General features: G+C 51.7%; 1 protein-coding gene across 5 annotated transcripts; it reads left to right on the top strand.

Annotated features, from left to right (window-relative positions):
* The first annotated feature begins 6,590 nt into the window (after positions 1-6,590).
* PTPRU (protein tyrosine phosphatase receptor type U) lies at positions 6,591-85,351 on the top strand. 5 transcript variants are annotated; one of them, XM_055138612.1, is made up of 32 exons: positions 6,591-6,748; positions 20,181-20,312; positions 23,482-23,753; positions 24,259-24,340; positions 24,427-24,542; positions 24,930-25,104; positions 25,627-25,920; positions 39,357-39,665; positions 47,019-47,128; positions 47,382-47,583; positions 47,909-48,011; positions 49,031-49,304; positions 50,119-50,155; positions 50,795-50,933; positions 54,228-54,257; positions 56,596-56,753; positions 65,443-65,633; positions 66,376-66,451; positions 66,745-66,821; positions 68,418-68,435; positions 73,119-73,155; positions 73,639-73,727; positions 73,815-73,931; positions 74,467-74,621; positions 75,404-75,539; positions 76,463-76,612; positions 78,071-78,244; positions 80,143-80,283; positions 82,547-82,672; positions 82,745-82,902; positions 84,002-84,137; positions 84,263-85,351. In XM_055138612.1, the coding sequence occupies exons 1-32, from the start codon at positions 6,676-6,678 to the stop codon at positions 84,323-84,325; spliced, it is 4,350 nt and encodes a 1,449-aa protein (XP_054994587.1). In that variant the 5' UTR covers positions 6,591-6,675; the 3' UTR covers positions 84,326-85,351. The 5 variants fall into 5 exon arrangements, with proteins under 5 accessions (XP_054994587.1, XP_054994586.1, XP_054994585.1 ...); XM_055138611.1 differs by having other exon boundaries at positions 73,639-73,736; positions 82,751-82,902; XM_055138610.1 differs by having other exon boundaries at positions 73,639-73,736.
* Positions 85,352-119,669: the final 34,318 nt, after the last annotated feature.

The raw sequence follows: 119,669 nt of genomic DNA, 5'->3' as shown, positions 1-119,669 counted from the left end.
ACGTGAGATATTGTTAACGAAACAATTTAGCACATGATTCACACAGCATATAATGAATGTTACTAGGATATTGTTCAGATTAAATGAGAAATGAAGATTAAATGAAAATTTTATTCATTTAACTACAGCTAATGTATTAATCTGCATTGTTGCAAGTTAGTAAAATAGGACTATGGTTACAATTCAATAATCAGCTTGGCTTGAACATCGGGGTTCTCATGTAAGGCCAACACTTCACTCTCTACTATCTCTTTGTGCCAATAACCTTTCTAACCTCTTTCCTATCTCACATTCCACAATTACTTCTTTTTCAGACGTCAGAATGATTTTCTTAGAAAGATAAGATTTTGTTTTTCCCTTGTTGCAAGGGATCATCAAAATGATCTTCTGACATTTAAGAAGAACTGGAAGCTATGAACTGTTTGCTATAGCAAATAAATCCATGGAAATGGGGAGATTGCTTAAAGCATTGCCAGGCATGTAGAGGCCCTAAAGTTCTATCCCTGGCACTGGCACTGCATGACACCCTGAGCACTGCAGGATGCAACCCTGATGGGCCCCAAGTACTGCTTGCCTGAGTGCTGCTGCATAGTTGGACCCCAGCATTGAACAGTCCGGCCACTATCACTGGGGGTGGCTCCAAAGTCCCCTGAGCACTACCTGCATCCACTCTCCCCCCACCCTGAAAAAATTCACTAAAAGCAAAAAAACCCACAACCCTCTAAAATGGTAATTAAAACAAATCTAGAATTAATTTCTTTCTTTCTTTCTTTCTTTCTTTCTTTCTTTCTTTCTTTCTTTCTTTCTTTCTTTCTTTCTTTCTTTCTTTCTTTCTTTCTTTCTTTCTTTCTTTCTTTTGCTTTTTGGGTCACACCTGGTGATGTACAGGGGTTACTCCTGGCTCATTCACTCAGGAATATATCCTGGCGGTGCTCAGGGGACCATATGGGATGCTGGGAATCGAACCTGGGTTGGCCGCGTGCAAGGCAAACGCCCTACCCGCTGTGCTATCGCTCCAGCCCCAAATCTAGAATTTCAAGCTACTTTTAGAATCCTCTCACACAACTGACATGGGCTAAAGTCCTAGAAAAATGCCTGAAGGAAAATACCTTCACGAAAATTTTGTTCAACTAACGTATTAATCTGCACTGTTGCAAATTAGGAAAATAGGACTATGGTTACAATTCAATAATCAGCTTGACTTAAACACCAGGGTTCTCCCAGGGCACAGCTTGAAAACCACTGCTGTAGGAGGTTCATGTCCAATAGTCCTGGCCCTTCACTCTCTGACTTGGATATATTTTCTCCTGCTGTTGGACCAGGCAGTCTGTGATCCGTCTGTATCTATGTCCACCTTCCGCAGCGTTTCCACTCTGCAGGCTCCTTTTGAATGAAATGCTCACTCTGCCCTGCTCACCTGGAAACTCCAGGAGTTGGCATTGTTTTCAGAAGGTGTTTATTGACCAACCACACTAAGACAAACTGCTGCCCTTGTGTTTTCTTTAGACGCGTATTGTGGCCTTTAGGACACAGGCTTTTATTTATTTATGTGCCTGTCTGCCCCCTCCAGGCACAAATGGGGCATGTTCAGTGCATCTCCATGACACCAGCACCCAGTGGGTATTGGCACAGGGGAGGAGTTGTAAATATTCCATGAGTTGACAGTAATTGGATTTCCTTATGGGCTGGCCCTATCTGGGGCTCTGTCTCCTTTCCCCTAGATTTAGTCCAGTCACTCCAGGCCAAGACTTTTCTTCTCCCTTCCCTCTTCTCTCAAAGGCTGTAGGAGTTTGTGCTTTGTTTCAAGCAATGCAGAATGTTTTTTGTTTATTTGTTTTTTGCATCTGTTTACCTATTGCTTGAGTTCTTCCCTCCCCCCCCCCCAACTCCCTTTTTTTTAATGCTCTTTAGTTTTTCCTGCACAAGAGCTGTAGGATCAATTAGAACTAGATTTGAATCCTGGAGTGATAGTACAGAGGGTAGGGCATTTGATTTGCATGCAGATTTGATCCCCTGTACCCCATACGATTCCCTGAACCCTGCCAGGAATAAATCTGAGTGCAGAGCCAGGAATAAGCCCTGAGTACCACCAGGTGCGGTTCAAAAACAAACAAAAAAAAGATTTGAATTTCTCTCCCCCCCTCCAAATATTTGAGCCCACCATTTACAAGCTGTGTAACCTTGTCTAAGCGCCTTTTGCTCACCAAGCCTTTGTTTCTACGGCCACAAATTGGAGTGTTGGTAAACTGCTCTCATGAGGCTTTTGCAAAGACCCCTCTGCAAACAGCATTCTGCTTGTTCACCAGATTTCCCTTCTTGAGTTTCTTCTCCTGGGTGGTCCTTTCTGTTCTTATCTCCTCCAGTATCTCTTTCTTTCCTGTCAACTTTCCTCTTACTTCTGTCTTTCTCTATAACTTTCTGTTTACTTCTTAGCCTCTGGTTCCTTTTTTTTTTTTTTCCCCGATGGAACATGGGTGTTTGGGCCGCAGCTGACATTGCTCAGGAGTGATCATTTATTGTGCTCAGGTATCATATGTGGTACCAGGAATTAAATTGGGGTTGGCTGCATGCAGGCAAGTACCTCACCCCTGTCCTATCTCTTTGGCCCCACTTCTGGTTCTTGTCTGCTGTATATTCCCTGTTTTAAACTGAAGCACTCACAAGAGAGATCAAGAGTCCAGGATCTCTCAACCCCATCTCTGACAGGCCCAGCGTCACTTGGGCCAGCTGGACACGTGCACAGGGAGAGCCTTGATACATCTTGAATCCCTGGATGCTGTTCAGCGTCACTGCCCACGCATCCCTCTGCTTCCATAGTCTAATCTCCATCTAGTCTCTTAGGGCAATTAAAAAAGATCCCATTTTTTCCCTCTTTGACTTTATGCTGTGAGTTGCTCTTAGGATTTGTTGCAAAGCTCCATAGTTTTGCATGAGCTGTAGGCTCCGAATGCTCCCTGCAGCTGCACCTGGCTGCACCTTCTGCTCACTCACTCCACTCCAGCACCCTGGTCTTGGCACTCCAGAGCACAGTAGTAGTTCCTGCTGTGCACAGCCTGTCCTTCTAGCCCCACTAATTTTTTTTTTTTGCTGTTGTTGGTTTTGTTTTTGTTTTTTTTTGTGTTGTTTTTGGGCAGCACCTGGCAGTGCTCAGGGATTACTCCTGGCTCTGCTTCAGGAATTACTTCAGGTGGTTTCAGGCAGCTGTATGGGATGTTGGGGACCAAACCTGAGTTGACCCTGTACCTATCTGCTGTGCTATCTCTCTGTCCTAGTCTCTATCCTAGTCCCACTGATTTTACACAAAACTCACTCTTTCTCACCCTTCAACGCTCAGTTCAAATGGTACCACACCAATCACTCAGGGAATCCTTTTCCCATCACTCTAACTACAGTCAGACACCTCTCTTCAATTATTTGTCATAATATTTCATTTGTTATCTATAGAATACACATCTCAAATTATAACTGTACATGTTTTCTATTGCTCTATCAGCCTAGAAGGCAAGCTTCATGAAGGTGAGCACCATGTCTACTTATATCACTATCACCGTATCACTGTTATCCTGTTGCTCATTGATTTGCTCCAGCAGGCACCAGTAACGTCTCCATTGTGAGACTTGTTGTTACTGTTTTTGGCATATCGAATACGCCACGGGTAGTTTGCCAGGCTCTGCTGTCCAGACGAGATACTCTTGGTAGCTTGTCGAGCTCTCTGAGAGGGGCAGAGGAATCGAACCTGGGTCGGCCACGTGCAAGGCAAATGCCCTACCTGCTGTGCTATCGCTCCACAGCAAATGTCTATTTATATTCATCCATTTAACCACTCAATATCTATTGAGCACTGACTACATGCTAGACACCAAGCATTGGTATACAAGACAAAAGTCTTTGCTCTAGGGAGCACTATTCTAGCAAGACAAATAATGAATGCACTAGGAGCTTGGCTTTAAACTGAAACAATCCTTTTTTCTTTCACTGTCCCTGTGCTGACCCCACCCCCACTTTCTTTGGCATATCACTGTATCATAAACCAGAGTCACAGAAATGTGGGAAATTGTTTTGGTCATTTGTTTATGTTCCATGAGGGTAGGAATTGTGTATGCTTTTACATCTCTACCTGAGTTTATAGTAATTATTGAGTAAATTAATCAGTATCCAGTATGAGTTTTTTCTCCTGATAGAAGGCAGGTCTGCTGTTCAATTTAAATTGGTTTTGATTAATTTAAATAAAACTATAGGCTTTGATTCAAATCATGATGTTTCCACATGCCAATGCATAACTTTGGAAAACTATAATTTTAATCTCTAAACCTCAATTTCCTTAGCTGTGTAATGGGAAACATAGTGGAGAAGATGAACTGAGCCCATGTGGATAAAGTATAGATGGTGCCAGGTATAACATAATAATAGAGTAGTCTGTAATTGGTGCCCAAGGCTGGTACTGGGTAGGAGCAAAAATACACTTAGTTTTTTACCCAGAGGGCAGATGAGGACCAATGAGAATTTAGGAAGGAGACATCACATCATGGAAAGGAAAAACTTTCTAAAGTCAGCACTGCAAAGAGAAATAGATGACTCTGCTGGCATAGCAGGAGACTTCAACATCCTCTGTAAGAAAAGGACATGCCCTGGGGACTTGACATGAAGAGATAGTACAGCAGGTAGGGCATGAGTGCTCACCTGGGTTCCCATATGGTCCCCTGAGCACTGCCAGAGTAAGCCCTGAACATTGCTGGGTGTGGCCCAAAAAGGACATGCCCACGAGGCAGAAAATCAGAGAATTGACCTTAAGAACACCATGGATATTATGGACATCCATTGACTCATCTAGCAATAGCAAAATACGTTCTGCTTCAGTTCATATGGAATAAATACACAAGTCAGATCATGTTCTAGACCACAGAAGCAAATTTAGGTTTTTTTTTTGGTTTTTGGGTCACACCTGGCGATGCACAGAGGTTTCTCCTGGCTCTCCACTCAGGAATTACTCCTGGCGGTGCTCAGGGGACCATATAGGATGCTGGGATTTGAACCCGGGTCGGCCGGGTGCAAGGCAAACGCCTTACCCACTATGCTATCACTCCAGCCCCCAAATTTAGTATTTTTTAAAAATTATATTTTATTTGTTCTTGGACAGCACATGGCATTTCTGGGGTGCTACTGCTGGTTCTGTGCTTAGGTGTTCACTGCCGGCAGTACTGAGTGACCAGGTGATGCCAGGAAAGAACCCCGGGCCTCCTGCTTGCAGAACTGGAGCTTAGCCTATTGAGCTCTCTGACCCCATAAAATGCAAACAAATTTTAAAGAATTTAACTCTTACAGTGTCAACAGCAGAGAGTTGAAAAACAAAAAGTCCTCGAGTACTGATAGATTAAAGAATACATAGGTTAAAAAGAAATCCCAAGAGAAGTTAAAAAATGCTTTGAGAGCTCAGTGTCAAAAGTGACTGTCTTGCAAGTTTGAGGCTGATAGTTATATTCCTGATGCCACCCACAGGTGCTTAGAGGGTGCTGGTGACTGCTGTCTGGAACCCCTGGTACTAACTACAGCAGCTTGTGCAGTCTCTGGTGCACTGCAGCCAGCTGTGTGTACACTACAGCTAAGGAGTGTTGACCCCTGGTGACAAATGTGTCAGAACTGTAACCAAGTGTGACACAAAACTGACTCCTTCTCACCCTTCAGCACTCAGTTCAAATGGTACCACACCAATGACTCAGGGAATCCTTTTCCCATCACCCTAACTACAGTCAGACACCTCTCTTCAATTATTTGTGATAATAATAATCAACAATAACAACAACAACAACAACAACAACAAACAACAGGGAAAGCAAAAACTGCAGCAAAAGGGTCAGAAGGGGAAACATAAAATTAAAAGAAGAGCAAATTAAAGCCAAAGAAAGCGTAGGTGAAGAAACCACTTTAAAAGTAGAGCAGAAACCAAGGACATTGGAACTAGCAGAGAAAAAAATGTATGAAACCAAAAGCTGGCTCTGTGAAAAGACAATTTTATTGTTCATCAATAAGATTGATGAGCCTCAAGAAGAGACTAAGAAGAGAGGATACGCCTAGGTGTATGAGAAATGAAGGAGGGGGCAGTACTACAGACCCCATGGACAGTAAGAAGGTAATAGAGGGGGCACACTGCTAATAATTTAAAAAGCCAGCGTTTTCAAAGACCCAGCCCCTGTAAACGAGTGATCTGTTCTGGGAGGTGATACGAAAATGCCTTTGGATGGGTGTAGGACAGGTATGCGGGATTCATACACTGAATGGGACAGAGGCCTGGGTGTGGGTCTGTCTTGGACAGTGCCGCCTCAAAAGCCAGGCATGGCAATAACCGCGCTCATCCGAGACTGTGGGTGCCTGGTCGGTGCAGAGGCTGTCGGGGGCGGGGGGCGTCGGGGGGCCCCAGCTAGAGACTTGCAGGACGTGGGGCGGAAGTGGGGCGGGGCGCTCCGGGGCGCGGGGACGAGAGGACCACAGGTTGCCGGCGTGGCTGCCTGCAGGGGGCGCCGCAAGACCGCCGAACGTTCGGCCGGGCCTGACGTCAGCGCCCCGCTCGCTCGGGCTCCCGCTCCGGACTCGGCGCCAGTCCCGCTCAGCGCCGCTCGGCTCCGCTCCTGCTCGGGCTCCGGCTCGGCTCCGGCGGGGCGCGGGCGGCGGCGGCGCAGCATGGGCCGCGCTCAGGCGCTCGTGCTGGCGCTCACCTTCCAGCTCTGCGCGCCCGAGACCGAGACTCCGGCAGGTACGCGCGCGCCTCGGACCCGGCCCGCCCCGGCCCGTGGCGTAGCTCGCAAGAAAGTGGGACGGTCGGGTCCCCGGCCGCTCCGAGTTTGTGGCCCGTGTGCGGGAGTGCGGCGTGCGCTATCGGGGTGCTGCGTATCTTCGAATGTTGTGTGTCCGCGAGTTTATGCGTGCAGGGGAAGGCGCCGTGTGTTGTGTGCGCACAGGCGTGTGTGGGAGAATGGTGTGTGACCCGGGGTACCGAGTCTGCTTGTCTGCCCGCGAAGTAGGCTGTGCGTGCGAGCGTGTGTGTGTGTGCGCGCGTGCAACTGTGCGTGCGTGTGTGTGTGCGTGCGTGTGTGCGTGTGTCCGTGCATCTGACTTTGGTTGTGTGCCTGGAGTTGTGGCTGCTAACGGGTTGCATTTGTTGGCGGCTTGTGTGCCACCCTGCTGTTCGGTGCGCATCTGGGAATGTGTTGTGTGTCTGTGTGGCGTGTGTGGCCGCCAGGGCTCTGTGCGTTCAGCCCGCGTGTGGAGCAGGGAAAGCGTGTAAGGTGTGTGTGTGTGTGTGTGTGTGTGTGTGAGTGTGTGTGCGTGCGTGTGTGCCAGTGCCGGCGTGGGACGTGGTCCGGACGCGTGTGGTGTGCACCGTGTGCATGCTGTGTAGGCGGGGGAGTGTCGGGGTCAGTGTGCGCCGCCCGGGGCGGCGTGTCGGGAGCTGGTGTGAGTGTGTGAGTGTGTCCTGACGTCCTGGCTGCGTGTCCAGGAATGTTGCGAGTGTTGTGTGCCGCGTCTGGGCTGTGGTTGCGTGTGTGCGCGGGGCCGGCGGAGCAGGATGTGTGTCCGCGAGTGTGTGTGTGTGTGTATGTGTGTGTGTGTCCGGCGCGCGGGGGCCTGGCACTAGTTGTCCCCGGGAGGGCCGGCCCGAGGCGGCGGGGAGGACCGGGCCGCGGCCGCCGACTCCGACATGTCGGGCGGTTTGTTGTTTCGCAAGTTGGGCGCGGGCGGGCGGCGGCGCCGGGGCTGCGGGGCGCCGGGCGGGGCGGGCCTGGCGTTCGGGGCGCCGGGGTTGGGGGGTCTCCCCCGGCACTCCCGGGCTCCGCTCGCCAACTTTGCGAGGCCTCCCCGCGGGGCGACGCCGCGGTGTGTGTGCACGCGTGTGGGCATGTGTGTGTGCGCGCGGCTGCCTGTTGTGTGATCGCCCGGACCCTGGGTACCCCGCAGCCTGATTGCGTGCGTGTGTGTGCGTGTGTATGTGCGTGTGTGCATGCGTGTATGTGTCTGTGTGCGTGCGCGCGCGTCTGATGGTGTCTGTAGAGGGTGGGCTGTGTGTCGGTCTGTGTTGCGCACCGTGTGTCATTGTGTTTTCATGTGCATGTGCGTGCCCCTCCTCCCGCGCCCAGATCCCCGGAGCCCACCCCGAGGCCAGACTGGGGCCCCCTCCAGCGGATTTGCCCCAGACTGAGAAGCTGTGCGTGTACTAGCTGGAACCCCCTCGGGTAGGGCGGGTTCCCCTTAGTGCCCAGGAGTAACGGGAGTCACAGGGAGTCGCTGGGGTCGGGGTTGGGAGCCGAGTCCAAGCGGCTGGCCCCAGCAGTCAGGCTTCCTAAGCCCCCACCTCCACCCTATCCAGGCCGCTGCGGGGTGGTGCCCTGGGACCTGGGTTGGGGATCTGGGGTGGTCCAGGGGGCGCAGCTTCCCCTCTGATTCCCGGTGCCTTGAGAAAGATGCTCAAGACCAGCTCCCTCCCTGTTTGCCCCCACCCCAGCCCCTCCTCTGGCCCTGCAGCTTAACACATCCAAGGCCAGATCCAGAGGATGCTGCCGTCTGCCCTGGCCCCCCTGGAAGAGCCAAGTTTTCAAGTGTCCAAGCTCCCGAGGCAGTCTGAAGTGTGGGAGAGTGATGTTTGGGAGGGAGACGTCAAACATTACTTCCATTTTCCTGGCCTCAGTTTTCTCATCTGTGACAATGGTGTGTGGTGCTTAGCAGGTTGTAAGGAAGGTTCTGTCTGTGAGTGCGATGGAGCAGAGGACCCGCCGGGGACAGTGCCAGAGCCCCAAAGCTCTAGTTTGAACTCAGGAGAGCCTCGGTTCACATTTTGTCTTTGCCACTTGCTGTCCTTGTGACCTTGGGCGAGTCACATCATGTCTAAAGTTCCTATTACTATTAGAGCTTAATTCAGAAGCCGTTAGTAGAGGGGTTCATTTAGCCCTGCCCTTGTTTAGGTAAAGTCAGCTCAGCTCCCAAATGTCCTTTAATGCCCCCAAGCCCGCACGTGCACACGTGTGTGTATGTGTGTGTGTGTGTGTGTGCTCTGTTTGTTGCTCTGTGTTCTAGCTCATTGTGTCCTTTGGTTGCTGGATTTCTGGACAGCAGGAATGAGGGAGAGGCTGCCCAGCGGTTTTCAGGTTGGGCAATGAAGGCTTGTCTGGGCAGCTGGCCTTCACCAGGGGCTGGGGGAGGGGACTCAGTAGGACGAGTGGAGAGTGGCCTCAGCCTTCTGCTCAGCGCCAGGCCAGGGGAAACCTGGGGAAGGGCAGCCCACCCATACCTTGCCATTTCCTGTCTGCTGAGCCTCTGCGTGTAGGACTGAGGGAGCTAGAGTGGCAGTGAGTGCCCGATGCCCCCCTCCTCCCTCCCTCCCTCCCTCCCTCCCTCCCTCCCTCACTCCCTCCCTCCCTTTGCTCCACAAGCTGCACCCACTCTCAGGATCCTTCTCTGGACTCATCATTGCCCCCCACCTTTCACTGCATGGGGACTCCAGCCTCTTCCCTCCAGCTCTCCCCTCCCTGCCCCACTCAAGGGTCCTTTCAACATTCCCGGCAGAGGCTCCCGATGGCCCCCAGCTGCAGTCGTTCCCATCCCTCCTGTCTGGAATCAGCCAGCCTGCCCATTCATATGTTCTTTGCCCCTGGCACCAGGCTCTGCCTCCCTGGCTCACTTACCTATATTCCTCCCAACCCCCACGCCATGGCCCACCCTCTCCTCTCAAGTTGTGCTTCTCCTTAGGACTTTCTTTCTCCCTTCCCCCCTCCGCCCCCTCTCGTGAGTGAGCTCCTGTCCTCCCGCAGGGGTCCTGCCTCCTCCCTCCAGCCCCCCTAGGTTACTCCCTGGTGCAGCCGGGAAGGGGAGGGCAGGGGTTCACCGCGTTGGAATGAACATTGCTGCAGTTTATTGCTTGGCCTCCCAGACAGGGAGGAGAGGGACTGGGTGTTCAGTTCACCCCTGAATCCTTTCGGCAGGGCACAGGCCTCCCGGGGCTGTAAACTGAAGGTGGGCAGGAAGCATCAAGTCCAGGGGGTCAAGGGCTGAGCAGGAGAGGCCAGAGGGGGGCGCACTGACTCCACTGAAAGTAGAGATGGAAGAAAGAGGTTTTCCCTCCAGGAATCTGGAAAATTCTGCCTAGTGGTGGGGTGTCGGGAAAAGGCCACGTAGAGGCCTCTTCTGGGGCTGTGGGTCGAGGAGGTTAAGTCCCTGCGGAGACTTTAAGCACAGGTTTCGGCCCTCCACGCCCCCTCCCCACAGAGCCAGCCCACCGCCAGCCTTTTGTGCTGAGCCCCCAGCAGCTGGGAGAGGCGTCAGTCCCAACGGTTGGGCTGAGCTTGGGAAGGGCGGGAGTGGCAGTCCCAGATCTGGGGGCCAGTCACAGTTAGTGTGCCCGGGAAGAGGAGAGCTACCCTCTGCCCGTGGGTGCAGGAGGCTAAGATATGCCATAGATGTGATCCCGACATCTGAGCAGAGTGCTCTGTGTGTGTGTGTGTGTGTGTGTGTGTGTGTGTGTGTAGATTGGGGGCACAGGACATTTGTGTGGCCTCTCAGGGTTCCGGCCACCCTACCTGTCAGGATCTGGGTTTGGTGCAGGGAGGTGACTGGTGTTTGGCTCCCCAGAAAATCTGATAGTGGGGAAGTTTTTGTCGCCAAGGGGCACATACTTGGGGTTGGTGTGTGGTGCTGTCTTGGGGGACAGACTTTCAGGACCCAGGCCCAGGGTCTAGGGCATCAGGATGTGCAAGCCTAAGAGGGTCTCTGCATCCGGAGGGGGCTGAGTGCAGGCGTCCGGATGTCAGTGTGGAGGCAACACGTGGGACTGGCTGGTAAACGTGGGGAGTTTCTGTATTCGGCAGTGGTCCCCCAGTGCCAGAATGCCGAGTGTCTGTGCATCCGGGAGTGGGGTGTCCTCGGAGGTGTCTGTCTGTGATTAGGTGTCCTGTTTCCAGGACAGGGCTGTGGCATGAGCCCTGTGGGGTGTGTCCTGGAGGTCGTGCCCAACCACGGGCTGGGGACTGGGGCTATGCTGGGGACACCCCCTTTCCTGGGACTTGCCTCCTGCTCCTCCTTTTGACCCCAGCACCAGGAGTCTCAGCAGGAGGCCCTGTGGCTCTGCTTTTCCATGAAGCCAGTCTAGAGACGCGTAACCAGACAGAACATTCTACCAGGTGGAAGCGTTCTCCCTTACACTTTAACTCAGGGGCTGGTGGTCAACGGGGGCTGTTAAATTTAAATGCAACAGAATTCAGGATGATGAAACTCCAGTCCTTCCTCTGCAGGAGGGTGTCAGGCCCGTCCTGAGTGCCATGTTGCTCGGGGCCTTGTCTCAGTCACCGTGGGCATCATTTCCCTAAGGCAGAAGGTGCTGTGGGCTCTGTGCCCGGAAGTGCGGGGCCTGCGGCAGGAGCAGGGGCCCTCAGGGGTGGACTGGGTTGCACAGGGTGTCACTCAGCAGCGGCAGGACAAAGTTCTATGGGGTCCATGGCCCCTGCCCTTACCTGGATCTTTCTTTGCAGCAGCCCCCTCCTTGCCCCTTGATCTTCCACTAGCCCCTAACCCAGGGGACTCTCTCCCCTCTCCCAGCCTGGCCCGGTGCTCAATGCTCTGCATTAAGGACATCTCTCCCCAACCCTAATGTGACAGGTGAGGTCACATGACACAGCCCCTACTTCTCGTTTGTGTGTCTTCTCCCCAGACCCCACTCTCCGCTTCCTCCACTTCCTTATGATCTAAGGTCAGTTGCCAGGCTCGTGCCAGGCCTGGAACTTGCCAGGTGGGTGCTGGCCTGCCATCCTTCCTGCTGCTCCCCTCCTGGGGCCTGCTTGTTTGCTCAGCCCAGCAGCCAGGCTCCTCCCACACTGTGTGTGTCCCCCAGGCTGTGAGTACCCCATTTACTGGGTCTTTGTCATCTCCTGTCCTCGGGGCGGGTGTCTGCTCACTGGGAACCCCTGGGAACTCACTGGGAACTCCAGAGAGTGGGGGAGCCGTGGAGGGTCATCACGGAGGGGGCCTGATATGCAGAGGGGTTGGGACCCCTGAGGTTGAGGACTCATGAGAGGTGCCTGGTGACTCGGGGAGATGAATCCCAGGGCTTGGACCCCAGACCCAAGTGGTGGCTGAGGCTTTGGAGTGAAAGAGCTGGGGCAGGGAGGGGTGGGAGGGGAAGTTGGGAGCTGCCATTGTTGGGGTTTATTTGATGGGCAAGATGACAGCTGGGAGAGGTGAGGAAGGTCCCCAGGGACAGCTGGGCACAAGAGGTCAAGCAGTGTTGGGGGGTCAACACCCAAGTATTGAGGATAATGGCAGAAGGGGGTAGAAAGAACCTGGGAACGTGGTGCAGTGGTGGTCTAAGAGGGGACGGCCAAGAGGCATGAGGAGCCCGTGTGGGCAGGAAGGAGGGTCTCTGCAGAGTGGGCACGGTGTGTGCCCATGAGCATTCTACACAGTGAGGTGCTGGAGAACCTGGGCCAGGGGGCAGGGGGGTCGCTCTGGTGGCAGAGCACACCATGCCTGGCACGTCACTGCCAGCTCCACCGGGCTCCGGAGCGAGAGCCTCCCGGTTCTAATCCTGGCTCTACCTCGACACTTCCTGGCAAACTGCCTGGCCCGTCTGGGTCCTTACTGCTCTTGTCTGTGAGATGGGGATAATGATGGAGCACATTGCACAGGCTGAGTGAGTCTCTTCTTTATATACACATGCATGTAGTTCAGATACCAGCATGTCCTGAGCACTGTGTGAGCGCTAATGTGTGTGCCTGTATGTGCACATGTGTGCACGCGTGTGGGTGCATCTGAGGTGCTCAGGAACATTTGATCTCGGCTCCTTATGATGTTCAGGACCGGGAGAGGGGACAATAGAGAGGGGCAGGAGAGATCACCCCATCTCCCCTGTCCACCCCCGCTGTGTACCAGGAGGGCCTAACGGCATAGGTCACCTTCCCTGCTCTCTCTTGTCCTGCCCCACAGAGCCCTGCCCTGGGCTGAGGCCAGAGGATGTGCTGTAATTGTCCAAGAGCCTTTCAGCAGAATGGAATTCATTGTTTGCCCGCCAGCACGCCGGGGCCCGGCTCTGATAGAAATACCTGGGCAGTGTTCTCAGTTCTGGCGGCGTGGCGGCGTGGCGGGGCCTTCAGCCTGTGCCTTTGCAGAGTGGCTCGGGGTGGGGGCCAGGGTGGAGGGAATCACACAGCCCCCATCCCACAGGAGAGCCAGCCCTGCCCAGCAGAGTTGCGGTGTGTCATGTCTCACTTGCGTCTCGCCTTCTGCAAATAACTGCACTGCTTCTCGGCTGTGGACGACTCTGGGCGTGCGCTTTTGGGGTTCCTGCAGCTAGACCAGCCACTGCATTGTGTCCTGTGCTCACGCAGACCCACACCACGTGGCTGCCCTGGGGTTCTGCATTGCACTGGCCTGTGTCTCCCCGGGGGTGCCTGCCTGGTCCCCATCCTCCATCCTGCAGTTCTACTCCGTTTGTCTCTCTGCAGTGTGTCCCTGCTGCCTGGGACTGGAGGCTCCTGTGTTTCTGTTTGTGTCTTTCCTTGGTTTTGGGCTTCACCCGGTGGTCCTTAGGGCTTAATCCTGGCTCTGTGTTCAGGGGTCACTCCTGGTGGTGTTCAGGGGATCATTTGTGACCCCAGGGATGGCCCTGGGGTCTGCCACATACAAGGCAAGTGCTTTACCCTTTATACTACTTCTCCAGCCTCCCTCCTGAATTTCATGACAGAGTCCCTTACACTGCACCACCACAGGCACCAACATGTGTCTTTCTGTGGCCACATCGCACATGTGCTCCACAGAGATAGCATTTACCTTGCAGTCACCATTGCACGGGGCTTATGCTCTCTCGGGGAACTCGAGCTCGGCTCCTATAATGTATCCCTGCACGGTGCCAACAGATGGCTGCCATGAGGACGCTGCGTCTGTGTGTCCCAGCGTCTGAGTCTGGACGGCTCTGAGTTAGCGCAGTGGGCATCTGCATTGCAGCGGGAGGGGGCTTCCTTGGGTTTCTGGGCACAGCCCAGTGCCTCCCACCTGTGATGCTAAACTCACACCACGCCCCTTCTTTGCCTGACCTAGCACTGCTACCCGCAGTGTCCCTGCACTAGATCTGTCCTCTCTACGCCCAGCCCCTCCCTCTACACCGTGGCTGCTGTCACTGTCACTGCCGTCTGTGGCCTTCAGTGTAAGCTCAGAGGTGTCAGTGGGGGCTTTCTCAGCTTCGTGTTGGTACTCCCAGTCAGCACCTTCTCTCCTGAGGTAGAACCATCTTCCATCTTCACTGCTTACACTTCTGCCCTGTACCACACACTCAAATTTGAGCTCCAGTGCAGCGGGGAACCACTTTGTTGGAACCAGCTGGGATTAGGGAAGGGAGCACCTTTGTGCAGAAACTAAGATTGCTGTTCTGGGCTGCTCCTCGGGCTGCCTTCTTCACCACTGGGTGCTTTCTGGAGAGAGAGAGAAAGAGAGAGAGAGAGAGAGAGAGAGAGAGAGAGAGAGAGAGAGAGAGAGAGAGAGAGAGACACTTGCCTTGAAATCAGTGTTCAGCTTTCTGGAGGGAGAGAGAGAGAGAGAGAGAGAGAGAGAGAGAGAGAGAGAGAGAGAGAGAGAGAGAGAGAGAGAGAGAGAGAGAGAGAACAGTTGCCTTGAAATCAGTGTTCCAGATGGCGGACTTCACTGCGTACCATGTTGTGCCAATTTCTATCCCACCCTCAAGCGTGCACCCCTCTGCCTCTGGGGACCAGCCTTTCATACCCAACTGCTTCTCTGCATGGCACCACACCCTTTTTCCTGCATCTCTGCGCTGTTTCAATGCCCACACTGGACTCATCCCTTCAGTGAGAGTTTGAGGGGTGGCCATTTGGGCTGGCCCTGTGCTCTTATCTGGAGAGGGAGAAGAACTGGTCAGGCTTGAACTTATCTGCCCATTCCTCCATCTGCCCGCCCTGTGGCCCTGAGCCCTAGTGCTTCTCGGCAGCTCTGGGCCATGCCATGATGGATGGCACCAGTCTGTCCTGCCACATTGCACCTGTACCTGCGCATACCTCCTGCTATGTGTTGTGAAACTACCTTAGCACGCTACACTGGGCCACACAGTTCCTCTGACCTTTGCAAGTCCTGATCTTTCCATGACGTGGGTTCCGGGCACGGTTCTCTCCCCTGTTCTCTCTGGGGGGTCATCTGCCCTGCGGGGGTCATCTGTGTGCTCATTGTTCATGGCACAGAGCCCCCGTGAGCCTCTAGCCTGAGCGTGGAGTCGGCCTTTCCCTGTGCCTTCCCCTTAGATGGCCCGTACGGCGGCACTGCTGCTAATTCTAGTGTCTGCGGTGCATATTGATCAGGGAGCATGGGGGAAGGGGGTCTGGTCTAAGTTTCCTCTGCTGGAGTTGGCTTCCTTCCATCCACAATGGCCCTGGCAGGATGTTGGCGTCACGGGGCTCTGTGGTGGCTCCGCTCAGCATTCTCACCCTGTGTCTAGCCATCAAATGGTCTTCCTGGTTCAGTTATGCTGAGCTCTGAGTGACGTGAAGGTGAGTGATTACTGCCAGGTCTGCCCTTAATTAATAGCTTATCAATTGTTCGGGGGCTCTGGAGAGTAGCATTGGAAAGCTCTGGGCTGGATCTGGATATGTTGATCTGGGCAAGGAGAGTGATGAAGTGTACAGCATCCATACTTTTGGTGTATTGGCTATGTCTGGTGGTACTCAGGAACCACGTCTGGTGTGGTGCACAAGGGACCATAGAGTGCCAGGGGTTGAACCCCAGCCTCCGGCATGCAAAACATGTGTACAGCTCATTAAACTATCTCTCCAGCCCACAAGAAGCCTTGAACCTGGTTGGTGTTGATTCGTGTCAGACTAGCTGGAATCATGGGAGTGAATAGCGCAGTTCATATACACAGGGCTTGGAGATGGGGGATCCATAGTCTAAGGGTAGTCACTGACCTCAGAAGAGCAGGTGGATCAGAGGACCCCAAGTCTTTGGGGTGGAGAGCACAGGACGGCGCTAGGCAGGAGCTGCTGGGGGGAGGACTGGCTGGGGGGGAGGACAGGCAAGTGTTGGTTCCAGGGCTGTACTGTGCAGCGCAGAGTAGGGGTGTTGCTCTGGCTGATGCTATAGGCCAGTGTTGTCACTGGGGTAGTAGTTGGGTTCCTGGGACCACAGTTGGGCTGTGCCTGGGTATGAGCCAAGTGTCTGAATCTGCAATCTGCTGGGAGAAGTTCTGTTTCCCAGGGGCCACCCTTGGGAACTGGATGTTCTGTTGACAAACCAAAGGGAACAGGAATCTCCTTGCAGACAGACTCTGTTTACCTCAGGTCTGGGGAAAACACTGGAGGCAGCTGGGGCTGCAGTTGGTACAGAGCAACAATTCCTGTCTGGTGGGGAGGGAAGCCAGGCGTCCACGTGCACACCGCGCGTGCATGTGCTCCGCGCGCACATTGGACCATCCACAGTGGCACCTGCTGCCCTGAAATGCCAGGCTCCCTCTGCGCGCAGGTGTGGACCGGCACACCTCCGGCCTCACTGCAGCCTGCCCTGGAGAGCCACCCTCAGACCTTTCCCCCAGGAGAGCTCTCTCTGCTCTCCCGTCACTCTTGCTCACGAGTGGAATCAATCCTGTATGGCTGCCTGGGTCTCCATGCTCATAACTGAGGAAGCCACTTCCTGGGAATCACCTGCCCAGGGTCACCTGCCCGGGGTCACCTGCCCAGGGTGACCTCGACTATAGGAGGCTCAGTGGGGATTAGGTCTAGTTCTCAAGTCTGGTGGGTGAATGAGTACTCACGGGCTGTCACATCACACACACACACACACACACACACACACACACACACACACACACACACACACTCACAGTGGACATGGAGAGGTGGAGGCGCTCACACCAGGGAGACCCCTTCCTACACTCATGCCCCTTCTGCCCTTTGCTTGGCCCCTTCTATCGCCCCATCCAGAGCCCAACAGAGGTGGATAAACCATCCTCCTGCCTTCCCAAATTGTGGCTGACGGTTGCCTGAGCAACCGCCTTGCAGATTGGGGAGATTAGCTGAGGAATGTAGCTGGGCTGGTTTGTGCTGAGACTGGGGGAGCCAGTGGGGGTCCTGGGCTGTTTTAGGGCTGTTTTAGCTCATCCACTCAGGAGGAGGGGTGCCCAGAGAAGAGGGCCTGCTCTTCTCCCTGTCTCTGGCCCCCACTGAGACTGTCTCCCTAGGACTTTAGACTGTGTGTGTGTGTGTGTGTGTGTGTGTGTGTGTGTGTGGTGGGGGTAAGATGGCAGGGTATGTGTGTTTGAACATAGTCATGTAGGGCATTGTGTGTGTGCGTGCGTGCATGTGTGTGTGTGTGTGTGTGTGTGTGTTGTGTTGTGAATCTCTCTGGGTACAATTGGAGTGTAGGCTTGGAGCGGTCCTCCGACTCGGCCCCTGGTAGGTTACCGCACTCAGGATTTGTAGGGTGAAGCACCACCTCACCCCCGGACCCAGATGCGTCAACAAACCTGCTGGGGCCCCAGTTCAACCAGGCCCGGCTCTCATCTTGTCACTGGAGGCCTCAGAACCTGCCTCCCTCTTTCCAACCCCTGCCCCCCCCTCCCGTCCCAATCTGCACCCCATGAACTGTCTATCACAGCTTCCCCTCTTGGGCTGCAGGAGAGGCTGTCCCCATCTCTGCTGGCCTCAGCCATGTCCATTCTTGCAGTGTCTGCTCAGAGGCACCCCTTTCCCCTGCAGTGCCCCTTCCCTGCTAGGCCCCCTTTATGGCCTGGCACCTGTCTGTCATTCACTCACTATCCTCAGGCTGGAACTCCCAGAAGTGGGGCCTTCCACCGTCCCCGTCCCTCGAAGAGTCCCTCTAAGACTGCCTCAGCATCAGTGCACATGGAACAGATGTGGCCACAGGAGCACCCGGGTCTCACTCTGCCTGCTCTCCTTACATGGGCAGCTTCTGTCCCGGCATCTGGGGCTGCACAGGTGGCCCGGGAGAGCCACCTCATCTCTCTGAGGAATAGGGGTCATGATCCTAGGACCTACCTGCTGTCACCACAGAGGCGGGTGCAGGACACGTAGATGTATGTTGTGGCCATGTCCACGCTCAGGCCTGTGTTAATGGACTCAGGCATTTTCCGGTGACTGCATTCACATGGAACTCAGTCTGATCTGCTTTTCTCCCAACTGGCAGCCTGTGTCAGGAAGTGAGTTGCCAGTGGAATGGGGGCTTGGCTTTGGGGCTCTGGCTCCTGAGTCTAGAAAGGGTGGAGTTTCCTCGGAGCCCAGGGGGGCTGGGGAGTAGAGAGCAGTGGGATGGGGAACCTGACCCTTTCATTGTTCCAGCGTCTGTGGCTGGAGTGGGACTGGCCCAGAGGCACAGGACTGGGGAGGGCCAGGGCTCAGGGACCATGAGTCCGTGGGCCCAGGGGCCCTTCTAAACGGGGTGGGGTCACTCCGGCTGGGGTCACTGGCTGGGACTAGCTGGACTGAGTTTACTTAGTCTGCTGGTCATTCTGGTTGCAGCTGAAAGCTCTGGTACCTTCTGGCTGTTTTTGGGCGGGGGGCACTCCGGCCGGGGAATAGTCAACAGAGACATTGACTGAGGTTCATCTCTCTGTGAGGTCACTAACCCTGGTCACTCATTTGGGACCAGTCAAAATAAAAGTTGTTTGGGCTGAGGTCCACAGGTCTGGGAGCCCCAAAGCCAAGGCCCCATTCCACTGGCAACTCACTTCCTGACACAGGCTGCCAGTTGATATTTCTATGTCAGTCTGTGGAGCCCTGGAGAGCATAAGCTTGGCTCAGGATGGCCAGAAGGAAGCAAGAGGCTGGCATCGCCAAGCTCTCCCCAGGGCCGGACACCTGGGGCAGTGGTCCTGGGGCAGTGCTGAGGACCGGAGGATCTGAGACTCGGCCAGTGACTTGGATTCCGGGCTTCCCTTTCTGGACAAGGAGGTGTTGGCTAAGAACCTCATAAATAGACTCAGCCCAGGCTGAGTAAAGCTCACTGTCCCTTTCTCCAGGAAGCCCTCCTTGACTGTAGCCTATTGGCCTTGTCCTCTGTGTTGTAGTTTTCCAGAGGAGAACTGAGATATCCCAGCTGAGGCATCCCTCTCCCAGAGGCCGCACAGCCCGCCCACCTGGTGCAGCTGCAGGCCCCATCTCATCACTTGTCACTCTGCTGGGGTACAAGCAGGGGACTGGGACAAGCTCTTTTGTGCCTGTTGGTGTGTGGTGTTGAGTGTGTTTCCTTATGCTCCTTCATATGAACCCACAGTTCATATCTGCACCGAACCTTCTGGGAGTGCTCCATGGCTGTGCACGCATGGCGTGGCCCATGCTGTTCTCTCCATAGCCCCCCATTTTTCTTCCTTCCTCTTTTTGAGACTGGGGAGTCGCAAAGGCTTGCAGTGGTCTTCGCTGGGAGAGATGTGGGCTTTGCATGTGCCGTGGGTTCACGGAGGCGCCCACTTAGGTGATGAGCCGGTGTTTCCCGAGGCTGCTCCTGGTTCTGGGCATTGTGCTAACTGGACTCCCACACTGGGCCCTCCGTGATGATGGGGAAAACGAGGCTAAGAAAGGAGAAGCAACTTCCTCAGAAAAGGGAAAGGTCACAAGACTGCAAATTGCAGGGTCAAGGTTCAACCTCAAGCCTGTCTCCTGTTGATCCCCACTCAGTTATCTATCCTTGTATTCCATGGACAAGGCCCGTCACCCCTCGGCCTGTCACCTCGTCTGTCCAGTGGGGGAGAAGGGCCAGTGGTTGGCCGTACCCAGGGCCTGTGTCTGCTTCCATGCCACGTGCTCAGGTGTTTCCCTGGTCTCAGGTGCTTGGGATCAGTGCACTCTACAGGTGTGGAAGGATCAAAAACCACTGTTCTGTCATTGACAGCAGGACAGGTGGCCAAATACTCCTCAGCTTAGCGAGCTCAAGGAAGACACCGGTCCCCTTGGGCCTTAGTTTCCTCATCTGTCAAAGGAGGGTGTTTCTGGCCCTGATCTTGCTCTCATTACATTGTCGTAATGCTCCAAAGCAGTAATGATAACTAGTTTGTGTTGAGAGTCTGTGCCGGGCAGTGGGGTCTTGGGGAGTACCAGGGGAGCAGGAGGGTAGGGAGGTCTGAGATTGGGAGGGTCAGTGGGCACAGAGTGGTCAGCGGCCTGATGTTGGCCAGGACTAACCAGATCTTGCCCCCACAGCCGGCTGCACCTTTGAGGAGGCGAGTGACCCAGCAGTGCCCTGTGAGTACAGCCAGGCCCAGTACGACGACTTCCAGTGGGAGCAAGTGCGGATCCACCCTGGGAGCCGCGCTCCTGCCGACCTGCCCCATGGTGAGCCGATTGCAACCCAGTGCGCTGCTCTGGGGGAGTCCCGCCCACACCCGTGTGACCTGGGCATCCTCCTTAACCTTGCTGGGCCTCCTCTACTCTGGCCCAGGTCACACCAAGGAGGTGGACATGGCCCAGCTGGAGGCTCAGGCAGCTTTACCTGGAGCTCCAAGTCATTGAAGGCCCTTTGGGGTGTGAGTCAGACTCCTTGTCATGGCTTGTCATGACTTCTCTTGTGGCTTAGCTCAGACCACCCACTCCACCCCCTTTCCAGATGTTCCACGGGCCGGGGTGCTCTCTTTTCTCTGAATGCCATTGAGTTTTGGTCTCCAGAGGGCTTGAAGAGGCTGAGGGAGCAGTAAAAGTGGGGGCTTGAAGTGGGTAAAATCTTCTTCCTCCATGCACTGCCCCCCCGCACCCCCGCCATCCTGCCCCTGTGTGCCTAGAAGTCCAGACACTTCTCAACATCTGACTTGCTTGGTCCTTATTTCAGGATATGGCACTTCCGATATTAGGAGCACTGGACTGAGAGTCAGGAGACCATGTGAATTCTAGTAGTGGCTTTGCACTCTGTCTGGGGCCTGTTAGCACTAGTTTCAGAATTATGAAAAAGGGTTCAGGAAACTTTGTTTTTCTCCTTTATAGCTGCAAGACTTTGATCAAATCACTTAATTTTCTCTGAACTCCATTTCCCCCCTCCCCCGCCTTTTTGGGGTAGGGAAACACTTCACAGTGCTCAGGCTTTTCTCCTGGCTCTGCATTCAGGGGTCATTCGTGGCACTGCTCAGGGGACCATAACTGGCTCTGGGTACAGATTCTAAGTTGGCTGCGTGCAAGACAAGTGTCTTAATCAGAGGCTGTACTCTCTCTCTGGCCCTGAGCTCCCATTTTTTTAATGCAGTAAAATGGGCAGAACAATAATCTGTGTCATGCTCGTAAAGTCACAGGTCAGGGATGACATGCTGAGTTGCTCTTGCAGGTATATTGAGAGGACCCGTCACTACCCCTTCCTCTCTTCTCAGGGCAGAGAATCAACTGGGAGTTATAAAAAGGATCAGGGACATGGAGCCCAGGAATCACTCTGATTACGGACCCCCAGGCCCGGACCCCAGGCCCAGCCTCGCCTCGCACACAGTTGCTGCACATGTGTGAAGTAGTTGATTGAATTCACCTCTTTAAATGACTTTTTTTCTCTTTTTTTTCTAGGGGTACTGGGTTTGGGCTCAGGGCTTCACGTTTGCACAGCATGGAATTTTGCTTTTGAATTGGCCCCTGACGCACCTCTTACAGGCTGACTGCCCTGTGTGTGCCCTGTTTCTCTCTCACACACCAGAGACACACCCAGGGAGAGGGGAGAGAAATTTTGCATTGAAGGCCCTTATGCTGGGTCCCCACTACAGTGGGGAGTGAACCTGGACGGACTCCCACTCTAGGTGCTGGGAGGAGAGGAGGAAGACTCAGTCGGAGATGAGCATCAGAGACCCAGAAGAGCCATAGGGCTGAGGGGTGCAAGGGAGAGAGCAGGGAGGCAGGCAGAGGGAGAAACCAGACAGGCTGAGGGAACAGAAGGAAGAAGCAAGAATAAAGTATCAGATTGAAAGGGGGAGAAAGACCAGCACAGCTGCTCATAGGGAGAGGAGGCTGAAGGAGGCCAGAGCGACGACTATGGGGATGTGACGGATGTACCTCTCCAGGTTGGGGACAGGGACTTGGAGGTGTCCTTCCCAGCATCCTCCGGGGCCGGTCTAGGACCTGCTTCCTCGGGTTTCTGGCACACAGCGCAGAATGAACTCCTTCAGGGCACCCCAGCTCTCCCAGAGCAGGGAACCTCAGCCTCGAGCTTTGGAAGCTGAATGAGCTTGTGTTGGCTGGCAGCCAAGCCCAGGAGGCGAGGATGCTGCTGGGGCATAATTCCCCAGTCAGGCCCTAGGTGCCCAGAGCCTCCTTCCCTCCCTCCCCCCTACACACACACACACACACACACACACACACACACACACACACACACACACACACACACACCACACACGTCCCTCTCTCTCTCTCTCTCTCTCCGAGGCAGAACTGTCTTTCTCTATTTCTCCAGGTTGGAAATCAAGAAATTATATCCTGGAAATCTAGATTGGGGAATGGGGTTGGGGATAGTATGACCTCCCCTGCTCCTAGTTTTATTATTATTATTTTTTGTATTTTGAGTCCCGGCCTGGTTACTCCTGGCTCTACACTCACGAATCAGTCCTGGTGAGCTCAGGGGCCCTTATGGGAACCCAGGTCAGCCGCATGCAAGGCAAATGCCCTCCCCACTGTACTACAGCTCTGGCTTTTGAACCCTTTCTTCAGTGTCTGTTCTCCCCATCCAGGTAACTTGGTTCAGAGCCCGTGGCTGGGGCACTGAGGGTGGGTTTCACGAGGACGCCCTCTGGGGGCTTGTCCTGTGCTGACTCTTGAGTCCTCCCAGGACTGACTGGTTCCTGGCCCGAGGGCAGCCCAGCACCCAGGAAAGCTATAATCAGCAGGAGTGTGACTGGATGCAGGTGGTAAAGACCAAATTCATAAAGACTTTTGGTGCAGCCAGATCCTTGTGACTTTGCTGCTCCTTCTCTGGGAAGGGGGGTGGTGGGACGGGGGCGGGGGAAGGAGACTTTCTCAAGCTGGGGGCTTGAGTCCAGAACCCCTGGCTCCCGAGGGCTCCAAGTGACTGGGGACCTTAGTTTTTTCTTTTTAAAAAAGTTTAAAAGTTTTCATTGAATCATTGTGAGATATACAGTTACAAAGTTGTTCATGATTGGGTTTCAGTCACATCATGTTCCAGCTCCCATCCCTTCACCAGTGCATATTTCCCACCACCAATGTCCCCAGTTTCTGCTCCCCTCAAATAGCTGGCCTCTATGGCGGGCTCTCTCTCTCTCTCTCTCTCTCTCTCTCTCTCTCTCTCTCTCTCTCTCTCTCTCTCCCCCCTCCCCTCATTTTGGGCATTATGGTTTGCAATCAGGTGCTGAAACGTTATCATGCATGTCCCTTGATCTCCTTTCAGCACTCAGTTATTGTCCAGAGTGATCATTTCCAGCTGTCACCAGGGACTTTAGCTTTTGCTCCTGCTCCTTGCCCACCTGACCCTGCAGCTCCCCACAGACCTCCCCAGATTACCAACTTCTTTCTCCCGTCTTCCCAGGCTCCTACTTGATGGTCAACGCTTCCCAGCATGCCGCAGGCCAGCGGGCCCATGTCATCTTCCAGAGCCTGAGTGAGAACGACACCCACTGTGTGCAGTTCAGCTACTTCCTGTACAGCCGGGATGGGCACAGCCCAGGCACTCTGGGCATCTATGTGCGTGTGAATGGGGGCCCTCTGGGCAGTGCCGTCTGGAATATGACTGGATCTCATGGTCGCCAGTGGCACCAGGCTGAGCTGGCTGTCAGCACCTTCTGGCCTAATGAGTATCAGGTGGGCCGGGTTTGTGTGTGGTCAGCCTGTGTGTTGGGGTAGATGTAGAAGGTCTGGGGCTGAGCTCAGAGTAAGCGGGGGGCTAAGGTTGGAATCAGTGTTTGGCAGCATGACCCCATCTGTCCTCACGGAGAGGGGGTCAGTAATTGGGCAGCTTGGGGATATTCAGTGATGGTCAGTGTGGGTTCTCTCTCAGGGATCACTATAAGAAGAGGCTCTGGGGAATTGGGATAGTGCTGACCTAGAGATTCTGTCTGGAAAAGGAATCTTTTTTTTTTTTTGCGGAGGGGGTGGGGTAACTGTCCAGGAATGGGATGGACCCTCTATTCTGGAGGAAATTGTCTCTGGGTACTGACACTTTGCCCCCTGGCAGTTACGTATGGATAGGGTGGTGGCATCACACACTGGGCACCAGACTGACCTCTGCTGGTTGGAGAAAGCTGAGAGGGGGCTCCCGTGGGGACCCCTCCAGGCAGGGTTCCATGGGCTCCCCCTGCTTCCCCAGGTGCTGTTTGAGGCCCTCATCTCCCCAGACCGCAGGGGCTACATGGGCCTCGATGACATCCTCCTCCTCAGCTACCCCTGTGGTGAGTCCCAGCCACTGCGGCTCGGGGAGAGGGGGTGCGGTGTCCCGGCAGGCATCCCTGGCTCACACAGATGCTCCCTTCCGCAGCCAAGGCCCCCCACTTCTCTCGCCTGGGCGACGTGGAGGTGAACGCGGGCCAGAATGCCTCGTTTCAGTGCATGGCGGCAGGCAGGGCAGCAGAGGCAGAGCACTTCCTTCTGCAGGTGAGGGGCGGGCCGGCAAAGACTGGGTAAGGGGGACAGATGACAGGGGCACTGGGGCTGCCCCTAGAGGGATGCTGTGTCCTTTTATCATCCTCCCACACTCGTGAACCCCAGCTCTCTCTCCCAGAGCTTCCATCCGACCCAGGTCAGGGTGTGGCTTCAGCCCACGCTCTCCCTCAAAGGCAGAGCTTCCCTGGGGCCAGGGTATCTATCACTCCCCTCCCCCATCAGACCCTGGCATACATTTGTCCCGCCAGAGACACCCTTGAACACAGACCCAGGGTTAAGCTCTGAGCACCGCTGGGTGGGGTCTCAGAAACAAAAACCAAACCCAGAGCACATTGGAGCCCTCCCACCCATAATCCTGCCATCCCTCTCTCCATGCAGCGGCAGAGTGGGACACTGGTGCCTGCCGCCAGCGTGCGGCACATCAGCCACCGGCGTTTCCTGGCCACCTTTCCGCTGGCCGCTGTGGGTCGCTCGGATCAGGATCTGTATCGCTGCGTGTCGCAGGCCCCACGTGGTGCCGGCGTCTCCAACTTCGCGGAGCTCATCGTTAAGGGTCAGCAGGGAGAGGCTCACAGGGGCGGACCTGCACTGGAGGGGCGGGGCCAAGGCGGCCTGAAAGGGGCGGAGTTTGATGGGGGGTAGGACCAACGGCATCTAACTGGTGGGTGTATCTTTTAGGGGGCGGTGCCAGAATTTCATGGGCGGGAACTGATGGACAGGGCAGGATTCACAGTGGATCTTGGTGACCGGGTTCTGGTGTGACCCAGAGGAAGTAGGGAGCAGTTGACTTGAGCAGGACAACTAGCAGGCTTACAGTCACTCGCAGGAGGCCAGAGTTAGCGATTTAGAGACTAATGAGAAAGGAGCTAGGCTGAGGAATGAAGTAGGGTGACTCAGCACCCCGCTGAGCCTGGGGATTTTGCTGGTGTGAAAGTGGTCGTCGGGTCGAGTACTGTCTGGCTGCAAGAAGGGCCTTTGGCGAAGGGCAGTGGACTCGTGGGGGTTTGGGTCTGGCGGGATGTGGAGTGAGGCCATTATCCCAAGGGCATATGCCAGTTCCACCTTCTCTTCACAGAGCCCCCCACCCCCATCGCGCCCCCACAGCTGCTGCGCGCTGGTCCCACCTACCTCATCATCCAGCTCAACACTAACTCCATCATCGGCGACGGGCCCATAGTGCGCAAGGAGATTGAGTACCGAATGTCCCGCGGCCCCTGGGCAGAGGTGCACGCGGTCAACCTGCAGACCTACAAGCTGTGGCACCTCGACCCTGACACTGAGTATGAAATCAGTGTGCTGCTCACGCGTCCCGGTGATGGAGGCACAGGTCGCCCTGGGCCACCCCTCATCAGCCGCACCAAGTGCGCAGGTGGGTGCCTCTGGCTCTACTCCCCACTCTGGAGTCTTGGGTATACATTCAGGCAGCTGAGGAGGGAAAGGGCACATTACAAGGTAATGTATGACCTAGATTTGTGCTTCTGAGACTTTCTAAAAACGCAGACTTTCTAAAAACAGACTTTCTTCGTCTGTTACGGTAAAGAGGTAATCTTGATAGCTAGTACTTTCTGTCTTACACTTAGACATATGTATGTATTTGGTGCACTTATTGATTTAAAACTCACTTTAGGCTGAGCGATAGTACAGCCGGTAGGGGATTTGCCTTGCACACAGCTGACCCAAGTTTGATCACTGGCATTCCATATCGTCCCCCTGAGGTGATCCCAGGGTGATCCCTGAGCATAGAGCCAGGAGCAAACCCTGGCACCGTCAGTGTGATCCCAAAACCACACCAAAACAAAAACTTCACAATACTGTGGTCTAGGTACTTGTCATGCCTACTTTACACATGAGATCATAGCTGTGGAGTGATTGGCTCAAGATCACACTGCTAGGAAGTAGCAGAGCCCTTGACTACCTAAGATCGGAGTTCTGGAGAACTATTTTATCTAGATAAAATAAGCAACTAAGCACCATAAAATAAGCATGTTAATAGATATATTAAATATAGCTGGATTATTTTGTCTGGGCATTTCAGTCTAAGGAATCTGTATCAGAAGTGATGGTGAGAAAAATACAATTTTTTTTTGCTTTTTGGGAGTCACTGCTATTCGTGCTCAAGGATTACTATCAGCTTGGCGGGTGGGGGTGACCATGCAGTGCCAGGGATCAAATCTGGAACTCCACCTGAAAAATATGTGCTTTATCTTTTTAACTATGACTTCAGTGTGTTGTTAACATTTTTATTTGTTGTTGTTTATTTTCTTCTTCAATGATGGGAATGGAATCCAGAGTTTGTTCATTTAATTTTGGTAAAGTCCAACTTTATTGATTTTTTTCTTTAGTTATTTGTACTTTTTGAATTTTGTTTTGGTACCCCTGGCTCTTCTCCCAGAAATTACTCCTGGTGGAAATCAGGGAACCAATGATGGGGTTTGGGGGATTGAACCCAAGTTGGCCGTGTGCAAGCCAAATGCCCTACCTGCTATTGTTCCTGCCCCAGTTATTTGTACTTTTTGATGTCATATCTGAGAAATCATTACCTAGACCAGTAATGAAGAATAACATTTAAATTTTTTTCTGTGTATTTACTGGTCACATATGGATATGCTCAGGGGTTATTCTTGGCTTTGCACTCAGGAATCACTCCTGTTGGGTTCAGGGGACCATATGGGATGACAGGGATCAAACCTGGGTTGACTGTGTGCAAGCAAGTGCTTTACCCACTGTACTATCATTTTGAACTCCAACTTCTATTTCTCTGGAGTTTTATAGTACTGACTCTTAATACAAGGTCCTTGATCTACTTTGAATTAATTTTGTGTATGGAGTGAAGTAGGGGTCCAATTTCACTCTTTTGCATATGGGTATCTAATTTTCCAGCAACGGTTTTTTTTTTTTTGGTCACACCCAGCGATGTACAGGGGTTACTCCTGGCTCATGCACTCAGGAATTACTCCTGGCAGTGCTCGGAGGATCATATGGGATACTGGGAATCGAACCCGGTCGGCCGAGTGCAAGGCAAACGCCCTACCCGCTGTGCCCCTCCAGCAACGGTTTTTGAAATGACTGTTATTTTCCTATTGAATTTTGTTGTTGTTGTTCAGCATATCTGTGGAGATTCATTTAATCTGAGTTATTATATATAATGAATAGTTCATTCCTTTTTACTGGTGAGTAATGTATATTACGTGCTCTGGCTCTACCATGGTTTAACCATCACCTGTGGAAGAACATTTGGACTAGGTCCAGTTATTGACTCAAAATTAAAGCATCTATGAACATTTGTGTACAGGTTTTTGCAGAAGTGCAAATTTAAATTTTTTCTGGGATAAATCACAAGGGTACAGTTGGTGGGTTGTGGATGGTAATTGCATACTTAGTTTTATCAGAGCTGCCAGAGTGTCTATATTGTTTTATGTTCTCTCCAGTAATGTGTGAGTGGTACGGTTTTCTGCATCCTTGCCAGCGTTTGGTGCTGGGCTTCTCCCCCCCCCACCCCTTTATTATCTTTGTCATTCTGAGAGGTATCATAGTCCATCCTCGTCTTAATTTTTTCGGTTTTGGGCCACACTGTCAGTTCCTAGGGCTACTTCTAACTTGATAACTGCGGGGGGGGGGGTCACTCCTGATGGTGCTCAAGGGAACCACGTATTACCAGGATTGAACCCAGAGCTCCTTCATGCACTGCAGTCCCTAGAGCTATCTCCAGCCTAATTTGCATTTTCTTGCACCTCGTGGTGTTGAACATTTTTTTTTGTGTGTGTTATTTGTCATCTGGATAGCCTCTTTGGTGAATTTATTAGCCTATTTTCTAATGGGATTCATCACAGTTATTTGCCTATTTTCTAATGGGATTATTAATTTTTTGCTGTTGAATTTGCAGAGTTCTTTGTACTTAATGTGGGACTACTCATACATATCCAACAGGATAGTTTTAAATATTTTCCCCTCAGCCTGCCTTACTTCCTTCTTTCCTGAAATTTCAAGGGCAATTGTGTGTTTTTTTTTAATTTTAAAATTTTTATTGAATCACTGCGAGATAGTTACAAGCTTTCATGTTTGGGTTACAATTACACAATGATCAAACACCCATCCCTCCACCAGTGCACATTCCCCATCATCAATATCCCTGGTATATTCTCCTTCCCCCTCCCCCCCCACCCCGCCTCCATGGCAGACAATGTTCCTCATACTCTCTCTCTCTCTCTCTCTCTCTCTCTCTCTCTCTACTTCTGGGCATTATGGCTTGCAACATAGACACTGAGAGGTCATCATGTTTGGTCCATTATCTACTTTCGGCACACATCTCCCATCCCTACTGATTCCTCCAGCCATCATTTTCTTAGTGACCCCTTCTTTATTCCATCTGCCTTCTCTCCTCTGCTCATGAAGCAGTCTTCCAGGTATGGGGCAATCCTCCTGGCCCTTATATCTACTGTCCTTGGGTGTCAGCCTCATGTGATATTATTCTGTACTCCACAGATGAGTGCAGTCCTTCTATGTCTATCCCTCTTTTTCTGATTCATTTCACTTAGCATGATACTCTCCATGTCTATCCATTTTCCATTTATAAGCAAATTTCGTGACTTCATCTCTCCTAACAGCTGCATAGTATTCCATTTTGTAGATGTATCAAAGTTTCTTTAACCAGTCATCTGTTGCAGGGCACTTGGGTTGTTTCCAGATTTTAGCTATTGTGAACAGTGCTGCAATGAACATATAGGTACAGATGTCATTTCTACTGTGCTTTTTTGCATTCTCAGCATATATTCCCAGAAGTGGTATTGCGGGGTCATATTGAAGCTCAATTTCTAGTTTTTAAAGGACTATCCATATTGTTTTCCAGAAAGGCCGGACCAGTCGGTATTCCCACCAACAATGAAAGAGTGTCCCTTTCTCCCCACATCCATGCCAGCACTGGTTGCTTTTGTTCTTTTGAATGTGTGCCAGTCTCTGTGGTGTGAGATGATATCTCATTGTTGTTTTGATTTGAATCTCCCTGATGACTAGCAATGTGGAGCATTTTTTCATGTGCCTTTTGGCCGTTTGTATTTCTTTTTTGAGGAAACTTCTGTTTATTTCTTCTCCCCACTTTTGATGGGGTTGGAGGTTTTTTTCTTATACAATTCTACTAGTGTATTGTATATCCTTGATATTAATCCCTTATCAGATGGGCATTGGGTAAATATTCTTTCCCATTCTGTGGGCTCTTTCTGTATTTTGGTCACTGTTTCTTTTGAAGTGCAGAAGCTTCTTAGTTTGATGTAGTCCCATTTGTTTATGTTTGCTTCCATTTGCATGGTCAGTGCTGTTTCATCCTTAAAGATGATTTTGGGCAATGCTTTTAATTTTGATGTGGAATAATTTATAAAAATTTCCTGTTATGCAATTTTTGGGGGGCGTCAAGTTTAAGAACTCCTTGGATGGCCCAAAGTTTTCTGTTTTTTCTTTTAAAAAGTATTATAGTTTTATATTTAAGTTCATGATGAATTCGAGTTATTATTATTATTATTTTTGGATAAGGTATGAATAAAGTATGATAACTTTTCTGTTGCATTTTCTTTCTTATTTGCTAGTGTTTTAAAAACTGACCCAGGGAACATCAAAAATACAGTTTAGTGCCAGACTTGGGACGGTCTTGCGTGGTGGGCCAGAATGCTCCAGTGGGAATTCCCTCCTGGCTCAGGCATCTCACCCATCCCAGCAGGGTGCTTGACCTCTCTGAGCTTTAATTGCCTTGATTTATGAAAAAGGAAGATAATCTTGGCCATAGAGAGGAAGTGTGAAGTGTCAACATTTTTTTTTTTAATATTCAAGTTTTTGTTAGTGAATCACCGTGAGGTACAGTTATAGACTTACAAACTCTCGTGCTTGCATTTCAATCATACAATGATCGGGTACCCATCCCTCCACCAGTGCCCATTTTCCACCACCAATGGTCCCAGCATCCCTACCACCACTCCCACCCCGTCTCCTCCACCCCACCCCGCCTCTGTGGCAGGGTATTTCCTTTTGTCCTCTCTCTCTCATTTTGGGTGTTGTGGTTTGCAATAGAGGTATTAAGTGGCCATAATGTTTGGTCTCATCTACTTTCAGCCCCTATCTCCCATCCCGAGTGGGCCCTCTTAGCATCCTTTACTTCGTGGTCCCTTCTCTATCTGAGCTGCCTTTCCCCCAGCATGTGAGGCCGGCTTCTAAGCTGTGTAGTAATAATCCTCCTGGTACTTATCACTACTGTTCTTGGATGTTAGTCTCCCATTCTGTTACTTTACATTCCACAGATGAGTGCAATCTTTCTATGTCTGTCGCTCTCTCTCTGACTCATTTCACTTAACATGATACTTTCCATGTTGATTCACCTATATGCAAATTTCATGACTTCATCATTTCTAACAGCTGCATAGTATTCTATTGTGTAGATAGATGTACCAAAGTTTCTTTTTTTTTTTTTTACCAGTTCATGGTCTTTTATTTTTTATTTTATTTTTTTTTAATTTATTTATTTTTTAATTAATGAGTCACAGTGAGGGTACAGTTACAGATTCACACATTTTCGTGCTTGTTTTTCCCTCATGCAATGTTTAAGAGCCCATCCCTCCACCAGTGTCCATTCTCCACCACCCATGAACCCAGTATTCCTCCCACCCCCCCTGTCCCATCCCCCCCCCCCCACCCCGCTTCTGTAGCGGGACATTCCAATTTGATATCTCTCTTTCCTTTTGGGTGTTGTGGTTCCAAATAAGGGTATTGAGTGGTCATCCTGTTCAGTCTCTAGTCTACTTTCAGCATGCATCTCCCTTCCCGTGCAGGATCTCCAATCACATATTACTTGGTGTTCCCCTCTCTATCTGGGATGACTTTCCCCCAGCGTGTGAGGCCAGCTTCCAAGCTATGGAGCCAACCTCCTTGTATTATATACTACTATTCTTGGGTATTAGTCTCCTACTCTGTTGTTCTATATTCCACAAATGAGTGCAATCTTTCTATGTCTGTCCCTCTCTTTCTGGCTCATTTCACTTAGCATGATACTTTCCATGTTGATCCACTTATATGCAAAGTTCATGACCATCCTTTCTAACTGCTGCATAGTATTCCATTGTATAGATGTACCAAAGTTTCTTTAGCCAGTCATCTGTTCTTGGGCACTTGTTTTTTTCCAGATTCTGGCTATTGTAAACAGTGCTGCAATGAACATATAATTGCAGATGTCATTTCTACTACACTTTTTTGCATCTCCTGGATATATTCCCAGAAGTAGTATTTTGGGTCAAATGGGAGCTCAATTTCTAATTTTTTGGGAAGTGTCCATACTGTTTTCCAAAAGGGCTGAACCAGTCGGAATTCTCACCAGCAGTCAACAAATCTTTATGGAGTGAGCGCCTGTTATACCTGAAGTTCTGTTCTAGCTGTGACGGACACAGGTCTGTGAGCAAGAAGGGGACCAAGGCCACCGGTGACTTCCTCATAACACACGTTCTAGCAGAGGAGACAGTGAACCTAGTGAAACAGGTAGCTGGTGGCTGGATGATAAATGCAGTGAAGAGTAAAGCAGGGAGGGAGATGGTGTGTGGAGGGCAGGAGGATTGTTATTTTAAAAAGGCTCCAGGGCCCTGTCAGTGAGAAGGTGTCCTTTGAGCAGAGAGCTGACAGAAGTGAGGGCTGTGCGGAACAGGAAGCTGGAAGGGAGGAGCATTCCTGGCAGACCACACAGCAGGTCCAAAGGCCTGGAGGCTGAGGAGCTGCAGGGAGACCATGTGGCTGAGGGGGGTGGCAGGAGAGGAAGTGTTAGCTGCTGGGGATGGGAGACAGAGTTGTTTTCTGGGGGTCATTGCTGATTTTGGAGAACAAGAGGGACAGAACCGCCTTTGCTCAAAAGGATCTCTCTAACACTTCTCTGGAGACTAGACTTGGCAAGGGGACGGGGGAGGGGGCGGGGAGCTCGGTGAAGAGGCCTCTACCATCTGGCTGAGAGAGGCTGGGGGATTGGGGAGTGTTGGGGGCTGGGAGGGGGTGATGGAGGTGGGGAGAAGTGGCTAGATGCTGGGCTTGTTGTCAGGGTAGACCTAACTGCGTTTGCTGATGGATTGGTTCTGCGGTGAGAGAGGGAAATAGAAGTCAAGGATGGCTCCAAGGTGTTTCGCTTGAGCAGCTGGAAGGATGGAGTTGTCATTTACTGTGAAGGAACTGATTGCGGGAGGAGCAGCCGTGATGGGTGTCGTAGATCAGGAGTTGTGTGTTGGAAATGTTGACTTTGAGATGCCCATTAGGCGTTCAGGTGGAGATATCCATCAGGACGATGGATTTACGAGTGTGGAGTTCAGGGAAGAGGTTCATGCTGAGGATATAAATTTGAAAGTTGTCAGCACAGACATGGTGTAGATGGTATTTAAGGCTACGAGCCTGAATGAGATCTTTTATGCTGATAGTTCCCAACTGGGGGGTGATTCCATCTCCCAGAAGACATTTGCCGTGCCTGGAGAGATATTGGTTGTCACAAGTGAGAGTGGGGTGCTAATGGCATCTAAGGCCTGGAGGAAGCCTGGGGAGCTGTTAAAGATCCTGCAGTGCACAAGTAGCCCTGACGATGAAGAGTAAATATTAGGAGTGCCCTCTGATTTGGTTCTTATATTTTAAGGAATTAGTGGAGATATAAAAAAAAAAAAGAGAGGAGTTGTGAGAATTGAACCTGGGGTCCTCCAGCATTTGAGTGAGCCACAAGCAATGGCACATAACTACATTAATATGCAGGTGCTGTGATTTGTGTTAATTAAACCACATTCTAGTATGGGTCACTGCTGGCATGCACCAGCACCAACGGGATAAATACATGAGTAGATAATGTACCCATCACGTGGCGAGCACTTCGTAATTATGGTGTGATGGACTTAATGGACTTTTCACAATTGGTTTTGGTTGGGCATTTAAAAAAATATCAGAGTTAAAGGGTCCATAGGGAATCTCTGTTCCATTCCTTTTACTATCCAGAGAAGGAAACAGAAACCCAGAGAAGTTCACTTGCCCGTGCTCCTATGGGGAGGCAAGAACCCAGGGGTCATAGGGACAGCGGGTTATTGTTCCCATAGCACAGATGAGTAAACAGATTTTAAGTTTTTTCGTATTGCCTGCCCCACATGTGTCAGCATGTCCATGCAGAGTCAGAACCTGTATTTGAGTGTCCTGAAGTCCCGCTATCTAGCACTGGGTACAGCAGCAGCGCTGGCAATAACAGTAGTGGCAGTAGCAGCTGCCATCAGAGGCTGAGTGCCCACTCTGTGCCAGGCTCTGCTAAGCACTCTGCATAGGCTCAGGCGGAATGGTAGCTTGGGCAGGGACCAGACAGACGGGACCCAAACAACTCGTCCTGCCTCTCTTAATTACATGCTTCTCTTCGTTGGCATCACCGCCCCCTCCTTGATTAGCGCCTTGGCCAGTAGTTGTTTTGCTGTTGGCCAGCTGTGTTGTCATCTCTTCTATACCCGTGGCACTCCCCCTCCACAATATTATTTACTGTAAAAACAATAATATCATGTCAGTAAAAGGCATTAAAAAAGTCATTCTAAATCTCACCATCCTAGTTCAACAGCTGTTTTGGTTTTTCTGTCTTCTTCAAATCTCTGCCCATATGCCTTCAGTACACATTTTCACTCTTGTCATGGGGTTGTAGAAAGCACTCTGTATTCTGCTTCCTTCGCTGGGTGCAGCTCCATTTGTTATGCTGCTTATAATTATGTTTGTTGGCTTTAGAAGTCCACTGAGTATCTCCATATTGCTGGACTGATTATTTTCAGATTCCTATTATTATAAATAATATACACGGAGAAATTTAGAGCTAATTGTGTTTTTCTCTGAGATATTTCTTAGGATAATTAGGAATCTTATATATATCTTATATATATCATATCATATATATTGCTTTCAAAAATGGTACTGAATTTCTGGGACTGGAGAGATAGTACAGCTGGTAAAGCATTTACTTTGCACATGGTCTACCTGGGTTTGATCTCTGGTGCCCCGTATGGTCCCCTGAGCCCCACTAAGTGTGATCCCCAAGCACAGAACCAGAAGTAAGCCCTGAGTCTCCATTTTTTTAAAAAATGGAACTGATTCCTTCCTTCCCTCCCTCCCTCCCTCCCTCCCTCCCTCCCTCCCTCCCTCCCTTCCTTCCTTCCTTCCTTCCTTCCTTCCTTCCTTCCTTCCTTCCTTCCTTCCTTTGTAGTGTTCAGGGGATATTTCTGCTTCTTTGTGCAAGAGTGATCCATGGTGGTGATTGGGGAGCCTTATGGGTGCTGGGGATTTGTACTGGGGTTGACTGCATGCAAAGCAAGTAGCTTACCTCCTAGATCAGTGGCTGATTTATACTGCTACTAGTATCATGTCTGTGTGTACACATTTCTAATCATCTGCTACAGGACCCATCAGAATTAATCATCATCATTGCATGTAGCTCTTACCCTTGCATTATAATCTTCATTTTTATTTTTGCTTTTTTTGGGGGGTCACACCCAGCAATGGCTCAGGGGTTACTCCTGGTTCTGCACTCAGGAATTACTCCTGGTGGTGCCTGGGGGACCATATGGGGTGCCAGGGATTGAACCTGCGTCGGCCGCGTGCAAGGCAAATGCCCTACCCACTGTGCTATCGCTCCGGCCCCTATAATCTTCATTTTTAAGTTGAAGAAACTGTCTTCAAAGGAGTTAATTGCCTGAAGTACTTAGAGATGGAGCTTGGATTTGAACTTTGGGACATGGACCCTAATTCATGGCCTTGCATTAGAAACAGTTGAATGTTTCAGGAATATTGCATCCTTATGTTTTGGCAAATTAAACATATCCTGATAGTCTCCTTGTTTTAAAGTGTATTTTGAACCATGATAATATCTGAGTTGCCCTAAGCTCTTTGGGGTCTTGAAGACCCCGAGTCCTATTTTATCAGTGTGCATTTCTGTGTGTCTGAGTGCCAGATGGTTTTGGAAACACAGAGAATCTCACGAATTCACACCCCTCAATCAACATATCAGTCTGAGTCAACAAACTGTTTGAGCCTGGGATCTGCCCAGATTAAGTTGGGGGCGGGGGTGGGGGGGTGGGTAGAGAAAACAGAGAAATGTGATCGTTTTCTTTCCAAATACCCCTCAATCTAGCGAGGTAGATGGAAACTAACACTGCTGTTGGAAAGTAAGACACCGAAGAATGAGGTTGGAAATTTCATCCTCCAAGTTAGAGGCTGCCATTTGTTCTTTTAAAATTTTTTTTTTTTAAACTTTGAGCAGGTGCCAGTGTTTTTAGATCTGGAAATTTCACAGACAATCTGAATCTTGGCTTCTCTTAAAAAACGGGAGGCTTTGGCAACACCAAGCCTGTACTCCAGCGTGGCAAAGTCACCCACAGCTGCCCCTTGGGATGAGACCTTCCTGTCCGGTTTGCCATATCCTCACCCAGCCCACATCACCAGTTTGCATGGAACTTTCCAGGCCTTTCTCTAGAAGCATTAGGGAAATCTCTGTAGATTGAGAATGAGGAGATAATCCAAGTGGGAAATGGGTTTGCAGCCAGCCAGCAGCCCTCAGGGGGAGCGAGCCGGGAGAGGCAGACCTTGAATACCCTTGTGGGGTGGAAATTAGGACTGTCTCCCTTGTGGGAAGAAGGAAACTCATTCTGCACTGAGTCAAGATGAGGGCTTTGCTCCTAGCAGCTCATAGATCTTTTTGGTGGCCATGTGACTGGAGACGTGCCCACATGCCTGGGGCCCGGGGAAACAGGGCAGGTCCCTGGTGGAAATAGAAAGCTGTGTTGGCCTCCACTTGGGACCAGTGTCTAAACCTGTGCTATCTGTGCACGGCCGAGCTGAGAGCAGCAGCCCGCCTGGTGCTTCCCTTTGCAAGTTATTGTAACCGCCATCCTGAGCAAACAAATCATAAAACAATTCTCCGTTCCTATTTACGCTTAAAGAGGCCAAAGAGCATTACTTTCTGTTCATTACAAGGTGTGTCCTGAGGTCTTCTGACTGCAGATGGTTTGCAGCTGCTCAAGGTACAGAACTTGAGGGTAATGAACTGTGTTTTGCAGAGTCAGGGTGCAAGAGAGAAAAGGATCATTAGTGATGATCCTTCCTCATAAAATGAGGGCCTTTCTCCTCATTGTACAGGTGAGGAAATTGAGGTCTTAGAGATTTGCTTAAGATTCCACTACTGGTCCATCACACACACTGTGTTCTGGCTTTGCTTCTGAAGACTGTTTCTTTAGAAAATGGAACGAAGAGATAGAGAGAGAGCAAGGTGTTTGCCTTGCATGTGGTTGTCCCCAGCTTGATCCTGACATCATATATGGTTTTTTGAGCACTGCCAAGCGTGATCCCTGAGCACGGAGCCAGGAGTAAGCCCTGAATACTTCACAGTGTGCCTCCCCCGACAAAGAAAGTGAAAAAGTGAAATAAAGTGGGGTTAACACTCTGGCCTCACACAGCCATTAGGAGACTGGAAAACACAGTGATATGAGTTTCTTCCTTGTCGGGGTAACTGTCTCTGTCCTGAGGTGTTGGTGCATTAAGAATGGATCAAGAGGGGCTGGAGTAATAGTACAGTGGGTAAGGCATTTGCCTTGCATGTTGCCATTCTGAATTCAATCCCTGGTACCCCATGTCATCCCCTGAACATGGCCAGGAGTGATCCCTGAGCACAGAGCCAGGAGTAAGCCCTGCGTACCACCAGTTGTGGCCCTAAAACAAAACAAACAAACAAAAAAGAATGAATGAGGATCTGGGCTGGGGAAATAATACAGCAGGTAGGGCGCTTGTCTTGCATGTAGCTGACCTAGGTTCAATCCTCAGTATCCCCTATGGGTTCCTAAACACCCCCAGGAGTAATTCCTGAATGCAGAACCAGGAATAATTCCTGAGCATTGCCAGATGTGGCCCCCCAGATGCAATAAAACAAAAATGAGGGTGAGGATTGAGCATGGTGCCCAAGGATTCGGACTCAGCGATAACACAGCAGGTAGGGTGTTTGCCTTGCATGTGGCCAACCTGGGTTTGATTCCTCCGTTTCTCTCAGAGAGCCCGGCAAGCTGCCGAGAGTATCCTGCCCACATGGCAGAGCGTGGCAAGATACCTGTGGCATATTTGATATGCCAAAAATAGTAAAAAGTCTCACAATGGAGACATTACTGTGCCTGCTCAAGCAAATCTATGAACAACAGGACGACAGTGCTACAGTGCTACAGTGCCCAAGGATTCAGCCTACATTTACCCTCAACAATTTGTGATTAAGAAATATCTCGGGGCTGGAGCAATAGCACAGCGGGTAGGGTGTTTGCCTTGCACGCAGCCGACCCGGGTTCGATTCCCAGCATCCCATATAGTCCCTTAAGCACCGCCAGGGGTAATTCCTGAGTGCAGAGCCAGGAGTAACCCCTGTGCATCGCCAAGTGTGACCCCAAAAAGAAAAAAAAGAAATATCTCAACTTCATTTCTCCTGTCTGTAAAATGAGGAAGAGCCAAGATTACTAATGCTCTTTTTCTCTCTTGCACTTGGCTCTGGGAAATGCCATTTCATTCCTCATGATCCAGGGGAGTGGAGGTTAAAAGAGGGGAGTCCCAGCATCATCACCGTCTGTATGACCATGGGCAAGTCACTCAGTATCACTATGTCTTCAGTTCCACACCTCTCTGTAAGGCTAATAGTAATCCCTGTCTCGCTGGATTAGAGGATTAAGTGAGAGAATGCCTTCAATGTCTGGAGGAATGCCTGACAGATACATCCCCCTCACTCAAAGTAAATATTCATTGCATCTGCTGTTTTCTGTTCTTTATGTAACAGGGCATAGTTTCCTCTTTTCTTTGGCAGCCAGAGAACTCATCACTCATTTTGAACTTTATCTTTAGATCTACACAGGACCCAGTGACATGCATTACTGTATTCCTAATATTCCTTAGCATTATTTAATGATTTGACTTTCATTTTCCCCATTATCTTGACTTTTCTGGGGGAGAAGGAGTTTGGGGGCCATACCCAGTGTTACTCAGAATTTACTTCTGGCTCTGTGCTCAGGGGTCACTCCTAGTGGCTTTTAGGGGATTATTTGTGGGACTGGTGAAGGAACCTGGGTCAGCTGTTATGCAAAGAACGTGCCTTAACTCCTGTACTATCTTTATGGCCCTGATTTTTATGTATTATTCTATGTTTTAGAACAACTTTGAAATTAATTTTCAAAATTGCTTCATTCAGACTGGCTAGATAAATCATCTGGGATAATCTTGAATTGGAAAGTGAACCATGTTATTAAAAGTCAGTATTATTGGGGACTGGAGCGATAGCACAGCGGGTAGGGCGTTTGCCTTGCACACGGCCGACCCGGGTTCGATTCCTAACATCCCATATGGTACCTTGAGCACCGCCAGGGGTGATTCCTGAGTACAGAGCCAGGAGTGACCCCTGTGCATCGCCAGGTGTGACCCAAAAAGCAAAAAAAAAAAGTATTATTAACATTTGGGGGACCACTCCTGGTGGTACTTGTGGGATCCTGGGGTACCAGAGCCTGTCATCCCATTTTGAAGTTGAGGAAAATGAGGCTCAGAGAGGTAACTCAGCTAGTGGTTCGCCAGCTGCAAGAGGCAGGCCAGGATTCACTCATAGCCCTCCCAGAGCCTAAGGCAGGGATCTCCCTCCCAGTTTTGTGGTCTGGGAGTTCTCCTGACCTTTTGGGAAGATAGTAGGGGTGATTTCAGTCTGCGTGCTGATGTTCTCTCTCCCATTCTTCTTCCTCTTCTCTCTTCACTTCCTTTACCTTCTCTCTTCTTCTGGTTTCCTAGAGCCCATGCGGGCCCCCAAAGGCCTGGCCTTCGCAGAGATCCAGGCCCGCCAGCTGACACTGCAGTGGGAGCCCCTGGGCTACAACGTGACGCGGTGCCACACCTACACTGTGTCGCTGTGCTACCACTACACCCTGGGTAACAGCCACAACCAGACCGTCCGGGAGTGCGTGCAGATGGAGCGGGGGATCAATCGCCACACCATCAGGAACCTGCTGCCCTACCGCAGCGTCCATGTACGGCTCATCCTCACTAACCCCGAGGGCCGCAAGGAAGGCAAGGAAGTCACCTTCCAGACGGACGAGGATGGTAAGACTATCTGCCTTGATTCCCATGGCCCAGTGAACCGCTCACAGGCACCCCCATCTCTGGAACTGACATTTACCTGGGGAGTTTCTTGCTTAGAATTAAATCAACTGTGTAACAACAAAGTAATGATAGCTATCATTTGTTCTCTAGAGGACTTTGGGTTAAAGTGATATAATTTCTTCTTTAAATGTTTGGCATAACTCGTTAGGAAGTCATTAGGACTGGAGTTTTCTCTTATCCAAGTACTAACCAGGCCCAACCCTGCATAGCTTCCAAGATCAGATGAGATTGGATACATTCAGGGTGGACCTGAAGTTTTCTTTATGCTTATTAAATAACTGTTTTAATGATAAAAATAACTCTTGGACTATCCAGAGTTTCTGTTATTTCTATTGTTAATAAATAGTTATTATTATTTTTTTGGTGGGATCCACACTCAGAGTGCTCAGAGGATGCTCCTAGTGTCATAACCAGGGTTGCCCTGCACAGTGTTTGGGAGTCCATGTAATGCCAGGGATCCAATCTGGGTTTCTCAAGTGCAAAGGATGTGACCTAACTCTTCGAGACATAGCTATGACCCAGATTTTATGATTTATAATTTTAGTGGGAGGCTGTTTCCTGGGCTCCACTAGAAGTGTTCAGGGGCTACTCCTGGCTTCGTGTTGAGGGGTCATTTCTGGTAATTCTTGGTGTCAGTGATTGAAGTTAGGTTGGTGACATGCAAAGCGAGTGCCTTAACCCCTGTAACCATCTCTCTAGCCTTCAACGTTTTTCTGTTTATCTAATTTGGGTGTGCTGTGTTTTTAAGGAATTGGTTTATTTATACTAAATTTTGAAATTTCTTGTCAAATTTTGGGACAGTATTATCAGTTACTATCTATAGGATCTGTAGTGATAGCTCTTTTTCATTCAGGATACTGGTAATTTGTGTCATCCATTTTTCTTGTATCCATTTTATTAATCTTTCCCAAGAGTAAACTTCTGGCTTAGTGATTTTCTTTATTCTATACTTACTGTAGTTCCTTGATTTCCTTTTTGTATACTTTCTTTGCATCTGATTGATGGTTCTTTTAACTTTTTGAGGTGGAAGCTGAGATCATTGATTTTGAGACTTTCTTCATTTCTAATATCTGCAGTTGAAGCTACAAATTTCCCTCCAAGTTCCGATTTATTATAGTCCTCAAGTTATTTGTGTTTACTGCTCGTTGTCTCTCCCTGTGGACTACTCCCCGTTATGCTTGCTCTGGCTCTCTGGGTCTGAAGCTTTTATGCTTGGGCCAACAGTGTGTGCTGCGTGGGCCCAGTGGTGCTAAGGGACATCAGGGCTCTACCTGAGAGTGATTGGGAAACCATTGGGTGCCAGAGATTGAACTTGGGCCCAGTGTGCTTCCTGCCACTAGCCTGTGAGTTTTGATATGTTCCATCATCAGTATTATTCGATTCAAAGTATTTCCTAATCTTTGGTGTTTTTTTTCTTTGATCCAAGAGTTATTTAAAATTATATTGCTAATTTCTAAGCTACTACCATTATCTTTTTATACTGATTTCTAGTTTAATTGCATCTTCTTCAAAGTACATACTCTGTTTTAAGTCTTATGAAATTTGATACTTGTATTGCCCAGCGTATACAGTGTTGGCAAATGTTGCTTGTCTATTTGAAAAAAAAGTGTGCATTGTGTCATTGTGCTACTTAGGTCAAACTAAAACTTTTTAAGTGCTGACTACCTGTAAAGCTTTTTATACATCCATGGTTTAATACCCAGGACAGCTGTAGCAATTCAGGGCAGAATTTCACCTGCCTCTGGGAGGTTCTTCTCTGGCTGGTTAAGCAAACAAATTAACATCAGATAATTCATAGGAAAAAAGAACAAACTTAATTACATATGGATGTTTGCTCAATCAGTCCAAGAGAACCTCAGAGGCATATGGAATATTTTTCTCTATACCCCAGTTGTTTTGGTGACCTGAAATGGGATTTATCTAATTGGCTGGAGATTGCTTACTCCTGATAGGCTGCTCGGAGAGAGATCCTGGAATGCCTGATAATAGCTGACAAATAATGAATTTTTTTTCCCACTATGTGCATCCTTCTGAATCTCTCTGCAGGGACCTGATGGAAGCCAGTGTGATGAGATTATCTTTAAAAAATATTTAGATTAGCAGGAAGAAAATATTGATGAAACTAGGTGTTTGGAAATAGTGACTTTTGCCTTGGTAATCATTACTTAAGTACTCTGGTTTGAATGATTTACATATGGTTTGGGGCCATAGCCAGCTATGCTGGGTGTGTGTGGGTTATTCACAGCGGTGCTTAGGGGAATGATGCTATACTGGGGACCAAACCCAACCTTCCTACATTCAAAACATGCACATTAGCCTCTACCTGCCTTTTTTGTTTTTTGAGTCATACCCGGGCCCAAAAAAGGATTTCTCCTGGCTCTGTGCTCAGAGATTGCTCCTGGTGGGACTTGGGGGACCGTATACAATGCTAGCTAGGGATTGAACCTGGGTAAGCTGTGCATAAGGCAAGCGCCTTATTTGCTGTCCTGTCTCTCATAGCTCTTCGCATTTTCTCTTCAGCCTTGGTTTGGATTGTCTTGGTTAAACCTCGACTCACAGAGGCCTCTATTTGCTTTGGCTCTGTCTTTTGTGTTTTAATAAGGAAGGAAAAATTTAAGGTGCATGCAGTTTTCTAAGGAGCATATTTTTCTTTCTCCCCTTCCCTTCACTATTGTTGTCATGACCAGGGTGACACACACACTTGACCGTGGCACTCACAGAGGGTTGCACATCAGGTTTTAGTGCTTGCACACTCGGCCGAGTGCTCTCTGGGGGTCATTTTATAGTTGTGGAGATTCTGGCAGTTTCACCCGGGGGTGAGTGTTGCTCACACCTGTATACGTGATCACAGTATTGGTCACGGTGCTTGTACATGTTTAGTGGCAGTAGTCACTAGGGGTGGCACATTTTTATGGGGGGTCTTCCCAGCTGCCCTTGACCTGGCAGTGTGGGTCTGACCATTGTGTGCTGGGGTCTTGTCAATGCAGGGCTCCCTGGATCTATTTGTGCTCAGGGGCCACAAGCATGATTAGAGTGATGCTCAGGGGCCACTCGCGGTGCCAGTCATTAAACTCAGGGTGTCACCACTCTGAGGTATATTTTCTTGGTCCCAGCTACTTAAAAAAGAAAGTGGTAGTACTTGTCTACACTGGACCGTGGTTCTCTAGAGACCACGCACTCCACTGTAACCTGGGGCCTCCAGAGGGCAGAGACTGAGGGACTCTGGTGCCTGTGGGCCGCACAGGGATCAAACTCAGTCTCATGCTGGCAAGGCTAATGCTTTGCCACCGAGCTAAGGAAATCTCGGAAGCAAAACAGCTGCATATTGGGTGAATGTGGGTTAAATACTTGAAAGCTGGAATGCTTGCCTGGGCCAGGACTCACTTCAATCCCAGGCATCCCTGAGTACTGCTGAGTGTGGTTTTGGTGGCCCTGAGGACCCCTGGACCTGATTACTGAACTCTCCGGCCTCGTTGGCTGAGAGTCACTGGGCCCCAGGCACCCGAAACATTGCTTGGGAAACACTCCTATTCCTCACTCCCCAAATCTTTCAGGATGGGAAAAGTTGGTCACTTTTCCTATCATGGGTTATATTAGCACAGACTGCACGTAGAGTCCATGCAACAGGGTAAGGTGTTTTTGTAAAACAAAATATAATCCTGGTCTTGTGGCCAATCTCACTTACGTCTTGTTTGGTTCCCAGAGACCCAAGGCTTGGTTGGAGCTGTTCATGTGTATTCAGTCTCTCCTTTCGTCATGTTTTATGTGGCTTTGTGGCCTTTGGGCTTTTGCAACTGCTCTCCCAGGTGTCCGCCGCCCTGGAGGAAGCATGTGTCTGCATGCATCAGGCAGGCAGTCAAATGGGGCTCAGATAGGTTCAGACATTTGAGCTGTGAGAGGGAGGTTTTCATGACCACCTGGGAGTGTATTTTTTTTTCTTATAGTAAGCTTTTCTAGATATTGTGATACTGGGTTGAGTCACTATTGAATTGGAAAACTTCCAAACTGAAGAAAATGTAGAGTGCTTATAATCTATACACTTGTCTTGTTATTGGTACCTATGACACATTAAGTTGAGAAGTAAGGTAAAGAAGAATCTTGATTAGCTCCGGGAACTCTTTTAATAAGATCAGACTTACTACTACATCCTAGAAAAGATCAGCCTTTACGTGGTCCCCAGAACCACTCTTTATTTTTTTGTTGTTTTGTTTCCACATGTTATTCACAGAAACTCTCTTATGAAATAATCCTTCTGCCAAAGAGATATATCTTGGGATAGCCAATTTTGTTTCCTTACACAACCCTATACTATAGGCATTTTCTATTCCTGTTTTACAGATGAGATCATACAGCAAATAGATGGGTAGCAGAGCTGTGTTTCACACCTGGCTCTATAGCTTTTTCCTTTTAAACATTTTCCCCTCTCTTGCCTTTTCTATTGTTGCCATGTCTGAGGTTGCACACTTGGTCATGTGCTCACACACCTGGTTGTGCTCCTTCCTGTGTGTCACATGCTTGGTTGCAGTGTTTGCACACCCAGTTGTGGTGTTTGCACTTTGGCTGTGGTGTGCTTGGGAGTTGTGCCCTTATGGCACACGGGGATCACGACAGCAGAGCTGAGGTTCCCATTTGACTGTGTGGTACTGGTCCTCATACCTGCAAGATGGGAGGTGTTCTACTACTGAGGCCACTCCTTGGGTCCCAGAGTTGTCATTATTTTTGGAGGAAAGGGATATTGGGTCATACCTGGCACTTCTCAGAGGCTGTTCTTGCCTCAGTTCTCTGGAGTGACTCAGGGGATGTTCAGGGGATCAGATGGGGTGCTAGGAAACAGCTGGAGTTGGCGCCGAGAAGGCAAGTGCCTTAGCCTCGGTGCTATCTTTTAGGGCCCTGGAGTTGTCATTTTTAACATCTTTGCTCCACTGCAGGCACAGGTTCAAAGTCTTCCCTCACGTTCCTGCAAACCCCAGGTATACAAACCCCTGGGGTGATGGTTTTTCTTGTCTCCTCACATGCATACTTTACTGTTGTACAATTGGACTCTACAACCAAACTCAGCTCCCTCTTTGGTTTCCGCAAAACCCTCCTCATGGAGCAAAGTGCCTGGCCGCTATCCTGCCCTGGTACCCTGAGGACTTGCTGTAGGTGGGGTTTGGGGTAAGGATTGGAGGGATTTACCGTGAAGCTGTGCAGATGTAGAGAAGGAACTTTCCCCCCTCTCTTCTGCCCATCTTTGTTGGGACCCTACCAATAAGACTTAGAAGAGACAGATCAATAAGGAGAAGTCTATTGCAATCTTACACACATTTGGAAGTATTCAGGGATTAAAAAAAAACCTCAAAGGGGTTGTGAGAACTTGGATTTAACTGAAGGACAAAAATAATATATATATATATATTTTGGCCCAAACCTGTTCAGGTTTTACTCCTTTTTTTATGCTTAGGGATCATTCCTGGCTGGCTTAGGGGACCATATGGAATGCGGGGGATCAAACGTGGGCCAGTTGAGTGCAAAGCAAGTGCCCTATCTGTTATATTATATCTCTGGCCCAGGACAATACACTTAGAGATAAGAAGACAAAACTAAAGGGTCTTCTAGAGGCAGCAAATTGTGAGAAGGCGAATATGGGGGAATATTAATGGTAGATGAAGGCTAGTGAGTCATCATCCTTATGCGGAAGTGGCATATTTGGAGATGTCCTATCCCGCTACCCTTCCTAAAGAACCTCATTTTGGACATAAGTCCACATAAGACCCTTCAGGCCTGCTGCGCCTCCCTCCCTCCAAGACAGGTGGAGTTATTTGGCCTTCTTTCTCCCCCTCTTTGCCCTGCTCCTTCCTCCTCCCTCCAGGAACTGCTCTGTGTTTATATTTTTCACTTTTAATAAAAATATTAGTATCATACTGATAGCAAGTATGCTTATTTTTAAGTCAGTATAATGAATTCTCACAGACTGGACCCATCAGAATGGCCCCTACAAGGAAGAAGAAATAGCCTCACCAGCACCCCAAAGTTGACCCCTCGTCCTTGCCCTCTCCCATTCACAGTCTCTCAAGAATAACTGTTAATCCTTACTTATAATGCCAGAGATGACTTTTTGCTTGGGTTGACCTTTATATAAATAAACTCAGTTTATTCTTTTTATGACTGACTTCTTTCAACTTCATGCTTGGGAGATTCCGCCACATTGTGTATGCAGTTCTAGAGAATTTCTTCTCTCCGCTGAATAGTCCATTATGTGAATATACCACATTTATCATGTTTACTGTTGTTGGGCATTTGGATTGCTTCATTTTTAACTATTTTAAGTTGTCCTACAAATAAAATACTTGAAGATTTTTTTTTGGGTATCTATCTATCTATTTCTTATGGGTTTAAGTTTAAGAGTTGATTGGCTTGGTTTCAGGACACATGTTTGTAATAAGCAGATAATATTCAGACACCTTCTCAAGTGTTTCTATCAATTTAATATCCACAAGCTGTCTGTGGACATTTCACATACTTTGCATCCTTGCCAACACTTGCAATTGTCTTTTTCATGTGGTCATTTGGGTGGATGGTGGTGTTGCCATGGAAACTGTTAATTATAATAGGGACATCTTGCTGTCATTCATTGCCTTGTCTTAGGGTTTCAAGTACCCCACGAAGGTTTGTGAAGGTGTTTTCTAGAAGAATATTCTCTTGTGCCTGCTGTTTTGATGAAACTTTAAAACAAAAAACAATGGGAACAAAGCAAAACCATCTGAAAGGTTCCCGCCTGGCTAAAATGTTAACAGTGTTTACCTTTGGTGTTAGGATTGTAGGTACCATTAATTTTCTTTATGCTCACTTTAGTTTTCCGCATGGAACATATTGTTGGATAATTAGAAATATTTAGACAAGAAAACATCTCCGCCCATAATTTCGGTGTTGCAATGCAATTATTGTTTTTATTTCTCTGGCAATTGTCTATATTTTTTGAAAACCACTCAACTGGAACAAAACAGGAGTGTTCAGACATTCTTCCTTGCTGAAAATAAGCTTCACAGTAGCAAATGTGCCAGCTAAGCTTTCTGGAGTCCTGCGAAAATGGGCTGAATAATATGAAATGGCTGGAATTGGCCCTGGGCCTTTATGTACACCATTTAATTTGGCTGGGGAAGGGTGATCATCCATCCCACAGATGAGGAAACAGAGTCTCAGAGTTAGAGGAGCCCAGAACAACTTGGGAAATACAACGCTGAGGCCAGGGTTTAAATCTGCGGTGTCCTGCACTGGGCCACTTGCGCTGCCCTCACTTCCTTTCCCTTGCAGTGCCCGGAGGGATCTCAGCGGAGTCCCTCACCTTCACGCCCCTGGAGGACATGATCTTCCTCAAGTGGGAGGAGCCCCAGGAGCCCAACGGCCTCATCACTCAGTATGAGGTGGGTGGGGGCTCTGCCCAGGGGCCCGTGGTGGGAGGTGTTTGGGGTTGGGTGTCACCCAGTTTCCTCCATCTCTGACCAGCCTGACTCTGGAGGCAGAAGAAAGGCAAAAGTGCCCAGCGGCCTGGATCCCCACAGCCCCACAGAGCCTCTCCCCCTTTGCCCTGCCTGAGCCCCAGTCCACCTGAGCCCTGATGGGGGCAGGCTGCCCTCTAGCCTCCTGTGCCCGCCTACCGGCTCACTCTGTCCCCAGATCAGCTACCAGAGCATTGAGTCGTCAGACCCAGCCGTGAACGTGCCGGGCCCTCGACGGACCATCTCCAAGCTCCGCAACGAGACCTACCACGTCTTCTCCAACCTGCACCCGGGCACCACGTACCTGTTCTCCGTGCGGGCTCGTACCGGCAAAGGCTTCGGCCAGGCGGCACTCACTGAGATCACCACCAACATCTCTGGTGGGGGGTGCCCCACACCTGGCCTTTCCCTTTGGAGATGGCCAGAACCCCAGAGTCCTATGGGCAGTGGGGGCGAGGAGGGCTTGGGGGTGGTGGTGAGGGGTCCTGCTGAGCTAAATGTACCTGAGGTCAGGGGTCAGGGGCATTTACATTAGAGGGGTCAGGGGATTGTGGTCAGTGGCATCTGGTCAGGGGTCAGAGAAGCTCAGCTTGGCAGGAAGCTGCAGGCTAAGAACGAAGGGGATGAGGTTTGAGGGGACTGACAGCCTGGCTTTGCTGGCCCAGTGGCCAGTCTCTGTGCTGATGTCTTTGTCCCCTTCCCCAGCCCCCAGCTTTGATTATGCCGACATGCCGTCACCCCTGGGCGAGTCAGAGGACACCATCACTGTGCTACTGAGGCCGGCGCAGGGCCGAGGGGCCCCCATCAGGTGGGAAAGTGGGGACCAAGCAGTGGACTGTCGGGACCTACGGACAAGGTCCTACCCTTGCCCCAGTGCCCCCCCCCAACACCCACACTGGGTGCCCTTCCCACAGGCCTTTCCTCTCTAAGTGTCTGGAGGAAGGTTTGTCATGGGGACATGGCGAGGAAGAGAGCTGTGGGTGCTAGGGACGCCGCCACGGGCTGTAAAAGAAACATCTGGAGAGCAAGGCATTGGCACTTCTGCAACCCCCGCCCCTGCACCAGGCTGTCAGTGTGTGTGTGTGTGGGGGAGGGGTCACGGACTAAGATGTGACGGGAAATATTGATATTTGTCAGCATCCACTTGTTTGCTCTGGGCTTTGTTCCATGGAGAAAACATTTGGAGGAGTCACAGCTGAAGACTCTTGAAGAAAGCAATAGAAATAAATAGATACACACTTACAGGGACCAGGGGCTCAGAGGGCTTAGACCAGGGCCCCGAACTGGCAATGGTGCAGAGACTGCTGGCTGGGAGTAGCAGCAGCCGCAGGGGTGGCAGGGCTTAGGGATGGAGGGTTGGTGTGTCCTTGGTGGCTTGCTCAGTGACTGTCTCCCCACATCCCACATCTGCTCCAGGAGTCCAGCACCCCCAGTACCTAGCACACAATTCCTGAATAAGAGAACGAATAGCAAATCTTCTCTAACTTTAGTCCACTAAGACTGAGGGGGTGCCGGGGTGGAGCCAGAGCTTCAGAGGTCCCCGGGTCCCGTGGCAGCCCCGGGAAAGCTTGGGGAATCCATGGGGTTACAGGACCATGAGTGGCTCCCCTTGAGTAGCACCGGGACGTGACAGCATGGCTACTAGCCTGCTCTCCTTCCTCACCTCTTCTGCAGGCCACACGCCTGGCATCACCCCTGCTTTACAGAGCATAGACTCAGGGAGGTTAAGTTACTCCTCCTGTAGGGAGAGGCTGAGACAAGAGCAGCCTCCAGCTGGGCGGGCCCCCGACTTCCCCTCTGCCTCCTGAGCTCCCGGCTCCTGTCCAGTGTGTACCAGGTCGTGGTGGAGGAGGAGCGGCCGCGGAGGCTGCGGCGGGAGCCGGGCGGACAGGACTGCTTCCCGGTGCCACTGACCTTCGACGCGGCACTGGCCCGGGGCCTCGTGCACTACTTCGGGGCCGAACTGGCGGCCAGTAGCCTGTCTGAGGCCATGCCCTTCACCGTGGGGGACAACCAGACTTATCGAGGCTTCTGGAACCCACCGCTGGAGCCCAGGAAGGCCTATCTCATCTACTTCCAGGCAACAAGCCACCTGAAAGGGGTGAGAGACTGGCGAGGTGGTCGAGGGGTGGCGGGGGGGGGGGGCGGCAGGCTGGGACCACCTTGGAGATGGGCTCCAGAGGCCAGGTTCAGGCCCCGCCCCTGACCTGATCCTGACCACTCACAGAGCAGTGCTCTCCTGAAGCCATGCCCTGACCACGCCCTCCTCATAGAAGCTCCTCCCCTCCTGTGTCTAGACTCCGAAGTCTTCAGCTCTCTATGCCCTTTTGGAATTTCCTTCCCAGCCTAGCCCTTTGCTGTCTCTGCCTCCTCCCCAAGGGCCCGGCTGCTGATCTCAGGAGCCCAGAGGGTCCAGACCTTAAGACCAGGAGCTCTTTCCCACGAAGCCCCTTACCCTGCAGGCTTTTCCCTCCTCGCTATCTCCTTCCTAACCAGGCCTGGCCCTCCACCCTGTCATCACTCCCTTACCTTTGCTCATCTCATTCCAAAAGGTTTTTTTTTTTCTTTGCCATGATGGCATTGAACCGAATTCTAATGCATGCAAGGTGTAGTGCACTTTTGCACAGAACCATGTGGCCTCTAGCCTTCTCTGTCACTGAGAAAAACTTTTTTAAAAATGGAGGTCATGTTGGTTTACTGGAGTGCAAGTGTTTATGTGTTTTGGAGCAGAGTGTTCCCACACCTTGCCCACCACCAAAATGCCGGGGCAGTGCCCTGTTTCCAGGCACCTTCCCCCTGGCTCCCCAGCCCCTCCTCCTGCCAAGCTGGGTGATCTGCTTGAGGTCCCCAGGAGGGCTGGGCTGGGCTGGGGCTTCTTCCTTCAGCAGTGCTGAGACCCTGATCTCTGTCTCCAGGAGACGAGACTGAACTGCATCCGCATTGCCAGGAAAGGTGAGTCCCGCTGGGTACTTCAATCCTTGGGGAGCAACTTGCTCCCTGGTGGGCTCTGGGGTGTGGGACAGAAGGCAGTTCTGCAGGTCTGAGAACTGCAGGGGCCCAACGAAGAAAAGACCCCTATCCTCCTGCTCCTTCTCCCCTTGTGTGCGGCAGAGAGTGGGGTAACCCCTTCTCCAAGAGGGCTGCCATGGTTGGTCCTCCCTGCTGCTGGGCTGTGTATCCTCCCTCTGTTGTGAGGGATTGTCTGACTCAGGATAAGGAATGTGGGGGTCCCCATCCTGAGTTGTTCTGACCATGCCCTGGGTACGTAGCCCTCTCTATCACCTCCCAGGAAGCCGGGGAGTGGGGAGGTGGGTGGTGGTAGGGATCCTCCCACCCCCCCATCTTCTGAGGGAGGGGGAGGATTTGAGTGGTGGAGAGCAGAGGGAAGCTATTCTCCTCAGGGGACAGTGCGTGAGCAAGAGGCTATAGCAGTGCTCAGAGGTGAGGAGTGTGTGTGTGTGTGTGTGTGTGTGTGTGTGTGTGTGTGTGTGTGTGTGTGTGTGGTGATCTCTCTGCTGTTCCTGGGATGGGGGAGGGCGTGAGGTAGCCTCTTACTCCCCTCTGATCCTTTGTCCTGCTTTGGTCTCCCAGCTGCCTGCAAGGAAAGCAAGAGGCCCTTGGAGGTGTCCCAGAGGTCGGAGGAGATGGGGCTCATCCTTGGCATCTGTGCCGGGGGCCTTGCTGTCCTCATCCTCCTCCTGGGCGCCATTATAATCATCATCCGCAAGGGGTGAGTGAGTGAGGCCGGGCCCTGCCCACCTGCGCTTCTGGGCTTCTGGCCCTCGGGCCTGGTGGGCTTGTGGTGGGTGGCAATCGCCTGGCGAGTGTGTGGAGGGCTGCCAGCCTGGGCATCAGGCCTGTGCATGGGCCTGGGAGGCCAGAGATCCTGCCCAGGAAGCTGTCCCAGAGCCACGTGACTGGAGCCCAGGTCTGGCTGGTGCCAAGGGCCACGTGTCTGGAACAGAGACGCTGGCATGCTGCCAGGGAGCTGTGCCAGAGGTGGCAGTGCCCTCCTGAGTCTGCCGGGCTCCCCATACAGTATGCAGGGATCTGACTGCACCCAGCCCTTCCCACCTCTGGCAAGGTCTGCCCTGACAGGGGAGCATGGCCCCCTCCCTTAGCCCAGCACCCAGAGCCACGGCTCTTCCTGGCCCTCCCCCTTCCTTCCCTGGGCTCCGAGGGGCCTCCGGGCCCCTGGTCCAGGCATGGCCTCCTTCCTGCCCCTCTGGCCCCACCTCAAAGATCCCCTTTTAGGTGTGGGTTTCCCAGCGGTTGAGTCAAGATCAAGGGGTGGGGGCTGGAATCTAGAACTGTGGAGGCACCGAGCCCAAACCTAAGCTGCCAGGTAGTTTAAGGACGGTTCAGCTCTTGGATTTCACATCGTTTTAAAGCCGCAGAATATGTCCTTAAAAGTCCAAATAAACCACCTCAGGGGTAGCGGGGGTGGGGGGGCAGCTGGTGGCTGAGGCTCTGGTTGGAGCTGAATAAGGGCTGCCACCCTGATCTCCTCTCCTCTCCCCTCCCCTACACACACACACACATACACACATACACACACACACACACACACACACACACGAGGCACATTTCTCACGGATAGCCATTCTGTCATCCAGGCAGCCGGAGGCAGAGCTCCCTACCCTCTCCCCACAGCTTCCAGGCTGGGCATCCTTGCAGGTTGGTCCAGCTATTCAGATCCAGAGGAATAGCCCAGCTGGCCTGGGGCTGAGCCATGCGTGAGGCCAGGCATGGACAAGACAGAGTCTGGGGGTAGGGCCCGCCCATGGGGTGGCTGTGGTCTGTCAGTGGCGGAGAAGGGGGGCAATCAACTCTTTGAGTTTTCCTTTCCTGGTTCCTGTGCTGCTTCCTAAGACAAAATACTTCAAACCAGTGTTTCTCCAATGGGGGCTCCCCCCGGCTGCCCATCCCCAGGGCCGGGTTCGGGAGGCAGGACCTTCCGAGCCCCTTTCTCCTCCAACTCAGCAGGTGGAGGGAGCTGGGAAGACCATCGCTTCCTGCTGGAGCAGCCCCGGGATCATTATTGACTGTCCTTGTTTAGAGGAGGAACAGGAAACTCGCAGAGGCGGAGCTCTTCATTGATTTCCCTCACTTATCGATTACTCGATTCCGTGGAATATTTATGGATGCACCTTAATGGGGCTGCCCTAGTGGGGATCCAGCTTTCCTCTTCTGTAGCCACCGGGGCAGCCTGGCATCCAGGCAGAGTGTGAGGGAAGAGTAGGGCGGGGTGAGGGGCAGAGAGGGGGAAGCGGCTATAACTTAGTGGGTAACAGCCCGAGGTGCCTGTGTGCCCCAGGGCTGCCCTCAGTAGAGTCCAGAGGCCCGCAGTGCCAGGCGCAATCCCATGGCCTTGAGTATGCACAGCAAGTTCTCTTTTTTTGTTTCAAAAGGCGCGACTTTCATTTTTTAATGTCAGCGTAGTATTCCGTTGAGTGTATGTGTGTGTATATGTATATACACACACGTGCATACACATATATTATAACTCTTCATCCAGTCAAGGAATTGATATAATAGTTTAAAGATAACATAAATTATATAATTTTCATTAGCCAAGTGTTCTTTTTTTTTTTTTGAATCACTGTGAGATAGACCCTTACAAAGCTGTTCATAGTTAGCACGGCAAGTTCTTTGCCACATGAATCGCAGCCTGTTCCCCTTTTGTTCCCTCTGCTGGTATCAGCAGAGAAGCAGAGAGACCCTTCCTCCAGCCAGCCCCTGCCCGCCACCTGCCCAGCCCTCCCGCTCTTCTCTCCTTCCTTCTATTCCCATCTGCGGGGCTCCTGGCGGAGTCCATTCCTTGGGTCTCTGCTGACGGGCTGCTGTGGGGGGTATGGGTGGGGGTCCCTGAGTGTGGTGGGGGTCTGGTCTTGGGCAGGAACCCCTGCATTCTGACACTGGCCCCCACAGAGAGGCTGAGAGACCCAGGCTCGAGACTGAGCTGCCTCCCGGATGGGGTCCCCCTGCTCTGCGCCCTTCCTGCCGGGGCTCTAGGCTGTCCTGCTGCGGGTTCCCAGGAGGGACCCTGGCCCCTTCACCTACCCCCACTCGGTGTTGTCTGAGGGAGGGGCTGCCCCAGTTTCCAGCAAGTCCCACTGGATCCCACAACGGCCCTCAGCCCTGCATAGGTGTGTGCGAAGGGCTGTCTCAGGGCACAGGGACCTGCAGGGTGCGGGCACAGGGACGGGATCTGCAGGGTGTGTGGGTGCCAGCTTGGGGGAGTGCTTCTCTCTTGAGGGTGTGAGTGGACTGCTTATGGATGTTTGGTCATGTGTGAGTGTGCCGTGTGGGTGCATGTCTGTGGAGGTCACATTGGTGTGATCCTGTGAGCATGTCTGAACGTGAGGGTGTGTGTTTTCATGGCGCCTGCAAGCGTGTCTGAGTGTGAGGATGGGTGTTTCTGTGGTGCCCGTGAGAGTGTCTGAGTGTGAGGGTGTGTGTGTTTCCATGGCGCCTGCGAGTGTATCTGAGTGTGCGGGTGTGTGCATGTCGGTGGCACCCTTGAGCATGTCTGAGCATGCGAATGTGTGTTTCCGTGGTGCCTTTGAGTGTGTCTGAGTGTGGTGTGTGTATTTCTGTGACATGAGAGTGTGTCTGAGCGTGAGGGTGTGTGTGGCGCCTGTGAGTGTGTCAGAGTGCAGGAGTATGCGTTTTCGTGGTGCCTATGAGCATGTCTGAGCATGCGGATGTGTGTTTTCATGGCACCCATGAGTGTGTCTGGGTGTGTGGCGTGCTGTTTTCCTGGGTGTGAGTGTGTGTGAAGCTGTTCTCCCAGGCGTCTCTGCACCCCTTACCCCAGCAGCCGACCAGGGACCAGCATCTGGTCCTCAGGGGCTGAGCCGGGTCATCTTTGGGCCCAGGGAGCCCCTTGGACTCTCCTGGCCTGGCTCGGCCTCTCCCTGCTGGTTGCAGGGGCCACAGCCCCTCTGTGCTACCTGCCCGGGCTCTGCCTGGCCTGCGGGGGCATTGTGTCCACGCTGGCCTTTCTCTTTGCACGCTGCAGGAGGGACCACTATGCCTACTCCTACTACCCGTAAGTAGCCTGCTCCCCCTCCCCCTCTGGTCAGGCCTCCCCTGCCTGGCCCAAGGCTCACCTCTCAGAGCACCTATGTGTGAGTCCCCTCTGCTCCTTCTCCACAGCGTCCCCTCCTCTGTGGAGGTTCCCATGCTGGCTGGGCCTCAGCTGGGGTCAGGCCTGCCTCTGTCCTGCCACCTCCCTGGCCTCTGTGCTCTGCCCAGGCTCCTTAGGTCCCCCCTTCCTGTGAGCTTCTTCAGCTCAGTGTGCCCCAGCTTCCTCCAGGGTCCTGAAGGTGCAGAATGTGCACACCCGTTTGACAGAGGGGGAACGGGACGCAGGCTCAGAGGGGGACAGGGGGTTCACAGGTAGCGCTGGAACTGGGCTGCAGCCTGGCCTCTGATCCCACGACCTCCTGGAGTGACTCTGGCTTCTGTGAGTCTGAAACCTTCCAGAATATTCTACAGACCTGAGCTGGCTCTCCTGCTTGCACACGGGCTCTCCCCTCTTCCTCCCTGCACGCACTGCTTGCGTTGGGGTGACACGAGGTTTCCAGCAGCTGAGACCCCATCAGCTGTCAGGGCTTCCCCTGGGCTGCCATGGGGATCCTCCCGGAGGGGCCAGTGAATTGCAAACCAGGCACGGAACTTTCCAGAGTGTCCATGTTCATTCCTGCTTCACCTCCCCTGAGCTTGTGGGGGTGGGGACCCCGAGTCTGTGACATCCCTACCCCTTGGATCAGTCCCCTTGGATTCCCTTGTGCTGCTTCCTGCTGGGCCAGAGGCTTGGGGGAACAACCTGTGCTCCCCATGTAGCTGTGTCCGTGTCCTCTCGGAGAGCACCTGTTGGGCCCCAGTGTCCAACCAGCTGAGCCTGTCCTCTGCCCGTGGTCCCCGTCTGTCCCCATGCTGTGCTGGTGTCACCTTTCCTCCCTCTCTCCCCTTGCCGTCATCCTCCTGGTTCCCTGCTCTCTTCTTACCTCCCTTCTCTGCTGATGATCAGGGGCTCAGGCTTGGCCACGGAAGCTTCCCCACATGCCCCTGGTGACCTTGGGTGACAGTGGTGCAGACAGAGAAGGCTTGTCCTCTCTGTGCAGCTGCTCCTAGAGTTCCTCAGGGTGCCCCAGCAAGGACAGAGCCCTGTGTCCTGGTGGCAGCACTGTCCTTCCCCGGGACTTTGAGCACTTAGCCTCCTCCTCCCCCCCTTCCTTTTTTTCCTCCTCTTCTTCCTCCTCCTCCTCCTTCTCCTCCTTCTCCTCTTCTTCCTCTCCTCCTCCTCCTCCCTCACCCTCCTCCACCTCCTCCTCCTTCTTCTTCCTCCATCTGCTCCTCCTCTTCCCTCCTCCACCTCCTCCTCCTCCTTCTTCTTCCTCCATCTGCTCCTCCTCTTCCCTCCTCCACCTCCTCCTCCTCCTCCTCCTCCCTCTTCCTCCTCCTCCTTCACCCGCCCCCCTGCCAAGTCATCAGCATCTCTGGTCCTTTCTCTGGTGCACCCGCAGCCTGTGTGCTGTAGCTGCACGGTGGACCGCACTCCCTCACCCTCTTTCCCCATGATGGGGTTCTCAGCTCCTCTCAGACTGGGCGCCACCTCCACAGCCACCCCCGTCCCCAGTACCTTGTTCCTCTGACCCTCCATCTGGGAGCTGCGCCCCCACCTCCCCTGCCTGCATCCTCATTTTGATAGCTGTCCCACAGGGCTGGACTGTTCAGGCCCCTTCCTGAGGGGTCCCTCCAGGAGCTCAGCTGCCTCGGGTTGGGGGTTGGCCTCTCGCCTCCTGTGGGCTGGGGCTGTGACAGCTACTCGACTCTGCGTGGCTCTCTGCCTGTCTAGAGAGGCCTGGGTGGGACCATGCTGGGTGGTACGGGTAAGAAGCAGCCACGCTTGGGGTTCACTCTGGGTCCTGGCTGAGCTTTGTGCCCGCCATGGGGGGCTGCTGTCCATCCTCAATGGAGAGAGAGTTCCAGGGACACTGGGAGAAAGAAGGTGGGTTCGGGGGGCTGGGACTGGACAGTCACCTCAGCTTTCGATGGGCTGGCTGCTGGTGACATACAGAGAGACTCAGTGTGGGGTACACTAATAGTTCCTGAACCCCCAGGGACAGCTCTGCAGGAGCCAGGTTCCCCCCATGGTCCCCGGGGTGCCGGGGCCCTACTGACCCCTTGTTGGGGAAGCCGCATTTCTCGGGGTCTATCGAGGGAAGATGGACACAGAGTCCTAGTCTAGAGTGCCTCCCAATGGCTCCAGTGTCATCTGTCCCCCCACCTGATCCCCCAAGTCCTCAGTGCTGGTTCTCTCCCCTCACTTCTGGATGCGTCCTGCCCTGCTCAGACCTGTCTTTCTCACCCACTGTTGTCAGGAAGCCGGTAAATATGACCAAGGCCACTGTCAACTACCGCCAGGAGAAGACGCACATGATGAGCGCTGTGGACCGCAGCTTCACGGACCAGAGCACGCTGCAGGAGGATGAACGGCTGGGCCTCTCCTTCATGGACACTCACGGCTACAGCCCACGTGGTGAGTGCCCCGCCGCTCTGCATCCTGCCCCCCTTTGGAGGACACAGAGAACAAATACTGACACATCTGTCTCACTCCTGCTGGGCTCCAGCTCCAGCACTGGGAGTACAGAGCAGGCCCGATGTTACCCTTGACCAGACTGGGCCTAGGCTGGCTGCAGGCACTTGGGAGAGGGGAATGTTCTGGATCAGAGGGTGTCAGAGCGGTCCCCCTGCTTCCTGTGTGTGAGAGGCAGGGCATGGAGAGAGGCAGAGCTGGACTTGCAGCTCAGACCCCCTTAGCTATGTCACCTGGGGCAAGTCTCCTCACCTCCCTGGGTGTCTGATTACTCACGGATGCAATGGGGACGCTTGTCATCGCTGACGGTAGCAGCCAGGAAAATAAAGGAGATTGTGTGTGCATGGCTTTCGGCAGCAGGGAGAGAATGAGCCAGTGCTGCATGCTAAATCGCTTCATCGCGCGTCTTCTTATTCTAGCGAGTGTTGTTCTGTGCAGGAGTAAGTGTGATGCTTATGAAAGTCATACAGTGATGATAATGCAGTAAACACGGGCGAGCCTCACTGGAGGAATTAGAACGTCATTGGGGAGCTCTCTCTAGGCATACCCCACCTCCCACGAAGGCATAAGTATTCCCCTGATATTTGTGTAAGTAACAGTCTTCCTTTATTTTTTTTTCCCCTACTGTGTGCCTATATCCCCAAATGGTGCTTTATATAACTTGGCTCATTTTTGAGCTTTTGAGAAATGAAATAACGATTTTTTTTAGCTCAACGTCATATCTCTAGTATTTATCCAGGTGGTGGTTCCGTAACTCATTTATTTTCTCTGATGTCTAGTTTTCCAGTGTGTGATTACATCACGATTTATTTCTCTATTCAGCCATCTAGGGACCTTTGATTTGCTTCTGGTTTTCTTGTTATTGCAAATGAAGCGGCTGGGAACATTCTGAAATGCGTCTCCAGATGCCCGTGCGCAAGAATTCTAGTTGCGCTGCTGGCTCTGCAGTCTCTGCTCGCCCCGCTTCCTCTGACAGCCAGAGGGTTTCCCCTATGACTTTGGGAGCGCCTTTGCCCCGGTTCCTGGGTCCAAGAGTTGGTTCTGTTTTCCAGCAGCATCAAAGTTTCCCAAGCCGCTTCATTTGTGCCAAACAGGTTTGTTTGAAATGGCAATTCTCCGTCATCTTCATTTGCATGTCTCTGATTACTAATGAGGTGGGAGCATATTTCCAAATCCTTATTGGCCATTCAGGTTTCTTCCTTCAAAACCTGCCTGTTCTTTTGCCTAATTTTTGATTCTTTTCTGTTGCTTTCTTACTGGTTTCTAGGAGTTCTTTGTGTATTTGGGGCGATAATAGTTTGTCACTTATGAATTGCAAATTGCCTTTTCCAAGGCGTGGTTCATTGTTGCAGATCTTTGGATGAACAGACTTTTTAAAATTTTTGTTTTGTTGCCACACGCAGTGTTGCTCAGGGCAGGCTCAGGAGATCGTTATGGGTGTAGGGGATTGAAGTTGGGGCAGCTGTGTGCACAACAAGTGCCCCCTCCGTTGTTCTATCTCTCCAGCCCCTGAATGAACAGTTTTGTTTTTTTAATTTAAATTTCACTGCTGTTCAGCTCATCGATATTTTCTTTTCTCTTTCGGCAATGTCCGGCAGTATTCAGGGCTTACTCCTGCTTCTGCACTCAGAGATCACTCCCGGCAGGGCTGGGGAGACCCTATGTGGTGCCAGGGATCAAACCCAGGTTGGCTGAATGCAAAGCAAGCACTCTTCCTGCTGTACTATCTCTCCAGCCCACATCCATCTCTTTGTTTCTGACATCTACTTTTTTTTTGGTTTTTGGTCACACCTGGCAATGCACAGGGATTCCTCCTGGTATTGCACTCAGGAATTACTCCTGGCGGTGCTCAGGGGACCATATGGGATGCTGGAATCGAACCCGGGTAGGCCACATGCAAGGCAAACGCCCTATCCGCTATCACTCCAGCCCCTCTGACATCTACTTTTTGTGTATTCTTAAATAATAATTCCCATGGAAGATAATAAAATGTTCCCCCCTTCATCCCTTCCCTTTGTTGATGTTGTTCCAATGTCCAGAAATTATGTGCGTGCTTCACCATGGTGAACACTTGGCGGGGTTTGAACACTTGGCTGTGGGACCCAGTGGGCTTCACACTTTGTTCACTGCACTCCTTCCACACGTACTCACTGGGGGCCACACTCTGTCGCTGTGGTGCAGTGCTCCCTAAAGGCTGCTGGGGGACTCTCACATGTACTCTCCTGGTACTACGCTCCTGGCTGCTGTGTTAGCTGCTTTGTCTGTGGTACTTGCATGCAGCTGCTGCAGTGCAGCCAAAAGTCACTGTCAGCGTAGATAGTGCTTTACATGTGCAGTGACACCAGGGACCAAACTTGTGGCTTCACACTCACAAGTCGTGTGCCTTAGCTGAGGAGCCATCTCCTGCCCCCTGCAAAATTTTTCTGAAACTGCTAATATTTTGCATTTTACATTTTTATTCTTTGTTTTTTTAGGGGGTTGGGAAAGATCTGAGAATCAAACATGCAAAGCAAGTGCTCTACCACCATGCCACATCTCCAGCACCTTGAACTTCATATTTAATCTTTATACGTATGTTATTGGGCTGGAGCGATAGCACAGTGATTGGGCATTCGCCTTTCACGTGGCCGACACCAGTTCTATTCCTCCGCCCCTCTCGGAGAGCCCGGCAAGCTACTGAGAGTATCGAGCCCACACAGCAGAGCCTTGCAAGCTACCTGTGCGTATTGGATATGCCAAAAACAGTAACAATAAGTCTCTCAATGAGAGACGTTACTGGTGCCCGCTCGAACAAATCGAGAGCAACAGGATGACAGTGACAGTAACGTCTGTCATTGACTTTTTTTTTCTTTTTGGGTCACACCTGGCAATGCACAGGGGTTACTCCTGGCTCTGCACTTAGGAATTACTCCTGGCGGTGCTCAGGGGACCGTATGGGATGCTGGGATTTGAACCCAGGTCGGCCGCGTGCAAGGCAAACGCCCTACCCGCTGTGCTATCGCTCCAGCCCCTGTCATTGACTTTTGTGAGTGGAATTAAGGGTTTCATTTTATCTTTTCTATGGGGAAAACCAGCTGTCCCAGGATCTTTTATTAGTCTGTATTTGTTCTCCACTGACTCAGTGCCACTCTTAACATGTATCACATTTCCACATATGTGCAGATACTTTTTGGCTTTCTATTCTTTCACTAGTCAATCCACACTAATTGCTGTAGTTGTCAGAGTCTTGGACAACACTGAAACATGAAACATGAAGCCTTCCCAGCTTTGTTCTGGTTCCGGACATCTTGTCTACATTTGTCCTCATCCTTTCTCTTACAAATGTTATTATTTTAATTTTTTTTTGTTTTGTTTTGGCGCTATACCTGGTGGTGCTCAGGCCTGACTCCTGGCTCTGGGCTCAGGGAACTCCGTGGGGGCTGGAGTCTGGAACCAGGTCAACTGAGTGCAGGTCAAGCATCCTACCCACTGTACTATCTCTGCAGTCCCATTTCTTATAAATTTTAGAATCACCTTTTCAATTTTTTTTTTGCTTTTTGGGTCACACCTGGCGATGCACAGGGGTTACTCCTGGCTCTGCACTCAGGAATTACCCCTGGCCATGCTCAGGGGACCATATGGGATGCTGGGATTTTGACCCCGGGTCGGCCGCGTGCAAGGCAAACGCCCTACCCGCTGTACTATCTCTCCAGCCCCCACACCTTTTCAAGTTTCTTGGAAAACATTTTTTGGGTGAATTTGTATTGAATCTATAATACATTTGGGAAGAAACTACATCTTATAAAGTTTTCTGTGCGCTATGTTGAATGCCTTTCAATAATCTTCATCTTGAAATCTTCAATATTTTTTATTAGATAAACACTTAAGAGCCTTCTGTTTTTGATGTTCATTGCAAATGGTGCATTTTTTTTTGTTTCTGTGGTAAAGTATACATGCCATGAAATTTGCCATCTTAGTAATTTTATTTATTTGTGGTACAGGTGATCGAATCCAGAATTTTACACATGCAAGGCAAGTGTTCTACCTATGGGCTACCTCCAGCCCTTAACCATTTCATTTATTCATTACTTATTCTAGAGGGGATCCCAGTTGGTTTTATGGAAGCCTGAGGGCACCCATTGGTGATTTTTGTTTAATTGGGCCAGGGGTTCAATTCAGGGGCCCAAGGATGTGATAATGCTCAGGCTTTATGGGGCCAGGAGTTTCCTGGGTCACACTCAGGGCTCTCTAGGGATGCACCTGGCGTTGCTTAGGGAACCAGGTGGTGCCAGGAATCCAACCTGGATCTAGCATATCACCTCACTGTCAGACTCTTTCCTAGCCTCTGGCCTCTAACCATTTTAAAGTGTGCAACACAAACACTTAAAATATTGTGCAACCCATCACTACTGTAGCTCTGTTCATCCTGTAAAATGGAAAAATCTTTCCCCATTCAATAATAACTCTCAGTTACCCCTCTTCTCAGCCCCTGGCAATCCCTAACCTATTTTCTATCTCTTCGATTTTGACCACTCTGAGTATCTCATTTAATAAAGGAGTGATATTGTGTTTGTCTTTTTTTTTGTGACAGGCTCATTTCATTTAGCATTATGTTCTCAAATTTCATTTCTTTTTTAAGGAAAGTGTTCCATTGAAGTGTATATATTTTCCTTATCCAGTCAACCATTGCTGGACACTTGGTTCTTTCCATGTTTTATCTAACATGTGCTACCATGTACAAGGTCTCCAGAATACTGAATCTAGAAGTTTGGGGCTTTATGGTGCCTTCCAGACAGTGCTCTGGGGATTCTGATGACCAGAGATGTTCGACCAACTATGCTGAATGGTTCAGTGCTTGGTCCCAGAAATGCAGAGATGCTTGGACCCAACTGTTCTGGGGCCCCCCTGGACAACCCTTTGTGGGTACTTAGATGGGAATTGGTGCTGTAGGTGTACCCTGGAATCACATATGCAAAACCTATACCCCTGCCCCCATAGATTGCTCCAGCCCTAGTTTTTCCTTTTCCTTTTTAGCCAGTTGTTTGCCTTAGGTATTTATATTCTACATATGAGTTAAACCATCTTAAAACTTTCACTTACATATTTCACTGAGCATAATAGTTTCAAGTTTCATTTATTTTGTCCTCAAAGGCACATTTCCATCTTTTTTAAACGGCAGACTAGTATTCCATTGATTATGTACTCTGAAAATTTATTCATCCATCCATTCATTAATGAACATTTAGGTTGATCCTATGTTTTTGCTATTGCGAATAATGCTGCTATATCTTTTCAAATTAGTGTTTCATATTTTTTGGGTGAATGCTTAGAGTAGTATTGCTGAAATCCATGATAGATTTTAAACTCTAAATTTATTTAAAGGAATACGAAATTGCTTAAATTTTTATGCTTTTATTATTTCATTTACTTTTTTGTTTATTTTGGTGGCTAGACCCGGCCATGCTCAGGGTGCTCAGGAGAACATATGTGATGCCAGGGATCAAGCTAGGGCCAATAGCTTACAAGGCTGTATCTCTCTAGCCCAAACTTTATATATTTTTAAAAAAGTCACTTTTAATAAGTTATATTTGTCTGGGAATTTGCATGTTTCACTTCCAGTTCATCAAAACATACTTACTCATTAAATTCTCTGTGATCTCCCTCATTAAACTTCCACCCTGGTCCTGCAGAGTTGCTGTTATCAACTTGTCATCTTACAGGCAAGGATGTGGAAGAAGTTGCTTGTCTGGCTCAGAGAACCAGACAGTGGAGCAGCAGGTCTTTCTGAGTGAGCTGTGCATTGCTGGGCGCATGTTACCCCTCTCGGTATTTTGTTTTTGTTTGGGGGCCACATCCAGCAGTGCTCAGGGTTTTTCTTCTGGCTCCCTGATCAAGGGATCATTCCTGGCAGGCTCAGGGGATTCTATAGGTTCTGGGGAATCGAACCCAGGTCCACCATGTGCAGGGCAAAGGCCCTGTACTATCCCTCCAGCCTTGTGCTAGGTCTTTCTTTTAGCTTTTGTGCCCCAGCTGCCACTGCTCAGGGACCACTCCTGGCTCTGTGCTTTGGGGTTGCTCCAAGAACCATGGATCCATCCAAGGATCCAGCCTGGGCCTCTTGCACGCGAAGCACTCACTCAGCCTGTTGTGCATTCTCTCAGGCCCCCTAACGCCCTGCTGGGCCCCGAGGAATATTAGGATATTTTCCAGGCAGAGATAGGAGAGACAAGGCGGGTATGGATGGGAAGAGCATGAGTAAAAGTATGGAGGTGGGGGCAGGAGAGAAAAGGGAGAGGTTTGATGGGAGGCTCAGTGTTGGGGGAGGGTGGAGTGGTGGTGTGGCTAAAGGCCTTCCCGCAAAGTCTTTGGAGAGACCCAGAGAGGCAGTTGATGGGGGTTTGCCCACCCAGGCTAGCTGGGGGAACAGACAGAGCTGAGGGAGTCAGGATCAGGCCACGCAGATGGCAGGGGCCTTGTGGATGGCGAGGAGCGGGGGCTGCCAGAGTCCTGGGACTCCCCTGCGTCCGAGTTCGTAGGACTAGCAGAAACTTGTAAGTCTTAGCGCTTGTCTTGTGTGTTTGTTGTAGATGTTCTTTAGAACTCAAGGCCCGAACCGAGCTCTGACGGCACACGCAGGTCAGGGTTTGGGCGGCCCCCTCTTGTCTGCCCAGTGCGCTGGCTTTCTGGGGCATACGGAGATCTCTCCCTGTCCTGGAAGCTGGTCATCATTCCAGCACCCCATCTGCGGGTGCTGCCCACGAGCTGGGCTTTGGGCGGAGGGCTTTAGATGCAAGCCCTTACTCAGCATTTGCAGCATCGTGGAGACTCTCAGTTTGAATCTCCACTGGATGCAGGAGAAGGTAAGTTTAGAGAGAGTAAATGACACTCCCGAGGTCACCCACAGAGCAGGGATTGGATCGGAGCCTGTCTCCAGGCGGCACGTGGCCTGAGTTCTCTGGAGCCTGCCTCGGGGAGCTGAGGGAAGCTGTCTCAGGGAGAGGCAGAGGGGAGACGTTCCTGCGCCCACTCAGCTCCGGGAGGCTGGAAATGCGCAGCCAGGTGCTGGGAACCTTGAGCAGTCTTCCAGGGAAGGAGAAAGGACTCCCAGTCGTGCACACCAGGATTGCACGGCTGCCTTTCGAGCAGAGCCCCTCTGATCTTCTTAATGAAATTCCATGTCGCCCCGTGGCATGCCTAGGATTTTCTGGAATCTAGTCCAATAGGCAAGTCTCCCTTTCTGTACCTCAGCTTCCTTCTCTGCCACACTGAGGGCTTGGGCTCTCGGACCATGAAGTGCCGGGTGGAGCATGACAGTTGCTGAGCTGGAAGTGCTGGAAGCAGCACGGGGTCTCTGGAGCACAAAAGGAGGGCAGGCGGGCGGACACTGTCACAGCACTGGTGTTGGGGGCACCCAGGCAGGACATGACAAGCTCCCTGGTTTCAACAGACAAAGACGGAGTCTGGGGAAGGCGGGGCTGCCCGGGTCCCTGTATAGTCATTATAATTTAGTCATTTCGGGCTCCCTCAAGGACAGGCACTGGGCTGAGACCTGAGGACGAGGAAGTTCACCTACCCAGTGCTGGCGGTAGAAGGAGCCTAGATGTGCAGGCACAGGGCAGGGGTCCCTCGGCCCCTGAGAGTCTCCCCACATCCGTGCTGGCAGAGAATAGCTGAGAACTACGAGGGGCTGGTTTTGAAAAGATCCCTGCCCCTTCCCCAGGCCAGGCCAGGAAGGGGCAGTCACTGGGGGTGGGGGCTTGTGGGCTTGATGTGCTTCAGTTAAATCACAGTCAGACATGAGCCATGGAGGGGGCACACCAGCATCAACATGTGAGAACTATGAAGAAGGTCAAGGCGAGGATGAAGGAAGATGCGGGCAGTGGCGGATGGAAGTTGCAGGAGCTCAGCTGGGGCTTTGGATGCGGGCCAGGGTCACAGGGGGTGAGGTCAGAGGGTCAGAGGGGTCAGAGTCAACATCCCTCTGAAGCCCAGCCCTATGGTCTTCATGAGGGGTGGCCAAGAGGAGCCAATGTCTCACCCCCCAGCACCTGATCTCGGGGCCTAGTCCTGAGGCCTCAAGGGTGTTGCAGGGGAAATCGGGGAGTTAGTGGGTCTGGGCAAGACCCTGTAACCCCACTCTACACTTGTCTGAGTGGCTGCAGAGGCTGCACAGCCCACAGTGGAAGTGCTGGCGGGGGGAAGCTCTCTGGAGGGCAGGCGACCTGCAGGAGGAGGGCGGAGCAGAAGCTAATTTGGGGGTTTCCTCTGTTTGACTGGGGCTCATTGCTGGGTGTTCTGGAGTTTTAGACTGTTCCCTTGAAGTAGGCAGGGCAGAGGAAGAGAAGGGGGGCTGTCATGGGTTCCACTGAAGTCGGGGTGAGGGTGCCTGCTGAAGGGCAGGGACATGGAGTGATCAAGGCCAGGCCAGGAGGGTGCCGTGGTCATGTGACCCACCTGTCATCATGCAGGAATGGTCTCGTGACCCGCCTGTCACTGCAGGAGGACAGGGCTGGGTCCCAGCCCCACAGAGTGGCCCCACTGGGTGTCCAGGCTCCAGGGAGCTGCACCTGTTCCTCCTGCTGCCCCTCTCTGTCACTCGGGATCTGTCTGGGGCTGTCTGGGCAGGAATCCCTTTCCATTTCTCTGACCTCAGGTGACCAGCGCAGCGGTGGGGTCACCGAAGCCAGCAGCCTCCTGGGGGGCTCACCGAGGCGTCCCTGCGGCCGGAAGGGCTCCCCATACCACACCGGGCAGCTGCACCCTGCAGTGCGTGTGGCCGACCTTCTGCAGCATATCAACCAGATGAAGACGGCCGAGGGCTACGGCTTCAAGCAGGAGTACGAGGTGCCTGGTCCAGTCCCGGGGACCTCTCGCCAGGGCCTCGCCTGGTCCTTTTCACCGGGGACCCTGTTCAGTCCAGCCGGGCTTGGACCATGGTCTCCCCAGCCCCAATTCAACCTAATCCTTTTCATCTTGACCTTGACCATTCTAGCCTCCGCCTGTCCTGGTTTCTCACTCTCATCCCAACTCTCCTTTGAACTCTGACCTTGAATCCTCTCGCACTCCCACCATGGACCCTGATCACGGTTCTGTTCTGGGCTTCATAGGAGTATTGACTCTGACCTCTGACCTCACCCTGGCCCTCATCCAAAGCCTCATTTGAGTTCCTGCCCCTTCCATCTGCCCCTGTCCTCTTCCTCATCTTCCTTCACCCTCGCCTTGACCTTTATAGTTCTGGCATGTTGATGCTGGTGTGTCCCCCCGGCATGGCTCATGTTTGACTATGGTTTAATTAAAGCACATCTCAGGACTGGCATCAGCATGCAAAAACTGGATTTTCTCCCTCAAAACCAGACTCTCCTAAAACATCTCTAATCTCTCATCTCTTGTCCCCTTTTCCCTCTCCTTTCCTTCCCGCAGAACCGTTTGGTCTGTAAGTTGGCCCCAGGGCGATGTCTGGGGGCTTTATGTCAGGCCCCAGGTTTTGCCCTGAACCCACCCTTATTCCTCCCCCTGCACCCTGTTGAGAGGAGACAGGTCTGAGGGCCGGGCTTGCCCCCTTGGACTGACATATTCCATCCGGCAGAGCTTCTTTGAAGGCTGGGATGCCACAAAGAAGAAGGACAAGCTCAAGGGTGGCCGGCAGGAGCCTGTCCCTGCCTGTGAGTCCTGGGAAAGGGCCCGGGAATGGGGCAGCGCCTGGGGCTGGGGGTGAGGGCTCCTTCCCTAGGGCTGAGGCGCGCCTGAGCTGCACGTGACCGGGCCCCCCCGGGACCCTCAGGCCAGATTCTCCCCCTGGGTCGTCCTGCTTCTCAGGGCACCCAGAGCCCACTGCTTGGTCCCAGCTGTGCTGGTTGGCCCCCACCCCCCCGCCCCCGGAAGCCTCCTCTGACCCAGGTCTCGGCTTGTGGCTCTGCCCCTGCCCACCACCTGGCCACCTGCTCTGTATTTGCAGACGATCGGCACCGCGTGAAGCTGCACCCGATGCTCGGAGCCCCCGATGCCGACTACATTAATGCCAACTACATAGATGTGAGTGCTGCGCCCCTCAGCTCCACCCCTGCATGCCCCGCCCCCCGGCTCGCTCAGGGCACCGATGGGGGGCTTAGACAGCTGGGTTCTTCTGCAGAGAGTGCTCTGTGGGAAGGCAGAGGAGGACTGCTCCCTGCAGGCCGGAGTTGGCCCGGGAGCTGGAGGCGGAGTGGGCGCAGGCCAGAGGCTGACAGAGGCCTGGAGGTGAGGACCCTTTCGAAGGGCCCAGAGGTTGGAGGCACGGCCTTGGCAAACAAGACTGAAGGCAGGTGAAGGCCTGAGGATGCAGGCTGGGGAGTTTGGATTCTATCCTCAGCGCCTTCAGGGAGCTGGCAAAGGCCTTTTGCCCATGGTTAGGGCTGGGCTCGAAGAGTAACTCAGTCCAGGAAGGAGCTCAAGTGGCAGAAACATGCCCAGCACATGCGAGGCTCTGAGTTGGATCCCCGGCATTCCATGACCCTCTGCACTGCACTGCTGGGTGTGGCCCCAACTACCAAAAGAGAAACAAGAACAATTTCTCGTGTTCACTGAGCATATACTATGTGCTAAACACTTTATACGAAGTACTTCCTATAATCCCTTTGGTTCGGTACACAGCAGTTAGACTCATGACCCTGCTTTGCAGGTGAGGACATGGGTTCAGAGAGGCCAAGCTCCTCATCCGAGGTCACACGACTCATGAGTGGTCAACAAGGCCTACCCGTCTCAGCCTCTCTGGGCTTCCACAGCCTCTGCCACTGACCGCGAGGTGCTTCTGCCATGCTCTGCCGTGGGCGGGTCTGGCTGGACCTGAGGGAGGACAGGGCAGGAAGTAGGGGGCCTAAGTGTGGGGTGTTAAGGGGCTGTGAGTATCTGCCCAGGCGCGGAGTAGGAGGATTGGATCATCAGCCATGTGCCAGGCGCTGAGCCGGGCCCAGGGGTACATCAGTGCATGTGGTTGCTTTCTGGAACTGCCATTTTCTAGCGGGGGAGACACATAAGCCCCCAGAGTAGGTGGGGGAGCACCGGCCAGGTAAGAACAGTGCTTTTCCTGGTGTGCCTTGCCGGTTGGTGATGCCCAGGGCCAGGGCCAGCCTTGCAGGCTGCAGGCAGGGGGGCGGGTGGGAGTGGCTGGGGTGGAAGAGAAGGGGCATCCAGGAAGGCGGCTGCAGGGGCCCGGCCCTGCGTGGGGGAGGCGGTGCGTGTGTGGGGAGTCGGGGCCTCGGGCTTCCGAGATCACCTTTCCTCTCCCGCTTCTTTGCCTCCTCCCGGAACCGGACCTGTGGCCGGTTCCCAGAATTCCTGCCTTCTCCCTCAACCCCCATCATCTCCTTCGGCCGGGGCAGGGCCAGGCCTGATCTCTCAGACCTGGGCAGCTTCGGTGAAGGGGGCCTTTCTGGTCTCTGCAGGGTCCCGGTCAGCATCTCCTTGGCCCCCCACCCCACAGAGACACCCCCCTTGTCCCTCTTGGGCCCCACGTGGTGCACGGTCTCCGCTCAGCCTCCCCAGCACCTGTCCCCCATCCTGGCCTCTCCTGTGCTCCATTCCCCTCCATCTGCCTCTGGCCTAATTTCTGTCTCTTTTGCTTTGTACTGTTCCCTCACTGGAATCATTAAGATTCGGATAAACCGTGAAGTAAGTATCTCTCCTGCCCCTCCTCCTCCTGTCTGTCTCACCAGCTGTACCTCAGACTCTCAGACTCACGAGTTTTGGGCTCTCTCTCTCTTTCCTCCCCCCCTCTCTCTTTCCCCGTCGCTCTCTCTCCCCCTCCCCCTCCATCTCTCTCTCCTCCTCTTTCTCTCCCCTCCCCCTCCATCTCTCTCTTCTCCTCCCTCCCTCTCTCTCTCTCTTTCCCCGTCTCTCTCTCCCCCTTCCCCCTCCATCTCTCTCTCTCTCTCTCTCTTCTCTCTCTCTCTCTTTCCCCGTCTCTCTCTCCCCCTTCCCCCTCCATCTCTCTCTCTCTCTCTTCTCTCTCTCTCTCTCTCTCTCTCTCTCTCTCTCTCTCTCTCTCTCTCTCTCTCTCTCTCTCTGTCTTGGTCCTCCTTCCCCGGCACCCTGAACACCAGCTGTCCAGCTCAGCTGCCTGGCCAGGGGCCGCCCAGGGCCGAAGACCGGTCCTGTCCTGTTGTAAGCTCTTCCTTCTGTCGCCCTGCCAGGGAGGGACCGCAGTAATGGGAGTACTCCCTGGGTGCTGTTCTGACCTGGCCCCTGCCTTCTGTCCCACCTTCGCCCCCAGTCCCCCGGTCCTGCGTCCTCTTTAACCAGTCCTTCAGGGGGCGGGGCTGGGGGAGGGGAAGCTGCCTTGGGGCCTGTCTGTGCTGAGGGGGTCAGGATCTTTAAGGGCACACAGATGGCTCTGCCACATCCCTGAAGACTAGTCCCCTTGTGTTCGAATCCCTTTGTGATCAGTTTGCTTGAACCTCGGTTCCAACCACTGTACCTTCAGTGTAGCCCTCATTTAAAATTTCTTTCCTTTTCCTTTCTTTCTTTCTTTTTTTTTTCTTTTTATATAGGGGTGGGGAGCAGGGTGGCACTTCTGTTCTGAAAAATGATGTGGTTTTGTTGTTGTTGTTGGGGATAGGACTGGGGTGGGTGCTCCTGAGTGGTGCTCAGGAAACCTGGGGTTCCCCCCTCCCCGCCCCAGTGGTTCTTGATCAGTGGTAGGTGATTCAGTGCCAGGGCCTGAGAATGTGGTGCTGCTTGGGTCAGGCCCTGCAGGGCTGAGGATACCCAGGTTACCCCAGTGCTGCCTGGGGGCCTCTAGGAGATATTCAGGGGACCACGTGATGCCGGAAATCAGACCCGGGTCGGGTGCGTGCTGGGCATCTTCCCTAACTGCTGTACTGCCTCCTGGCCCTTCTTTCAAATTTTTTTGGGGGGTTCCTAAGCAGTGCTCAGGGGAGTTGGGAGAATTCCCCAAATTTTTGGTCCATAGGACCAGGCAGTTCAACGTGAGGGTCTGAGGATGCGGTCTGGGGTCAACCAGGATCACCTGTGCTGCTTGGCGGCCATGAGGGCCACACCAGGCATTGCTGGGGAGGGACTCGCAGTGCCGGTCATCCAGCAGGGCGAGTGCCCCGGACCCACACCCTCTCCTGTGCCTCAACCTTCCTTTTTGCTTACCTTGTAAACTTTAAACTAAACTACCTTGAGGTTAGTTTAAAGTTTATGTCAGTTTACATCACTGTAGGTTCCAGGTACACTATTTCTCGCCTCAGCAACTGTGTCTTGACTTTCAAGAATTCAAATGAACAACAATTTATTTATCTAGCATTCCACTGATTTACTTTTTTTTTGTTTTTGCTTTTTGGGTCACACCTGGCGATGTACAGGGGTTACTCCCTGGCGGCGCTCAGGGGACCATATGGGATGATGAGAATCAACCCGGGTCAGCCACGTGCAAGGCAAATGTCCTACCTGCTGTGCTATTGCTCCAGCCCCTCCACTGATTTAATTTTTTTTTTTTCTTTTTTTTTTTTTTTGGGTCACACCTGGCAATGCACAGGGGTTACTCCTGGCTCTGCACTCAGGAATTACCCCTGGCCATGCTCAGGGGACCATATGGGATGCTGGGATTTGAACCCGGGTCGGCCGCGTGCAAGGCAAACGCCCTACCCGCTGTGCTATCTCTCCAGCCCCTGATTTAATTTTTAATGTATATTATTTTCATAGTACTTGGTGACTAATGGGATTGTTTGCCATCTGGTGGATAGCTTTCCTATTAACTTTAATTTTTTTCTTAGACTTCTTATTTTCTTGAACTGGAGAGAGTGCACACTTTGCACGCAGGACACCCAGGTTTAGTTTCCAACACCACACAGTCCCCCTGGCACCACTTGGAGCAGCTCCCAGACAGCCTACCTGGAAGTAGCCCCTGAGCCACACCAGCTAGAAGCCAATGACCAACAATCATTCTTTCCTGAGTTCTGCGGTGACTTTGAGACTTTCAGGCAGTGTGGTAATGCCTGACACAGGAAGTGAAAGGCCCTGGGATCACAGCTGCTGGAGCTGCTGTTCTCCTGTCATGCTCCTGGACACCCCCTCTTTTGGCAGGGGGTGTGTAGAGCGCTCACATTTCAACAGAGTACCAGGTGCAGAAATGTAGTGGGTGCCTCAGTCAGTACCCTGGTCCCGAGGAGCTGAATACGGGTCTGTGCTCTGCCTCCCTATGCCGGAATCCCACCCACTTGTTTTGTGGTTTTCAGACTTATAAATACTCTTAGAAGATGTGGCTTCAAGTGCCTTTAAATGCAAGTGGGCAGGCGTGTCCCTGGCTGAGCTCTTATCCAGGCTGTGCACCTTCCACTCATCAATTCATCCTCACCCTTTCTGGGCCCACAGGGCTTGGGCAATTCTGCCAGTTGCTCACAGCTGCACCTTTTCTAATGGCAGGAGCCTGAGCCCCGGCTCCTGGGGGTAGTTTTTGTTGTGGTGGTTGCCAGACCAGTCACTGGGGTGCCAGGGATCAAACCCACGGCCTTGCTCATGCAAGCCATCTCCCCAGAGTCACATCCCAATCTCCAGCCCTGGGGTCTTGCCAGGCCACTCAGGCCAGTGGTGATCTCTCCTCCCCCATCGGACTCTGGAGGCACGAGGGGTTTGTCTGGGAGCAGGTCCGGGGACATGTAGGGTCCTGCCGTGGACAGCTGAGCTGATGTGGTTCAGACTCCCTGTCTCTGTGTCCGCCGTGGCATGTAACTGTGTGGTAACACTCATAGGCAGTTCCAAAGGGGGCAGAGACTGCAGCTTAAGCATGAGCAGCTCTGAGCTCTGTCCACTGACTGGCACTTGGTGCTGGCACGGTGCCGGGCACGGGAGGATAGAGGGTTAGGCCTGGATGCAGGTGGAGCCCTCTCTGGCACGCGCCCAGTCTCATCTTCATGCTATGGAGGACGGGGGTGGGCAGAGGGGCCGAGAGGCCGCAAGGTGTGTCTTGAAGCTGGGCATCGGTATCACCAGGGAGCTGGCTGGACATGCCGTTCGGGATCTCAACTCAGACCTTCCGCCTTTTCCCCCTTTCTTTCTTTTTGTGCTAGGGGTGACACAGGGTTTCACACGTGGGGAGCATAAGCTACCCCCGACTCTGGAGTCTGCCTTCTGATAAGATCCCCTGGGGAAGGCTGAAACATGCCTTCTTGGTGCTCAGAGGCACAGACCTGCCTCCTGGTGACCCCGGTCAGCTTGATTCTGAGATTCCAGTGACCCACGGTGCACCCAGGGGTCCTTCTGCCACACTGTTGGGTTTGGGTCTTTAGGACCTCTTGGACCTTGGAGGGGGGAGTAAGTGAGAGCAACTGTGGGTGAGGCGCGGGCCCAAGCCAGGCCCCGGGGACTCACTGTCCTGAGCTGGAGCGCTGGTACAGCAGGTAGGGTGCTTGACCTGGGCCCTATCCCCTGTACCTCACGTACCCACTGAACCCACCAGGAGCATTCCCTGAGCCCAACTGGGCGTGGCCCCCAAACCAACCGAGCAGCCTAATAGACAGAAAGACGCCTTGTTCTCACATTGCACTGTGGCTTGGAGACTCAGAGAAGGGGCGGCTGGCAGCAGGGGCTGCACGGAGCTGCGGTCAGTGTTGCAGGCAGCCGGGCCCTGCACTGAACCCAGCCTGCTGCCCTGGGCTCAGGTGGGCTCGGGCAGAAGGCAGGCCTTGGGGGCAGTGTTGCATGGGCAGCTGGCCCCAGGGAGTGGGGGCCTGACTGATGTTCTACCTTAGCCTGAGACTCTGGAGATGGACGTAGATGTAGCTTATCGGGGAGATCATGCAGGTAAAGTGCTTAGCACAGTATGTGATCCAAACGGAGCCTGAAGACATTGATGATGGTGATGATTGGTTAGAGCTTTAAGAAACATGTTCTCTGAGGGCCACGTGTAACCTGCTTTAACCTGTGTTCGTTCGCTCCTACCTGAAACCTTCCTCCGGCCCCCCAGCTCTGGGGGACTGAGGTCACAGGGAGTCACTGTCCATTTTGGCTGGCCCTAGGGTGGACTGGATGGGAGTGTGGACATGGTGATGGCGTCTGGGGCATTGGGGGGCAGGCGGGCTCCCCTGCATTTTGTCTCTACACAAGGGCGCGCTATATGCCACAGGTCATTAGCCCCAGCGACTGGGGGTGTTCCGGGCCCCTACAGGTGTTCCCTCTGGCCCTGGGGTCCAGGGCAAAGAGGGGCTTCAAGCCAACATGGTGCCCCAGGGCATAGCCCCTGTACTAGGGGCCCCGGGTTGGGAGTCTTGGGGGGGCATCGTGTACAGCTTCAGAGAGGGGGCAGAGAGACCCAAGGGAGGGAGGCCCTAACGTCTGTCTCCTCTCCTCCAGGGCTACCACAGGTCCAACCACTTCATAGCCACTCAAGGTACCTGGCACCTCCGCCGCGTGCCCTCCCCCATGCCTGCCAATCTGCTTGACTCCCGTCTGCCTGTATGCCCGTCTGTCAGCCTGTCTGTCTGCCGTCAGCACCCCAGCCCCCGCCCTCCTCCTCCATGTTTGCACCTCCCAGTGTGCTCCATCCATCGGTTCCTCCCCTCTCTGTCTCTCCCTGAGGTGGCCCACGGGGAAGGGCGCAGTGGCTCTGTCCCGTGGGCTGGGTGCCACCTGGTCCCTCCGGCTATGTCTACTCCCTTGCCTCCTGCCGTCTCTCTTGGATGCGTGGGCCATGGACACTGTGCCCCTGGGCCCACTCAGGGGCCGTCCTTCCTGACACTGCCCCTCCCAGCACCTTCCAGGCACCGGTGGGCAGGGGCCGGGGTGCAGGGAAGCCCCACAACCCTACGGGGTTGGGTGGTGGAGCTGGGCCTGGACTTGGCAGCCCTGGGCAGAGGCCTCTCCTGCCCCGCAGGGCCCAAGCCTGAGATGGTCTACGACTTCTGGCGCATGGTATGGCAGGAGCACTGTCCCAGCATCGTCATGATCACCAAGCTGGTCGAGGTGGGCAGGGTAAGCGGGGCTGGGCAAGGGGGCCCGGCGGGCCTGGGGCCAGGAGGAGCTCCTGAGCCTGCACTCCGGCGACTCTAGGTGAAGTGCTCACGGTACTGGCCCGAGGATTCAGACATGTACGGGGACATCAAGATCACGCTGCTGAAGACGGAGACGCTGGCCGAGTATGTGGTGCGCACCTTTGCGCTGGAGCGGGTGAGTCTCTGCTGGCCTCGTCCCCCTGGCCCAAGAGCCCAAGAGCCGCCCTCCCGAGCAAGGCGCTGGCAAGGCTGGACGGCCCCCGGCCACTCCAGGAGCCAACAGAAATGACGATGATAAGGATGACGCCGGCTGCCCGTGCCGGGCTCAATCAGATCTTGTGCCACCGCAGCCCCGAAGACTGTAGGATTGGGGGCTCTTCCCTTGCCCCCCCATGACAGATCAGAAAGTGGGGCTCTGTGGGGTCCTGCCATCACTTGATGTCCTGTCCAGGCTTCTGTTCAGTTCTCCAGAGAATGCTCAGCGCGGGGCAGTTCTCCAGGCAGGGCAGCAGGCGGGCAGGACATGCAGGAGACGGCCTCCCTTGGGGCTGACTCCTGCCACCTCCAGCCATCTGACCCCTGCTCTGCTCGCTTCGGCAATGTGACATGAATTCCCGCCTCAGCCGTGGGTTACGGGTCAGCTCCGTGCACACGGCGCGTGTCTTGTGGGCTGGCGGCCACTCTCACCAGGGCTCCCTCTGTCTCTCCAGAGAGGCTACTCCGCCCGGCACGAGGTCCGCCAGTTCCACTTCACGGCGTGGCCGGAGCATGGCGTGCCCTACCACGCCACTGGGCTGCTGGCCTTCATCCGGCGCGTGAAGGCCTCCACCCCGCCCGACGCGGGGCCCATCGTCATCCACTGCAGGTGGGCAGTGGAGCAGGGGAAGAGGACCTCAGGACTCCGCTCTTTGACCTGTGACTGGGGGGGGGGGCGGTTTCCTAAGACCAAGGTCAAGGCCCTGCGGGGTGGCCTGAGATCCTGAGGGGAGAGGGCGAGGCCAGGCCCCGGGCTGCAGGGATTACCTGCTCCTTCAAGCTGTTTGGCTTGTGAGCGCTCATCCTTCTGTGGGTGTAGGGGTGCTGTCTGTGCCGAGGGGAGCGGATGGGGACCCAGTGGCTCTGCGTCCTGGCCAACAGTTTGGAGTCTTGGCTGCGTTGTCTGCTCCTGTCCCCTCTCCCCATCACGGGTCAGTCTGGTGCTGAGCCTGGGAGTCTGGGAGACGGACCCACACAGCCCAGCTCCCAGGGAGGCAGCCGCAGACAGGTGCTTCTGAGAAATGTTGCCCAGTTGTTGCCCAGTTGTTTCTGGAAGCTCAGAGGCGTGGCCTGTGCTGGCAGAGGGGCGAGTCCAGCTGTGGGTGAGCGGGGGTGAGCGTGCGGGCTGTGAAGGATGCTGGAGGTCTGGGTTCGAGGGCAGAGCCTCCTGTGGTTCGTCTCCCCCAGTGGAAGTTTCTTGTGTTCTCTGCCTTCCCTGCCTGCTCCTCTGGGCACCCCCAACTCAGTTCTCTCACACTTCACCGGAATTCTTGCAGCGCTTTCCCGCTGCTGGGGCAAGGCCTTAGTGTGGGGTGGGCATGGCCAGGCTCTCTGGGGGCCCCTTCTATTCCCCTTCTGATGTGTGGGGTCACCGTCTCCTCCATCCCATAGTGCGGGCACGGGCCGGACAGGCTGCTACATTGTCCTGGACGTGATGCTGGACATGGCCGAGTGTGAGGGCGTCGTGGACATTTACAACTGTGTGAAGACCCTCTGCTCCCGGCGGGTCAACATGATACAGACGGAGGTAGGGGTGTGGCCGGCTCCCCACATGCACCTCCAGGACTGGGGGCAGGGGCTCTCTTAGGCTCCAAGGCCTCTGCATCCCTGAACTCCGAGTCCAGGGACCCAGTGTCCTTTGTTTATGCTGTGTGAGGTCACACAGTGATGGCTTGGGACACAGGCCATGCCTCCTGGGTCTGCACCCTCACTCTGGGATCCTGGGTGTCCCTTCTTCAGGGCGCCTCACAGGGTGGCCACCCGGACAAATCGGAGCTGGGAACAGTCCATGAAGGCTGTTTCGAGAAGGGTTTGTCTGAATGTAATGTCCAACATATGGCTTGAACACCAGCTCAGAGCACCCCAGCACCTCAGGGCACCCCACTACTTCAGAGCACTGCGGAATGTCAGAGCACCCCCATTATTTCAGAGAACCTCACCACCACAGAGCACCCTCATAACTCAGTACCCCACTTCCTCAGAGCATCCCCACTACCTCAGAGTGCTCTCGTACCTCAGAGTATACCACTAGCTCATAGCACCCCTGCTACCTCAGAGTATACCACTAGCTCATAGCACCCCTGCTACCTCAGAGTACCACTTCAGAGTACCCCAGCCCCTCAGAGCATTATAGTACCTCATGGCATCCTCACTGCCATAGAGCACTCTCTCACATCAGAGCACCCCACTACTTCAGAGCATCCCACCATGTCAGAGACCTCCGCTGCATCAGAACCCCACTAATTCATAACACCCCAATACCTCAGAGCACTTCCATGACCTCAGAACACCACAAAACCTCCGAGCACCCCATCTCAGAGCACTTCACTACCTCATAGCATCCCTGCTACCTCAGAATACTTTAGCACCTCAGAGCACTCCCACCTCAGCTTGCTTTCCAACTCTGGTTTCCAGTTCCTTGTGGTTTCTTCGTTTTCTCCCCCATCCCAGGAGCAGTATATCTTTATCCATGATGCCATCCTGGAGGCCTGCCTGTGTGGTGAGACCACCATCCCTGTCAGCGAATTCAAGGCCACCTATAAGGAGATGATCCGCATTGATCCTCAGAGTAATTCCTCCCAGCTGCGGGAGGAATTCCAGGTGGGTGTGAGCCACATGCGTGTGTGTGTGTGTGTGTGTGTGTGTGTGTGTGCGTGTGCACGCAGATGTGTGAGTGTGGGTTGTGAGAGAGAGTACGCATGTATTGGTTCTTTTTGCTGTTGAGTCATGGAGGCCTAAGCAGGAGGGACAGGGCTGAGCTATTCTGAAAGACTTAGAGATGGCGGGTGTTGTATCCAAGCCTTTGAGAGCTCAGAATTCAAAGTCAAAATGAATTATGGATTCAAAATCTAGCTCAGGTAAGAACTGCGAGTAGTCTTGAGCAAGTCATTTCCCCTTTCCAAACCTTGGTTTTCTTTCTTTTCTTTTTTTTTTTCCTTTTTGTGTCACACCCAGCAACACCCAGGGGTCACTCCTGGCTCTGCACTCAGGAATTACTCGTGGCGGTGCTTGAGGACCATATGGGATTGGACCCTGGTCGGCCACATGCCAGGCAAACTCCCTACCCACTGTACTATCGCTTTGGCCCTAAACCTCGGTTTCCTTATTTACAAACTCTTGCAGTGTTTGTATTCATTAGGATTCTTTTGAAAGTAACAAAAACCCAGCTCAGTGACTCATATAACTGAAAAGTCCAAGGATGGCACAGTTTCAGTTATGGCCGGACCCAGGGGCTCAAATGGTGATATAACATAGCCTATTTTGGTTTCTGTTCTCCGGCTTTCAGCTTGATTTTCAGATCCAGGCTGACATCCTCTCTATTATCAAGACTCCAGAATAAGACATTTCCTTCCCACAATCCCATCTTCCTTCTTTCCTTCCATTAGGCTAAAGATTTGGAGGCCTGATGGACCCAGCCCATTTGTGGGAGCACAGCTCATCTCCCGTGTCACCTGGCTACGCTGGGGAAAGGCTGTTTCTGCCAAAGTTGGAGTCTGGTCACTGGGGGACAGAGGCCCCCCAAGGTCCCCCCCATTCCAGGTTCCTGCAGAGCAGCTGCCTGAGACTAGCCCAAATCCATGTTACAGTAAATGTGGCCTGTGGTTCCTAGAGATTCTGGGATCATGAGAGGTCGGGACTCCCGCAGGGATTCCCAAGAACCTGAGAAAGAGACCTGACACCAGGACTCAGGATGAATGTAAGAGGGTGGAGGAGATGAACCGGGCCCCCGGCCTGCTCTCGAGCCCTGGCTCCACCAGACCCATTCTGCAGCGCGTTGTGCAGGGCTCTGTAACGGGCTCTGTGGAGCCCGGGGGTGTCAGTTCTTCTCCCGCTCACGTGAGCCTCGCTGTGCCTTTGCATCTTGAGTCTCGTGTGTCCGCCAGGCTAAGTGTGTGGTGCAAGCCCTGGAGGTGGGGTACGGGGTCCCTGCCTTTCTGCTTCTCTCTTGGACCCTGGTTTCTCCCTTTAGAAATTGGGATTAACCACCCAGCCTGGCTGACGGCGGGTGAGGATACACAGCTGGTGCTGACGCGTCCGCTCCTGTCACACTCCCTGCAGACGCTGAACTCGGTCACACCACCGCTGGACGTGGAGGAGTGCAGCATCGCCCTGCTGCCACGGAACCGGGACAAGAACCGCAGCATGGACGTGCTGCCACCCGACCGATGCCTGCCCTTCCTTGTCTCCACTGACGGTGACCCCAACAACTACATCAACGCCGCCCTGACTGACGTGAGGGCTCGGGGCTGGACTGGGCTCTGGGGAGGGTCCATGTGCCATAGGAACAGAGCGCAGGGCTCTGGCTAGGGGACCCTCTGCCTGCTCTGGGAGCTGGGCTCCAGGGTCCCCTCTCCTGCCCCTGGTTGTCTTCCATCCTGGGCATACAGGCCAGAGTTCCCCCTCAGGTGTAACCTTTGGTTTAAGGAGTGTCTGGGGGATAGAGTTCAGGCACGGGTTGCCTCCAGGGCTGTCTTTGGGCAGGGCTGTCTCTAGCATCAGGCTCAGGGAATCCCGGGACTGGAGGAGTGACATGGGGACTTGGGGAAGCTCAGCATGGTGGGACCTGAGGCTTGATGTCTGGAACTGGGAGAGCTTTTCCTGGGGTGACAGTCCCACAGCCCACTGCAGGATTTGGGCTGGAATGGTGCTGCCTTGCCCTGGCCCCTGGCTGTGCTCCCCGCCCTGGGTGCGCACACCTGGCTCAGTGGTGGGCTCACAGCTGGGATTGCTTCCAGCAGCTGTGGTCTTCCTGCATGTGGAACTTGCAGTCCCAAGTTCACAGGGCAGGCACTTGGCGCTGCTGAACCATGGCCTGGACCCCAGCCCTGGATGCTGGACCCAGCCATGCAGAGCCTGGTGGCTCATAAGCCAGAAAGGCCAGGCGCCAGGCCCGGGCTTTGGAAACAGTGGGCTTTTGCGGGGGCCGGTCAGGTTTGCCTGGAGCCCCATTGAGCACTAGGCTGGAGTTTGGGAACTTGGTTGGGCCTGTCCTCAAGGAGCTGCTGGTCAGAGAACCTTGAGAATCAGGAGGGCGTCAGGAGAGGAAGGGGCACTGGGGGTCTGGGCAGGACTACAGGGAGACTTGGCATACAGTCCTGCAGGCTGTGGGCAGCCCCTTTTGGCAGAATGAGTCAGGAGGGGTGCAGTAGGGTCAGTGCCTGACACTGATGTGCCCTGGGCTGGGGTCTCAGACCCTTCATGGAGTTAGAAGGAACTTTATAGAGCTTTATTTAGTCATGAGCATTCATTAACCGCATACGATGTGCCAGGCACCCCCAGTCTCTGCTCCCCCGAGCCTTTCACTGGTGGGGATACCCGTATGCAATGGGGAGCGCTGTGTTGGGAACAGCCAGTAAACAAATCTAAAAAGGAATGTCAGACACTGACCGTTTCTACGGAAAACCATATATTTCATGCAGGCTGTGTGTGTATGTAGCTATTTTGGATGACATGACAAGGAAGATATCGGCGAAGAGGTTTCTGTTAAGCAAAGGCAGAAAGAAGTGAGCAAGGGAGCGAGTGTGCGGAGGGGAGAGTCTGTCCTAGCAGCAGGAACAGCAGATGCCAAGTCCCGTGGCAGGGTGTGAGCTTGGTCCCTCTGCCCACTGCATCCCAAGCTCCCATCACCATACATGGGAGCCTTTGCTCTCTGGTTCCCAGGGGACGCGAGCTTCTGTGCTAGAGACTTGGTTGGGGGGTGCTCAGCTTGATGCTGGACTGACGTCTGAAAAGGGACTCTGGGTGCAGCCTGGCCCTGTGGACCCCAATTGGAGCAGGCAGGGCCAGAAGCCAGCCTGTGGCAAACCTGTGGTGGACTGCAGAGCTGCCTGCTGAGCCTTCCCTGTGACCAACCCAGGGCCTGAGACCCCAGTGCGCTGAGCTGCTTGCCTTCCATGCGGGAGGACAGCTGGGGGCGGGGCCTGGTCCTGGGGGCGGGGCCTGATGTTGGGGCGGGGTCGGATCCTGGGGCGGGGCCTGGTCCTGGGGGCGGGGCCTGATGTTGGGGCGGGGTTGGATCCTGGGGCGGGGCCTGATCCTGGGGGCGGGGCCTGACCGACACTGTGAACAGCTGCATGCTGGTCTCACAGAACCTCACCTTCCCCGTGCCCTGAGCTCTGTTTGTCCTGCAGAGCTACACCCGGAGCGCAGCCTTCATCGTGACTCTGCACCCACTGCAGAGCACCACGCCTGACTTCTGGCGCCTGGTCTACGACTATGGGTGCACATCCATCGTCATGCTCAACCAGCTGCACCAGTCCAACTCGGCCTGGGTGAGGACCGCTGCCCAGGGCCCCATGCGTTTAAGAGCACGCGCCAGGAGTTCTGGTGGGGTCTGGGTCTTTTGCTGATCGACTGTAGACGTGGCTCCCTCCAGAGCCTCATCAGTTTCCTCATCTGTGAAACGAGGCTGTCAGATTAGAGAGAACTGATTTTTGTCGTACAGGTGCTACATGCCCAGGACTCAGCTTTGCACTTAGGATTTTCAAGTGTGAGAAGACGCAGACTTCTCCAGGGTCACTCGGCTGTACCCCACTCTGGGCTGTCTCCTTGCAGATGGAGGGGTTTTGTTTTTGGTGTTTTAGTCGCTTGACTAAACTGTTCATCACAGGAATCTCTGAAACAGTCAAGTTCCAGCCTCCCTGCTTTGAGACTGGTCCAGGGCAAGTTAATTGACCTCTCAGGGCCCGTCTCAGTTTCCTTTCTGTGGCATGGGGACCATCCTGGCTCCTGGCTACATGAGGTTCTTGTCAGACTTGGGTCAGCACCCGGCTGCTGGCGTGGAGCTGGTGTTTAGTACATGGAGGGGTCAGTACACGGAGGGGTCAGTACATGGTCAGTAAGTGGAAGGGTCAGTACGTGGAGGTGTCAGTCAGTATGTGGAGGGATAAGTACCTGGAGTGTCACTATGAGGAGGGGTCAGCTGCCTGGCTTCTCATTGGCCCGTGGTCTGGGCTAGCACAGCCTGGACACTCAAGCAGGAGCGGGAGCTCCCGGAAGTGCCGGTGCTCAGCCTCCCGGCCAGCATGAGCCTGTTCCTTGGGTCTGTGCCGCCTCTCCAGCTCCCTGGCAGCTGTAAAGTGCCCCTCGTGGCCCCTGGAGACCGTAGTGAGCTTTGGTGTGTCTGACACTTGGTGTCAGTGGCCTCGGTCTGTGGGTCAGGGGCTCCTGGGCAGGAGCCCTCTCCCCTCAGAGGGGCGGGACCCAGGGGAGGCTTCTTGACCACCACCCACTCACTCCTGCACTGGACCACTGCTCCCAGGAGCTGCTCTCTGGACTGGGAGCTGCCGGGGACACTGGGCACAGTGCACAGGCAGGACTCAGGGCTACTCCCAGGCCTCAGGGCCCAGGAGGAGCAGGTGTAAACCAGAGGTGGTTAACAGAGTCCCACAGAGGAACCCAGGGGAGGGTGGGTCAGTGCGGACTTCTCCGAGATAGTGTCTGAGCTGAGACGTACGGGAGAGTCAGCATTACGTAGGTGAAGAAGTGGGCACGGAGGAGAGTGGGGGCAGCATAGGCAGAGATGTACACCGAGGAGTGTTTCTGACCCTGGCACTAGGGGTAGGGGGTGTCCTCTCCTTGGGGGACTCAGAGAGGGAGCTGGGTGGGGTGCAGCTTTTACTAGGAGGAGCTGGGGGGCCATTTCACCCAGGGAGAAACTGAACCACAAGTCTGAATGCATGCATGTGTGGGAGACACGTTCTGTGCCTCCTCTGTTTCCCCCATGTCCAGTCTGTGGCCCAGAGAAGGGGTGCATGTGGGGCCCTACTCCTCACAGTTGGGATGTGGAGCTGTGTCTCAGAATGTGACTGGGCGACCATGGCAGGGGTGGACTGTGTGAGCGTGTGTGTGTGGCGGGCAGGGGTGGAGTGTGCAAGTGAGCATGTGTGGTGAGCAGGGGTGGAGTGTGCGAGCGGGTGTGTGGGGTGGGCAGGGATGGAGTGTGTGAGAGGGTGTATGTTGTGGGCAGGGGTGGAGTGTGTGAGAGGGTGTGTGTGATGGGCAGGGGTGGAGTGTGTGAGAGGGTGTGTGTGATGGGCAGGGGTGGAGTGTGTGAGCAGGTGTGTATGGTGGGTAGGAGTGGAGTGTGCGAGCAGGTGTGTGTGGTGGACAGGGGTGGAATGTGCGATTGGGTGTATGTGGTGGGCAGGGGTGGAGTATGCGAGTGAGCATGTGTGGTGGGGAGGGGGCAGTGTGTGACAGTGTATGGTGGGGAGTATGCGAGTGGGCGTGTGTGGCGGGCAGGGGTAGAATATACGAGCAGGCTCATGTGGTAGGATGCGGGGAATGTGTGAGCGGGCATATGTGGTGGCTAGGGAGCCTGGTGGGCAGCACACCACTGACGGGTGTAACTTGGCACACCGCAGTGTGGAGTGGAGTCCATTGGATATGTGTGCTGGGCAGCCTGGTGTGTGGGTGGGGGGACTCGGGAGGTGGGTCTGGGCTGTGTGGGGGCACCAGGGCAGATGTGTATGGTGGGTAGGAGTGGAGGTTCGAGCTGGCCCTTGTGCCTCAGCTCTCCTTTCCTCCCATCAGCCCTGCCCGCAGTACTGGCCAGAGCCGGGCCGGCATCAGTACGGCCTCATGGAGGTGGAGTTCGTGTCGGGCACAGCAGATGAGGACTTGGTGGCCCGCGTGTTCCGGGTGCAGAATATCTCCCGGGTAGGTGATGTGGGAGCCTGGGGGTGGTGGCTGGGCGAATTCTGGTGGCCCTGGTACTCACAGTGCCCCCAGCTGCAGGAGGGCCACCTGCTGGTGCGGCACTTCCAGTTCCTGCGCTGGTCTGCGTACCGGGACACGCCCGACTCCAAGAAGGCCTTCCTGCACCTGCTGGCCGAGGTGGACAAGTGGCAGGCGGAGAGCGGGGACGGCCGCACTGTGGTGCACTGCCTGTGAGTGCGGCGGGGAGCAAGGCGGGGAGGCAGGGGCTGGCCTGGAGCCCTGGGGTCCTGGCCCTGCCTCTTCTGGGGGAACTGCTAGTTCTCAGACGTCACCCCCACCCTGAGCCTCTGTGACGTGACGTCATGCCGGGAGGCAGTCCTCGGTCTTCCCCCCCACCCCACAGGGCTCTTCTGTTTTTTGGGGGAAGGGAGAGTCGAGCACAGAGCCAGGGGCTGCTCCTGGCTCTGGAGGGAGCTCTGGCAGTGCTCAGGGACCAGATGTGTGCGGGATATTTGAACGAGGGTTGGTCCCAGGCCAGGCAGGCACCTTCCCCTGTGTCCTGTTTCTCTGGCTCCAGCTTCTCAGACTGTGGCGCTCCGGTCTTGGTTCATGCATTCACGCATGCAGCTTTCCGTTTGTCCACATGCTCCGTTTGGGAAGCGCGTGTCTTCATGCATGTCTGGGGGTGGCCGCACCAACTGCTTGATGCTTGCCACACTTATTGTCCTTTTCAGCCGAGCGTGCCGGGTGCAAAAGCTGAGCACTGAGGCAGCCAGTCGCCGAGGGGCGCGGGGTCCTGGTGGGAGAGCCCCCCAGAGAGGAGCTGAGGACCTCGGCATCCCCCCACTTACCAAAAGGGGCCTCGGGGAATGGGGTGGGGGGAGCTGGACGGGGCAGGGAGGGTCCTGCTGAGAGGCTGCGGGTCTGACCTGTGTGCTCGCTCCTGGTTCTGCTCCCGTTCCTTCCTCTTGGTCCCAGCCTCGCCCTTGGAGTGTTGGGCCTCCAGGCCTGTGAGTCTGCCCGTCCCCCTCTGGGCTCTGAGTTCCTAGAGGCCACAGGCGTCCTAGCATCCGACTGCGCCTGCTTCACCTCGAACTCCTGCCACTGGCCTCTGGCTCCCTGTCCTGTCCCTTGTCCCCTTGCCCTTCCTCTCCCCGCTGACTCCATGCCCCTTCCTCCTGGGGCCCCCTCATCCCATCCCTGGCCTCCCACCCGGCATGTCCAGGCTGCCTGGCCCCTCTGCCCTCTCCCTGCTCCTGCCTTTTGCCTTGGCCTTCGAGAGTACCTGACTCTTCCCCAGCTCCACCCCAGCTTTTGTGTCTCCTTCAGAAACGGGGGCGGTCGCAGTGGCACCTTCTGCGCCTGCGCCACCGTGCTCGAGATGATTCGCTGCCACAACCTGGTGGACGTTTTCTTTGCTGCCAAAATGCTGCGGAACTACAAGCCCAATATGGTGGAGACCCTGGTGAGGACCCGCGTCACACCGCTTCCAGTTCCCGACCAGGCCTCCCAGACCCTCGTCTCCCCACCCCCCCAATCCCCACCCAGGACTGCATGGCCTCCCTCGTGACTCTCTCCTCTCCTCCCCAGGATCAGTACCACTTCTGCTATGACGTGGCCCTGGAGTTCCTGGAAGGGCTGGAGTCCAGATAGCGGGAGCCCGTGGCCTGGGGCACCCACCACGCTCAGGGCCAGGCCCACCATCGCTTCAGTTGAGGACAGCCTGTGTCCCTCTTGATTTACCAGGACCCCACAGGGAGAGCCCTGGAGTGGGCCAGCTTCGTGCCCTTCTACTGGGGGCAGGCTGAGGGCCGAGAGGAAGCTTAGCCCCATGTCCACTGGGTCCTGCAGAGGCCTGGCGCTGCCCTGTAGTGTCATTCGGGCTCAGACCTGCCGGAGCTGGGGGACCCGGTCTGGCACCTTCACTCCATCCTGGCCTCGGCTCAGTTGAGGGCCAGGAGGAAGCTGCTTTCCAGCCCAGACGCCTCTGGACGTAAGCAGAATGGACAATGGGGTGTGGTGTCCAGGAGTTCCAGCAGCCCAGCCCCTGGGGTCCGTGAGCAAATGGACTCTGCCCTGCTTTGCAGTGGGCACAGGAGAGTTCTGCCAGGGGGCCCGGGGCCCCCTCTGCTCCCGCCGCCCTGCTGCCCTGGGCTCCCTGTGTCCGGTTGCCCTCCGCCTCTCTGCCATGTGCTCTGGCTCCCCGCTGGGCCCTGCCCTGCTCTGCCCCGCCCCGCCCCATGGGGCCACTTTCTGCGGAATGGAATCACCCCAGCCCCTCTGCCTCTCGCTGTCCCCCCCACTGGCCGGCCGCTCAGCCTGTGCAGGTGACAATCTTCAAATCTGAATGACAGCCCCTGGGGTTGAGGTCCCTGGGGCTCCCAGGCACACTGCCCACTGGGAGGCTCTGCTGGACACGGGTGCTCACCACCTGTAGATGTGGGAGGAGGAGCGATGCTTTTCTTTTGGGTGGGGGAGGAATTTATTTTTCGTTATATTTTGATGGGTGAACGGGAAGGTCTCTTTAAAATGGGGCAGGCCACACCCCCATTCCGTGCCTCAATTTCCCCATCTGTAAACTGTAGATATGACTACTGACCTACCTCGCAGGGGGCTGTGGGGAGGCGAACGCTGATGTTTGTAAAGTGCTTTGTAAATAAATGTGCTCTCTGAATGCCACAGAGTGGCCCGTGTGTGTCTGCCCTTGGCCAGGGCCTGCTTGCTGCCCACTGGGTGCCATTGGGCCAGTGGTTGAGGTCCCTCCAGGGCCTCTGTCCTGGCCCCGTCCTTGCGGGCTGGAGGCCAGGTCATCCTTCTGGAGGTGCAGCAGGTGAGTGTCCTGCTTTGGTGTCCAGCTGTGAGGTACCAGACGGGCCAGTTGCCCTGCCCTAACCTCCTTGTCCCATCAGTTAAGTGGGGGTGATCACAGTCATGATGAATTGCCAGGCGGTGCCAGGGGCCTGGAAGGACTGAGTTTAAAGGGACGAGATTGAGGGGCACCATCTGGAGGATGGTCATGCAGTGGCGCCCACCCGGCCCAGGCTGCCTGGGCACAGTGGAGGGGATGGACTCAGTTATAGACATCCACATCCCTCCTGCTTCTCTCTCAACATGGCCGTGGGGCTCTGGGCAGGATATTTCACGTGTCTCAGCCTCAGTTCTGCAGGTGAAAGCCGGACTCTATGATGTGTCTGTTCTGTTCATACGCTGGCTGACCCTGTGCCCTGTGTCCCCCAATGGCTAAAAGATATGACCCATTCTAAAAACCTCACCGTTGAACAACCTGTAATCTAAATCATAAATGTGCATGTTGGGTCCGGGCATGTGGCTCTTCGGCAAAGCACATGCTTTTGTGGTGCGAGATGTGGGCTTGATGCCCAGCAGTTCCAGAAGGAATTCATAAAGAAAATAAAAACCAGAAGACGGTGTTGCCCCTCCACTAGGGCACAGACTGAATCCCTGGCACTCATTCCCTGATCCCTAAGCCTTAGCTGGTGGCCCCGCATGTCTGCCCTTGCTACTGGCCAGGGTGCAGTGGGCTTGCTTTGCCCCTCACAGTGTGGCACCAGAGGGTCTCAGCCCCTGGACCTTGCAGGGCCCTGCAGAGGCTGCGTTTGTGCTCTGACACTCTGCTTTGTACTAAAGCCGGTCTGACTAATCGAAAGATTGGAAGGCACATGAGGAGAGTCGGTGCAAGCCACAAACAGCAAATATCAATGGGAAGACCTGTGGGAGGCCACACAAGCCTCCCCGGCTGACCGCCACGGCAAGATGACACAGCACAGGGAACGCTGCTTACAACTCCCAGGACTTGGAAGAGAAGACCTTGTTTGTTGGTTCTGTCCTCCGAAACAGTGCTCAGGGGTTTCTGGCCTCCCCCCCCCCCAGCTGCACCTGGCCCAGCTCTGTGGACCACACAGTTCCATGCTACCTGGGTGTAGAGGGGCTGGGGGGCTCCCAGAGCTTTCCCCAGGGGTGCTTGGGGCAGAGCCACAGACGCTCAGGTAGCTGCTCCCTGCCCAGAGCCACAGCGATGGCATGGCAGCACCAGACTTGAATTTGAGGCTCTGCAGGCTCACTCCAAGGTCAGGGCCTTGGGGCCGGAGGGCTAGTACAGCAGGTGGGGCTTTTGCCTTGCATGCGGCTGACCCTGGTTTGATCCTTGGCACCCCGTAGGGTCCCCTGAACCCTGCCAGGAGTGATCCCTGAGCCCTAGAGTCAGGTTGCTCTGTTCCAGAGCCAGGCAGCGGGGGAAGGGTACATTGAAGCTGCACCCTGACTTCCCCTGCTGGGAGTGTTGGGAGGGGTGTGTGTGTGTGCATGCTTGTGTGAGTGCGCGCGTGTGTGTGCGCGCACATGTGTGTGCCTGTGTGTGTGTGCCCATGTGTGTGTGTGTGTGTGTGTGGCCTCTAACCAAGGCTGCGGGGACACAGGGAGATAAATGGCCTGTCTGCTCTGCTAGCAATCTGGTCCTGCAGTGCAGGGTGGACGCACGTCCACCTAGGTCCCTGCAACAGGATTTTAACCTACCATGTAGGTCAAGCTGCTGCCTAGTCCTGCCAGCGGCTAAGTGAGTTCTTCAGGTGTAGTAGATCAAGCCAGAGGAGTCCTTGAGCAGCTCTGACTTCGTCCGCTCCCTCCTGCAGCACCAGGGTCCCTCTCGCACCTGTCCTGGCCGGGTGGCTGCTGAGGGTTAGAGCCCTCACAGAGACTGGGGTCTGGCTGCGCCCTGCTACTGGGCTCACTGGCCCCCAGCTGCCCTGGAGAGGGGGCAAGGCCCAGGACAGTGCTGTCGCCAGGGGCAGAGCCTGCCTGGGGACACTTGGAAGGTAGCCAGGAGCACTGGTATCCTTGGTCCGTGGTCTGAGCCTCTTCCTCCTGAGGAACCTGAGGCTGGTCCCCATAGTTGGGAGCCTGTGACACCTCATCTGAGAAATGGGAGGGGGAGCACTAGGCTCTGACCAGTATCTGGCCCCTGTCAGGCACTGAGTGACTGGCTGAATGAATGGAAGGCGCAGAACCAGGGTGCAAACTCTTCCTCCAAAGCTGTTATCAGTGTCAGTCCTTCAGATGGTCACCTTGATGCCAACTCGAGTCCTGATGTGGTGACGTCGAGTCCAGTGTGGGTTCTGCCACTGTACTATGGACCTTGAGCAAATGCCTTTCCTTGCTGGCTTCATCTCCTCACCTGTTCAGTGCCAGACGTCCAGAGCTGCTCTCCGGGGCCCATTTCCAGCAGGATGCCGTGGCTTGAACACTCCTGGGGCTGATGCTGATGCTGGTGTCAGGCCATTGGCAGAAACACGGCTTCTGAGCATGGTGCAACGTGGCCTTTGTTCTGGAGGATCTGAGTGCTCCACCCCCATGCCTAGCAAATCCTTGCATTAAGCCAGCAAGTCTTTGCATTAAATCCATGATGATACAAGGAAACCAGGCACAGAGAACTCAAGACAACTACTTGAGATCACACAACTAGAAAAGAACCACGATTGGATCCAGTCCATCGCTTGCTCTTGGTATCATCACGGACATACTGGTAGGTACAGAGCTGGTCCACGCCAGCTGTGGGTGACTCTCTGTAAGTCTGTCTGCCCTCTCAGCCCTTGCTCAGGCCAGGCTCCCATGCAGAGGTGTGAACTGAGGGTCTCAGATTCAGTGCTCGCCATCGGCAGCCCTGCTGGAAATGCCACTGACGGAATGTTCTCATGTCTGCTGTTCGTGGTGGGAGAAAACCCAAGACAGCAGGAGACTGAGAGCCCTCCTTAAGAAAAATGAAACACATTCCTACCCATCTGCCGCTCACTCCCAGGGATGGGCAGCAGGAGGCAGCCCGTTCGGGAGTTTCAGCTTCTGCTCATCAGAGTGACTTTCTCCTCATCGGCTTTGCTGAGCGGTTTGTTCCGTGTTTGTGTCCTCTTCTGGAAGACTGTGTGGACAGTTCTCTTCCCAAACTTCCAGTCCACGCCTGCCCTGGACAGAGCAGCCCAGGTGCCTCCAGCCTCATTCCCAGACAGACCCCTTGTCTCTTCCATGTCTGCTCCTCTCCCCAGGCCAGTTACGAGTGTTTGTCTCTGCTCTCTGGGTACACCTTTGTTTTGCTCCGAAACGCTGGAGCTGCACCTGAAACCGTTCTTTCACCATCTGGCACTGTTGGGTTTTGCCAGTAGAGGGCGTTAGAGAGACACTACGAAGTGCTGGTGCTGGCCCCTGGAAGGTTCTCCAGGCCTGGTTTACCTTCCACCTCCCCAACTCCCACCCACCGCCATGAATTAAAAAAATCTCTCTCTCTCTCTCTCTCTCTCTCTCTCTCTCTCTCTCTCTCTCTCTCTCTCAATATCTCTACCTAGCTTTATCAATATCTATCTATCTATACATACATATACATATATATGTGTGTATATATATATATATATATATATAGAGAGAGAGAGAGAGAGAGAGAGAGAGAGACAGAGAGAGGGAGGGAGGGAGGGAGGGAGGGAGGGAGGGAAGAGAGTCAGCACAGGAGCTTAGATCTCACTGACCTGTGTTAGCCCTCTGAAGCCTCACGTTCTGCAGTGTTTTTTTTGGGGGGGTCACACCTGGCGATGCACAGGGGTTACTCCTGGCTCTGCACTCAGGAATTACCCCTGGCCGTGCTCAGGGGACCATATGGGATGCTGGGATTTGAACCCGGGTCGGCTGCGTGCAAGGCAAATGCCCTACCCGCTGTGCTATCTCTCCAGCCCCACGTTCTGCAGTGGGGTCCTGTACCCCTGGTAAGTTTCTGTAGCCTCAGTGGCTGCATATTACAGACATCACAATCATGGGAGAGGTCTGCAGTTCAGCCATGGATAAGGACTTTCTCAGCTCTAAGTTTCTCCTCCTCCCCCTCCTCCTCCTTATCCTCCTCCTGTTTTGAGCCCACACACCTGGCAGTACTGAAAGTTTACTGCTGGCTCTGTGTGCAAGGATCATTCTTGGTGGTGCTTGGGGATCACACACAATCAGGGATCGAAACAGAGTTGTCCTTGTACAAGGCTTGTACCTTACCTGTTGTAATATCACTATGGCCTTTCCCTAATTCCTTTGTTATTTACTGACACTTTAGACACAGCAATTGCTTTTTTGGGGGGGTGGGGTGGGAGGTGGCAGTGTCTACTTCCTGGTGCTTTTTTGCATTCAGGGTCCCTTAGAGTCCTTATTGACCTCTATTAGTAACTAACTGCCTTTTGCTCATGAACAAAACATGTTATATTAACATGTGCATGTTCAAATGATGGGTTATAAGGGCCAGAGTGAGAGTACAGAGGGTAAGGAGCCTGAGTTTGATCCCTGGCATCTCATCTGGTTACCTGAGCACCGCCAGGCATGATTTCTGAATTCAGAGCCAATAGTAACCCCAGAGCATGGCCAGGTGTGGTGCCCAAACAAAAACAAACAAAAAATGATGGATTATGAGCTCTTTGTCCTGACTGGATTCTGATCAGTGTAGCTTGGGAGCAGACATGACCCCAGGAGAGAGTTCCTCAAAGGTGGAATTATTGGTAGGTTCCCGTGTGCCCTTAGACCCGAGCACTGGCTGAGCTCCTTGCCATTGGGACTTGGGATGCTAGTATTGGCCTTGTGACTGTAGGCACCATCTGTGACAAGTTTCAGTACAGCACTAACAAGTGTCAGAGCCCCAGTGACGGCTGCACTGGATCATCAGTGGTTGTGACTGCAAGGACAGTGTGTGGAGTGGACTCCTGACAGCACGGGAGGACCTCCTGGAACGAAAATGATAAGTGTAGCCAGTTGGGTTTGCTTTGTTTGCACCCAGGGAGAAGGGGTAAATTGTCAGCTAAAATAATGACTTGAGAAACACAGAGTTTCTCTGAGTACCTTTAAAAGAACCCATTTCATGCAGTTCTAGGTATGATATTGCTGGAAATAGAACATAAAATGTAATTGTATGGTGGCAGACATCAAATGTCAGCTACCTGCACAGCATTGCCAAATAAACACATGCGAGCATTTGGGGATGGATTAGGAAATAAAAACAGGATCTTGAAACTTGGAGTAGCTGGACTGGTTGGGCTCAGATGCCATGGAGTCGCCTTGAGCTTCCCTTTGCCAATGGAGGCAACTTGATCTTCCGTGTCTGTGTAGACTGGATTTCCTTTACTGGAAACCTGTGACAACCTTTCATAGGGTCAATGCCTCGAAAGGACATGGACATTCTCCAGATCTGCTTTTTGCACTTATTGCCATTAAACTTATAATGAAAATCAAATAATAGCATTCTCCAAGGGGTAGGGAAGACTTCACTATGGTATTACAATGCAGGCAGAGATATTTTGTGCACTAGAAGAGCAAGATTTTTGACCATGGCAAGATTTGTCATTGAGAGATGATTCTTCAGGAGAAAGATAGTTGTCACAATGAATTCATGGGTGTGAATTTTGGATTTTATGCTATTTTGTGTAAAACTCAATAAAAAATCCAATGACCCCATCCACAAATGGGGCAAGGAGATGAGCACACTTTCCCAAAGAAGGCACATGGATGACCATATAGTCATGTGAAAAAGTGCTCCTCATCACTGAGAGAAATGATAATCAGAGCAACATTGAGATATTATTTCCAGCCAGTGAGAGTGGCACATATCAAAAAGTCTAGAAACAGCCATTGCTGGTGGGATTATGGTGATAAAGAAGCCTTATTCATTGTTGGCAGAAATGTCGTCTGGTTCAGACTATATGGAAAGCAATATGTAGATTACTCCAAAAATTAGAACTATAACTCCCATATCACCTTGGCATCTGTCCCTAAAATTCAAAACATCAATTTGAAAGGAAATATGCATATTAATCACAGTGCTTAGTACAATAGCGAAGATATGGAAACAATGCAAATGTGCAACTGTGGATGAATGGATCAAGGAATTGTAGTATATATACACAATGGAATACTATGAAGCTCTAAGAAAGAACAAAGTCATGCAAGTTGTTGTAACATGGATGAAACTAGAGGATATCATCTGCATGAAGCCAGTAGGAAAGAAAGGGAGAGATACAGAATGATTTCTCTCATATGTGAGACTTACAGATACACAGCAAGGTAGCAACAAAGGGCCAAAGGCAATATAGTGAGAGAACTGATCCACTGAGATGATAGGGGCAGGTTGAAAGGGAGAGTCACAGGGGTCCTTGAGGGTGGGTTGAACCCCGGTGATGGGTGAGTGTTGAAATTATGTATGTAGAAAACCATCATTAACAATATTGTAAATAGGGCTGGAGCGATAGTACAGTGGGTAGGGCATTTGTCTTGCATGCAGCCAGCCCGGGTATAATCCCTAGCATCCCATATGGTCCCCCGAGCAATGCCAGGAAGGTGGCTCTAAAAGCTTACTTGGTTGTTTGAAATTTGGACCTGTGGATAGCTTATATCTAATGAGAAAAGATGCCAGAATGATGGAATAATGGAATGATGTAGAAGAGAGAATCCAAAGGCTTAAGGAAATAAGAGTTTGTAGGGAATTTATCACATGTGACCTGTACACCAATGTTGTTCCATAAAAATTTCCAGAAGTACTTCCTTAATAAAGGCATTAAGAAATATATCGTTGAGGTGAGAACCCACATCCATAAGGAACAGTCAGGAGTATGCTGTAATCCATAGGGATCCCCTGTTTCATGAGATGGAGAATACTAGAAGGGTAGAGGCTAAGTGGTGTGCTCAAGAATCAAAGACAAGATCAGAGTACTTTCCATAAAGGCAGCTGGGATATTCCAGCAGTCGGAATGCCTTAACTTGTGGGCAGTTTAGTGGTAACTGATTGGTCAGAGTGTCCCTAGGAAGGAAGGAGATGGACAGTCTTCCTGAGTATTGCTTGATCTATATAACTGAAAAGTGAATCAATCGGCCTTTGGGATTGGTGGCCAAAATATGAGTTGAGTTACCACATGGCCAACTATAACCTCTCATCAGTTTTCAGACCTGAACCCATTTACAGGTTGGAGCCTCTTGGCTGAAGAGGACAGACCCTTGAAGAAGCTTCCTGAGGTAGTGCTATAGGTAGGTACCACAACTGTCCCTCCAAACCTCACCAAAGTACCTGTGACTGGGGCTAGAGAGATAGTACAGTGGGTAGGTATTTGCCTTACATGTGGCCAACTCAGGCTTGATCCTTGGGATCCCATAAGTTCCCCTGAGCACTGCCAGGAGTAATTCCTGAGTCAGAGCCAGGAATAATTCCCTGAGAATCACTGGGTATGACCCTCTACACCCCAAAAAAGTATCTGTAACTGTTTATGAGAGAGAACACACTTGTTTTTTTTGAGGGTCACACCCGGTGATGCACTGGGGTCACTCCTGGCTCTGCACTCAGAATTACTCCTGGAAGTGCTCAGGGGATCATATGGGATACTGGGAATTAAACCCGGGTTGGCTGTGTGCAAGGCAAACTCCCTACCTGTTGTGCTATTGCTCCAGCCCCGAGAGAAAACACACATGGGAAAAGTGTAGTCAAACCATTGTTGCTTACGGGGACTGACTCTGAATTTATGATAATTTCTGGGATGCAAAATGCCAGGGTGATCCACCTGTTAAAGTGATGATTTAGGTGGTAAGGTAAGAGCAGGAAGGCACTTTTCTTCCTGATTCTGGTTCTCTTCTATGTTTCCTAAAAATTATTGTTAAATTATTGGATCTGTTGTGTGTTTAGTAAAAGGCAGCAGTGCTCTATCTCTCTCGCCACCCATCTCTATCTCTCTCATTCAATGGTCTCTGCTACCCTCACCCCGGGGAGGCCAATGGTGATGGGCAGGTGAAGGAAGGAATGAGGGCCAGACTGGTCTGGCCGGTATCAATTGCAGCTTATTCCAATCTCCTCTCCATTCTCCTCTGATTCTCCTGCTTCTCTCTCTCTCTCTCTCTCTCTCTCGATCCCCCCATCATTCTCCTTCCGGCTTCCCCCTCCCTGGATCCCCCTTCATTCCCCTTCTCACTCCTGAGCCCACTCTTACATCCTAGTTTATATAGAAATCATGTAGGATGGGGATACAAAGGTAGGGTTGAACATTAACAAATCAACAAAGAGGTAAGGCCATCCTCCAGGAGATTAACTCAAGGACAAAATCTCATCTCATCTAAGGAGATAACTCTAGATTACTAGGAGATCTGGCAGTCTCCTGCCCCGCACCTAGCTGTCTTCACCAGGGCCCCTTGGAGGGAGATGGGTTGAGTTTCCCTCCCCGCCCCAAGCAGAGTCCTGCAGCCAAAGACCTCCAGAACCCAGCCACAGCCATGCTCAAGGTCACATGCTCGGACGAGCCTCACGCATGAAGGAACTGGCAGAGGAACCCAGGTGTGCAGGACCCGGGGCTGAGATCTCCAAGCCTGCTCAGATTGGGACTGGGCCTCCTCCATCCAGATCCCCCTTTCTCCAGTAGCTAATCAGTCACACCCACAAACTGCCCCCCTGCGCTGTTTAATACTATCAATGGCCAAGATCCAGAGACTATAAAACAAAGCTCCCGGAAGAACTCTTATTGTCTAGTTCTCCCTCTTGGAGAACCCAGCAAGCTACTGAGAGTATCCTGCCTGCACGACAGAGCCTGGCAAGCTCCCTGTGGTGTATGTGATATGCCAAAAATGTAACAATGATGGGTTTCATTCCACTGACCCTGAAAGAACCTCCATTGTGGCACCCTTGGGAAGGATGAGTAAAGAGAGGCTGCTAAAATCTCAGGGAAAGGACAAATGGCATTACTGGCGTCTGCTCAAGCATATCAATGAACAACGGGATAACAGTGATACAGTGATACTAAGAGATCTGCTCAAGAGCTGGATTCCATTCAGGGTGTGTCATTTTCTTCTTTCCTCAGCTAGTAATCCACTTAAATAGTTGTAGTAAATTTACTTCTAATATTTCTAGCAATGTCATTTTATGTGAGCAGAGTAAGAGATATATCAAGCTTAAAGTTTGGTTCTTCCTGAGGACGTCCCACTATATATTCCAGACCACAGTCCTCAGGCCAGGTTAGTCTTCCTAACCCCAGGTGGAACTCTACGCGTGATTCCTGATGGACATCGCCGGCTGTTTTGCAAGATTCGGACAGAATGGCATTGGCGGGAAATGGAGAAACCGCGGCAGTGGCTGCAGCGTCACCGCCTGCCTCGGCTGGACTGAATCACAGCGCCGTCGAACATGGAGCAGTGGAGGCAGTGCACACAGTGGCTGATCCACTGTGGGGTGCTGTCAGCCAACCACCGAGTGACCTGGGACTTAGTGCAGGTGTTCGACCTGGCACAGACCCTCCATGATAAGGTCCTGCTCTGCCAGCTGCTCAACAACCTTTGGGCGCACTCCATCAACCTCAAGGAGATCAACCTGGGCCACAGATGTCCCAGGTGCTGCCCAGAGATGCAGGCAGGTGCCTGTTTGTCAGTGTGCTGATCGTTAAAACATGCCAGTCGACCAAAAGCTTACATTCGGTAGACTGGGAACACCTGTAAAGGTGATTAGAAGCCGTCCCAAAAGCCTCCATCTCTCTTGGAGAGCCTGGCAAGCTACCTAAAGTATCCCATCCACACAGCAGAGCCTGGCAAGCTACCCATGGCGTACTCGATATGCCAAAAACAGTGACAACGACGGTCCTCATTTCCCTGCACGTGACAGGGATGAATGGAGATGTTACTGGTGCCTGCTTGAGTAAATCGATGAACAACGGGATGACAGTGATACAGTGATACAGTGAACCCCAGCAGGGTCCTTATTCAGTTACTTCTTTTGGGTCATGACAGAGTTTGTCCATGACCATGCTCTTGACTTACAGCTAAGTATTGTGGTGCTTTGGCCTGGCCCATCTCGATGCCAGGGTAGCTTACAGCTTCCCCTGGGTCCATTCAGTCCCTCAGGGGGAGCCTGATTTTGGGGTGCTAGGAACTAAGGGCAACTGAGGCTTAAGTTGAGAAAGCAGATGCCCGTGAATGAATATTATTGAGTCAATTAACTCCCAAGTTACAAAAGCATAATATTAACTGTCTTCCTGTGTCCATACAAAAAGGACATTGTTTTAAACTATGCAAAGGATGGGGAAAAGCAATGTTTGACTTACAATACAAGTTCAGTGTCCTTAGAAGAATCTGATCTTACAAATTAACAGAATCAGATTAGGGGAAAAAGGTGATTAATTGGTTGGGGAGGAGAACACAGAGAAGAGGTTACAGATAAACAAAGGAATGGGAGTGACTTGGGAGCACTTTGATGGGTATAACCTGATAAACCTAAGCTTCCTCTGGCAAGGGAGAAAGCACAAACCAATGCTATCCTACAATCCGACACCCAAATGTGTTGAGTTGGTTATTCCCCCAGTCCCTCAAAGCATCATTGGAGTAGACATACTTGGCAACTGGAAGAGTCCCCAGACTTTGGGTTTCTGATGCATGAAGTGGGGGCAACTGGAAGGAAGGACTACATGTAAGTTCATGAAACTTGTGCTCTATTCCATGATAGTAAATTGAAAGCATATATCTTTCTCTGTGGTATCAACATCTGAAGAATGCCAGGCTATATAGAGGGGTGATTCTTTGTTTGTTTTGGAAATTACTTTTGTTTATTTTTAGTTTTTTGTTTTCATTGAACCATTACGAGAGATAGACAGTTCAAAGCTGTTCATGATCCGGTTTTAGTCATACAATGTTCCAACACTCATCCCTCCACCAGTGTATTTCCCCAAAGAGGTGATTCTTATACCACTCTCATGTCACTTGTTTATCTATCCTGGGTGGAAATTGAGTGGATTTTGGAGACAGAATAAATTACCGAATGCCTCACTGGGTGGAGACTCCAGTTGATGTTCCAGTTATAGTGCACTGACTATATATACCGTGGATAGCAACTAGTACAGTATAGTATAGTAAACTGTATAGAGCACCTTAATACAGTTTGTTAAATAGTCATTTACTACAATTTTTCCCCCAGAAAAGTTTATAAAAAGATCCAAAACAATTGGTTTTTACCTTACAGGATCAGCATTACATACTCACAGTCCTATTTCATGCTAACTCAATTCTCTTTCTCTTTCTCTCTCTACCATCCTGTAGTCCTCTGATAATGTAATCATTTTGGAAAACTTCACACCGATGCACTATATTGCTGACAAGCTTATTGCATCTGATAAACAGGCGATAGCAAGTATGATATATGTGAATGAGACAGTTAGAAATAAATCCTATAAAACCACACAGGCCTACTATCTCAGTGAACTTTCTGAGAGTTTGGTGATAAGGAACATGTTGAAAGGTGAAATTCAAGTTTCTGCATCTCATATCCTCTACCTCAAAAGAGACATAGCAGGGGCTGGAGCAATAACACAACAGGTAGGGCGTTTGCCTTGCATGCGGCCAACCTGGGTTCGAATCCTAGTATCCTATATGGTCCCCTGAGCACTGCCAAGGGTAATTCCTGAGTGCAGAGCCAGGAGTAACCCCTGTGCATCGCCATGTATGACCCTAAAAGCAAAAAAAAAAAAAACCATAGCATTTATTTTTTTTTAATTTTGAAAGAGACAAAATCACATTTGACAAGACTTACAATTTTCAGTGGTGCTATAGGAAAAGGATGTTTTATAACAAGTAAAGGGCTTAGCATGAGTCCTAGCACTTGGTCCTTATAATCAGTAAATCCTGTGACTCTCAGACTTCAGAGCAAATAAGGATGCTGCTGAGGGTTGCAGGCAAGCCCTAAAGGGGCTGTATGATTTTAGAATAACTTGATTTCTTCTATAGATAGAACTTTTTTCCTGGGAAACAACTTTAGGCCCTACCAGACCATGGCAGAGACTGGATTCCTAACTATGAGACACCAGGTGACCATACAGTTGGAAGTTCCATTTAGGTTTCCTCAACACATCTAGCCATAAATTATATTGTGCAGGCGTAATATATCATCAAATGATATGAAACCAGGCTTGGGGATGTCTGGAAAGTAGAAGTAGGTTGTATCAGTCAGAGATTCAGACTCTTGCCTCACTGCCTCTATTTCCTCAAGTATGCCTATGACTTCATGGAGAGTTTGTAAAGGCTGGTTGACGGAAGAATGCAAATGCAAGAATTTGCTGCTTTCACCTATAACAGAAGACTGTAGCATTTCCCCATTAGGGGTAAGCCTGAAGAACACTGGTGAAGGAAAATATTTCTCAATAGGTAGCCCTTTAATAGTATATTTGGGCTACAATTTTGGAATAGAGATGGCCAGAAATTTGGCCTTACTGATTTATGAGCAGTTATTAATGATAGCTTGGTTGAAGGGCTTAGAAAAAGCATGATCAGGAGAGATAGTACACTGGGTAGAGCTCTTTGGCTTGCATGTGGCTGACCTGGATTCGGTCCCCAGTACCCCAAATCGTCTCCTAAGCACTGCCAGGAGTTACTCCGGAGTAAAGACCTAGGATTAATCTCTAGCACTGCTAGGCTTGAACTGCCCCACACTGACAATGTCCCCCTCATCCCCATCCCCTTCCCCAAAAGGTGCATGATTGGAAAATTGATTGCAGGAATTCTAGGGAAGAGGTCCATTCTCTTCATCTTGGGGATAGCCCGTGGACATCTGTCCATATGAAGGCAAGGTGCACTAAAAGAAACCCGCCTCAGTGGAGCTGTCCAGTGAGCAGGTGAACAGGGTGCCATGCTTCGTGGTTACCAAGGAGCTCTTCACCCAGCTATTCCTGTGTGTGTCCAATGGACTCTTGTATAAAGTGCCCATAGTGGCAAGGAGGGAGGATAGGCATGGTTACAAACACATGAACTTCCCCTTGAGGGCTGCCTTGAACACTGCCACCACTGGATGCTCAACCTTCTAACAGAAACAACCAAAATGAGCCCACACTTCCTGAGTGAACCAGCCGTTTACTGCCTGGCAAGTTGATTTTATTGTAACCCTTCCATCATGTAGGGGCTAATATTCTCCTGGAAGCAAATCATCTTCTGGCTATGGATTTACTGTGTCTGCCTGTAATGTTTTTGTTTTAACCACCATTCATGTATTTATAGAATACTTCATGCACCATCATATTATTCTACTCAGAATTGCCTCTTCTCAAAGAACTCATTTCACAATAAAGGAAGTATAGCAGTGGGCTCATTGCCATAATCCATCACCTGGAAGCGAATGGCCTAACTGAATTATGGACTGGCTGCGTGAAAGATCAGCTAGAACTTTAGTTGGGAGATAAACCCTGAAAGAATGCAACGGATGCTCTGATTCAGACACCACTGTCTGATGTAGAGCTCCTCATTATTAGAATACTCGGGTCTGTTAATCCAAGTATGAAAATGGGAGTGATTTTATGTCAGTCTAGTCAGAAGATAGAAAGGTTTAATCAGGACACAGAAAGAACATAAAATTATCTAAGGGGGAATAAAGGGGACTCTGAAGAATATCAGAGATTGTGAAGGAGAGTTGGCTGTAGGCGCAGGGTGGGGACTTGTAAGGGAGGGAGTTTTCTCTCTGTGACTGGGGTTTGGACTATTGTAGAAGGTGTAGTTGCAGGACACTGGGTGGAGAAGCAGCTCACTGGACAGGCCAGAGCGAGCGGGTTGAGAACTACCTGCTGGGGTGTTGGTGAAATTCAAAGCAATTCTGGGAGTTGTTTTTGAATGTGCTGGGCAGTCACCTGGGCACTCACTGCCAATACATTTCCCCTGAGTGGTGGACATTCTTTGTGGCGCTGCCGTGGGACAAGGCTTGGGAATGAGACAGCCTCATCCATCTTGCCTTCCAGCGGCCAGCTGTGGAGAGACTAACATCACAAGGGCTGTCTCACACAGAAATGCAGGAGCAAGAAATGACAACCCTGAGTTCAGGTATAATGTCCAGTGTCCTGTCAGGGCTATTAATTGATAAGGATGAACATTATCACGCTTAAGAGAGAGAAGAATTCCCGCGAGTGGGCTCTCGGGGGTGGTCTGGGAGCTGAGAAGCTGTAAGGGCAGCAGGCACAGACTCCTCTCCCCGTCACATTGTTCACCCAGTGGGGAGCTTTCTTGGTTTGACCTCTGCTGCTGTGTACATCTTTGTTCCCAAAGGAACGTGCAAGTAGATGCAGTCCTGGTCCTGGGGATTCCACTTCCCAGGTTGCCTGCTAGCCACCTGAGGTCCTGTGCCACTGAACTATCATGGAAGCCAGAAAAGGGTGATATTAGTGGGTGGGATGGGAGCTCCTGATACCAACTGGCAACCGGCTGCGACTGCACCATGAGGGCGTGAGGAATTACGCCAGAGACTCTGGGGCATCTCTGAGGTTCCTCTTAGCACGTCCATGGCCAAATGTAAAGGTTAGTGGGAACCTACAGCAACTCCAGTGTTAGGCTCGGGATTCTGGGTTCCCAAGTGGCAAGGCAGACAGAGACACGAACACGATAATGCAAAAGCAGTAGGAGTTTTATTCCAGTATACTGGGGTCAACTATCTCACCCACAGAGTGGTCTCTTGATAGCGACCCCGACTTCAGGCAGCAAGCAGTTTCTATAGGGTTTGATTACATAAGCAGCACATGCCTTATTGTTTCAGAAAAGAATCTTACTTAGCTACCAAACAAAGGTGTTTTGGCAAGTGTCTAGGGTGACAGCGGTTAGGCAACAACTAAACAATAATTTCCTGTATCAGTACCAATTTGATGAGTACATAGACTTCTTGTTCTTTTAGGGTTAACAAAAGGCAACTTCTGGGGCATTGTGAGAATTGATGAATTGAGCCCACTTGCTGAGCCCAGGAACTTTCCCAGGTGGGTTCCGGTTGGCTAGTTACGCATTGTTTTATTGCTGGGAAACTGAAACTATTTTAGTTCTCATAACTGAACCTGAGGCCTAACTGACTTTTCTGGCTTCTGCCACCTGTCATGGCTGCACGCTGCTTGTTCTGAGTCTCACAGCAGCAGAGTCATTGAGGACGAATACCACTTAAGAATGGAGTTTTGACTTTTTCTCTGGTTGTAAAATCCAAATCTGTTAGCTGCGGTTCTTTTTAAGGGTGGGGAAATGTGGAACCGGGAGTGACAGAAAGAAGACACAAGTAGGTTATCACTTTATATTCAGTTGCCTAGTGACGACTAGACATACATTTGTTTATTATGTTCAGGAATTAATACCTCTATTTTAACCATTTTGTGCTCTCTTCTTCTCAGGGCTACTTATACACAAGTTACTAGGAGTTAACTTTCATCTTGTTTTGTTTTGGGGGCCACATCCAACTATGCTCAGGGGGTAACTCCTGGCTCTCTGCACTCAGGAATTACTCCTGGCAGTACTTGGGGGGCAGGGCGGCATGTGGGATGCTGGGGATAGAATCCCAGTCAGCCTGCATGCCAGGCAAACACCCTACCCACTGTACTATCTCTCTGGCCCCATCATAGTTTTTTGTTGATTTCTGGGACACATCTGATGGTGTTCCAGACTTACTCCTGGCTCTGTGCTCAGAGATTACTCTTGGCAAGCTTGGGAGACCATCTGGGGTGGCAGAGATAGAAATCTGGTTGGCTGTGTGCAAGGCAAGCACCTTACCCATTACACTATCTTTCCAGCCCTTCTATTAGGGTTTAGTTAGTAGGAGCCAACGATGCTGATCAACATCTATAAACATCTTAGGGCAGTTCCCCACAACAAAGAATTCTTCTGCTAAGATGGCAGTAGTGCTGAGATGGAGAACTCCTGAACAAATGAGTCTAGAAATGAAGGTCCAGAGAGGGATAGTGACCCGCACAGGGTCATGAAAGTCGGGCTTCAATCCCAAGTGGGGTCTTTTCACTCTTCATCCTCACCTGGTTTTCTCCCTGCAGCGGGGGTAGGAGAGGAGGCGGGAAGCCAGTGGGGCTGCTCCAGGAATCCTGCACCTGCCAGCTAGCTGGCATTCCCTTTTCGCTACCCTGCCTTGCCAAGCCCCAGCTCTTTCCCAATGCAACCATCTGCTCGCTGCACTTCGGTGCGAAGCAGCTGGGAAGCTGCTGGGGGAAGTGCACCCCGTGCAGGGCTGGCAGCGCTGCTGTGGAGTGAGCTGGCTCCGGTCTTGCTCCCGCTTCCCAACTTCCTCCCCCCATGCCCCTTCAAGGACTTTCCAAGTCCTCCACCCTTGTCCAGCCCCCTGCCACCCTTCACTCCCCGCAGGCAACTGACTTCCTGAAGCACTGTCTTCTCTTCTTCCAGCCAACTCAAAAACAGCCTTAACCATGTCAGCCAGGATGCTTCCCGCTCCTGGGAGCAGACCAGTTTGTCTCCAGCTTCTGCACCCTTACTTTTTTTCTTTTTTTTTTTGCTTTTTGGGTCACACCTGGTGACGCACAGGGGTTACTCCTGGCTCATGCACTCAGGAATTACTTCTGGTGGTGCTCAGGGAACCATATGGGATGCTGGGAATTGAACCTGGGTTGGCCGAGTGCAAGGCAAACGCCCTACCCGCTGTGCTATTGCTCCAGCCTCACTTTTTTTTTTTGCCTTTGTGAGCTGTTCTGAGCAGTATTTCTTTGTTTCTCTATCTCTGACTCTGTCTCTCTGCTCCAACTCCACCACTGCATGCTTCCCTGCATCGAGGCTGCTCAAATTGGCCCCGTAATTAAATCTAAAATAAATTCTTTCTGTGAAATTGTCTGACCCTTTAAGCCACTTTCCTTTCTTCCCCTGTCTTACTCTCCACACTGTTCCACTCCCCTGCCCCTCCGGCTACTAACCTCCCACTCAGCTGCAAGCCGGCTCAAATGTCAGCTTTTCTCAGGAGCCAGAGCAGATGCAGTCGAGGTTGCACCTTATCTCAGCTTGACTTTCTGAGTTTGCTGGCAACTACACACGGTTCTCAGCAAACCCACAGCTCCCCACCTCAAATGCCTGCATTTCTTTTCTCCCTTCTCTGGGACCCAGATAACTTGTGTTATCTGTATAACACATGAAATACAAGGGCAGGAGGAATTAGTACCCTAAAAGCCAGTGGGCAAAGGCCCAGCAGCTCCTCCCCCTTAAGGGGGTTTCTCCTATAGCCCCAGGTGGGAAGCCCCCAGGACTGAGCCCCAGTGCCTAGAGCTGCCCCCACTCTCGGGCTCTCTCACTCTTCCCCCTCCCAGCTCCACCTCTCCATGTCCTCTCTTGGGCTCCTTGGGGTCAAGGAGAAATGAAATGCTCTGTGAAATGCTCCTAGGTAAAGTACTGACTCCAGAGCCCTCACCTTCAGTCTTCTTCTAGGGTACGCGCCCTAAGATCAACATCTACTCGCTCTCCAGAATTTATCTGATGTTTCAGAGGGGCTGCTTGGAGACCACTTCTGGCATCTATACATATATCACGTACATGTACATATATATGTACATATATATATATATATTATGTGTGCAGATTTAATAGCCTGCTATTCTTCTATTCCAGGCACTCAGACAACCAGGGTCTCTTTGAAAATGCTGGGGGACATGCAGAGAGTCTTTTGCCCCCTCGCCTGGCTGTCTTCCCCAGGGCCCCTCGGAGGGGGTGGGCCTCAGTTTCCCTCCCTGCCCCGAGCAGAGCTCCCATGGCCGAAGACCTCCGGAGCCTAGCCACAGCTATGCTCAAGGCCCCTCCCCACACATTTGGATGAGCCTCATGCATGAAGGAACCGGCAGAGAAACCCAGGTGTGTGGGACCCGGGGCTGAGACCTCCAAGCCTGCTCAGATTAGGACTGGGCCTCTTCCACCCAGATTCCCCATTTTCCAGTAGCTAGGTGGTCACACCAGGGACTGCCCCTGGCAGTCCCACCAACGGCCAACATCCAGAAACTATAAAACCAAGCTCCCGGAAGCACACAGCTGCAAAGTGGCCGTGCAACATCTTATAGCCTAGTTCTCCCTCTGGGAGAACCTGGCAAGCTACCGAGAGTTTCCTGCCCACATGGGAGAGCCTCGCAAAATCCCCATGGCATATTCATATGCCAAAACCAGTAACAATACTGGGTCTCATTCCCCCGACCCTGAAAGAGCCTCCAATGTGGCACCATTGGAGGGAACGAGTAAAGAGAGGCTTCTAAAATCTCAGGGCTAGGACAAATGGAGATGTTACTGAGACCACTCGAGAATTTTTTTTTTTTTTTGCTTTTTGGGTCACACCTGGCAATACACAGGGGTCATTCCTGGCTCATGCACTCAGGAATTACCCCTGGCGGTGCTCAGGGGACCATATGGGATGCTGGGAATCGAACCTGGGTCAGCCGTGTGCAAGGCAAACGCCCTACCCGCTGTGCTATCACTCCAGCCCCCCACTCGAGAAATTTGACGATCAATGGGATGATGATGATGATGATGCAAGACATGGGCTCCACCCCTCTGAGCTATCTCCACAGCTCCCCTCTGTATATTATCACACATTCTGAGGCAGAGATTCTGCAAAGGCAAGCTCCTAACCATGCTATGTCCCTGCGCTTGGCTCAGCACCCCCCACACACCAAGGGCCCAAAGTGGCATTTACTGAGCCAATGAGGAAGTAAATGAATGAACATGGAGATTAATGTTCCAGGCGCCATGCTGCGTAACGGGCCTTGTGAGCCCACATGTCCTCTTGAGTGACCCTCTGCTTTGTGTTGGGGCCTGTCCCTGCCCAGGCCTGGGTGCCCATCACGGTCTTGGTGCCTGTCATGGCCCCAGGAGTCCCAGACAGGGAAGTGGGGTTCTGGTGGTGGCTGAGTAGGGTGACAGGAAGGAAGAGAAATGCTACTGCAGTCTTTCACAGTTCCTGCAAATGTCGTGTGGAGCCTGCACTTGGCCCCACTGTGCCCAGGCCCTGTTCAGAAGCTCGGGGACCGCCCCACCTCCCCAGTGGCTTCCATGTGTGCAATTTCCACAGAGTCACTCACTCAGCCGAAGGTCTGTCTCTACTCCCAGCAAGAGGAAAGAAAATTGTTTGGGGAAGTGAAGCAGCTGCATTGGTGTTGCAGATGAAAAGAACATCTCTAGGAGGTGAGGGGCCAAGAGGTACCCTGAGCACCTCCAGGTGGTGAGGGGGTAAAAGGGGTACTCCAAGTAATCCAGGGGGTGGGAGCGGGTGGTTGTAAGGAGCCACGTGGTGATGAGGATTGGGTGGTAGTGAGAGGGTGGTCTGACAGCCTTCAGGAGGTGGGAGGAGGTGGGGGACAGAGGAGGGCTCTGACTCACATTAACACTGAACTGAGAATTAGGGTCCCTGAGGTGTGGTGCTGGCTTTGACGCTCAGCCACGCATGGACTGGGTGATCTCCCCCGCTGCCCCCTGCCCTGGACTTTAGTTTCTTTTCTTACAAAATTACACTATTGATCTTGAGTTTTTTTGTCACTTGTATCACTTGTCATCCCGTTGATCTTTGATTTGCTTGAGCGGGCACCAGTAACGTCTCCATTCGTCCCTGTCGTGTGCTAGTGTAGCCCAATGATATCTGCTCGCTCCAGGAACAGGAAGAGCCTCCAACCATTTGTTCAGGATTTTGAACAAATCCTGACCATCTCTGTTGGTGGGTGGCCACATGGTCTTTTGACGTCCCGTGGAATCCAGTCGGTGACAGCTCTCACCCAGCGGTCATCTCTGAATCACATTATGTGTCTGGCCCATCTGATTTTTTGACACCTTGGCAAACTAGACAGCGTCCCTGATTCTTGACCGTCGACTGAGGTAGGAACTTCGGGTTCCTTCTCTCACTTGAGTGAAACGTGATACTCCAAGCATAGCTCTTTCGATTCCTCTTTGGGATACTCGAATAGCGTTCTCATCCTGTTTTTGTAGGGCCCAGGTCTCTGAGGCATATGTTAGTGCAGGAAGAATGGCGGAGTTGAAAAGATGTGCCTGGAACCGGAGGTTCTTGGTCCTCTTAACTCCATGGTGTGAACCATGGGAACACATGTAAGGGCGATTGGAGGCCACCCTAAAAACCTCCATCCCTCTTGGAGAGCCCAGCAAGCTACCGAGAGTACCCCGCCTGCACAGCAGAGCCTGGCAAGCTACCCGTGGCGTATTTAATATGCCAAAAACAGTAACAACAATGGGCCTCATTTCCTTGAGTTTTTTTAGCTTGGAAAAAAAGTCACTCTGAGAAGCCAGAGTGATAGTACAGCTGGTCTGGTGTTTGCCTTGTCTGTGGCTGACTCGGGTTCAATCCCTGGCACCTTCTATGGTCCCCTAATCACTGCCAGGAGTGATTTCTGAGCTTGGAGCCAGGAGTAAGCCCTGGGCATCGCCAGGTGAGGCTCCCAAACAAAACAAAGTCACTATGAGCCTTAGTTTCCCCAATGAAAGGGAATAATCCCCAATTTATTATGATTTTTCTTTTTTTTTTTTTTTAAATTTATTTATTTTTAATTAGAGAATCACCGTGAGGGTACAGTTACAGATTTATACACTTTTGTGCTTATACTTCCCTCATACAAAGTTTGGAACCCATCCCTTCACCAGTGCTCATTCTCCACCACCCGTAAACCCAGTGTCCCTCCCACCCACCCCAATCCCATCTCCCCCCCACCCCACCCTGCCACTGTGGCAAGGCATTCCCTTCTGTTTTCTCTCTCTAATTAGCTGTTGTGGTTTGCAATAAAGGTGTTGAGTGGCCGCTGTGCTCAGTCTCTAGCCCTCATTCAGCCCGCAACTCCCTTCCCCCACATGGCCTTCGACTACAATGTAGTTGGTGATCGCTTCTCTGAGTTGACCTTTCCCCAGAACGTGAGGCCAGCCTCGAAGCCATGGAGTCAACCTCCTGGTACTTATTTCTACAGTTCTTGGGTGTTAGTCTCCCACTCTGTTATTCTATATACCATAGATGAGTGCAATCTTTCTATGTCTGTCTCTCTCTTTCTGACTCATTTCACTCAGCATGAAACTTTTCATGCCCATCCACTTGACTACAAAATTCTTGACCTCCTTTTTTCTAACAGCTGCATAGTATTCCATTGTATAGATGTACCAAAGTTTCCTCAACCAGTCATCCGTTCTGGGGCATTCGGGTTTTTTCCAGATTCTGGCTATTGTAAACAGTGCTGCGATGAACATACATGTGCAGATGTTGTTTCGATTGTACTTTTTTGCCTCTCTGGGATATATTCCCAGCAGTGGTATTGCTGGGTCAAATGGGAATTCAATATCTAATTTTTTGAGAGTCGTCCATATTGTTTTCCAGAAGGGCTGAACCAGTCGGCATTCCCACCAGCAGTGAAGAAGGGTCCCTTTCTCCCCACATCCTCTCCAACAGCGGTTGCTTTTGTTCTTTTGGATGTGTGCTAGTCTCTGTGGTGTGAGGTGGTATCTCAAAGTTGTTTTGATCTGCATCTCTCTGATGATTAGTGACGCAGAGCACTTTTTCATGTGCCTTTTGGCCATTCGTATTTCTTCCTTGGTAAAGTTTCTGTTCATTTCTTCGCCCCATTTTTTGATGGGGTTGGATGTTTTCTTCTTGTAGAGTTCAACCAGTGCTTTATATACCATTGATATCAACCCCTTATCTGATGGGTATTGTGTAAATATCCTTTCCCATTCTGTGGATAGTCTTTGGATTCTGGTCACTGTATCTCTTGCGGTGCAGAAGCTATTATGATTTTTCATACTACATAACTACAGGGATAGTGAGATTCATCACTCATGCAGCACTCACTTGCAGCTCAGGGTTGCCTGAGATTTTTTTTATCTGAGCTGCTAGACGTAGGTAAGGGAAAATCAAAGTATCATTTTCTAATCGGGAGGGGCAGGGACCCTCTCTGGGTTTATGGAGGCTCTGGATTTCCTTCCTATAAGATGTATGTCTCTGAAGCTATAGACTACTGCTGTCTCAGCAAGTGTCAAGAAACGTCATATCTCTTTAACCAGTCATCTGTTCTTGGGCACTCGTTTTTTTCCCCCAGATTTTGGCTATTGTAAACAGTGCAGCAATGAACATACAAGTGCAGATGTCATTTCTACTATACCTTTTTTGCCTCTCTGGGATATATTCCCAGGAGTGGTATTGCTGGGTCAAATGGGAGCTCAATTTATAATTTTTTGAGAATCATCCATACTGTTTTCCAAAAGGGCTGAACCAGAAACTTTGGTACATCTACACAATGGAATACTATGCAGCTGTTAGAAAAGATGAAGTCATGAAATCTGCATATAAATGGATCAACATGGAAAGTATCATGTTAAGTGCAATGAGTCAGAAAGAAAGGGACAGGCATAGAAAAATTGCATTCATCTGTGGAATATAAAGTAACAGAGTGGGAGACTAACACCCAAGAGTAGTGGAGATAAGGACCAGGAGGGCTGCTCCACGGCTTGAAAACTGGCCTCACATGCTGGGGGAAACAGGCAGCTCAGATAGAGAAGGGAACACCAAGTAAAGGATTTTGGGAGGACCCATTTGCGTTGAAAGATGCGTTCCGAAAGTAGACTATAGACTGAACACGATGGCTGCTCAATACCTCTATTGCAAACCATAACACCCAAAAAGAGAGAGAATAAAGGGAATGCCCTGCCGCTGAGGCAGGGTGGGGTGGTGGGGGATGGGGAGGGGGTGGCAGGAGGGATGCTGGGAACATTTGTGGGGGAGAATGGGCACTGAAAGAGGGATGGAAAAACGATTATTGTATGACTGTAATGCAAACACAAAAGTTCATAAATTTGTAACTGTACCCCATGATGATTCACTAATTTAAAAAAATGCCAGGTCTCAGGTTGTCTGCCCTAAGGGACCTTGGTGGTGCTGAGCTGTGGGCATAGAACTGAGGGTGGGTAAGGTAGAAGAGGTGATTTACAAAAATTGTGAAGGGAAGAAAAAAAGGAAGAGGATGCCAATGTTGAGGAGACATTATATCCATCTTATGGAATAAAATGCAGAAAGAAAAGTGTGAGATTTAAAATCAGAAGAACCTTGGATCAAAGGTTGGCTCTTCTATTTAGCAAATGGAGGACTTTTGGTTCATGATTCAGCTGCTCCTAACCTCAGTTTTCACATCTTTAGAATGGGGTTAAGGATGGTGCCTTTTTTCAGGAATGATCTTGGCAAATGCTTACACCATGCCTGGGCTAGAATAAATTATCAAAATGAAGGAGATAAGGTGGCAACAGAAGAAGTAGCTTCCAAATGAGGGTGTTGTTGGGGGAGGGAGGTACTTCAGAATACATACCAGAGACTGGATGCAGCAGGACCAGAAGACTTGTTCATGTAGAGGGGTCCAGTGGGTCTCTCCCAGCTGAGAGAAGCCTGAAGAGGCAAAGAAATTCAGATCACACCAGCAATGCAATGCACCTAACATTTTTATTGTGAAGATAAAAGAGATTATTCTTTCTTAAGGGTATAAATGCTGGGGTTCAAATTCAGGGTCTCACACAGGCCAGGCATCCTATCATTAGATACATCCACAACACCCCAAATTATTTTTTTAATTCTCTTTTTAGAGAGAGATTACACAGTGCCATGTAATCCCACCAACAGCCAACATCTAGAGACTATAAGAACAAGCTCCCAGAAGCGCGAGACCGCAAAGCAGCTGCGAGGCATCTAATAGCCTTATTCTTCCTCTTGGAGAACCTGACAAGCTACCAAGAGTCTATTGCCCTTGGTAGCTTGTCAGGTTCTTGTCAGGTACAGGAGAGCCTTGCAAGCTCCCCATGGCCTATTCATTTCCCAAATACAGTAAAAGATATATACATCCCTCTCAGAGAGCCTGGCAAGCTACCGAGAGTATCCCACCCACACGGCAGAGCCTGGCAAGCTACCCATGGCATATTCGAAATGCCAAAAATAGTAATGATGGGTCTCATTCCCCTGACCCTGAAAGAGCCTCCAATCGTTGGGAAAGACAAGTAAGGAGAGGCTGCTAAAATCTCAGGGCTGAGTGTAATAGAGACATTACTGGTGTCCGATCGAGTAAGTTGACGAACAACAGGATGACAGTGATACAGTGATAATGATTCTCTTTTTAGAGGGACCACAACCATTGGTGTTGGGGATTCCAGAGCCACTCCAAATGATGCTCAGGTGTGGGTCTGGCTCAGTGCTAGGGCCTGGTGGTGCTTGGGGGTCTCCAGAATACACTCTGCTGCGCTGGGGCCTGTGGTGCTAGCCATTGACCTCAAGACCCCATCCAGGCTAGGAGTGAGCTCAACCCCCTGAGCTACCTCCCCAGGTCCCAGGAATCATTCTTCTTGTGTGTGCAGGGAGGGATTCCAGAGCAGTATCTATTTCCATCAACTCGGCTGTATGGGCCTGATGGTTCGGTAACTGGACCCAGTGGTGCTCGGCTGCTCAGGACTGGTGGCGTTGGGGGCCATCAGGGCCACACCAGTACTCAGAGGACCTTGAACTAGTAGGGATTGATAGCCGTTTGGACTGTTTCTATGGCCTCCAGAAAGAATTTTTTGGTTCTTTTTTATTTTTGTTTTTTTTACTGTGCTCAAGGGCTACTCCCGGCTTGGTGCTGTGAGGTTGCTTCTGGTGGTGCTCGGGAGACCATATAGATTAAGGACAGAACACAGACTTCCTGCATACAAACCATTAAGCACAATAATTTCTGCCCCCCATAAGAAATTATATTTGTACAGAACAAAGGCAAAGCTATAAATGTGACTGAAGACCACAAAAGCCCCAAACTCCACCAAGAAGCACAGAAATCATTCTCAGTTAAGAAATCATTCTTAACTAAGAGCAATTTACATTATTGAGGACAATAGTTGTAGCTAGTAGTAGCTAGCATGATTAAATAATAGGAATCTGAAGGCAGATTTTAGGTAGTAGATCAATAAGGAAGAAATGTCCATGAAGAGTCATAATTATACAACGATCATGTGTACAGACAATGGATGAGACACTAGAGATGCAAAGCAGCTGGGATAGCATCCCGCACATCTCACAGTGGGTTAGTAATGAAGCCACAGTTGGGAAATAACACAGACGCTTTACTAAGATTTCCAGGAAAGATTTGGGAATAGAGTAGCCTGGAATTGTAGCTATAGACAGCGAGAGCTCAGGGACCTTCTTTTTATTTTTTCTTTCTTTCTTCTCCTTTTTTTTAAATGTTTTTTTTTTATTGAATCACTGTGCAACAGACCCTTACAAAGCGGTTCATGATTAGATTTCAGTCATATAGTACTCCAACACTCAGGGAACTTCTCAGTTCTGACAACTGCACAGGAAGTAGAGCCGAGGGCCTCATTTGCAGGGGCAGAAAGCTGGATGTAACCAGTCATGGGCTGTTTAGCTTTCCAGGATTATGGAATCTTCATAGGCTTTCCCCTCCACCTCCACCAAGTCAGGCACCACCAGTCCCATGTACTAGATCTTTCTCTTCGCAGGTTCTTCCTGGGTGGGTCTGGAGAGGTGGGTGGAGAAGAAACAGCCCAGAATGCATGCAGTTTGAACTGGGAGAGATTGCCAGATAATTATTTGTCTTAGTTTCCCTCTCTTGAATAACTGAATTATGAGATGCCAGTTATTTTGGTATGAGAGACGTATCATCACAGGGAATCTATTACACCCCTAGTCAGTCAGATGTGCACACACAGACACACACACAGAGAAGGCCCTTGGGGCTATTTTTCTCCTTCAAGAACACAAAATGGTTATTAGGAAGCAGAAAAAAGCCTCCACACTGAAGAAGATCTTCTCTCAGAACTTGTGAATGCCACACATAATAAATGTTTTAATCTTGATTCTCCAGCTTGCCACCCTGCCCTCTGGTCCTACCTCATCCTGAGGAATATGAATTGGTGGAAAAATAATAAGAAATATTCACTCACTGGCTCGCAGGGGTGCCCAGATTCTGGGGCTATTCTTTAAGCCTGTCTTTTTCATCTCTTTCTGAGAAATGGAGACGAAGAAAACTTTAAGGTCTGAACTCACCTGTTGAAATGTCGCGATCCTTTTCAGCACCACGGACAGTCAGCAACCTTTGAAAATGATTGCAGCCAGCCTTAGACGTGTAGGTAAGAGAAACTGGACTTCTGATTGATAGGGTGAGGATCTAGGGACAGTAAGTTTACCAAAGTTTCCATCAAAACCTGACCCCCAGTTCACAGATTCTTTGACTTCTCTAACATTTCAAATCCATGCACATTTGATATTTCAAATCCATGTTCTCTGATCATTCGTCACTGTTTAAATATAAAATACAAAATAATGGACACCAGCATGATGAGGAGTAAACCTGATGAGGAAGGATAACTCCCTATGTCTGTCCAATGGATTTATTGGATTTTTATAGTGATAGCCCCGTAACATTTTTTTCCCTGGCTCTGTGTGTATGTGTGTGTTTTCAACGCCCCTCACCCATTTCCTCCCCTGCTTTCACCCTCACTCCTCACACAAGAACTACACACCCCACCCACATATACATTGAAACACTGTGAGCCCGATTCACCCTTGGTGTTCTTTGAGCTGTATCCTTTCTTCCTGGAAGAAGGCAGATTTCCCCAGCCCGCCTCCTCTACCCCTGCCTGTGGGTGCAGGCACACGCTACACTCTGAGGTGCGCCCCCCCCCCCCAGCATAGCAGCTATTTTCAGAAAAAAAATCGGGGTTGTTCCCCCTTGAAGTGAATTCACTCTTGAGTCTTTCCTTCTGCTATGAATTCCTGAGCACTATCTACATGGGGCAGAATGAGAGGGCATCCTGGAGCCTGACTGACCAGTGCAGCTGACGCTGTAAAGAGTTGAGCTTTTCAGGAATTTCCCCCCTCACTCCATAGTATAATTGTGACTCAGTCAGAGTCAGCCTTCAGCAGCACTGGCGGTTCTGTGTGAGCCAATGTCTCCAGCATGCATCCTGCATGATAAACCCCCTCCTGCTCTTCCAATGCGGGACTGGGTGCTCTGGGTTCTTGGCAGTGGACGACGGAAGGGCAGCTGGTCCTGTCAGCATCATACTGTCTCTGAGCCTGGGGGCGAGAGCAGCAGGTTCTCAGAGTGACTACTCCCTATCCCACTGACACAGTTATGGGGGCCTCTCCTGTTAGGGTTTCAGGATTGGCTGGACACCACCAGGAAAACTCCTTCACTTACTTCCCTTTGGCCTGACTGCTTCCTCAACCCCCTGGGGGCTCAGTTGAAATGTTCCCTTCAGAAGAGCCTTCTGGAAGCCTCCAAACCAAGCCTTCATTCTCTTCTCATGTTTTGATCTCTCCTTGATTCCCCAGAAAGTTGCCGGCTTTTTTTTAGTTGTTTGTTTATTTTGGGGGGGGGTCACACCCGGCGATGCACAGGGGTTTTTCCTGGCTCATGTACTCAGGAATCACCCCTGGCGGTGCTCAGGGGACCATATGGGATGCTGGGAATCGAACCTGGGTCGGCCACGTGCAAGGCAAACGCCCTACCCGCTGTGCTATCACTCCAACCCTGAAAGTTGCCGGCTTTATGGTGTGTCTGCTTCTAACTTTATGGCTTTATGGTGTGTCTGCCCCCAGACTATAAAGCAGAGCCCGTACTTTGCCTTGTGCAAATATCAAGTGAGTCCCTTCTGCCGGGGTTGCCCAATACCCTGCTGTCAGGGGTTGTTCAGTGTCCCACTCGCACACACACTGGACTTCTACTTCTTGAAAATATTGAAATAAAGACCCAGAACCAGGATGCATCACTGCTGCCTGGGTGTCATGTTGGCAAACTCTGGCGCCTTTATGTGCCTGAAAATGATCTGCTTTACTAGACACGGTGCGTCTCGTCAGCCAGGTCTCACACAGCAGCCAACTCTGACATCTGTGCTTGTTTCCTCTTCTTACGCATTACCTATGTTTCCTCTTCCTTATTCCTTATTCTTTGTCCTTTAAAAGTTTTCTGCGCAGCACCCCGTTTTTGCAGTTCTATATTCTCTTGGGAATGGAGATTGCCTACTTCATGAAGTGTTAAATGAAGTTTGTATCACATAAATAGCTTCTTTAATCATTTTTTAATAAAGGCATGGACTTAGACAAGTCTAAATTAATCTGTCTATTCCCAGCCTCTAGGCTCTGCCTGGCGAGGAGCAAGGAGTCAATAAATATTTGTTGAAATAGTGAAAGTAAGTCTGTGTTGGAGACAGGACTTCTGTGAAGCTGTTTGCTTTGTAACAAAGGACAAAGCCCGCAGCCACAGGAATGAAGCTCTGACGGCAGAATTTCAGGGCCCAGAAACCCTGGTGCCAAAGCTTCCTCTCCTGCTCAGTGCCCGCAGGAGGAAGGGCAGGTGGAATTTTCCATTCGTGGCTTTCCGGAGCAGAAGCAATTCCGTGCTCTCTGGAAAGCATCGGTGTGTCAAGGAAACAAATCTATTTCCCTCCGGCTTTCTGGTGGGAGGCGCACACTCGGTCCTGCCAGGCTTCCTGCCCTACTTCTGCCTGACAGCGGTTCCTGATGTCCCGGCAAATAGGAAGTCCATGGCCTGGCTGCCCCCGTCTCTGACCCGCAGCCTCCTCCCTCGACCTACCTTCCCAGCTCTGCTCTTCCCCACAGTTCTAGATACTGGAAGACTAAGATGAAGGTGTTGGCAGATGTGGGTTTTTTTGGCTGGGGGGGCACATTTATCTGTGCTTGGGGCTACTCCTGGCTCAGTGCTTGTGGGTGTGTGTGCTCAGGACACCGTGCAGTGCCAGTGATCGAACTCAAGATGTCTTGTAGACAGTATCCCCCCGGGGATGAAGCTCTCTCTGGCCCGAGATTTGTTTCCTTTAAGGTCATTTTCTTGACACGTAGAAGGTCATTTTCTTGCTGTGCCATAACACGGTCCCTCCTCTGTGTGCACTCAACATGGTCCCTTCTCCCATCCAAGTACTAACCAGGCCCGACCCTGCTTAGCTTCCGAGATCAGACGAGATCGGGTGCGTTCAGGGTGGTATGGCCGTAGAAAACATGGTCCCTTCTCTATGTGCACTCATGCCTCTTCCAATCCCTCAGAGTGGGTTAGGATCACCCCAGTAGCCTCTTCCACTCCGTCACTCCTTTACCAGCACTCTCTGTCAGTATAACCCCACATTCTGAGTTGCTGGTGGCTTGGGCTCCAATATGTGTGGAGGGACTTACATTCAGGACATCAAAGATGGCAGACCCAAGCATATGATGCGTTAGGGTACATCAGAGCTGAAACTGCAGAAATAAAGAGAAACAAGAATAGAGGGAAAGGCAGGTGCAAAAGCCCTGAGATCAGAATGGATGCAGCTGGCTCACAGGTGCTGCAGTAGGTTGGAGGGCAGGAGCTCCATGGCTGCAGAGAGGAGAGGGGTAGATGTTAGAGGAGGAGGGGTTGGCACACACACAGAAAACTGGTGAATCAGTGAGTATCCCCACCTCTCTAAACACCTGGCTCAGAGCCGGTGCTGTGCAGATGGGGAAACTGTGACCTGGCAGGGGAAGGGCTTTCTCAGGATTTACAGGGCGTGAATGAATATTGGATCTCTTTAGCACACTTCTCTGGGGGAAGTGGAGGCTACACAGTCCTCTGGACCTCTGCTCTATTTCCTGCCTGTTCCAGCTGTGCTGTCTTCTGCTCTTGGGCTGCCCCAAGTTACTTTCTGCCACAGGATCTTTGCATACATAGTCCTCCTCAAGAAATCTCCTTCCCTTCCCTTTGGCCCAACTGGTTCCTGAATCTTCTGGGGGCTCAGTTGAAAAGTTCCCTTCAGAAGAACCTCTGGGAAGCCTCCAAACCAAGTCTTCATTCTCTTCTTGTGTTTCTATCTCTCCTTGACTCCCCAGAAAGCTGCCGGCTTTATGATGTGTCTGTTCTTGCACTAATTCCCCCCAGATTCTGGGCTCTTTGAGGATAGGGACAGAGTGTGGGAGACGGGGATGGGGAGGCCAGGAATAAACAATGTGGAAGGTCCCACCCCTTGAATGAGACAGACTCAGGGCTGGGCCCCCCAGGAGGTCCCTGCCAGCCCCTGAGTCCGCGGTGGTGCTCCGGAAGCTGTCGCCATGACAACTCTGTCGCAGCCTGTCCGCCTCTCATCTGGCCTGTATTCCTCTCCCTTCCGCTCAGCACTTCTCCGGGAAGATCATAACATTTTGACATCACTAGAGCCTGGAGACGCCCACAGATCAATGTTCCCCTGAAGCATCAGGCAGGAGCACCCCTCCCTGTGTGCCCCAGAAGATCCCGCCCAAACAGAGCCATTTGGTTCTTTGCACATTGGGTAGGATATGTTCTAGTGGTTCTCCTCTCTGGTGGGGCTGCCCCCGAGGTTCTCCCTGGCAGCCATGGGAGCCTAAAGGCCCCACCGGTGTGTACAACAGCCCACCCCTCTCTGCAGAACACTGAGAAGCTCTTAACACCATATGTGTGAGCAAGTGGGTTCCCCGACTGGCCTGACGGACTGCGGGTTTCTGCTGATCCCTTCCTCTGGTGTGGCCTTGCCTTCAACCCTGAATGGTCTAAGGCATCCATCTTTTCTTGTTCATCATTCAGCCCTCTGCTGCAAGTTCAGAGCCGTGGAGAATGCCCTAGGCATTTCTCACAGGAGCCCTGGGACTCTGGGGGACTAGTCTTGGCCAGATCCTTCCAGCCTTACATTGTTTTCCTGCCTCCAATCAGGAGCCCACATGCAGATCCTGGCTCCTCTGAGTTGCCTGCTGAGTCCTCCCAATTCTCCTCTCCCGGGCTCCAGTGGAGCAGGGGGTTGCTGTGTGTTCCTCCGGGCCTTCGCTTCTCTCTCATGAACAGGCTCTGCTGTGTGACCAGTGGACACGTGGAAGGGGAGTCTCTCATCTCCTGGGGTCATGAGCTGTAAGAATGGAGTTTGGGCTCATCTGCGCTATCTCCCCTCAAAGGAGCAGAAAGCTTATCTGGAAGGTGCCAGCAGAAAGATGCGGAGCGAAGAGAAGGAGAAGGAGCCAGAGTTCCAGGAAGACAGTGTGGGCCCTGCTCCACTGCCCCTAAAGTGAGTTTCATGCCCCGGTGGAACCAGGCTGAGCTTTTGCTTGGACTTTCTGGGTCCTGCCAAGGGCGGAGGTTGTCCTGCAGCCCTCACCTGCACTACTGCCAGATGTAGCCCTGGTGGCCTCTGCATGCAGCTGGGAGTGTCGCTGTTAAAGCAAAAGAGGTTCTGCCTAAAACAGGCACCAACCAAAAGCCAGAAGAAGGGAGTGTGGAGGGGAGAAGGGAGAGAGCAGAGCTGAGTGATGGGCAGCAGCTGCAGGCAGCAGCTGACTGTGTCTGTCTGCCCCACTGGAGCTGAGGGTCTGTGTCCACGATCCTGGTTTGGGGGGTTCAAGTGGCCCTGGGGACAGTGAGGTGAGGCTAAGTGGTTTGCTTCACAAAGTTGCTTATTTCCATGTTGCAAAGATACTGAGACCCAAAGTGGGAGGTGACTTCTTTCCTAAGGTCACACAACTAATTAGGGATGGATTTAGGATCTTTTTTCTTTCTTTCTCTCTTTCTCTCTCTTCCTTCCTTCCTTCCTTCCTTCCTTCCTTCCTTCCTTCCTTCCTTCCTTCCTTCCTTCCTCTCTCTCTCTTTCTTTCTTTCTTTCTTTCTTTCTTTCTTTCTTTCTTTCTTTCTTTCTTTCTTTCTTTCTTTCTTTCTTTCTTTCTTTCTTTTTCTTTCTTTCTCTCTCTTTCTTTCTTTTTCTTTCTTTCTCTCTCTTTCTTTCTTTCTCTCTCTTCCTTTTTCTTTCTTTCTTTCTTTCTTTCTTTCTTTCTTTCTTTCTTTCTTTCTTTCTTTCTTTCTTTCTTTCTTTCTTTCTTCCTTTCTCTCTTTCTTTCTTTCTTTCTTTCTTTCTTTCTTTCTTTCTTTCTTTCTTTCTTTCTTTCTTTCTTTCTTTCTTTCTTTCTTTCTTTCTTTCTTTCTTTCTCTTTCTCTCTCTCTCTTTCTTTCTTTCTTTCTTTCTTTCTCTCTCTTTCTTTCTTTCTCTCTCTTCCTTTTTCTTTCTTTCTTTCTTTCTTTCTTTCTTTCTTTCTTTCTTTCTTTCTTTCTTTCTTTCTTTCTTTCTTTCTTTCTTTCTTTCTCTCTCTCTCTCTCTCTTTCTTTCTTTCTTTCTTTTTCTTTCTTTCTCTCTCTCTTTCTTTCTTTCTCTCTCTCTTTCTTTCTTTCTTTCTTTCTTTCTTTCTTTCTTTCTTTCTTTCTTTCTTTCTTTCTTTCTTTCTTTCTTTCTTTCTTTCTTTCTTCTTTCTTTCTTTCTTTCTTTCTTTCTTTCTTTCTTTCTTTCTTTCTTTCTTTCTTTCTTTCTTTCTTTCTTTCTTTCTTTCTATTTGAAACTTTATTTAAACACCCTAATTTACAATGCTTTTCATAATACAGTTGTTTCAGATATTCAATGTTCCAACACCAATCCCACCACCAGTGTGAGCTTCCCTCTACCAGTGTCCTCAGTTCCCCACTAGCTCCCTCAAGCCTGCCTCCTTAACAGGCACAGGATAGTTTACTTTATATTGCCAGTTACAACTTATATCTCACAATGATGTTGGTAACGTCATTGCCTGAGGACTTACTGAGCCGGAAGGCGCTAGTGGAGCCTTCTGTGTTATTATTTTCACTCACTGAGCTTCTGTGTTATTATTTTCACTCACTGGGCTTCTGTGCAACTTTCCCATCTAATTTGCTGTGCTCTTATTGGGCTCTCAGTACTGTGAGATTTGGAGATGGTGCACGGCTGCGCACAGGGGGCTGTGGGAACTGGGAGGACTCAGCAGGCGTCTCTCTGAGATCAGTTGTGAGCTGAGCCATCTATAAGGCAGAGGGAGGCAGGTGGGGGGAGGGTGCTGAGCCTTCCGGCAGGCAGGAACTCATCCCACCCTCATCCTGAGAAAGATCCAGAGATCTCAGCCTGGAGAACAAGTTTACCCAGGATACTCAGCTGCAGCTTCTGGGGTTTTCTTTCCTATAACCAGTATTTTATCTCTCAACTTTATTTAAAAAAAACTGCTGTCCCTCCCACACCCATTTTCTTGCTGGTGTTGTTGAGTGGTAAAGACTTTGGGTTTCACACAAGCCTGGATGTGATGGGCACAGTTGTACTTCTGTGTGTGTGTGTGTGTGTGTGTGTGTGTGTGTGTGTGTGTGTGTGGTAGCTAGTGGGGAATCAAACTCCGGTCCTCAAATGCAAGGTGGGTGCTCTGCCCCTGAGTCACATCCCTGGCCCCTCACCTCCATTCCAGCTGTGGTGCATTTCGGCATTGCTCTCCTGTGATTGCGGGGCTTGCCAACGTGCTCATCAGTGTCACGAGTTTAGCCGACACTGTTAGAGTCCTTGTGCTTGCTAGGGGTCACTGTGGTGCTCACAAATTCAGGGGCTGCACTTCCTGGTGCTCATACCTGTTCCTGTTGTGCTTACACACATCCAATGTGACCCTGAGGGTCACAACAGGGCTTCCAGGTTCGAATAGCCGAGCTGCAGGGATTGTGCTCACTGCAGGTGGGGCACTGGGGATTTGAACTTGTGACCACATGCTTGCAAGGCAACTGCTCTAAGCCACCGTGCTATTTCCTGGACCTAGAGGCAAGATTTGGACCGGGGTCTATCTGACTCTAAACCCCAAGGTCTTCAGAGATCCCTCTAAATCACTGGGGCTAGAGACAGCGAGAATAACAATCTCAGAATTAGTTCTGAGTTGGATAAAAGAGGAAGTTGAAGCACCTCCCCAGACCCCCTTGTCCCCCATGACACTGTGTTAGGAGCATAGATTCTGAGGGCCTCTGGGGGCATTCCTCAATCTCTGGCTGCACCTTCTTCATTTTGAGGGATGGCTTCCCCCACCCCCAATACTAACAACAGGCACCCCTTGGTGTGCCACTTTGACACAGGTATTATTTCCCGCTGAGGCCAATAAAGACCCTTCTGACTCACAGCTCTCCTCACTCCTTAACTACCTAGAAAAATAAAAGTTGCGTGTATTATATTGCCCAGAATTAGGGTTTTTACCAGATATGACATTTCTATCAGAGTCCTCTCTGTATGGTGGGGTAAACATCTGATGATAGAGACCTGGCTCTTATTACATGAGCCCCCCATCCCCATCCTGTGTGCCCCCTTCTTGTCTCTGAAGGTCCGTCACCCCATGTCCTTCCTGAGCTCAGGATGTGATGGATGGGAATAAATTTGATTTCTTTCTTCTAATCTGATGTCAGTGCTGCTCTGCCAGCTG

This window comes from Sorex araneus, chromosome 5 (assembly GCF_027595985.1).
Source record: "Sorex araneus isolate mSorAra2 chromosome 5, mSorAra2.pri, whole genome shotgun sequence".
In the NCBI taxonomy this organism is placed as follows: domain Eukaryota; kingdom Metazoa; phylum Chordata; class Mammalia; order Eulipotyphla; family Soricidae; genus Sorex; species Sorex araneus.
The sequence above is the reverse complement of the archived record's forward strand: the minus strand, read 5'-3'. Positions and strand labels throughout refer to the sequence as shown.

What these genes read in the sequence shown, in the direction of transcription:
- PTPRU (XM_055138610.1), top strand. Translation starts at nt 6,676, where the DNA reads ATGGGCCGCGCTCAGGCGCTCGTGCTGGCGCTCACCTTCCAGCTCTGC. An exon ending in GCAGGAGCCTGTCCCTGCCT is followed by an intron (nt 66,452 to 66,744) that starts GTGAGTCCTGGG and finishes CTGTATTTGCAG; the next exon opens with ACGATCGGCACCGCGTGAAG. An exon ending in AGCTGCGGGAGGAATTCCAG is followed by an intron (nt 76,613 to 78,070) that starts GTGGGTGTGAGC and finishes CACTCCCTGCAG; the next exon opens with ACGCTGAACTCGGTCACACC.